The sequence below is a fragment of the Polypterus senegalus genome, chromosome 2 (genome assembly GCF_016835505.1).
Source record: "Polypterus senegalus isolate Bchr_013 chromosome 2, ASM1683550v1, whole genome shotgun sequence".
NCBI classification, from domain to species: Eukaryota; Metazoa; Chordata; class Cladistia; order Polypteriformes; family Polypteridae; genus Polypterus; species Polypterus senegalus.
The window spans coordinates 101623641-101745536 of NC_053155.1; the positions used below are offsets into that span (position 1 = coordinate 101623641).

The 121896-nt window shown below is 38.2% G+C and overlaps 6 protein-coding genes, 1 long non-coding RNA gene and 1 other non-coding gene across 11 annotated transcripts; 3 read left to right on the plus strand and 5 right to left on the minus strand.

Moving 5' to 3' along the window:
* Window positions 1–24905: 24905 nt before the first annotated feature.
* LOC120523217 (thyroid hormone responsive) lies at window positions 24906–25627 on the plus strand. Its single transcript, XM_039744290.1, has one exon. The coding sequence runs from the start codon at window positions 24980–24982 to the stop codon at window positions 25382–25384; it is 405 nt and encodes a 134-aa protein (XP_039600224.1). The 5' UTR covers window positions 24906–24979; the 3' UTR covers window positions 25385–25627.
* A 564-nt stretch (window positions 25628–26191) lies between these two features.
* ndufc2 (NADH:ubiquinone oxidoreductase subunit C2) lies at window positions 26192–32514 on the minus strand. Its single transcript, XM_039744291.1, has 3 exons — window positions 32255–32514; window positions 26834–26977; window positions 26192–26396 (listed from the first exon to the last, which is right to left on the minus strand). Exons 1-3 carry the CDS (start codon window positions 32391–32393, stop codon window positions 26347–26349), a joined length of 333 nt encoding a protein of 110 aa, XP_039600225.1. The 5' UTR covers window positions 32394–32514; the 3' UTR covers window positions 26192–26346.
* A 47-nt stretch (window positions 32515–32561) lies between these two features.
* LOC120523219 lies at window positions 32562–68144 on the plus strand. The gene is made up of 3 exons (XR_005632570.1): window positions 32562–32650; window positions 55885–55972; window positions 68037–68144. It is a non-coding gene; the product is annotated as an uncharacterized LOC120523219 (long non-coding RNA).
* Window positions 36582–62341, minus strand: alg8 (ALG8 alpha-1,3-glucosyltransferase). Of its 2 annotated transcripts, none has more exons than XM_039744284.1 (13): window positions 62165–62341; window positions 61582–61660; window positions 48118–48311; window positions 47882–47991; window positions 45819–45886; window positions 45389–45515; window positions 44467–44570; window positions 43829–43949; window positions 41142–41281; window positions 39988–40127; window positions 38856–38953; window positions 38575–38647; window positions 36582–37014 (listed from the first exon to the last, which is right to left on the minus strand). In XM_039744284.1, exons 1-13 carry the CDS (start codon window positions 62176–62178, stop codon window positions 36780–36782), a joined length of 1503 nt encoding a protein of 500 aa, XP_039600218.1. In that variant the 5' UTR covers window positions 62179–62341; the 3' UTR covers window positions 36582–36779. The 2 variants fall into 2 exon arrangements, with proteins under 2 accessions (XP_039600218.1, XP_039600217.1); XM_039744283.1 differs by lacking the exon at window positions 62165–62341 and adding an exon at window positions 61902–62014.
* Window positions 62297–62438, minus strand: LOC120524727. Its single transcript, XR_005632842.1, has one exon. It is a non-coding gene; the product is annotated as a U4 spliceosomal RNA (small nuclear RNA).
* Window positions 65834–71535, minus strand: LOC120523214 (BTB/POZ domain-containing protein KCTD21-like). Of its 2 annotated transcripts, XM_039744287.1 has the most exons (3): window positions 71388–71422; window positions 69023–69143; window positions 65834–68273 (listed from the first exon to the last, which is right to left on the minus strand). In XM_039744287.1, exon 3 carries the CDS (start codon window positions 68268–68270, stop codon window positions 67482–67484), a length of 789 nt encoding a protein of 262 aa, XP_039600221.1. In that variant the 5' UTR covers window positions 68271–68273; window positions 69023–69143; window positions 71388–71422; the 3' UTR covers window positions 65834–67481. The 2 variants fall into 2 exon arrangements, with proteins under 2 accessions (XP_039600221.1, XP_039600220.1); XM_039744286.1 differs by lacking the exon at window positions 69023–69143 and having other exon boundaries at window positions 71388–71535.
* On the plus strand, window positions 70919–85444 carry ccdc90b (coiled-coil domain containing 90B). 2 transcript variants are annotated; one of them, XM_039744289.1, is made up of 9 exons: window positions 70919–71120; window positions 73405–73521; window positions 74854–74957; window positions 77110–77211; window positions 78491–78532; window positions 78627–78698; window positions 78781–78834; window positions 82331–82445; window positions 82790–85444. In XM_039744289.1, the coding sequence occupies exons 1-9, from the start codon at window positions 71063–71065 to the stop codon at window positions 82843–82845; spliced, it is 720 nt and encodes a 239-aa protein (XP_039600223.1). In that variant the 5' UTR covers window positions 70919–71062; the 3' UTR covers window positions 82846–85444. The 2 variants fall into 2 exon arrangements, with proteins under 2 accessions (XP_039600223.1, XP_039600222.1); XM_039744288.1 differs by having other exon boundaries at window positions 70926–71219.
* Window positions 85445–85915: 471 nt separating this feature from the next.
* On the minus strand, window positions 85916–106613 carry LOC120523213 (ankyrin repeat domain-containing protein 42-like). Its single transcript, XM_039744285.1, has 12 exons — window positions 106518–106613; window positions 103943–104103; window positions 102254–102361; window positions 98067–98186; window positions 95274–95409; window positions 94842–95042; window positions 94072–94197; window positions 93419–93524; window positions 91019–91188; window positions 88763–88889; window positions 87039–87171; window positions 85916–86014 (listed from the first exon to the last, which is right to left on the minus strand). Exons 1-12 carry the CDS (start codon window positions 106528–106530, stop codon window positions 85916–85918), a joined length of 1500 nt encoding a protein of 499 aa, XP_039600219.1. The 5' UTR covers window positions 106531–106613.
* Between the last annotated feature and the right edge of the window lie 15283 nt (window positions 106614–121896).

Below are 121896 nucleotides of genomic sequence, written 5' to 3' on the forward strand. Positions count from 1 at the left end.
GTTTTTACCTTTTTTACATTTTTTTTCTGTATTACTTAGCAATGTGTCTGTTATTAGTTAGTTACAGGGTTGGGGTTTCAGATTAACTTACTGCCCTCAGGTGCTGCGGTGTTTAAGTCTGCAGTTACCTGACGTCTGTTTAAATGAGTTACGGCGACAGAGTCCCTGCTTTTTATAGTGGTGTGCTTTGGTTTACTTTTTGCTTCTCTTTAATGATTTGCTTTTTTTGAGTATGTTGTTTTTTTAATGTATTAGGATTATTATACGAATTATGATTTTGTGGACCAAGGCTCATTGTTAGTTTTGGTAACTGTCATCTCTTCTTTGTATATGAAACATAGCATTTTTGTGTTTTTGGTTCTGCTTAGTGTTCCTAATTCTATATTTAATGTAATAAAATCAAATAACGTAAGGAACGTGTATGCAGGATTTTTTTATGTTTTTTTTTTCCTTCCTGTTTTGGGTGCTAATCATAATGTTTGTCATTTCATGTTTGGTGAAAACCAAAAACTATCTTTTATCAAGACAACTTCATACCTGTAAAGCATGGTGATGGAAACAATATGGCTAAGAGCTGCTTTCTGCCTCATGGCCCTGACCAGCTCGCTCTGACAAATGATGTTAAACATGACTTCTACAATGTACCAAAGAGCGCTTCAGGAGAATGTGTGGCCATTTGTCAAAAAGATGAAGTTAAACTATAAGTGGATATTGCAAAAAAAAAAAAACAAAATAAGGCACAACACTCCAGCAAATGCACAAAATCACTCAGAAAGAAAAAGGATGATGGCTGTGGAATGGCCATTAAAGGCCACATCTTAACCTCATAGATAGAGGATGTGGATAGACTTGCACTGCAAAAATGAAATCTAAGCAAGTGTAAAAGTATTTATATCATGACATTAAATATTGTTTTCCTTATTGCAAAAATTATTTGTTATTTGTTTTAATGCTTATTTAGCTTTAAGAAATCTTGTCAAGTAATTTTTACTTACCCCATTGGCAGATTTCTTTGCTAAATAAAAGCAAAACAGCTCATATTTAAAGTTTTTTGTCTATTTTTGCATATTTATTTTTCTCAGTGTGAAATAAGCAGGATATTAGAACATTACAATGATTTTCATGAAAACAGGCAAGTTTTCCCAACAAAGCTCATTTATCCTATTCACCTGATTTCTCCAAAATAACACACAGTTGCAGGAGTTCTGGAAGGAGAAGTATGCACACATTTCTCCAGGTCGATGTTGAAGGCTGATAAGAAAAGTAAAACAAATGCCTACAAGAAGCTATTTCTACTAAACAGGGAACACCAGGTATTTTGTAGGATGGGTAAATATGGGTGGAGAGCCAAATATCAGCACATGGTTTGTGAAAAAGGTGGGTGTTGTCTCTTTAAGATGAAGACACCAGGTGGTGCTGCAGCGACGAGCCAGAGTTTAGAGGAAGGAAAATAACGCTTGTGAGGAGGAGTGGAGGAGGCAGTGACAGCAAGAAAGAAGAAAAGAGCTGCTTTATTGTGCCGAGAATTGTCCTTATTGCATATACATGTGGCTATGGTGGTGGGAAAGACTAGATAAAGATATAGAGTAGATAGATAGAGTAAGATAGAGTTCCCCACGAATAAAGACTCTTTACCTTTTATACTTGTGTCCATGCCTGTTTGTGTTGGGTGTTTGGGGAGCTGGAGTGCCCCCTGGTGTCCACAAGTTATATTGATTTGGCATACAATACAGTACAATGCCATTTATTTTTTTATGTAGCCCAAAATCCCACAAAGGGCTTTAACAGGCCCTGCCTCTTCACAGCCTCCCAGCCTTGACTCTCTATGTTTTGTGTAGCATGAGTTGTTGCAGCACAGTTCGATATGAATTTTGTTCTACCTTGCTTTAATTTGATTTCACTAGTTCTTGCAAGGTTTGTTGGGTTTTTATGCACATAGAGAAGTTCATTAGTATTCAAATACCAATGGATGCCTTGACAACTTGCATTTTTTTCTGTTGTATTTGTTTATATGCTATTTGTAATAAAACTCATTGTAATACTCCATAAAGGCATGAGCATTTGTTATATTAAATGTCGGACCTGTGCTACATATTGAAGTTACATACTTGAAGCTAGAGATGGACTTATTTTTCCCCAGCAGATGTGTGCATTTCTAACTTTTTTGTTGAATAAATGATTGCAAAAAATTTTCAAATTTTTGTTTTCTTAAATTACATCAGCTTTGTCAATTATTATCATGAAAAAGAGCATCCAATATCCATACATGCAAACATGTTCAATAATGTATAGCTTCTTGTGGTGTGCTTTTTCAAAGCACTGTATATATATATATATATATATATATATATATATATATATATATATATATATATATATATGTCAGGGATGCCAGGAGCCATGACTCGGCTGGGGCGTCATGAGGGACCGGATGTGGGTCTGTGCCCACCCTGGATCACGTGGGGGTTGCCTTCTGGGTTGCTCTGAGGGCCACGGGTACACGGCATGGAAGCTCCACCCTGTAGGGGCCCGTGGTCACCGCCAGGAGGCGCCCCAATGCCTGGTGTGGCGGAAGTGCTGGGGGGAAGATTTAGGACGGCGCCTGGAAAGCAGCCGGAAGGACAGCCGCCACTTCCACCACGCTGGGGCGTGGCCAGAGGAGGAATGCCGGGAACACCTGGTGCTCATCCGGGAACCATATAAAAGGGGCCATCTCCATTCATTCGAGGCTGGAGTCGGGAGGAGGAAGGACGAAGCACACAGGAGGTGTGGAGGCGGCCCGAAGAAAGGCATTGTGTGGCCAGGACTGAGTGATTTGGGGGTTTGTGCACAACTGGGTCTTAGTGACCATTATTTGGGTCTGTGTGACCATTGAATTGTCTGTAAATTGTTTAAATAAATGTGTGGTGGTTGAGAACATGTCCACCTGTCTGTGTCCGGGTCAACTTCCACAATATATATATATATATATATATATATATATATATATATATACCATCCATTGACTAACCTGAGAGCTCCAGCTTGCAGCACAAAGCCAAAGCAGGGCTCACTGCCACACATGTTCATTGTCGGCCAACTCGCAGTCACAAAGTAATAACACAATACAAATATCTTGAGAGATAAACTAGAAAAGGTGGACACAGGCGCTCATGGGGAACATGCAAAAAGCGCACAAAGAGAAAGTGAGCTGGGATCAACACACAAAATGTGAGGCCCCAGTGCCTACCACCGAGCCACCTCTTGAAAATGTCCGCCTTAGTGAATCTCAATCAATAAAAGGCTAAAATGCTAGACAGCTAATAGTTTTTACTTTGTCGAGGTCACATTCCAGATGTGAGCCTCCATTTTACCGAAGTTGAGATTTAAACTGTCTAAGCAGCTAAAGGATTTCATGGAAAATTGCAGCAGTGCCTAAAAATACCAAACAGCTGCTTCACAGCAAATTATTATTTTTATCGATTGTTTAATGTATTGGGTTTTATTATTTAGACACAGAGCTTTGTTTTTTGTAAAGATGCAGCTCGCTAAATGTTTGAACCTTTCATAAAACACTGTTCGCTTTTCATTCCAGGTTCACTAAATTCAGGGAAATAAGAATGCTTTTCATATTTAAGTTCTATTGAAATAAAAGACCCTGTGATTTGTTTCATCACTTACTGCAAAACAACTTGTTGCCCCAAAGGTCATAATGAATGCACATGTTTATTTGCATTCCCCCGACACAGCTCTCTGAAGGGAGTTCTTGTTTTGATCCAACTTATCATTAGTCGTTTTTGAGATGAACGAGTCAAATCTCAGTACTGGGTCCCCTTGCATGAATAAATAAAAAGTTGCAAAGGCTCAGATTTTCCTAAGGTGTCATTGCCCACAAGGCCTGCCTGTGATAACCTTGAATTAGACAAAGCTGAGCCGTGTCAGACATACAGCAGGACTGGGCAATGGAGACATAATTGCCACTGAGCTCATCCACAAATTGAGGTGGTTTATAGCGCACATGCAATTCTAATAAAGTTGACAACTGAGAAGCCCATGAGTAAAACATACAATTTAAAATTAAGGTACAAATAAAAACAAGAAAATAATAAGAGAAGGACCTTGGAATCACATCCAAGTGAAGAGGTCACAGAAAATGAGTGTCAGGGAAAATACACAGACATGTTATGGCATTATCAAGTTCACTTTGTCCAGTTCAAGGTTCTGCTACCTAGAGTCTATCCTGGTAGCATAAGGCATAAGACCAAAACCAACCCTGGACGTGCCACCGCAGGTCACACTCACTCATACAAGGGCAGTTTCCTGAAATGGGACCCTCTGGCCAGTAGGGGGCACTGTCCCACAAAAAGAAATCCATAAAGAGAGATAGGAACCCAAAATAGATGTACAAGTTAATTTTAAATTCTAACTATTGGGTGGCAAGACTTAAACTGTAATAGAAAATGAATGGCGATAATGCATATATACAGTAAGAGCTGTGATAAGAAAGTTTTAATATCTTAAAACTCTCAAGATTTAAGAGTTGAACGAAAGTGTAAAATTAAAATAGGCAGTTAATTTAAATAATGGAACTGATCTCCGATCAAGAAGATTAGTAGAAATGAAAGCAGCCATGATGTCACCTGGATAGAGTGTGTTCTGGTTAGTTCTTTAGCGTTGTTTTAGTAATGTATTTGAAAGTTACAGCGATCAGCACTCAAAATAACCCAAACGCAGAAAATAACTTTCTTTTAGAATCAGAAAGATATTCTCCGTGCTGCACACGCTTCTGACCTGCGGGACGAGAGCGCACACTGCGCTCCTACACTAAACGTACGTTTTTAGCTCCATCTGCTGGATGCTTTGAGTATTGGCAGCCCGTTAAAAAACCGATTGCTGAATGTACTGTACATGATTCTAACTACAGGAATTTAAAGCAATTAAACATGGAGCACGTTAGAAGTGTTGAAATGTCTGCTATTTACTTTCTTTACATCATTTAATATATATATTGATTTACTCTACAGTGTTAGGAGCACTAGATTAATCTATGTGTAAATATATATGGCTAAATGTACTGTAGTACAGTCAAAGTAAAAAGTATGTGAACCCTCTGGTTTACTGCATGAATTGGTCATAAAAAGTGATCTGATCTTCATTTAAGTCGCAGGTACTGATATACACAATGACCTTATGCCAATGACACACAAAAATTCTACTCTTTCATGTCTTTATTTTACCAACATATTCAACATAATAATAATAATACATTTTATTTATATAGCACCTTTACCATGCTCAAGGCACTTTGGGATTTAATAACTGGTTAACCCTTCTTTGGCAGCAATTACCTCAACCTGGCATTTCCTGTAACTGCAGATCAGACCTGCACATCGTGCGGGGGGAATTTGAGCCCATTCTTCCCTGCAGAACTGTCTTAACTCTTCCATATTCTTTGGTTGTCTTCTGTGTATGGCTCTCTTTAAGTAATTCGACAGCATCTCAATACGATTGAGATCTTGGCTCTGACTGGGCCACTCCAAAAGACGGATTTTGTTCTACTGAAGCAATTGTGCTGAGGATTTGCTGCGATGTTTGGGGTCATTGTACTATTGCATCACCCAGCCTCTTCTGAGCTTAAGTTGACGGACAGACACCCTCACATTATCCTGGAGAATTTGTTGATAAACTTGTGAATTAATTTTCCTCTCAATGATGGCAAGCTGTCCAGGCCTTGATGCAGCAAAGCAGGCCCAAATCATGATGTTCCCTCCACCATACTTTATTACAGGGATGATGTTTTGATGTTGACATGCAGTGCCCTTTTTACACCAAATGAAGTTCTGCTTGTTCCTCCCAAATAGTTCAATTTTGGTTTCATCACTCCACAAAACATCTTCCCAGTACCATTGTGGAGTGTCCAAGTGCTCTTCTGCAAACTTCAGGCGTTCAGCAATGTTCTTTTTTGATATTAGTGGCTTCCTTCTTGGTGTCCTGCCATGGACTCCTTTCTTGTTCCATGTTTTGCGTATAGTTGACTCATGAACAGAGATGTTAGCCAGTTCTAATGACTTCAAGTGGGCGTCAAGTCCATTGCTCTCACTCTAAGGTTCTTCTTTACCTCAATGCTGACTTTGCGTTGTGCTCTTGGGGTCATCTTGGCAGGACGCCCACTTCTAGGCAGAGCAGCCTCAATATCAAATTGTCTCCATTTATAGACAACTTGCCTAACAGTAGACTGATGAATATCTAAAATCTTTGCGATGACTTTGTAACCCTTTCCAGCCTAATGTAGATTAACAATTCTTGAACATAGCTCTTCAGACAGCTCTTTTGTGCGAGGCATGATTCCCATCTGGATATGCTTCTTGTCAAAAGCTCAAACTCAAACTTTATAGTGTTTTTTATCAATCAAAGTAATTCTAGGCCACACCTCTGAACTCTTTTCATTAAATGGACTCCAGGTGTGCTAAATTCTGACTGCAATGAGCTTTTTAAAAAGTCAGCTTAGGGTTCGCTTACTTTTTCCAACCCTTCAGTTTCACAGTTTGAATGATTTATTCAATATGGTCAAGAATTCTCTGAAAATCTGTGTATCTTTAGTTATAGGAGACTGTGTTTGTAAATTATAGTGACGGACATGAAAATACGACCAAGTTTTATATGGGAAATAGACATAAATATAGATAATTCCTAGGGGTTCACATACTTTTTACTTTGACTGTATATACAGTATGTATATGCTGCATGAACTGATGATAAGCAATCTGTGCATGTTTCTACTTGAGATGAACACTACATTAGAATATATTAAATTAAATCAAATTCAAGGTTAGGGTGGGCATCATGTTCACAGGTTGTAAGGAGTCAGAACATAGGAGATTGTGTGTGTAGGTGTGTGAGTAAGTCTGCCTTGTAATGGACTGGCAACATGGTGTTTTACATAACACTGCAATTGAATAAATGGATTCACAAGAAAGATAGATAGATAGATAGATAGATAGATAGATAGATAGATAGATAGATAGATAGATAGATAGATAGATAGATAGATAGATAGATAGATAGATAGATAGATAGATAGATAGATACTTTATTAATCCCAAGGGGAAATTCACATACTCCAGTAGCAGTATACTGATAAAAAGCAATATTAAATTAAAGAGTGATAAAAATGTAGGTAAAAACAGACAATAACTTTATATAACGTTAACGTTTACCATGCTAATGTGAAACTGAAGAGTCGCATAGTGTGGGGACGGAACGATCTCCTCAGTCTGTCAGTAGAGCAGGACAGTGACAGCAGTCTGCGCTGAAGCTGCTCCTCTGTCTGGAGATGATTCTGTTCAGTGGATGCAGTGGATTCTCCATGATTGACAGGAGCCTGCTCAGCAGCTGTCGCTATGCTGGATGGTTGCATGAAGCATGAAGTGTGCCTTAGTTGCTTAGGAGTAGGACTGTAAGCCATAAGGTTGCCTCCCCAAATACAGCTCAGTGTGTAACCTTGAGTGTCTCATCATGAAACTGGCAAATAAAAAAAAAAAAGGTTAAAAAGGGACAAAGGGAGACAGACATGGGAGAGAACATAATTGCAAAAGTGTATTATGTTCAGGATCTTGCAGCCATATTCTCTCTTTTTGTGGATTACACTGGCATCTGGTGTGTATTTAAGAGTGAAGTCAACTGAGGACCTGTAAGAAAGTTGTTTATCACACTACACCTTCTACTGTCTTTAACCATAAATGCAGTTACCTTTCTGGGCCCTCCCTTCTTTCTCTAAACTGGTTAAGCCCAGTTTGCCCTCTTCTCTCAAGGCAGTAATAAACACGTTTGTATGAAAGCTTCAGATCCTTGGCAATCTGTCACATGGAATAACCCTCAGTCTGCAAAAAAAAAAAATTCTAAAAAATAGACTAACATTTTCTTGAGAATGCTGTCTCATTTTAGCCACTTTTGAACCCAGAACCGAACTTTACCTTGCATCACAAGTGAACAGAATAGCAGGTTTCAGCAGTACTAATGCACTTAGAAATATTTCTCTAATAACCAATTAGCATTACGTGACTAATTAAAAAAATAGGTTTACCATAAGGACACTAAAGGAATTGCTGCTAAAATTGGGGTTTTGCAGTCATATATGAATAATACATTTAACATAAATCATTTCATGAAGTAAAGGCCATTATAAACATTTCTAAGGCCTTGGCTATATTTTTATATCAATTTCACCATATCTTGATAATAAAGGGTATGAATTTCTATAAACCCCTAATTTTTAACCAGTAGTGTATATACTGTAAGTTAATTTTGCACCGGGGTGGCACGGTGGCACAGGGGTAGCGCTGCTGCCTCGCAGTAAGGAGACTTGGGTTCGCTTTCCAGGTCCTCCCTTGCGTGGAGTTTGCATGTTCTCCCCGTGTCTGCGTGGGTTTCCTCCCAAAGACAGGCAGGTTCTAAATTGTCCCTAGTGTGTGCTTGGTGTGAGTGTGCCCTGCGGTGGGCTGGCGACCTGCCCGGGGTTTGTTCCTGTCGTGTTGGCTGTGTTAATAGTTTTAGAGTCAATTACTGGTGATTTTTGAGTAAAAAAAAAGGTCATAATTTTTGTTTTTCTTGGTACTGACTGTACTGGCCAGGCCACTCGATCTCCATTAACGTCCTCCAGCTTCTCCAGATACACATAGAAGTATTTTCTTCTGTTAATGGTTTCTTTATGCTGGTATAATAAAAAATGGTTATATTTTATTTGCTTTATTTCCCCCACTCTTCAGGATGTTCCCATCCAAGTGCATGTCATGCGTCATATCAGGCTTGCATAACCTTCTCTGTTGACTTCTCATCTAGTGTTAGTCCAGTCTAAATATTTTATTTTTCTCTGTCATATTTATATATTCCATGTGGACGTTTCTTCCTTTTTCTCCTAATTGGCTTCCTTCATAACTTTTTCAGTTGACCTTACTGTGCACACCATCCTTTCTGCTTTAGTCAGGGTCAGGGTGTTGCCAAGCAGTGTAAGGCATATCAGACATCTGATCCCTACTCTAGTAACAAGCTCCCTGCATTTCAGACAGCTGAGAGGCCAGATCTCCCCCTCTGTATGTCCTGGGTAGGCTCATGGCTACCCTAGTACATCTCATGTTTGATGATGATGTGTAGGCTCCAGTGGCTGCCCTGACATTCAGGTTCCAAAAGTCAATGTCCAGTGCCAGGGTCCGAGTGGTTTAAATCAGCAGACATTGATCCCCCAACCAGGTTTGAGGGCAACTCACAAACAAGATGTTCAGGTTTGGCATATGGAGAGTTCTTTGCTACTCCCAATACCATTAAGTTGTTTTTTTAATGTGTTTCTTGTGATTTTATGTCACTGATTCTCACCATTCTTTAAAAAAAGATGTTAAAGTTTACTTGTGATGTTTACCCCTGGATATTTAAATTGTTCTGATAAAATGAATGTTAGGTGTCCATTCTAGTATTATATGCTAGAGAGTTCACAGGAAAAGTACACTTTCATTCAAATTGATTTTCAGTCCAGATGTCTTTTGAAATTCTGCTAGTGCAGTGTTCTCAAATTCCGGTCCTGGAGGGCCGCAATGGCTGCAGGTTTTCATTCTCACCCTTCTCTTAATTAGTGACCTGTTTTTACTGCTAATTAATTCATTTTCTTTTTATTTTAATTGACTTGCTTTTTTTAAGATTTGTTCCCCTGATTTTCTTCATTGTTTCTCTGAATTGCTCCTTTTCTTTCCTTAAATGGCACCCAAACAGAAATAAAACATGAAGTGAGTAAGCCAACTGATGACCAACTATGTCAGGGCCTGAAACTCTAACTAATTTCACCCCAACCAGTTGCTTAATTAGGAGCCAATTCTTGTTGTTAATTAAACTCGTTCTTTAATTTCATGGCTTGTTGCTGCTCTCATTGTGCAATGGCATACATTTCCAAAATTTTTGATTTTCTCTTTTCTAATAGCACTGTTAGAATGTTTGAGTACCTGAGCAGATCAGCATTCCTGAGACCTTCACCTTTCTTTATTTTCAGATATTGTGTGATGAACACAGTTTGCTGGTCATGTGTTGGCTCCTTTTATATCTCATTATTGTTTGACTGCTAATTAAGGAAAAAGAAACAATTGAGAGGTCTGACTCTTCAAGAACAAGTCAAATAAAATTAATTAAAAGAAGTTAATTAACAGCAAAAACTGGTTACTAATTAAAAAAAAGGGTTAGAATGAAAACCTGCAGCCACTGTGGCCCTGCAGGACTGGAGTTGGAGTCCACTGTGCTAGTGCGCCAAGGACAGCTGGTAAGGAGGTTTGTGAGTCTGATATATACAGTACTATATCATCTGTGTAGAGTGATATTTTCTGTTCAGGTCTTCCTCTTATAATCCCCTTTATTTCTAATGCATTTTGAAAGTGAATGGCCAATGGTTCAATAACAGTTGCAAAAAGTAATGGTGACAGGGGGTACCCATGTTGAGCACCTCGTTCTACTTTGTAGTGAGATCATGTTATTAATACAGACAGAGGGGTCTGGACTGGTATAAAGAAGGTTTATCTATGCATGTATGTTTGAGCTAAACCCAAATTTGTGCAATGCGGTAAACAGGTAATTCCAGACAATTCTGTCAAAGGCTTTTTCTGTTTCCAGTGATAATAAGATCTATGGTGTGTTAGATTTATGGGTGAGTATATTACCTTGAACAGGTGCTATTTTAAATAAAGCCTTTCTGAATGAAGGCTGTAGTACAGGCTAAGGCTATTAAGACGGAACGACTATTATAATTTCTGGTTTATCTGTCCATTTCATTAATATTCTGGGATTTATTTTTTATTTGTAATGTTAAAATATTTTGTCATTACATTTTGCTCTTTATTTTGTATCTCTGTCCTTCCTATTTTTTGACTATTAAGGTCCATTGCTACCACATGACTTGTGGGTATGCTGTGTGTGGCGACATTGGACTTCTGTGTTATACATCCTGCTCAGGGATTCCTCATCGTTTCAAAGAAACAGTGTGGAAACAAAGCTTTAATGTTGATGCTGATTAAATGTCAGATTAGTGTGAAGTTTCTTTTGGTTTTTTAAACTTCTAGCTTCCTTTTGACTAATATTTTTGCTTGCCCCTTTTGGTTGTCCTCTTTTTAAAATGCCCTTTTTGTTTTATGGTTTTCACCTTTGCCTTACCTTGGACTGTGATTTTGAGTTGGGCTTTTTCCCATCCAATTAATCTTCCTGGTCATTTCTTCTCACAGAAATTACAGGACAATTCCACTATGTCCTTAACAACTGCAACTTTTATGTCACTTGATAGGTTCACCACAGAGGATGAAGAATCTGAGATGATGGGGAAAGGGAGTAATGAAAAAAGACATCTAATAGCACAAAGCACAGACGTTTGGGAGTAGAGGGATCATTTCTATGGCAATGAAAACTAGACAAAGTGATAAGGAACATCAGATCCTGGAAACAGGAACCCATCCTGGTAGGCCAAGGCTTGGCTAAAGATATAAAAGTTTTTTCTAGTTTTTCTGTCCTCAAGGCCCCTGTTGTTATGATTAAAAATAGGGCCAGCTCTACCAGTTTGCCAAAACTTAGGGAGCGTCACTTTTTAAGCAATACAGACCCTAACTTACAAACACTCAGACTCAGTACAACTGTCTGTCTCCCATTAACCCCATGAGATTGTTTCATATCATTTTCAAGTACTAGTGATGTTTGGTCTTAATGTCTTACAACCTTTATGGGTTGTCCCAGGATGCACTGCATTCTGTTTCAAGGACACTCTCTTTATACTGAATATCTTTATTTCTTTTTTTATGTTAAATGTGATCACTATCCTTTTCTGACTGCAAACCACCAGTACGTTTATATCCGTATTCCTAATGTGGTGCCATCAGATCATCCAGTGTGTGAACGCAGGTGTAAACAGATGTACAAATTCTCACATGTGCCATGACTGCCAGTCTTACTCAGCGTTATGCATTGTCCAGGATGCCTTCCAAATCCCAATATGTCATTTACTTGGCTTCACAGAGGTGCTTTCTTTCTTTCTTTCTTTCTTTCTTTCTATTTGGTTTGACTTTTATTTTAATGTTGTTTTGCTGTTCAGCAAATTTTGGATGCATACATATATTTTCTTCTTTCCCTTTCTTCTTTTCTTTTGTAAGCATAGTGAATTATTTATGTGCCTGTAATCAATCCTCAACATATGAGAAATAAAAATATTCCCAGCTTGGATTTGTGCCTAATTACTAAACTGGTCAAAATACACTGGTCATAGGACACTTCGCCCCACAAGGCATAGCTGGGGTAGGGGCAGTGTTGTGGACTGCCAGGGCCCATACCCAACCAGGATGCCTTCAGCATAAAAGGATAGGGGGATAGGGGTTTATTTCAGATACTGTCTCCCCCAGACCGATAGAGGACAGCCTCCTTAGCTTACAGTGGAGCAATGGGTTTGGAGCATGGAAGCTCAAGCCTGTTGGGGCCTGTGGCCACAGCCAGGGGGCGCCTGGATGTTTACTGATCCCTATTTGGCAGCACTTCCCAGAAGAAGGTCGGTGAACACCATGGAGTTCTTCCAGGTGTTATATAAAAGGGGGCCAGTCGCCACTACTCAATGGCCAGAGTTGAGGGGAAGAAGGACAAAGCCTGTTAGGAGGAGTGGAGGCAAAAAGGACTGGTGGCGAGAAAGGTTGTACTTGGTGCTGTGAACATTGTGGGGAAAAGAACTCCCCCACTGTAAATAAATGAATAAATCTTCTCCCTCTGTGACAGGAGGTAAACATGAAGAGATGTTGCGGCAGCAGATGAACCAGAGCTGGCATCCTAGCAGTCGTGGAAGGATATGTTGGCTGGGAAAGCAACCCAATTGGGCTGGCTAGTAGTCCCTTTCCCAGTCAGGAGGCCAGAAATATGGGACAGTGGGAAACTCCTTGCTGTGGACAGGCTGTTTCCTCCTACACTGGGTGTCAGTGCTCCTTCTGAAGGCCCCAGTATGGGCATCCATAGGGCAGCATGGGAGTGGTGGTCCAACATGGCTGCCCTGTTGGGTTCTGTGCCAGCCACCAGAGGAAGCTGACAGAAATTAACTGCTGAGCTACCAGGGTGGTTTTGCCTAACCCAGAGGTGCTTCCCAGAGGCATTAGTTTGAGCACTGGAAGTACTCCCGGATTGGGAGTTAAAAGAGAGTTTGCTCCACTTAGCCCAGGAGTCAGATTATTTTGTTCTATTATTGTATTTGTGTTTAGATATTTTGTAAATAAAATATATTCAGTTGTAAACTCCATCTAATTTCCAAACCCACTTATCTAGAGCTTGGCTATAGAGAAGCTGGTAATGAGAGGAAATATCTGAGGGTAGTGGACAGTTTTGTTGACTGAACTTGCTGCAGGTCAACACCAGTAAAACTAAAGAACTGGTGGTGCATTTGAGAGGAAAACAATCACCAGTTACTCCCCTGACTATTAGGGTTGTGGTAGTGGAGATCATTCAAACTACAAGTGCCTGGAGGTGCTTAGGAACAGTAAGGTAGACTGCTCTAAGAACTCACTGGCCATATATAAGAAGAGTCAAAGTAGGCTGTATTTCCTATGCAGACTAAGATCCTTTAGGGTCTGCAATACTGTGCTGCGGGTATTTTATGAGTGCATGGTTGCCACTGACATGTTTTTCTTTTTGGCATGCTGGGAAGGTGGCAGGGAGGCGCCATGAAATTGGTAGATATTATGAGGCTAAACAAACTGATTCAAAAGGCTGACTTTGTGGTAGGAGAGAGACTGGACAGCTTGTAAACTGTGGCGGATCGAAGAATGTTGTCTGGCCTTCAGTGTATTATTGAAAATGGTAACCATCCCCTTCATAGTGTTTTGGGTGGACAGAAGAGCATTTTCATTAATAGACTGACTAGCATAAAGTGCTCCACTGAACGTCACAATCCTTCCTCCCAACGGCCATCAAACTCTATAACTCCACTTCCAGTAACTCATCCACATAATAAGCTGCTCCCTTTTTCCTTAATGGATCTTCTAGAACATTTTTCAACTACTTAGATGTGCAGTATTTCAACTGTTATTCTCATATGACAAACTTTTTTTAGTTCTCAGAATATGCAATATTACTCTTATATGTTCAACCCTATTATGTGAAATATTTCCAGCTCAGTGTGTTATTACTGTTTAGTAAATTAAGGATTTTACAAAAAACTCAGATGTACAGTATCTATTATATTTAAATTCACTGCATACCTGTAAAACATTCTGAAAAAGGATTTATTGTAGTTTATTTTCAATTTTTATTTTATTTCATATGCTTATTTTTTATATTTTCTGTTCATGTTACTTCTACCTTTGTCTATTTGTACTGTTGGTCCATAGGCAATTTCCTCTGATATTAATAAAGTTTTTCTGATTCTGAAACAATCCCTAAACAGGACAGCAGCCAATCATAGATGAACATGCTCACATCAGGGGTCAGTTTAGCATCACCAGTCCACCTAACATGAAAGCATTGGGGCAGAAAATAGAGCACCTGGAGGAAACCCATGTGCATATGGGGAGTAAAACGCCAGTTTTCTTTGACATAATTTACCAAAAAGTATGAAATTAATTAAAATAAATATATACCTATTGTCCACATAATCTGCATACATGAATGTAATTATTTAGAAATCAGTTCATTATCCATTTAAACTAGCAGATTACAAATAAAATGTTATACAGGCAATAGTATATCAAAGGGGAAAATAGCAATAATCCTACATTTACAAAACTGTTACATGGTCATACATTTGGGCAGCAGAGGACAGAAGTTGAAAGTTTCACCTAGGGCACCAAAATTGCTAGAGTTGGCCCTGACTACAAAACAATAAAAAAAACTACATGTACATTCTCAAACTTGCTTAATCCTTTCAGGTTTAAGGAGCCACAGCTTATCTTTGAAGCACTAAATTTACAGCAGAAAACACCCTGGACAGAGAGCTAGTACATCATAAAGCACTCACTCCAGACCAGTTTAGAGTTGCCAGTCCATTTAACCTGATTGGCTTTGGGAACCTACAAAGAAAACTGAAATGCCAGTAAGAAAAAAGCAGACAAGGGGAAAACGTGCAAACATAACACAGACACCTAGACACAGGCTTCAAGCCCAGAATCCATGAGCATTTGGATATTCTACCCAGAAAACCTGAACATGTTCTTTGTTGGTTTTGTTTTTCATCAAAGCTACTGTTCACTATGAGATCTATATTTAGTTTTACCTCATCAGAGCAATCCGGCTCAGTGATCATTGGATTCTGCAATCACACCATTACCAGACCTTCTGTCCACTTATGACCCCAGACAGTGAATGGCATCAAATCAATGGTGGCTGTGCCAGTAAAGGTTTCTCAAGAATCCTAAGATTAGTCAGTACAAAGTGTGTGAGTGAGTCTCATCCAGAGTGAAGCAACACCAGGATGATTCAGATAAAAAAGCTCAGTAACACTTTAGTGGACAGACTATAACATGCGTAATAAACAAAATATAAAACAGAGAACAGCTATGAGGAGATCAGCATTAACATGAAGATGTCTTATTGCAACAATTATATAGCAAATCTTTACAGTAATCCAGGTCTGAAACTGCACATCATACAGAGTACTAAACCTATACATTGAATGGTTCATATCATAATGAGTATTCCACGTGAATATATTAGTTTTTTTTTGGATTTTTGGCAAATAGTAAATTGCAACAAAATCAGAGTATCTACTCAGCATTACCATAAAGAAGAGTTGTGTGAAACTGAAGAACAGTAAATGGCAGTCATAATCATATCAGGAGATTTGCGGCCATATGTTCTGGACACTCTGGAGAAGAGAAGAGAAAAGCTGTCAACAGATCACTGTCTGGCTCGAGCTGGGTCAGATGGTGTGGGAGGACAGACCTGGAAAACCCAAGCAAGTAGTAAGCGTGGACTGGGAACATCTGGGGGAGACCCCTGTCCAGGAGACTTTCAACTCCAACCTCTGAACGAGCTTTTCTCATATTCCAGGGGAGACTGGGGATATATAGTCCAAATGGGCCTTGTTCAAAGCCTCCATTGTGGAAGAGGCTGCAAAAAAGCTGCAGCCTGAAGGGCATAGGTGGCTACCCAATGATGCAATGGTGGAAACCAGAGGTGAGAGATGCCATCAGCTTGATAAAGGAGGCCTTCTGTGTATGGTTAGCACAAGAGATTCCCAAAGAAGCAGAAAGGCACTGACAGGTCAGGTGTGGGAGGAGAGCAACTATCGATCAGGCTTAAAGAGGTTCTGGCAAACCATCACGCAATTCAGAAAGGGAAAGCAGGGATTTACCCAGGCTGTTCTCAGTAAGGGTAGAGAAGTGCTGACCCAGACAGAGAATGTTGTTTGGCGATGGAAGGAACACTTTAAAGAGCTCCAGAACCCAATGAACACATCATCTGTAGAGGAGGAAGAGCTGATGAAGGATCAATGCCCATTTCCCTGCAGGAGGTCACTTAGGTAGTTAAGCAACTCTGCAGTGGTAAGGGAAGGATGAGATCCTTCCAGAAATGCTGAAGGCTCTGGGCATTGTTGAGCTATCATGGCTGACCACCTTTTCAATGTTATGTGGTCATTGGGAGCTGTGCCACTGGAGTGGTAGACTGGGGTGTACATATCCCCATTTTTGAAAAGGTGGTACAGAAATGTGTGCTCCAACTATCAGGGAATCACACTCATCAGCCTCCCTGGAAAACCATACGTCATGGTGCTAGAAAGGAGACTCCACTCAGTCGTGGAACTTCAAATCCATTAACAGCAATGGAGATGACGTCCAGGCTATGGCACAGTGGACCAGCTCTTTATCATCATGAGGATTCTGGAGGAGTACAACCAATTGGGATACATGTCTTTTGTGGACTTAGAGAAGGCATATGACAATGTTCGTGGAGGGATTCTGTGAGGGGTGCTGGTAGAGTATGGGGTTCCAGGGCTCCAAATAAGGGTTATTCGGCTCCTGTGTAATTACAGTGAGAGGTGTGTTGGCATAATCAGAACCGTTTCCAGTGTGTTGTGAGTCTCTGACAGGGCTGTGCTTTATCACCTATTGTGTTTTTGATTTTCATGGACAGGATATCAAGGCGCAGCAGGGGAGGTGACGGAGACCAGTATGGTGGCCTTAGAATTGTGTCACTGCTTTTTGCAGATGATGTGGTCCTTTTGGCATCATTGGCCTGTGAGCTCCGACACATGTTGATATGGTTTCTGATGGAGTGTGAAGCAGCAGGGATTAGGATCAGCACCAAATCTGAGGTCATGGTCCTCAGTAGGAAAAAGGCAAACTGTTCTCTTTGAATGGAAGTTGAGTTACTGCCTCAAGTGGATGAGTTTAAGTACCTCAGGTTCATGTTCACGAGTAAGTGGAAAAGGAATTGTTAGAACAACAGAAGGATTTGGTCAACAAGCACAGTTATGCGGTCACTATATTGATCTGAAATCAGAAGACGAACCTCTCAATCTACCAGTCAATTTATATCCCTACCCATACCCCACCCACAAACTAGCAAGTACAAGCATCAGAAATTAGTTTTCTCCTCAGGGTGGCTGGGCTCTACCAGGGCAGAAGTGCGGACTATGAACGTGCCAGTTAGCTTCATGCCCCCTCTTCCATTTTGGAAGACACTTGAACCTGACACCTTTGATAACGTAATCGGATGAGCTTGGCAGATGAGGACTAACATACACCAAGCAAAGGGATGGTGAAAAGTACCCAGTTGTTTTATTAAAACAAGTCCAAACAAAGTGTTCAAAAAGTTCAGTCTTTAGGTAAATAAATAATCCATTAAAGTGAAGGTTAAAATCAATCCATAACTAATCCCTTGAAAACAAGTTTAAAACACAGGCAGGAAACTGTCCTTAAAACCATAAGCCCTAGTGCAGTCCTTTAATGCTTGATGTCTCCTTGGCTTACCCCAATACAGGCTTGCAGTCAAGGAGGCACCTATCCAGAAGTTCAGCCCACCTTCAGAACTGCTCCAAGGCTCAGGCCCCTTGTAGCCTTCTCTGGCTCCAGGCAGAACACCCCATTGAGCCTCTGCATCCCGCTGCCAGGCTTGAATTCTTGTGGTCCATGGCACCATCCGCAGGACACCTCTTTCTGTCTCTCACTCCCTTGCAGTTGTACAGCCTCTCCTCAGCAAGTCGCTACAACTGAACAGCATTTTGGCCACTCCAGCTCCCACGTCACTCAGCTGGAGTGGCCACCAGCCCCCAAGTGTCATTCACACTCTCCGCTTGGGACTTTCTTCCGGCTGTCTGCCTTTCCTCTCATCTATTCACACTGGCTCTTTCTCATTCCTGCCTTTCTGCTCACCCTCTATTAACCTGTCTTTTCTTCCAATCAGTCTTATTCTTTTTTTTTCTCCTTTATTGTGCCAGTTCGCTCTTATAAGGCTTCTTGGGCACAGCTTCTCAAACGCCCACCACAGGAAGTAGATGAAGTAATTGAGAAAGACCACACCTTCACGTGCAGGTGCATCTTCTAGTTCTGACCAAGGAGGACTTTTCAGGAAATTCCAACTAGAATAAAACAAGACCAAACCAAGTTGGTCTTTTTTGCAGAATTTATACCAAAAGTACAGCAACTTCACTAACTTGATGTCCATCCATCCATTATCCAACCCGCTAAATCCAAACTACAGGGTCACAGGGGTCTGCTGGATCTAATCCCAGCCAACATAGGACGCAAGGCAGGAAACAAACCCTGGGCAGGGCGCACACACACACCCACACACCAAGCACAATTTAGAACTGCCAATGCACCTAACCTGACAACATGCAAACTCCACACCGGGAGGACCTGGGAAGCGAACCCGGGTCACCTAAGTGCAAGGCAGCAGCGCTACCCACTGTGCCACCCTAAGTTTAAAAGTGAACAGTCTGTGCCATAGAAATTAATTAACTCAGAAACAATTGTCCAATATGTATTAAAATCAGCTAGGATATCTGTGCAAATACCATATTTGTATGCCTAGAAAAAGAACCTGTAATTGGGGGGTGGGGGTGCAAGGGGGCAGCCACAGACAATGTTTGGGTGTGGGGGATACACAGAGATTGTTGCAGGACTCCGTATTTGTTGAGTTTTATTAGTGGTATTCAGTAATATTAGAAAGATCATTCAAAAGTAATATTAGCATCAAAGCTTAAAAGCAGAATTGCTACATTATATTATGGACTTGACAGTACAAGTTACCAATTACCTTTACACACTTAAACACGCCATTTTCAATGGTTTCCTTTCCACCATATTAAAAAGAGTAAATCAAGATGTGCTATTTGCAATGATGTGCTATCTGCAATTATATTGCAATTGGTTTGTAGAGCATTGTTAATGTTTCTTTTAATTTGTTCTGCTGAGTGCTGATTGTTTTTGTGACCTTAGTAATGACATTTTGGTAGACAATATTGTTGACTGGGCGGCATGGTAGCACAGTGGTAGCGCTGCTGCCTCACAGTTAGGAGACCCGGGTTTGCTTCCTGGGTCCTCCCTGCGTGGAGTTTGCATGTTCTCCCCGTGTCTGCGTGGGTTTCCTCCGGGCGATCCTGTTTCCTCCCACAGTCCAAAGACATGCAGGTTAGGTGGACTGGCGATTCTAAATTGGCCGGTGTGTGGTGGGTGTGTTTGTGTGTGTCCTGCGGTAGGTTGGCACCCTGCCTGGGATTGTTTCCTGTGTTGGCTGGGATTGGCTCCAGCAGACCCCTGTGACCCTGTGTTCGGATTCAGCGGGTTGGAAAATGGATGGATGGATATTGTTGACTCTTTTAAAATCTAAGGTTGTGCTTTGATAAAAAATGTAACATAGTGTACTCAATATAATTTATGTTTATTGTCACATGTGCAGAGTATGATGAAATTCCTATTTGGATGCTTGACCGATATAAATCACATTGCTACTTCTTGTTCATTCAGATCTAGACACTAGGTTACATAAAATATATCAGTACAGAATATAATCAGCCAAAAGCAGCCTGGGTAGTCAAACAGGTTCCACAGTCATGAATGGATAGAGCAGTCTGGTTCACGCTCCCGATTTGGCACTTCCACTGCCATAATTGTTGGAATACTGAGATAACTTAGTTATTGGCTAACCAAATAAGCTTGATAGACTGAATGGTCTCCTCTTACTTACTCCTCACACTTCTTGTCATACATCAAGAATGTCTCAATGTCTTTTAAGAATGATTGAGTGAGTCTTACACAGTATAGGCAAAATGTTTTGTCTTCATGAGGCAGGGTGTTCAGCTTGAATTATCACAAACGTATGTTGGTTGTCCACAGTTTGCTGGTATCAGTGGTCATCGGAAGACCCTCAGGTCTATCACAAAGCATGTGGAACAAAATCAAGGGAGAGCCAACATATTGTGTCAAAAGGCCATCACAACCAATCTACAGAGTTGGCTCACCAGATAACACTTTGGACCATGTCACTTGAAGAGGGAGGTGAGCATCTACTCATGGAGTCCATTTTGATTTATGCTGTTGGCCGTTGTCACCAAAACTGCCTGTGGGGCATATGCACATCACCACCATTCACCAAATCTCAATCCAAACAAGCATCTGTATAATGAGATGGAAAACTTTTTCAGGGTATAGATGCAAAGTCATGTCATTTGCAAACTACTGAAGAAATGTTCTTTAACATAAGCCAGCATCTCCATACTTGTAACACCTTCTTGAGTCCACGTCCCATCAAATTCAGGCCTTCCTGAGGGCATGTGGGTGGCCAACTCTCTATTATTATATGCACCTTATAAAGTTGCTGGTGTAAGTAGAGGACATAAAACATGAGGTGATTCCCAGATAGGTGAAAGCAGGGCTTTTGTGTCTGGAAAACAAACACAAAAATGTGATCAATTTTGGTCTATTTTAAAACGTAATCAATGATAAGGTTAGTGAACTTTATCTTGTACTGTCTGAGTAACAGCTGATTCCAGAAGGCCATCGCCTGATGTGACAAAATGAACTTGAGCAATCTCACTCGACAGCAAGAGATCTTTGCTTCGTTGCCAGATTGAGGTAAACAGAAAGATGCCAGTCCTCTCATGCGATAACCTTTAAGGCTGTCTTGATTTCACATAAAATGCTGCCATATCACAAGAATACATCTGATTGCTTTAACGTAAAATATAATATGTAAGCATCGTTTTTATTACAGAGAGGTCAGTTGCTGTACATTGTGACTAAGAAACAGATTTGCTCAGATCTTTAAAACAGATTTGACTCTGATTTGTTTAAACACAAATAATGTTTGCTTGTAGCATAATATGTCTCCTGGGTTTAATTGTAAGATCTTAATGAAAATTAATATATTTAAGTCCAGCTTACGTACACTCAGGTGCACATAACAGTTCATTCTAAAGGCAGACTCAAGTCACCCACTTTCTCCTCTCCTGTTAATATTAATAGATAGTATAGTATAGTAAATAATATAATTAATGGTTCTTTTTTTATACAGATTTCTAATTTCTGTTAATTAATTTGTTTAAAATGTAATTTGTTGTGCTGTGATTAGTGCTGATGCCTCGCCGGGTTTGCTCCCCAGCCTGGTCTCTATCAGTATGTAGTTTTCACGGCATCCACATATTTCTGTAGGTTTCACTGTGTGCTCTCCTCTTAAACATTCATGTGCCAACCCGACTGGACGTTCTTAACTGGCCTGGTCTCAGTGAGTGTGTCCGTGTGGCTGAGGACTGGTGTCCTATCTGGAGTTGGTCCCCCCTTTTCAACCATTGAGCCCCATATTGAGTGTGGAAATCTGTTTACAGGAGTTGCGTATGGGATAGATGCAAATGTCCCTTTCGGTAGGGGGTTCGTCATCTTCTCCGCCGAAAATCGCTGCAATGCCAGGGCATTGTATCGTCATAAATCCTGCCTAGGGTTTTCCTTGAAAAGCATTTGTACAGATGCTGTTGGATTGGATTGAGCGATTTCATGCATGTGTTTGTATGATTTAGCGAAGGGGTTGAAGGTTCTGAGCATGGAATCTAGCTGGAGATGTAAATTTTCGCTGCATGTAAAGTTCGCTTTATTTTGTAAGCGTACTGCAGTAGCTTGCGCTGTGTCAGAAACATACAACTGTCCATATCCTGGAGAGGTAGAAGTGTTAGCATATAGTGGAGAGATTTGGTGATAAACTTGCCCGCTGTATTTTAAAACAATATGGTCCGTGTCCAGGAGGTTGAGTTATCTATGCACCCATGGAAGCAAACGCTAGAGAAGAGTTATATTCTCAAATGTGCTCATGATAATTTTTATCTTTTGATGTTTGCTGTGTAAGAAGCTGTTGTAAAGACACAGGTGGTTCTCACGAAAGTGGTAAAGCTACTTTACCATTGTGGCAGCATCTCGAGTACTTGTATTATGCTCAGCAGGCCAGTATAGTGCATGACATGGAAGACGACGAATATGAATCGAGAAATGCTGTGTTGGCTGCGTGTGGATGGGACTGGTTTTGAAGTGGAAGCAGGACGAACCAGAAGAGAAATATATATGAGATACATTTAAAAAAAAAAAAAGCACCTCCCCCAGAGATTAGAAATGGTAGCTGATATTCATAGAGCAAGCATGACACAAAAGCCTTAAAATTTACCAAAAACCTGTATATTCATTTTGAAGCTGTGAATTCTCCTTAGTGAACTGAACTGCCATCACTCGAACTCTTGTATAAGACTCGCTTTGTGAGAAGGGCCAAAAACATTCCCAAGGACAAAACTCATCCTGGAAATTCTTTGTTTGAGCTCCTCCCGTCAGGAAGACATTTTAGGTCAATCCATGTACGCATAAACAGACTAAAAAAGAGCTTTTTCCCATTTGCCATAAACTTTCTGAACTCTGAATCTCCTCAGTATGAGATCATTTTTAATTGAACATGTGCAATCAGCTATATTGGTAATGTGCAATATGCTATTGTAATACAATATAGAATATGTAATGTACTATTCATTAACAGGTGCAATAACAATTTACTTTGAACAATAATAATTTGCTCTGGTTACTTGATCACTTAACACTGTATATGACATATATACATATTATTTGACTTTTCTTTAAATGCACCTTCAGGCTGTCACAGAAAGTAATTTCGTCGTGTTACACAATGACAATAAAGTTCTTGAAGCTGAACGTGTTTAAATTGCATATTGAAATTGCCCACATATCAAAAAAATCTGTATATATATTGTTTTTGCAAAAATACAATGTAGTTTTTTTTAGAATTTTTAAAGAATTCTCTCGACTTCATGCCCTTTACTTTACCTTCCCTCATGGAGCTTGAATGGCTCAGTTGCAGTTATACCTTCATTGAAATTCAAGCACTCAAGCTGTACTTAGCCGAATTTTCAATACCTTCAACATGCAAGTATCCAATACGTTTTAACGTTTGTGTTTCAATTTTTACTTCGGTTTACTATGGTGATTCATAGACAGTCATAGTAAGCTGTTGGAGCTTTTATTAATTTAATGATAATGCATCACTTTCAAACATATGATTCTGGGATAAATTGATGTATGCTATAACGGTGAAAGAATAAGTTTGACTTCAAGATAGATAGATAGATACCTTGTTTGTCCCTAAATAAAAATAAACAGTATATATTGTGACGCATGCACATCAGTGGATCTCCTCACAGGCTCAGTCAAGGTATGTAATAACCCACTGGGATGAGAGGCGGTGTTATCACTAACACCATTATCTTCTTTTTCCACAGTACCGAGAAACTGGCCAGTGATGGCGACTGACCTGCCCCTTCCAGTTCAGCTGCCATAAAAACTCAAGCCTCACAAAAAGATGCGTCATTACTGGCAAGTGCGACCCACAGGACAGAGCTCCACTAGCCCTGTGACCTTGGCTAATGAGCCCAATGAACTTCATTTTGTTTAAACCTTGATACCATCCATGATGGGAAGCACACACTGAAGACAACTGGAGATGGGTCCCATTCCAAAAATGTGAAAATAACCTCAGTATATTGTATTTCTTCATCACTCCTTTGTATCACTCACTTTGTCAGGCCCACCACAACCCAACCTCTGCAACATCCCCCTAACAGTGTGAGCGTTTACACTGCCTCATGAAATTTTCTCAACACCCCTTGGGAGGCAGCACTGCCTACGTTGAGAAACACTTATTTGGATCAGATTTTTCAGCCATTTGTAATGTTATGTAGAATTTGAACATACAAAACTTCCTAATTTTACCATTTGATCAGAATGCAGTTTTTGATTCCATCTTGCCTCTACTTTATATGTGGGCCATGCAAACACTGCAGTCTGCCCTTGGTGGCAATGAGGTGTCTAATTGTCTAGTTATGCATGTGTGATTTTATCCAAAAATGAGACTAACAATGACTTCTGCCTGTGTTTCTAAAAAAAAATGTCAAGTCAGAATCATACAAATCAAAAGCTATCATTTAGCAGAAGCACTATAACTAGCATTTGTTGTCTGCCATATCCTAATTAATCCTTTTGGAATTGATTTATTTTTTAATTTTAATAAACATTTAATAAATGCGACTGTTTTAACTTTTAAAGAATTTCACTTTCCAAGGCTGTCTTTTTAATACCAGTTGGAGAGGTAAAGCTTTTAGTCTCAAGTCTGTTTAATGAATGTCTGGTTCATTTTAAAACTGTGCAAGCTGACCCTTGGCAGCCTTCACCATCTAAACGCGTGTCAATGTGATGTTTCATAATCACTGCATTTCTGAAGGACAAAGCCTTCACCTAGTGCCAGATGACAAGTTCTTTTCCAGGTTTTTGTCTGTAATTTTTTTCTCCAGTGCCCAAACTTGCATCACCATTGATGATATGTAATCATGTGCCAACAATGAGATTTGCAATGTTGATTTGACCGCACTTACAGTTCACACAGATAGTATAAAACCTTCTCTCTTCACCGTTAACGTCGTGCACTACTTACCATCAGCTAGCCTCCGTCAAGACTGGCACAGGAGCACCAAGAAGACATGCAGTCTATCGAGCCCAAGCACCAAAAGAGCTGCCTTACTATGGCTCTGGCCCAGTACACCTCTGCAGTGCGCAACATGGAGCACACAGTTATGCTACCCAGCCTCCTCCGAGATGTTACCTTAGATGAAGACAGTGCCATGGCTGATGCCAAGGACCTGTATGAATGTTACCTTATGCTGAAATCAATCAGGAATACTGTTGAAAGTGGTCTGATGCCGCTGGATGACTGGAAAACCAAGAGCCTTCACTTCACCAAGGAAACTCAGAACTCTGAAATCACAGATCCAGAAGCTATCTTCTACTTGCATCTGAAAGGCCTTTTCTCCGTGCTTAACCATCTGACGAAAAAATCTCAATCCCTGACCAAACGATACAAGGATATAATTGGACTGGCCAATTAAAACACAACTTTAAAAGATATGCTGGTGTTAGCCACAAATACAAAAGACTTTTATGCTTCTGATTTTGTAAAAGAAAGCTACTGCATGAGACAGAAAATTACACTGAGCAACTAACTGTAAGATATCTACAGAAAATGTAGTATTGTCAACAGCTTTTCAGGCAACACCTGAAATGGGCCGCAAAATGTTTTATTTATGTTTATTTGGCATAAAAATATAATAAAGCCCTGTTTAAGTCCTTAAGTCATGCCTTTCTCCATTTATTGCCGAAATATAGACTTAGTATATTGAAATTATTATATAAACTGGCATGTTAAAAGTCTAATTCAAATAGCATGTAGAGATCTTGGGAGAACCAAATGCTCTAACTAACTACAGATGTGATATTAAAAGAATGAGAACTGACATTTTACCAAGATACCTATTAGTTTTATATTATTTGTACCTTTCTTGAATGTATCTGTTGAGTTTACTTATAATCCTATGTCTGTTTTCTTCAAAGGTAATGGTCATACTAAAACTGCTAAGACATATGTGATGTATCAACTTAGACTTAAGGTACTAGACTTGTACCATTAGTGACACTCAATTCCTGCCTTTACTTAATGATGCAACCACCCAGTAAGTCATTTAAACTGACTGTACTCTGACTGGAGAAAAAAAGCTGCAAAATGTTGTAACCTATACTGATCTTGAAAGTTACCTCTGATAATGGTGTCAGCTAAATATACATTACAAATACGAATCCTTCTTTGACTTTCATTTTCAATTTTTAAATGCAACATCTAATGAGTAGGAGAGCAAAAGCACATTGTCAGAAATATTTTATTACTCAGTAAATATTTTACATTTTGTAAGGTGTGCCTTCCCAGTGAAGAAAGTTCTCAGAAAGGATTTTTTATCAGACTGTAAAATCATTGCAATTGAAGGTCCTTGATTTTAAAGGAAGATCAGCTTCAGACTCAGCGAATTGGGTAAAATTTCTCCAGCACTTCAGCAAAAGTCTTTTTTTCTGCAACATAAGTAAAAGAAAATATCAGATGACTAATGGAAGTTATTGCCAAATATATTTAAATTCAATAATTTTAACAATCCAGTTATTTTAACTTTTGAAAATTGCTATCCATCCATTATCAAACAGGATTCAGGGCTTCAAAAGGCCAGGGCCCAGCAACATTACAATGCCAGAAACTGGACCTGCTGGGCCCTCTCACAAACACACCAATACTCACATACTTTATTTAGAATTAGTCTAACAAAATATCTTTAGAATGGGGAAGGAATTACCAAAGAAACATGGGGTGAATGTGTAAACACCAAAGACAGTGACCAAACCAGCATTCAAGTCCAGGGACCTGGGGGCTGCAACACTACAGTGTTTATCACTGTACCACCTTCTAGAAATAATATAGTACTGAGCACTAAAACAAGATTTGAAATGCAACTTACCTTTTTGTTGAAAAAGTTCTGGACGTAGCCGCATATATTCTGACATATCTCTGTCTAACTTGGCATGTGTATAGTTTTCCCATTTGGTAAGATGGTAACCTAAAAACCATCCAATGCTTACAAAAAGAACCTGACGGTGCACACCTACAGGATGAAGAAAAAACAAATTATGAAAAAGTTTAAAAGGTTATTATTTTTTATATATGTAAATACTGTGTCAGCTAGAAAAAAGGAATTTATATCATTCACTAAATACTACTATATTTTATATTTTTAATATATATATTTTTATATATATATATATATATATATATATATATATATATATATACACTTCAGTATCAAATTTAGATTAGGTTTTTGTATTTATTTGAAGGTAATTGTGCTAGGATATAAGACTTTCATATTAAAACATATTTATTTGTGTTCAGACTGGGGTCTACATATAGAACTAGGTAGTGGTTGGCTGACAGCATGAACTGTTACGGTGACAAGGGAAATCAGAAGATAGCATTGGGCATTTTTAAAATGATTGGCCAAGAACTCTCCAAAGTCACTTCTCTGCATACCAGGGTCTCTCAAGTTTGGTGGCTGAAGGATTTTTATATTTCTTAGCCCAACTGTTAATTAGATGTCAACCCTCAGGAATAACAGAAATTACTTAATAATATGACTTGTTAATGTCTTCACTCTGCTACATCAAGTCACTCTTGTATTGTGGACTTTTTCTTTCCAAGTGTATCATCCAACTGATCTGGGACCCAGAACAGATTATTAATTCTCAGCCCTTCACTTTTTATGTTCCATTTCTTTCAATGTATTAGACAGACAGACAGACAGACAGACAGATCTTTTTTAAAACAAATGCTTCACCATGAACACATCCTGGTATAAATAGGATCAAGTTAGGTGTTAAGGTGCCAGTTCCTTTGTCATTTGCATCCCATTGTTAATTGAGGTTGGGTTAAAAAAGCAATTTAAAAGAGTTATTGTGATTTAAGACTAAAAGAAGCAAATAAGAGTTGGGGAAGTTAATAAGCGAGCTAATGGAAATGAAACATAAAAATTTGGCTTGAACAAGGACTTCAGCAGTAAAAATCGGCATCCAAAAAAAAAAATGAGCTGCAACAAAAACACAAAACCAGGGGTCAAACGTTACAGCCCTTGCAATACTGTAATAAGCACATTTAATAAAGTGAATGTAAAATCATCCGAGATCTTATTCAACATATCCACCCCATTTCAGGATGTCCTCTTCTGGGGGATTATAAGGCCCCAAATCACCAAGACTGCTTGCTTCACAAAGTCTTTTCCTATATCATCTCTAATTTCCCTTGTTATACCAACTTACTATTCACGACTAAAATGTCATATTGCATACATTAGAGTGGTTAATATTTACATTCACGGGTTTCCATCTGTTTTGTTAGTGCTAACACATACTAACATTTTAGAATATCTAATATATAAGGCAGAGTCGATGTATGTATGTGTGTATGTATGTTTGTTTGTCCACCAATCTGGGGATGAGGTTCCTTTATGACCAGGAGGAAGTCATGGGGTATGTTTGGTTGGGAAAAATGTTCGTGGTGAACCACAGGGCACCTTTTCACCGACACAATGTTCGGCATACATCCCTGTACTTATCATCAACAAGATGGCTGTACGTTGCAACAGACATTCACCACAGCGCAATCTAGCAGCAGCTTTGGTTTTTGTGCGTCACTCTTTACCCACGTTTCTTTAAATTGCCAAGAGATGGTGGAAGTGTCCAAGTATGACAAGGCCAACTGCTTTGATCGGGTAAAAGGGAACTGCCATATGGAAGTAAAACGTGAATGACCCAGAAAGAGTCACCGACACCCGTGTCTCCACACATCACACTCCCACACGCACTGATAGTGCTGTATTTCATTTGCCAACGTCCATTATATGCAAGCATGTTTGAACAGAGACTTGCCTTAAAAAGACAGCATCCTTCCCCCACCATTTTCCCCAAACACAGCACCGGTTGTATGTCACTTCTCTCTGTAGTTACCATCGCCAACGTCCGTTAGATGGCATCACGGTTCAACCCAGGTGCTCCTTAGAAACAGAGCGCCCCTCCCGGCCATTTTTCCCAGTACAGTTTCAATGCTACTTTTTCTCACTGGCTTTCTGTATTTGTGGTGCTATTTACTCACTTTCTGACTCACAGTACGATTTCAGTGTTGCTCTTTCTCACTGACTGGTGCTATTTGTTCGCTTTCCGACGTATTGTAAATAACGTAAATTCATCTCACTGTGGTGCTTATTCCGTACGTAATACTATGTACTTGTCCTGCTTTTCGCTAATATACCCATGCCACCGAAAAAAAGACATAGAATTGGAAGGTCAACTTCAAATACCACAAGAAAATCTATTTCAGCAGACAGAATCCAGAGTGGAGGAACTTACAATAAAATGTAAATCAGAAAACTGTTTGTTCTGTTTCTATGTTCTGTTTCTTTCATTTGGGAAATTCACTGGTTATAGATTCCTGGGCAACGCCAGGTACTCCTAGTCCTTATATATAATTTGATAGTATCTGTATGTATGCTGTTTGCGTCAATACCTCGACTCAGTACAAGTTAGAACCATGCAATGGGACTCTGCCTCTTTAGTTAGAACATAACGTGGCAAACGTGGACACAGTATTGCATGATTGATTAAGAATGTTTGAATGCTACAGTGATGCCGCTGGAGAGCTGAGTATAGCAAGTTGGTGTTGGTTCGAGCAGACAGCAGTAAGTTCGGTGTTTTAAAATGTGTCATTGAATTGAGCTGACGTATATGAGCCAGAAGAGAATTCCCGAGTTCAGGACCACTATGAGAGACGCTCGAGCTCCCACAGAACAGAGTCTGACGTGTGGTATAGAAAGTAGAGCTGCAGATGAGGATCTGAGTGAGCGAGAGGAGTGTCAGTCTGTAGGAGATCAGTGAGGTGTGGAGAGCTTTAAATGTTAAGAGCGGGATTTTGTATTGTAGTCAGTAGTTAACAGTGAGTCAGTGAAGTTGAGAGAGAATTGGTATGATGTGTTCAGTGGATTTAGAACAGCAGGTTATTATCCTGGCAGCAAAATTTTGAAGAAGTTGTAAGCGATGGCTAAGTTTTTGTGTGATGCCAGATAGATTAGCATTACAGTCATCTATACGTGAGGTGACTCGGGCATTAATCAATACTTCAGTACTGTGTTGCGTAAGAACAGAACGAAGTCTAGAAATGTTTCAGAGATGGAAGACAGTCTGCGAAATGTTACTTATATGGGAGGAACTATTTAATAATAATAAGTATTATTTAATAATTGCCTTTATTAGTGTATAAATGGATATAAATAATTACATTTAAACAATTCGCCAAAATCGGTTGTATGTAAACAATACTGTTTAAACGTTATTGTTATTTCATCAGAAAACCCAGTTCCCACGTCTACATGTATTAGTTTAAATGGCACTTTTACCACTCGTAATAGGGCGGACGCGCTGACGTATCGTGCCGACTGGGCAACACAGTGAATGTGGTGTCTGTCTATATATGTCTATGATTTGTTCCCTTTCTGATGTAGTACAAATAAAGTAAATTCATTTCATTGTGGTGCATATTCCGTACGTAATACCATGTAACACATTATAATTCTCCTGCTTTACACAAATATACCCATGCCACCTAAAAAAAAGAAGTACAATTCCACGGTCCACTTCAGATCCGTGAGACAAGTCTATTTCAAGGGCGTCTCAAACGCCACAGCAGACACAATCCAAAGTAGAGGAGCTTACAATAAAATGTGAATCAGAAATCTGTTTGTTCTATGTTCTGTTTCTTTCATTTGGGAAATTCACCGGTTATACGTGTAGATTTCCTGGCAACGCCAGGTACTCCTGCTAGTATTAATATAAATCACAACCAATGTAGTATAAATTTGAACTTAACCACTCTACAGGCAAACCCCCTGAGGACCACCCCTGATGATCCCTTGTTCAGCATGTGCGTCTAAACTGTATTTTTTGTTATAGGTCAATTAACTAGCTTGAAATTCAACTTTAAAAAAAGACCTCTGTCACCAGTGGCTTCAGGATAAGTTAGGTTTCCCTAACACCAGCAAGTCCAAAGACATACAGGTTAGGTGGGCTGGTGAGGCAAAATTAACCTTGCTGTGTGCTCACAGTGGGTGGCAGGGACTCTGTCTTGCGACCTATGCTTGCTGGGTTAGGCTCCAGCTGCACTACAACCCTGCTGAAGATTAAGTGGTCTTAGTGAATGGCATGCTATGCTCTTCAGCTAGGGAGTAGAAAGCTGATGTGGTTTAGGTGTATAGATACCTGACAGTTTTCCTGGACAAAAATATGGACTGAGAAGCAAACATAAAAGCTGAGATTGAAAAAGGTGTAAGTCAACTGTATTTCCCAAGTAGGCTCTTGCTCTTTACCATGGGAGGAAAAATTGTGCATATGTAGCATTGGTCTGCATTTGTAAGTGTGCTCTTTTAAAGAGTGGTATGCTTGATCAGCAGCAAGAGAACATCAGAGATGCCAATAGATGTAACAAGTTCACTAGGAAGGCTGTCTCTATTCTGGCAGTAGTGTGGCCTCTCTCTGTGTCGACTACCATTAACCGATGCCTTGCAGACTCAACATTTCTTATGAACACCCCGCATTACGGCGGCCTACACTAATTCACACACGTTGTACCTTCGGTTTCAGTTAGTGCTGATTCCACAATTCAGGCTACCTGTTTAGATTTCCCCTTTGTTACTCCAGAGACGTGTACTTCAGACTGAATGGCACCTCAAAAACGGCTCACTATGTGTGCACTTAAGTAAACTGGCACCCCATACTGCGGAGATATCGCCGACCTCTTAAGGTCCGAAAAGGAATTAAACGGAATTAGGTGAACCATAAAACACATGGACGCATCAGTTGTGCCATCGCTGGTAGTATAAGGTCATGTACTTAAATGTTTTACTTTCATTGTTTCCATAGAGTAGCTCTGATTTAACAATGTGGGATTGCCTTCTATACTTTTGTTTTTGGAAATACGCTTTATTGTATTCACTTCTGTTCAACTTTGAACGCGTTTTTTCGTATGATAAAAAAGTTATGATGACAAAAAATATATAATGCAGAGGGAAAGTAACAATGTCTAGCATAAGAAAGAACCTCGCCAAGTAACGGCCAACAGGTTATTCTTTAGAGGTGCCCGTTTTCATAATACATAGTACATAAATTAGACAGACATCAAATCCAGCTCGTCCTTAAAAGCCTTGCCAATACGATGAGCGAAACAGATGCATGCTGCGAATGGCTCGCTTGCAGTACTCAGTAGAACGCCTGTTCTTTTTTTGGGGGGTGTGAAGTGCAAACAGAAGGGCAAGATGGGAGTTCCAACCCTGCACGGCACTCACCGGCTTTGAGTGGTGGCCTGTGGTTCAGCGCGTTGTGCAGAAGTGCAGCGAGCCAGCTCATTGTTCCGACCCAAAATGAATTCCTATTCAAAATGCCGGGTGGGGGCAACACTTTGGCTTCTTCTGGGAGCAGCACCATGGTGGCGTCCCTGTTAACTGCAGCCCACCTGTCCAAAAGTGACTCCGGTTTGAAAACGTAGCAGCCGCTTCCACTGATCAGTCTCCTCAGTCACCTTTATGCACCGGAAACCAAAAGACGCCAGATGGTACCAACGTTTTTCCCTTTCCGTGTGCACCACCAGACTACGAGGATAAACGTTCCGCCCTGTTGTTTCGGCTCGATTGAAGGTGACCTTTTTTCCCGGACGTCTCTTATTTCTGAGGCCATTAATATCGGTATTTATACAATTTCTAAAAATGAGTGGGATTTTGTTTTGCTCATTACTCAGACTGTGCAAGCAAACTTTGGACAACATATTTTAAATTCGCTTACTACCGGTAGATTTTTTCAAGCTGGTGCCGTGGGCCGGTTTAGCAGACGTTGCTAAGGAAAGCGGGGGGGGTTGCGGGGGTTGTTTACAAAAAAGCGCGCATGACGGTGTCAGTTTAACTATGTGGAAAGATTACGGGACAGGGCGGAACAACGTTAAGATCGAACATCATTTTTTATGCACCAAAGATGCCCAAATGAAAGCGGCTTTGTTTCCGACTTGAACGTAACAAGAGGGTTAGGAGGTTGGCACGTGCGATTCAGCTGCAAATAAAGGCGCTACAAGAATCAGGTCCGTCTTAACGTATGGGCACTGGCCCCAGGAGCTAGGGGCCCGCGATGTTTCCGATGTCTATGTATGTTTCTGTTATGCTATCAAAACGGGCTCCGGTGCACTACGTTGTCCCCCAAAGGGCAACGAGGATGTTGGTAAGACAGCCCTTTGACAGTCACCAGACTAAAGGTGTGGAAACGCTACCCAGCAAACATACACAGTGTCCCCCTGAAGAAGGACCACGGGCAGTGTTGGCTTGAAATAACCCACGTAAATATCGCATTGACCCAATTTTTGGGTTGGGCTGTTACAAAGGGGCACCCTGGAAAAATTCCCCTAATTGGGCCAAAATAGGTTAAGAGCTGGCAGTACAAGTTCATTAAGTCACTCATTTGCCGAGTGATGTTTGGTAACCCTGGCCAATGTAATTGTTACTCCATATTTCTCACTTTTTAATGTTGCATAGAAGTATCATATTTTCAGTGGGTTTTAGATTTTGATTGTGAAGGTATAAACGACAATTTGAACTTCAAAAATGTGGCCTATATTTTGTTTTAATTATTATTAGTAATGTTTTCATAGTCAAGGTTGTAACACTACAAAAAAAAGAAAAAAGCTGAACAAGTACTAATAAATGCATTTTGTGTTTTGTAAGAAAGTACGTTACAGCCATTGTTTTTTTATTCCTTTTTTTATCAATTCATACATTGTAAATCTTTATAATAATTACACTTAATATGATTAAACACAAAAAAATTTTAAGGAAAGTACCAGTAAGGGCTGCTACCTCACAATAAGGACACAGGGTTCACATTCTGGATTTTCCCAAGGCCATGTTGGTTTTCTCCCACAGTCCAATATCATGCAGTTAAGATGGGACTGGTAGTGCTAAGTTGGGCCAGTGTGGTGTGTGTGTTCACCCTGTGATAGGCTGGTGCCCTGTCCAAGGGATGTTCCTGTCTGTACCTATTAGTTTGTGGGATAGGCTGTAGGTGCCTGGCAATACTACCCTGGATAAGCAGATACAGAAAATGAACAGATGGACAATAAGATATAGACTTTTTTCTTGGGTTTCCTATTTGTTTGCCCACACTGGGCCAGTGGTTTGGGACCAATGCCCCATTATGCAAATCTCAATTGGGCCACTGTCGGCTGCCTACACGGGGCCAATATGTTGGCACATACTGGGTCTACACTGGCCAAATGCAATTTTGTTTGCTGGGTATCCACCATAATTCCCCACAGCCTCAAAATGACCAGAGCATACAATTCGTTTTGGTGAACTCTTATTATTTATCAGTTCAATAATGAATAAACGTTCATAGTCCATTTAATGTAACAGAGATAGGAGAGAGAACCCCACACACACTTTTTTTCCTCTGAAACCATATTCATTCTCTACTTTTCCACATAATCACTGCTGACCTCAGTGTGCTTTTGCAATCTCTGGACCTATTTTTTAAAACACTTTTTTTCAGTTTTGCCAGTTCTTCATTCACTACCTCAGTCCTTGCATTTTCCATGCATATTGTAATTTTTGACTCTTACCCCAAATCAAGGACAAGTGATCAGGTCAGGCAAATAGGGTGTGGCATCCAAAAGGCTAATCAAAGAAGCAACAATGAAGAAGATGGTCCTGGTGAGTTGATGCGCGGGAGTGTTGTTGTGGTGAACGACCCTTGCACTTTTGGAGAACTTCAGCCAAATATTTCTTTGTGTAGACATCTGAAACTGGGCAAACCACTTCTGGAGAATTATCCAATTTGTTGCTTGGTTGCCAAGATGAGCTTCCAGCTTCTTGAAGCTTTCTGATGCCGATAAACCACAATGAAAATGTGGTAAAGTTAGAGCATGATGATGTGTTTCTTCTAATCAGAGAAATTCACTCGTGGGCAAGCACCACGACCACTTCCAAATTCATTTTTGTTACTGTCTCCATAATGATCTATGAACTTGAATTTTTCAGGAAGTTTTTGTGAATAGTTAAATAAGATTCTCAAAAAAAAAAAAATCACAAGGTACACATTCAGAATTTGGATTTTTGGAACTCCCCTCATATATACAAAACAGTTTTGGAGGACAAGTGCTTGTTGAACAGATTACAGCATCCATCCCCTTTCTCAGCAGAGTCAGCTTGCTCCCAGCTGTTTCTCTAAAGCTTTGCTGTCCTACCACAGATGAGTACTGTGCAGCTTGCAAACCTGGCTCACTCCTTATCTTGTGTTCAATCCAGCAGTACTTTTGGATCCGGCTGCATAGTCAGTACCTTTGTTGCCTGTTTAACCCAGCAACTAACAATTGTTACTATCATGTATGGGAGAGTGCTGCAATCCACCACTGAAGTAAAGAGTGGAGCAGTGGGTCCCCAAACCATTCACTTACTGCACCAAACGGGTCTCTCCCAGAAACCAAACAAAATCTTCCTGTAGATTATTATTGAAAATATCAGAGAGGTGGACCAAGTCACCTCTGTAAAGTCCTTCACAACAAACATCTACCTCTCCACAAGAGACAACTACCACTTCCACAGAAACTGAAAGCATCCATTGCTTTCTTAACTTTTTAACCTTGACCTTTCCATTGTTGAGATTTTGTCCCTCTCCAGTAATGTCTAGGTAGAGTGGAACATCAAACCAGTGTAACCATTGGCCATAAAGTCAGCAATGTAAAGCATAAGGCCTTCATGTTAAACAGCATGTCCAAGGACTTTGCTAGGATATTGCGCCCATGTGTGGGTCAACAGCAAGTGCTGGTGATACACGCATTTACTTTACAAAGCATGAGCTGAGAAGGAAAAAATCTTATACACAAAAGTGAGACTGTTTAAAACAGAGGATACTATAACTGCCACTGGTGGTGTTTTGGTCAAGCATTACAGTATTTATGGATCAATATGTTGTAGGCAACCCAGGTTCCAACATGTTTAGGACTACCCTAAATGCACTTGAAATATATACCTAATTTTGCCACTGCAACTGATTTAAAAAATCACAATATAGTCAAGATATTACCTGTCAGATCAATAATTTGATTGGAAGAAAGATGGTGCTTAAACTAAATTAAACATACTATCAATAAAACTTTTGAGGTGATTGCAAAATATTAAAGACACACGCAAAATAACTAACTTTTTCAAAGGTTTACTACTAAGAATTGTTTTAAATTGACTGCATTTTTAATTAGAACAGATTCATTACTTTGGAGGGCATGTGTCGAGTGTCGATTAACACCCACTCCCCCAAACTCTCCCCCATCCACGCCATTGTCCTTTTTGAAAATCAGAATATGGTCATCTTAATTGAGGAGCAATGTCTTAAAACTATAGCGAGTGAAGTTAATATTTGATTATACATTATTTTAAGGAAGAAAAGAACATATTTAGTATTTTAAATTTCTCTTCATGGACAGGGTAATTTCTCATCTGGAAATATATTAAGAAGAGGAAAGAAATTAATATAACTAATATAATGCAAATATTTAAGTGGATTATAATTGGTATTCTTCACGTAGTGCTTCTTAAACAGTATAATGGGTTGTGATACAACGATCCAACTAAAATATTTGTTAAAATATATATATTTTTTATTAATCACTGATTGAAATAACACACACACACAATTTGGTCCATGTTCTGTATCTTGCATCAGTTCTATTTTTAGCCAACAATGCAAATGTTCAGAATTATCTTGCAATCTTCTTTTAACTTGATCCCCATACAGTTTATCCACTTTTGCCGCAACAAAACATGAGTCATCACTGTATCAATGTCTTTTTTCATGTTTACTGTCCTCTGTATAGTTAATCATGCTCACATAGAGTTTGATAAAGGAGTAACTTACTCCCAAAGCACAGTAAACAGATGTAAGTAAGAGAGGTAAAAATGGAAATGCTTCCTTAAGTGGTGTCAGAGGAAAAATAATTTCACAGAACACTTCAAGAGGAATCAGTCCTGTCAGATAAGTGGCTTCAAGACTATTCAGTAGCTTGCCATCTTTTCTAAAAAAAAAAAAACAAACAGAAACAAAACTTCTATAAATACCAAAATGGATTAGGATTGATAAAAAAAGTTACAGGATTACAGAATAGGATTGTGGTGTCCTAGCAATAATAAACTACAGATTTTGCTTGCTAGCACTCTTGAAAATGTTGCATTTTAAACTTAGCACTGTTAGATCATGAAAAACTAAACAATTAGAACACTAACAACATGATCTTCTGGACAAAGGGCATCTGTTTTGTTTAGGTCATTTTTAGATTCTTCCCCAATTCTATCTGTTGGACACACTGCAGTTTGTGAGATTCAACAACTCTGATACAGATGTGAGCAACACAAGGAACAGTCCTTTCTGCTTTTCTCTAAGCTATACACCTCAGACTGTAAATATATCACTTGGTCATGTCATCTGAAGAAATTTTCAAGATAACTCTACACTAATGGGGTGTATTGATAAGGAGGATGAAACGGAGTATAGACATCAGGTTGAGAACTGTTTCTTTGGTGCAGAAAGAACTTACCATAAGAAAAATCAAGGAACTTATTATTGACTTTCACCACAATAAAATGACCACTATGTCCGGTAATTGTTCAGATAGATTTAGAGGCAGTGCACTCCAACAAGTATTTAGGAGTCCATATCAATGATAGGTTGGACTGGTCTCATAACACAGGAATTATGCAAAAAAGATAGAGCTGGCCGTTTTTCCTTAGAAGACCACATTCCTTTAATGTGGGAATGACATCCTTCACTTCTTTAAATTTGTAATGGCCAGTGCGATTTTCTAAGCTGTTATGTGCTGGCATGGTAATTTCACTTATAAAGTGGCCCAACAAATCAGCAAGCTACTTAAAAGCATAGGCTCAGTTAAGGGACACACTCTGGACCCCCTGGAGGTAATGGCAAAGAAGAGAATTAAAACAAAACTGAGTGGCATTATGAACAATGTTATACATTCTCTCTCTGACAAACACCAAGAACTTTGAGCCAACAGAAGTGTGTGCCAAGAAACACTACTGAGGCTCCTTTATACCAATAGCAATACCAAGTCAAAAGTTCTTCTTTCTTTTTAATTTTCTTCCTTTTTATTCACCATGGTGTGTGTTCAGACTATAGTGTTATATAATATACATTAAATATATATTATTTAAAGAGCTTCTGTAAAAAGCCAAATTCCTCCCTCAGGTCAAATAAAGTTTTATCTATCTGTTCATTTATTGAAATCATTGAGGGAACCTGGCAAAGTCGATGAATTAATTATTTTTTCTTTGTGGTGTAGGTAGAGTCACTGTACATTATGAACCTATATGTTTTAAATTCACAATGCAGTTTTGCCTCAAGGTGCACTGAACATTTTTAACCAGAAAATAGTTATGGTTCCCCATGGGATTAAAAGGCTACTTACATCCTAGCTTGTAACTATCATATCTGCCCACCCACAAATATACAAAAATGTCTGTCAGAAAAAGAAACAAATCACAATTGAGAGTCATTCTACATAAAATTAAACTATATTAAAAACAGAATAAGGGAGAAATGGCTTTTGAAGTTAAACGTTTACCTGAATAACCTTTGCAATGAAGTCGCACTAAATATGGTGAACAGCAGCATTAGTAAAAATTTGAGAGGAAGTTCTGTAAGACAAAACAGTCTAATTATTCACATATGCAAGGTCAGATAGTGCTGGAATGTAGAAAAAAAATATCTAAAATGGCCACACTTATGAAGTGTTAAATAATTTAAAACAGTGACAACATATCCCAAATACAGATTTTTAAAAAACAGTATTTTAAAAAAGTAATGCATCTGACATTTATAAATGTGAAAAAGTTAGGCATTTACCTGGTGCAGTAAACAGCAAAGGAAAGAGGGAGAAATGGCCAGTTGTTGATAAAATTATAAATAGTCCAGCGTCTGTGTGACTTTTCACAGACAGTAAACTGTAAAATAACACACAGAATTAAGTAGTAATGTGTATAAAATTACGTGTTTGCCTTCAAACTAGAAATGAAAAACAAAGAATTTTTGTTATATGCAATTCCGTGAAAGTTAGTCTACTCATGACCATGAGGTATAGCTCCCCACTCTCTACTATAACATTCACCTTACTATTATTAATTTAACTGGCCTATCTCAGGATCCTTTCTATGATGATTCAAATGTATTTAAATTCTACTTGTTGAAACTACTGTTATCACACATGCATTATGCAAGACACAGCCTTGTGAAGCATAATGCCAATTCTCACCCTCCCTCAATGTAAACTGATCACAGTCAATTGACACCAACAGAATATCATCTAAAAACTGGGTAGCTGAATTTCACAGGTTCTCACATGTAACACTCTCCATACTTTAGCAACTCTCTGACATCATGTCCAGGAAAAGAGACAAGAACACATCTGGCCAAGTCCTATGCCAGAACTAGCAAAAGTGGCTCTGAAACACAACTCTCTCAAAACATAGGACCCCAGTGTATACAGTTATCTCTGGGGCAATCCCACATACCATGTTGAGTTCCCAAACCTAATAAGTATACTCCAGTTTTAAAGCTACATAAAAAATATTTCTACATGTATAAAATGCAGAATGATGGTGTTTTGTATAAAATGCCACTGTTTTTAGTAAAATAGTTACTGTTGTAATTGTTTTTTATGGACCTAAACATTTTAAGGTAGTACACAGCCAAACTGGGCAAAGTGTGAAAACATGTTTTCAAAGTTTTGATATTTTTTCCTGTAACATAGGATGGAAAAATCAACCTAAAATAAATATATAAACAATAAAAAAGTGATAAAAAAAAAATCTCATGTTAGTTACCATAATTGCTTATTTCCTAATCATGACAACTTATTCCCCCTTCTGTATTACAATGGAATGTCATATGTACTGTATTACCACATTAACATAAAAATAAGTAAACAGTAGATTTCACAATTGCCTTTGTATTTAGTGCTGTTATAAACTTTATTTACCTTAAAGGAAGAATAGCTAGAAGAATCGCTTTCTCATGTACATGCCAGCCAAACATGAAAGATGCCAGGGCACAGATTATTAAACACCGAAGGAACCCAATGGGGCCTTGAGGTTTCTTCCAAAGGCAGAAAACAGCAGGCTAAATGAAAAAATAACATTACCAGAACTAAATATTCCTGCAAGTGGGCAAAGTAGTAACTAAAAGCCTTACTTGCAACATAAATACATTACCTATCACCATTCCTGAATAACAGTTGCTTAAACCCATTGCTGAAAATTTAAAAATACATTCATGTATTATTCAAAGTGTATACATTGTATGCATTGTGGATCACTTAGTTCAATGGTCCTCAAGTTTAGTTGTGGTTCACTAGATTACATAAAAAGCTGCACTTTGGTTTGGTGCTCCTTGGAGGAATAACAGGGTAATACTACCAATTAATATTCTGGAGCATGCAACTGTCTCTTAAAAGTAGCAGGCAGTTTAATTTGGCAGTCATCTCCAAATACTGACATATTTTATAACACAATAATCACAAACTGCTAAATCCAATTATGTTGCAAATTTTCTAATTCTATCAAACAAATCACATAAAATGGAAGCTAGTAATTATTAAAAAGTTACACATCAAGATAAAATGCTTAATTATTTAATGCATAAATTGTCAAAAAACAATAAAAAAGGAGGTATATAAAATATTTACTGCAGAAAATACAAATAATAGAATACCTTGCCTAAAATCCATTTTGATTTCAAATCCATCTATCCATCTTCCTAAACCCCTTATTTAGGGCAGTGTCTTGAGGAAGCTGGTGACTATCCTAGCAGTCACTGGGCACAAGGCAAGAGCAACACCTGGACAAAGCACCAGTCCAACACAGGGTAAAGACATGCCCACACTCTAAGACCACTTCACCCAGCATGCATGTCTTTGGACTGTGAGAGGAAATTTGAGCACCCGGAGGAAATCCACACACACACACACACACACACAGGGAAAACATGAAAAACTCTACACGGGTAACACCCAGAGTGTGAACACTGATCTTCTTTCACAATATATGACTATAATATGTATTTTAACTTTTCTTTACATTCACAGTATAAGGCCAAACAAAACGTAAACTAAGTTAAATCAAGAATACTACTCACTATAATTGCAGCAATGGTGCAAATGAGAGTGACAGTAGGAGATACAGATGGCAAGACTGTGTGATGGAATTCTTGCACTAAGCCTCCCGTCATTGAAGCCTTTGAAATCTTCTCATTTTGAAGCAAATTAAGTTTTAAACCTAGAAATAAAATGCATGCATTTAAAATTTTAAATATACTCTATGTAGCATTAATTTAACAATTAGTATGGTTTGTGAATCCAACAAAATAGCTTTGACTCTCTTGCCCAGTCATTCCCTGTACTGTTTCACTCTGGGTGCTCCAGTTTGCCTCCAGTGTTAGCAGTCAACTTTAAATTGATCCTAGTACAAGTGTGAATTCTGAATATGTGCTTGGGGCAGCCCAGAATTGGACCGGCATACCACATATGGTTGGTTCTTGTCTTGAACTCTCTACTACCAGGACTGGCTCTGACCCACCCAATCCTGAACTGGATGAAGCAACCAGGGGAAAAAAGTGGCTATAATAGGGTATTTCGAAAAACATTTGAAGTCCCTAATGCCTGGGGTTGACACAAATTACATAAAAGATCTGAGGCTAAGCCCATAATAAATCATTTACATGGAGTGGAATTTCATCTGTGTAAAAGGTTACATTGAATATTTTGAAGTTAGGGTTTCTGGAAGAGATAGTAATATTGTTTAAAATGAATAGACCACTGGAGAGGAGAGACAAGGATAGATAATGTTGCCAAATTAGACTGGACTTAGTATTGGGGTTATAACGGCTTCATTGACTAACCCAATTATGTCTCAAAATATCACAGGGTGGGTGGAAGACAGAGAAGTAAAGAGATTTTATAAGCCTTAAGGACCGATCTAAGCCAGAGATAAAGATAAAAAAAAAAATAAAAATAACAAAGAAGGAGGAAAGTCACAAACCCTAAGAGGGATTCAAAAGATTAAATGTGTAAAACATGAGGTAGATTCCATATAAACATGGTAAAGGGCTCTAAAGCAAGGTTAAACAGTACAGGAGACAGTGGATAACTCTGCCTGGCTCCTTTAAAAACAGGACAAGATATATTTGTATCTGAAAGGACAACTGCTGTAGGTGATATACAATGTTTTAATCATACTTATGAAAATGGGGCAAAAACCCATGCAATTCAATGACTGCTATAAAAATTCTAAGGTCATACACTTGAATGTCTTCTCAGAATGTGGGGTGAGGAGACCGACTGGATGAGACAACATTGTACCTAAACTGTGCAGCGTCTTCTATAACATTATTTGCTGCATCACTGGCTTACATGAAATCTGACTGATCTGAATGGATTATTTTATGAACAGCTCAATGTAAATGGTCTTGCAGCAAGTAGCTTTACAAGTAGCTTTGATTCCAAACTCATCAAACAAACAGAGCGGTCCTGCGAGATGAGACTACTGTATTGCCAAGAGATTTTTTTCAAGTCCAGCCCTCCTCTTAACCATTTTCAACCACGCCCACAGGCCTCTTACATCTCATTCGTGTGAATGCTTTTGTTAAGACACAGTACCTGTGATCTCAGCTCTTATAAATATTTACATTTTCCTCACTTTAAGTTCCCAATAAAAGAAGACATTATGTCCAAATCTTATTGAAGAATTTCATCCCAAAAGGTTATCAACAGAAGAAATGGGTACACGGGCAATCCTAGCACCGAGAAACGATGTGAAACAAATTAAAAACGAAAATTGTTGATCGGCTACATGGCAAATTGGTTAAATGTGTATCAATAGACTATGCTGAAACAGTTGGTGGTGATCGTGCGGAAGATGAAAACAATTTTACAATATCCCGTACAAAATCTACAACCGTTAACACCATCCAGTCTTCCACTGGCCGAATTACTGTTAAAAGAAGGATGTATGGGAATATTATTGCGTAATTTAAGTCTGAGTGATAGGCTATGCAATAGGACAAGATTAGTTGTATTCAAAATTGGTCGACAAGAGAGGTAATGTAGTACATCTTCCGCGGATAACATTAGACACCAAAGGAGACCTTGATATGCCATTCATATTAAAATGTTTACAGTTTACCATTAGAATAGCTTTTGCTATGACAATTAACAAGTATCAGGGACAAACATTCAAAAAAGTCGATTTATTTATCAGAGAGAGAGAGAAATAAACGGTTTTCACTCACGGGCAGTTATATGTTGTGTTGTCACAATGAAAGTCCAAACACGGAATCAAAATTCAATGCGATATTGATGAAAAGTTAATTAAAAAAATAGTTTTTACTGAAGGTTTACAGTAAAAGTGTAAATTTTAAACTTATTTGCGTGTTAAATCCAAAGCTAAATAGAACAAAAACGTATACCGCAACAAAATACCACTAACACAACATGAAACATAATTTACTTTCAATTTATTTTATGTTTTACTATTTTTTACTATGGTTAATTATTTGCTGTAATGTAAAATAGTTCTATTATGCATATGTAACAATAATAATCTGTTTAAATTGTACATCTGCATCCCCATACGTGAGTGGCAGATCCACAAGGTGGCTAGAGTATTATATATATATATATATATATATATATATATATATATATATATATACATATACACACACACACACACACACATACATATATACAATGCAAAAATTCCTTGAAGCGACAAGCAATTTTAGAATAAAATAACTGCACAGCATTAGGACATTTCACTTTGTACCAAGAATGGTGAGAGCTTTGTCTAGCACATTGTACAAAGCCCAGAAGTTTGGAGCCCAGTAGGCATGACATAAACCTCTCTTAAATGGAAACAACCGTGATAACACCTGGGATAACTGACCCTAAAAAAGAAAAGAGAAATAATTATATAAATAATTTCCATAAATAGTTGTAAATTCAAAGTACATGTATTTTTCAAAAAGGGTGTAAGTAATTCCTGATATTTAACAGCTTATCAGCTGGAAAAAGCTAATTAGAGGCATAAGGTACAAGGTAGTCAATGAGTGTTGTCTTGTTAAGACAAATAGAAAATTGCCAAAAAGATGAAAAAAAGAAAATCAAACTTAAATTATGCCCAAGAAATTAAAAATATTATTTGAAAAAAACAAATGTACTTCCACCTTTTCCCATCATAAATATATCAAAATGTATCTTTATAAAAAAAACACTACTGAGGAAAAATGGAAGATATTTTATAGAAGATCGACCTACAAACATACTGTGGTTTATATTGCTAAATTGTATTTGTAGGCATTTTTATACCATTTTTGTGATCTCACAATGAAAATTTTATTTATAGAAATAATAAGTTGAATAACACTACCATCCAAAACTAAAATCAGAGGAAAAAGCAAGTACCATAGCTATGAAGGGTCCAAATGAAATGGCAAAAACAAAGCAGACTGTTATTCCTAGGCCAGCGAACCTCAAAAAATGAAAACTTCTCCATTTAATGGAATTATCTGGGGGAAAAAATAATGTAAAAATGTGGACAAAACAACATTAATTTTCATTCAAACATTCTTTAGTATATACAGTATACTGTTTTGAGTTTTTAAGCTCCCTAATCAATCCCCAGCTGTAGTCCAATAAGGTAAGTATAGTCTCGGAGTCAACAGCTGAAAGTGGCCTCACTGAGTCCAAGGCAGTTTAGAGAGATATTGGTTTTATTGAAATATTCTTTTTAATCACTGATTCTCACTTTTGATATTAAAATGCACTCAGCATTGAATTTACTTTTTTTTGTTCCATACTGCACAAACTGCCCTTAAAGTTTATGCTAAAGGTGTAGAAATGTATCAAAGGTTTAAGTACCACTATTATAGATTAGATGTAATACTTTTATTACTAATACTGCAATATTGTTACTTGGACTTTTTCCACATATATAGTAAAGGCTACATTGTATCACTTTATGTAATATAATTAGAAAATAAAATGTTTATTAGCTTATTTAAAACTGTTTTGCTCCACTGGTGCTGACAAATGAACCCCGAAACTGTACTGTAAACAACACATTTTCATAAAAGTGGAAAACAAAACAGCTTGCAGAACACAGTTTACCCTCAATACAGGTGAATCAACACATCAAAGTCCATGTAAAGGGGTGTCTTCCTATTCACAGATCTAGGAAAGGCAATGACCAAAGGTACAGAAGAAATTCCTCCAGGGTAAGAGAAAGTCAGTAATCCCACTGTGCCTGAAAGGGCTTACCACCACCCTACACACTCTTCATAACAGATACAAATTAAAAAAAAATAAAATAAAAAGCATTATTCACCAGGACCGTGCTGTGTGAAACAGTATGAGCGAAGGAGATAAATGCCGTATGCAGGTGCTACATATAGGTAAATGTGCTTTAAATTCAGCAAAATTGAAAACAGAAGAGCTCCCTCCATATTACGTCCCTGTAAAAGAGAAACAAAAAACTTTATATAAAAAAAAAACCCTTTCCCCATACATTTCATAACTGAACCACAATGTCTCTTACAAACAGCTTTAGAATTCTAATTAACTAACTTAAGATATACAGATATGAGGACAAGATTATAGTTAGCTTTAAAAATCTACTGAACTACTTTTAACTACAGTATGTACATTTTGCTTCAAACTTTCTTGAATGTCATTCAGAAACACTCCATAATAGCCTGATTTAATCATTAATTACTTACACTGACATCTTAAATTGTAAATTATTTTTACTGACATACCTGAAATACTCTGGCCACAGAAAGTAGAAGAAAGCCAAACAAAAACCCATTATACTGGAAATGAATATCTGAAAAAGGCATTGAAGGATGTAATAATGCCCTCATAAAGGAATTCAGATGATTAAAATGAAGTTTACTGTCCCAGTTTCTACTGAAAATTAGTTTAAAAATAATCATTGTTATGGTTTTTAAATATTTCAAAGTGCGACTACATTATCTGATAGATTATGTGCAACACAGAATATTATTTCTGCACAGTAATGTGTAATGCCCTATAAAACACCATTAACAGTGTTATGAAAAATGATCACTTAATAAGGTTGAAAACTACAACCAAATGCAACAGCAATTACAGCGCAATAGAAGCACAGCTTAAAAAATATGCAGTAAACAGATGCCATAAATACTCAGCCCAATTTTGGTGTAGCGATAGCATGTTGTCCAAATGTCTGCACCATCTTTCTTAAAGGTTTAAAAATAAGGGTTTACCCCATACCTTAAGGATATTACATTAATTGAATAAACTTCCTCAGGATGTATGAATTTGTTGCTCAACATGCCCTCTAATAGGCTCTCACCCCATTCAAATAAATTTTGATTACTTAATATAAAAAAATTACCAAGAGATCATTTTGATTCAATTTTGTATATACAGTATAATTTTTAATATATATATATATATATATATATATATATAAACACACACGTTTGGGTCAAGATGTTGTTTGACCCAAGATTATAAAGTGTATAAGACGTGATCTAATGAACGTTAACTGTGGCATGCCTATAAGTAACAGAAATTGTGGTTCCAACATCTTAGAAACAACTAAATTTTGTATGGCTAACCAAAAAAAAAAAAATCACCCAAAGAGTAGTGTTTCTCTGGACAAAAACACCTTATAAATGAGTATCACCTGGAAAAACTATAAGAAAAGTCACAAACACTCGAATACACCTTTATTACATCAGCATACAGAATGTGTAACATATCAGGTGTTACAGTGGATGAGCAGCAAAAGAGGATGTTGGGCTCCTTTCTTGTTAGCCATATACAAGAAGATAAGGCAACAGTGGGCACATGATCAACAAAGCAGGAAGAATGAAGATTGACAAAATGTTGTATGTCTAGTATGATATATGTTGATATCTTCTAAGACATGACAAATGCATGATCAGAATTTGTCATAAATAGTTTTAATCTGTGAATCCATCCTGCTTTGTGCTTTAAAGTTTTAGTGTAACAATATAGTGAACGTTTTCTTGGCACGTAACAGGCCCCATAATACCAATGAGTATCACTTCAATCCCTGAGCATCATTTTTCTCTTGTTTCAAAAGTTTAATTCAAGCAGGATAATGCAACACATTACAAAGCATGTATGATCTCAAGCTGGTTCCAGTAACATGGCACCGACAGTTTATGGCCATGGCCTGCACAGACTTCAGATCTCAATCAGATCAAACACATTTTGGGTTGAGGTGAATATGGATTCATGGCATGATTGTATGGCCAGCAAATTTGTAAGAAATGGTGTTATCACTCAGACCAAATTCCTAACCAGTGTTTCAAGTGCTGTAATTGCATGCCTCATATAATACAGGCAGTTCTAGAGACAAATGTGGCCTATATATATATATATACATACACACCAATTAACCCATACACAATGACTTATTTCTTGTACCTCAGTACGGTCATCAATAAATCTAACATACATCTCATTGGGATGTCCTAAGACAGTGACTAAGCCAGACAAAAGACATGTTGGCATGAAGAGAACACTTAAAAATCTACAAAGTTGTTTTATACCTGTCCCAGGAGCTATGAGGCAGCAGTCCCATCTGATGAGCCAATGAACCCCCTTTTTTCACATTTATGTGTGAGAGAGATACAAATATGCACATACCAAGAAGTGCATTAAATGAAGCAAAGCAATTCTGAATGGATTTTCTTCGACATTTTCAGAAGTAATTGGCATTCTAACTTAAGTTGTTAATTTAACTTCTAATTTACTGCTCATGATATACTGTATTTATGCTATTCATCTCATAGCCTAAGGATACGATCCACAATTAGTAATCCAAAATTCCATAGAAGTAAAACAGCAAGAATAAACACGGGTCTGTCCAGAAGATACCAGGATCGCTTTTTCCCATTTTCACATTTACAACACCTTTTAAAGAAAAAAAAATGTGTTTAAAATTAATTTCTGTATCATAGGAATCCCTTAATAGCATTACATTAAACAAGACATTCAAATATGATATGTTGCCCAATTTAACCATGCCACATTACTCACTCTCTGACAGCATAGATAAACAGAATATCGCTGACAATCACAGAACACCTCTGAAAAAGGACAGTTGCCTCACTTGCGTAATTCAGATTCTTAATCTCCAGCATGTTTTTGTCAAAATATTTTGCAAATTGGGAAAGGAAGAATTCGAACCAAGCAAATAATGGAGGGTAATCCAGGGTCCATTCTGATGTTGCCTGTAAAAAATAAAATGTGGCAATATTCAGAAGCTCTGTAAATAATGATTTGAACATTCTACACTTGAAAACACAAGGTATAGAACACACTGAAAAAATACAGTTCAGCATACTTGATGCATATCTATTGAACAAACTTTTCTGTAGACTTGGCATTGTTGTATAATAACAGTCCTTCAACACTAACCATGCTCAATGCTCTGGGAAAAAAAAGTTTGGAATTACAGCAATATTACTACTGTGTTTTATCCCCTTAATATAAGTTTCCATCATTTATTTGTTGTATTATCATGATCTTTCTCAAAATAAAAACAATGCATCAAACAAACTAATGCAAATTAAGAAAAAATGTTAATAAAGGGTAAAAAGGAGTATCAATTCTACACAGAAAGTAGCCAGAGCTTTAATCATAGAATGTTCCCATGAAATAATTTAGTACCAACTTTTAATTATCCCATATTATATATATATATATATAATAAATTGATTTTACTTTTTAAGATGTCAATTCAAAGATTGTTTTTCCTTTATTATCTATACTAATAAAAGGCAAAGCTCTCACTCACTCACTCATCACTAATTCTCCAACTTCCCGTGTAGGTAGAAGGCTGAAATTTGGCAGGCTTATTCCTTACAGCTTACTTACAAAAGTTAAGCAGGTGTCATTTCGAAATTCTACACGTAACGGTCATAATGGTCGACAGTGTCCGCCATGTTGAACTTTCTTATTTATGGCCCCATCTTCATGAATTTTGGTGGCATGACGCCACTGTCAGCCGCCATATTGAACTTTCCAACGTCACTAATTCTCCAACTTCCCGTGTAGGTAGAAGGCTGACCCCATCTTCACGAAATTTGGTAGACGGCTTCTCTGTGCTAACTGAAACTGATTTACGTACTTATTTCGGTGGTATGACGCCACTGTCGTCTGCCATATTGAACTTTCCAACGGTCTTTGTTACTTATGGGCCCATCTTCAAGAAATTTGGTACGTGGGTTCCCAACGCTAACTGAATCCTACTTACGTACATATATACGTCCATAGCCTGCAGCTTGGTCACCGTGTGAGGTGGCATTGGGTCCCCCATCCCAACGCCTCCCACGTTGTTGGCTGCTTGCCTATATAAGGACGTCCGTCGCTCCGGTCTCTACATTCCCTTCCTTGCTTTACCACAGGATTCACGTCTCCCTGCTGATAACTACAGCCTTTTTTTTAAATCTATGGCTTCTCCGCTGTTTTATTGTTTATAAAACTATTGTATTACAGTTATTGTGTAGGTATTTTAGACTTGCTTTACATTGTTCAGGTACCTTTATCGTTCCAACTGTACCCCCATTAACATGTCTATCGAGGTGATCACTATCAATCAAAGAACTGTCACTGTCACTTACCGAGTGGTTTCCATGCCCAGAGATGGCATCTACCTTTTCCATTCTCTTTGTTACATATTGCATGGCCATATCAGGCTCACTCTTGATATCCGGAGGAACATTGTGTCTTATGTATTGAATGACTGGGTCAGGTTCAAGGTGTGAACTGATGATGGCACAGGAGATAATTATACTACACAGGAGCACTAGAAGAGTGAAATGTTTAAGCCCTTCACCTATGATTCTGCATGTGAGTTGATGGCTGCCGCTGAATTGTTCGGTTGTCGCTTTCAAGTGTACCGAAATGGCCAAATATTTTACACCTTTCGACAACCGCCAATGTCTCTTAAACATCTTAGATTCACAGGTGACGATTTCAGTAGTAAACACTTTGATGTTTATGAATGTTTAAACTCTCAAAAGCTGGATGTGAAGTTATCGATGAAACTGGTTGTGTGCTTACAACGCTTGACAGATGCCAAATGTCACTTCAACACAGTCCTGCAAATACTGACGTAATTGAAACAAACCATGAAACTCAAACCGATTATGACAGCAGCAATCCAAGCTATGAGATTTGAAACAAGATTACTGTTCACATGGCCAACTGTATGTTGCATGCTCAAGAGTAAGCTCAGCGCACAGCTTGGTCATATTACAACCGGAGGGCCGAACTGACAATGTGGTATACAAAAAGATCCTTAACAAATAATTATTGGTATGGTATACAAAGAGATCCTTAACAAATAATTATTGTTATATTTTCCCTCAGTTTAAAAAGGTTTAATTTTCTTCTTAATAAAAATTTTAAGGCAGTACTTCGCTGCAAAGCGCGGGTATTTTGCTAGTAAATAATATACATAGAGTAGAATTATATACTTTGATAAATTGGTTTGTTTCTATTCATTGACTGATTAATTGTTCTGTATATGCAATTTTAGTTAGATTTCTGTTTAAACTATTTTGTGGTATTACTCCTAGAAAACATGTTAGTTTATATCTTTTGCAGTTTCTCCGGTAGTTTTGGTCTAGATGAAGGCAGTGATGAGTCCCTTATAACTCCTAGGTCCTGCTTATAAGGGGTACTTTCAAGTTTCAGACCTTGCATTATGTATTCAGATCTAACATTTTTAATTTCCATATGCCATACCCTGCACATTTATTTACAGTATATAAAATTTCATGAGAACCACAAACCTGCATGAACATTTATACTGTCCATATCCCTTTGTAATGATTTGGCAGACTCTAGGTTACCTGCCATTCCATCCAGTTTAGTATCATCTGCAAACATAACAAGCCTGTTATTTATATTTCTATTCAGATCTTTGTGAATGATCTTTATGAATGGCTAAATGATTAAATAACATTAGATCTTGTAAAAATACTCTCCATCCCTATCATGTCCAGCTCAATCATCTAGTCAAAATACTTACTCATACTTATTTTTTAAAATGATATATAATGTGGAACGAGCCCTGGATACAAACAGGCAGACATGTTTTAAATCACCACCACACGTTTATTTACAGCTATATACAAGTCAACAGTGCACACAAACTCCCAAGACTCCCCAAGTCCAGGCCTCTCACACACTTTGCCTTCCTTCTTTGGGCCGCCTCCACTCTCTCTTTTCTTGCTTTGTCCTCTCCTCAACCTACTCCAGCCCTGAATGAAGGGAGGCGGCCCCTTTTATGAGCACCCTGATGTGCTCCAGGTGTGTTCCAGCAACCTCCCACCAACACGCACCAGTGTGGCGGAAGTGCCGGCTGCATCCCCGGAAGCACTGTGGGTGTCCTGCTCTTCTTCCCCCCAGCACTTCCGAGTGTGGCGAAAGTGCTGAGGTCCAGGGTCTCCAAGGCATTGGGGCGCCCCCTGGCGGTGACCATGGGCCCCTACAGGGTTGAGCTTCAAAGCTCTGTACCCATGGTCCCCATAGCAACCAGGGTGGCTGGCCCCACGTGGTCTGAGATGAGCGTACGCCCTCTTCCGGTCCTCCAAAGGCGTCCCAGCCAGGTCGTCGCCCCAGGCATCTGCCACAATATATATATTCATATAATTTTATATTTAAAAAATCCTACACTCCTGAATCCTGGTAAGTAGTTTAGAAACTGGATCAATATAATATAAATATATTTTTTACTCCAGTTGTAATAAATCTAAGTTTAAATATATGGAAACAAAATGTACTACTATTACTTTTGAAGCCAAAAAAACAAAAATGCATAAATGCATACTATAAAAAGCAAGATGGTCTTTGGTGGAATCATCTCAACAGATCCAAAGGCCAGGGTTTAGCTCTTTCTCAGGTTACTATTTACATACAGTATATATGCAATTCTCTTCCAGTTCTCTCACTTTGCAACAATAACATAACCTACATAAACTTCTGCAGCTCACTTCACAGAGGACAGCCACATTGTCCACCTGGCACTTTGAGCTGTAACAGAAGCCATTGTATTTTTTGCCTTGCAAATATGTCACCAACTGTGCTCTTATATCTGGTTCTTCTCATAAATTCAATGTTAAACAAATTGGCTTCTTGTCTGTTAAAAAATTGTAACAAAGTCATTTCTTGTAGTATAAGTATCTAGCCATCTACATAGATAAAAGTAAAACAAGATGATGGCTAGCAGACCATTTTAGAAAGTGTGTTTGTTGCATTGAAACCAAAAACCTTAAAAAATCTATTGTTGAACACTTCACACCCCTTGATCCTATTCACACTGACTTCTGTTTGCGTTTATTCACAAGCCTTTAAAAGACACTTTTCAAGGAAAAACAGAAAAGGCCAAGATCATTTTCAGCCTGAGACTACACAGATCTTCACTGTTATTGGAAACTAAATTTTTAATCTCTCTTTAACACTGAATACTGGAAATGTGTCAGTAATGCTTCCCAATTAACAAAATATGTTCAGTCTTTCATGAACTGTGAAGTACATAACATCCACCCCCTTTTGACCATCCCCACCCATACCCCATACGAACAACAGCCACTACACCACCAGATTATATCATTTCAGAATATCTATTTGCAAATAACTGGTTTAGAACTAAACAGATACTTTATTTATAGGATTGCACACAACACACTTTTTTCTGCTTGGCTGTGCGTGCAATTTTTGCATTATATTTGTTTCTTGTCTCACATTCCATGCTACTGCAATGTGGCTGTCCTCTGTGAAGTGAGCTGCAGAAGTTTATGTAGGTTATGTTATTGTTGCAAAGTGAGAGAACTGGAAGAGAATTGCATATATACTGTATGTAAATAGTAACCTGAGAAAGAGCTAAACCCTGGCCTTTGGATCTGTTGAGATGATTCCACCAAAGACCATCTTGCTTTTTATAGTATGCATTTATGCATTTTTGTTTTTTTGGCTTCAAAAGTAATAGTAGTACATTTTGTTTCCATATATTTAAACTTAGATTTATTACAACTGGAGTAAAAAATATATTTATATTATATTGATCCAGTTTCTAAACTACTTACCAGGATTCAGGAGTGTAGGATTTTTTAAATATAAAATTATATGAATATATATATTGTGGCAGATGCCTGGGGCGACGACCGGCTGGGACGCCTTTGGAGGACCGGAAGAGGGCGTACGCTCATCTCAGACCACGTGGGGCCAGCCACCCTGGTTGCTATGGGGACCATGGGTACAGAGCTTTGAAGCTCAACCCTGTAGGGGCCCATGGTCACCGCCAGGGGGCGCCCCAATGCCTTGGAGACCCTGGACCTCAGCACTTTCGCCACACTCGGAAGTGCTGGGGGGAAGAAGAGCAGGACACCCACAGTGCTTCCGGGGATGCAGCCGGCACTTCCGCCACACTGGTGCGTGTTGGTGGGAGGTTGCTGAACACACCTGGAGCACATCAGGGTGCTCATAAAAGGGGCCGCCTCCCTTCATTCAGGGCTGGAGTAGGTTGAGGAGAGGACAAAGCAAGAAAAGAGAGAGTGGAGGCGGCCCAAAGAAGGAAGGCAAAGTGTGTGAGAGGCCTGGACTTGGGGAGTCTTGGGAGTTTGTGTGCACTGTTGACTTGTATATAGCTGTAAATAAACGTGTGGTGGTGATTTAAAACATGTCTGCCTGTTTGTATCCAGGGCTCGTTCCACATTATATATCATTTTAAAAAATAAGTATGAGTAAGTATTTTGACTAGATGATTGAGCTGGACATGATAGGGATGGAGAGTATTTTTACAAGATCTAATGTTATTTAATCATTTAGCCATTCATAAAGATCATTCACAAAGATCTGAATAGAAATATAAATAACAGGCTTGTTATGTTTGCAGATGATACTAAACTGGATGGAATGGCAGGTAACCTAGAGTCTGCCAAATCATTACAAAGGGATATGGACAGTATAAATGTTCATGCAGGTTTGTGGTTCTCATGAAATTTTATATACTGTAAATAAATGTGCAGGGTATGGCATATGGAAATTAAAAATGTTAGATCTGAATACATAATGCAAGGTCTGAAACTTGAAAGTACCCCTTATAAGCAGGACCTAGGAGTTATAAGGGACTCATCACTGCCTTCATCTAGACCAAAACTACCGGAGAAACTGCAAAAGATATAAACTAACATGTTTTCTAGGAGTAATACCACAAAATAGTTTAAACAGAAATCTAACTAAAATTGCATATACAGAACAATTAATCAGTCAATGAATAGAAACAAACCAATTTATCAAAGTATATAATTCTACTCTATGTATATTATTTACTAGCAAAATACCCGCGCTTTGCAGCGGCGAAGTACTGCCTTAAAATTTTTATTAAGAAGAAAATTAAACCTTTTTAAACTGAGGGAAAATATAACAATAATGCCAGGGGCAGTTTGGAAGGTCCAAAAAATAAAACATAAAAAATTTAAATAAAAAATTTAATTTATAACATTTAATATTTAAATTAAGACAGTTATGTATACCCAAATGTTGAAAAAAATGAATTGTTTAGCCTTGGTACCTTTGTCGAAACAAGTACTTTTCAAAACTGAGCAAAAACAGTAAAACAGTGAGAAAAAAAGAAATGTAAAACGGTCAGCTGGATGGTCCCAGAATATAGAACAGCATTTTGAAAATTAATATAATGAGGTGAGGCTTCCAACAAGGCTTTATATTGTTAGCTAAACTTTCATCTAACTTGCCACCTCCTTTGAGTCAAAGAATCCATTATCTAACATTTGGTAATATTTTGCTCCACTGTTGTTTCTTTGTCAGTCACTAAAATGTGGTTGCGTATTCCGGCGACTAAATATAAGAATATTAAAATATTTGAGTCCATTAAATTACACTGGTAATTGTGATTTGCAGGATCATTTGGAAAGTCATTTGTGCCAAAATGAAATAAACATAAAGGCAAATGTGAAATAATCACATGAAAAGTGCAGTGATATATATATAATATATATATTTAGAGAGAGAGAGAGAGAGAGAGACATAAATTTAAATGGGTCATTAAATTTTAAAAAATAGTTACATGCAGATTTGTGCATGTAACTATTAATTTAATAACTGTTATTTCCTTTCACATTTTAACAGAAATGGCATGCCATAGAACATGTTTGAGCAGCTATGCATCTGGACTGCAAGTCAATGCTATTGACACTGACAGATGAATAATCAATTAAATCTTAATTAGGAGTTATTATATGAACTAATAATTATACTAAAAAATTTGAATTTCTAAGTAATGAAGTCAGGTCAGGTCAGGATGCACTTGGTACAGAGCATTGCCACACCCACCACATGACGAAACTGCTCGGGGTCCTGTTTGGCAAACCCCAGGCAGACACGTGGTCCAGTCCCACCATCAGGAAATTACCATCTATCTCCCGCAGCCAGATGTTACGTGGGCATCCCCTTGGCCTGGTCTAGCTGATCGGGTTCTCAACAATGGGGATTCTGCAAGCTTTATCACCCTCAGGGAATTCCTCCACATTGCCGTAATGCTGTAACTGATGCTCCCTCAAAATGCAGGTAATGTGGCCTCATTTGGGACTCCGTGAGCAACCACTCATTTGACACAAAGTCGAACCAGTGGTGCGCCCAAGGATTCTCCAAAGAGGCACAATACCGAAGGAGTCCAGTCTTCATCTCAGGTCACTGACTAGCATCCATGTCTCGCAACCACACAGCAAGACCGGAAGCACCAGAACTAAAGATTTGTACTTTTGTTTTTTTGCATAGATATCAGGAGCCCCGCACACTCCTTTCCAACAACCTCATGACCCGCTTCATAGGAAGAGTCACCAGAGACATGACGGTCGCTGTCGAGGTAAGTAGTCCTCGCGACAAAGTTGACACCCTCTCCATAGACAGAAACACTGCTGATGGCTGTGCCCAAGAGATCATCACAGGCCTGGATCTTAGTTTTTATCTAGAACACTTGCAAGCCCAGACACTCAGACTCCTCGCTCAGTCTCTCGAAAGCCCCGATCAGAGCCTCCATTGACTCTGCCAAGATTACAGCATCATCAGCAAAGTCAAGATCAGTGAATTTTTCTTCACAAACAGATGCACCACAGCCACTGGACCCCACGATCTTGCCCAACACACCCAAGTCCATGCAAGTACTGAACAGAATAGAACAAGAACACACCCCTGACGTAACTCAGAATCAACTGGAAAAAACACAGAGGTTTTGCCTCCACTCTACACAGCACTCATAGTACCAGTGTACTGGGCAGACATGACATCCAGCAACTTTGAGGGGATCCCATGAAGTCCCAGGATGTCCCACAGGGCGGCTCAATCAACTGATTTGAACCTTTTACAAAAATCAACAAAGGTTGCAAAGAAACTCTGCCGATATTCACGTTTGCTCTCCATAAGAACCCTCAGTACCAGGATGCAATCGATGGTAGACTTCTTAGGCATAAAACTAGATTGCTCCTGTCACTGGTAGGTGAGCAAGTGATCATAGATCCTTTTGATAATGACCCTATCAAGGATCTTACCTGGCACCAAGAGCAATGTTATTCCCCTGTAGTTGCTGCAATCCAGGCAAATACTCTTTCCTTTCCATATATGACGGCAAGTCCCATTTTCCAGTCAGTTGGGATGAGGCCAATCTCCAAAATAGATGCAAAGTTTGCTTGCAATGCCAGGACGACAGCCTTATCCCACTTAACACAGATCACTGCAGCCTTCCCTACCCTTAGCCGGTTCTCCACCTGTTCAACCTCAGTGAAATTGGGTGGTTCACAGCTAATTGGATGATCAGCGTCAATAACAGTAGATCCAGAGATGTCCAACATCTTAGCCAGATGATCAGCTTTAAACAGCTGCTCAAAGTAGCCAGCCCAGCAGGTCACAATTGCAGTGTCATCTGTAAGGACTGTTCCATCAGCAGCCCTTACTAACTCTCGAAGGAACAGATTCTGATATGCATAATGCTTTGATTCCTCTGTAAGCAGGACGTGGGTCACTAGACCATAGATGGTGTGTCACTTGTTCACAGACTCCTCTAACAAACATCTCTTTATTTGCTCTCCAAGCCCTCACAGCCATCCTTCTCAGTTCCTGGTATAGACCGGAGATGCCATCAAGCCAGGCGCTGTGACTTCTCTTGATGATATCTAGTGTGCCCTGCAAAATGAAACACCTCCTTCTGGAAACACTGGTAACAAATACACAACCCTCAGCAACCTTCAGGGTTTTGTCACGGAAGGTCTCCCACATCACATTAGGATCAGCAGTCACACCCAAGTCCGTAAGTTCCTAATACAAACTGTATGCAAACTCGTTAGAAACAGCGTGATCTTGGAGTCTGGCCAGGTCCAGCCTCATTTTCCTAGTAGGTGGTAACCTACTGGACCTAAACTGGATCTTCAGAGTAGCAACAACAAGTCTGTGGTCAGAATTCACAAACTGGGTGCTTCTGTAGACCATGCAGTTTTGTAAGAGCCTCCAGCATTTGCAAACGAGGATGTGATCAATCTCCTTCACCGCACCATCAGTATTGGAGTACCAAGTCCAACGATGCAGCTCTGAGCAGTGGAACTAGGATCCAGCGATCTGCAGCCCCTGAACTTTTCCAAAGTCAAGGAAAATGGAGCCATTTTCACCATGGTAGCCAGACCCATGGAGACAGACACAATCCTAATAGCCAGCCCTGTCAGTGCCACTGGTCACACTGAAGTTACCCATGACCAGAGAAGTGTCACCTCATGGGCACCCATCAACCACCGAGTCAAATTGCAAATAAAATGTCTCCCTCACCAAGACATTACTCAACATGTTCAGAGCATACACTGAAACAACAGATAAGGCACCCAGCGGGTCTAATCCGGGCCTCATAATACGCTTTTTAATAGGAGTGACATTAGACACCATTGGAAGGAACCCAAGTATGATAGGCATCACAGAAACCACACCAATAAAAGGTGTACCAACCTACAGAGATCTAGGCAGTCTCAGGTCTGTGCACCTCAGAGAGTGCAGCTACAGAAATGCAGAGTTTACGAATCTCCTCCGAAAGCAGACGAAGTTGATTGAGCTGCCTCAAATAGGGACCCAAGTGCTGCCATGTAGTGGCAACGCCTCAGCACCACACCAGTTCTGACCCACAACAGGCCTGATCTCATTGGCTTTCTGACAGTTTTTCTTCCCCCTCATAAAGAAAGCAGCCGCCCACCAGAGCAGTGTGCGCAAAGAGCAGAAAGGAGTCCTGTCTGTCTTCTCAGAGATGCGTGAAGTTTTTTTTTTATGGTGGCTGAAGTGCCAATCCTTCCACCAACCCCCATGATTTCCCTGCAAGTTGGAGGAACACTTGCAGGGCCGGATGCAGTTTAACATCATATCCAGGACAGATTGAATACACAAAAATATTAAGCTTTGTGATTATGGTAACATATGAACCTGACACAAACATTTTCAGACACAAATGAATCTGAAAAATCACACAGGGACATATCAAGCTTCTCCTGGCCCAACAGGCTTAACCTTACTGTCAGGTGGGTTTTATAAATGTTTTAATAATGTTCTGAAATACGGTTCTGTTAAGTTGATATGGGTACATATGAACAGCACAAATGATGCACTTATCAATTAATCTATTACAGGCAACTCTGCTGAGGACAATTTGCACCTGCATTCATAAGCACCTTCTCAGCTATGCAGACGAAATGAAAGTGAGGAAATGCTCAAGGATCTAGAATTTTATATATTTAGACCATACAATAGTCAGTAAACATTACCCAAATAGTGCAATGTACTGTACGCTAGACCATATACTGAAAAATCATTACCCACCAACAAAAAATTGTATCTACCTAACAACATTTATTGGTGGATGTTGCTGGGCACTCAAATTCAGTTGGCTTGAAAAATATGGTTCCTTGTTGGTGTACAGCACAAAACGGTCTTCTGTGTCTGCTGCAGTGCTCTTGGAAAAGAAATTGACAGGATGCATAGGATATTAATCAGTTCTCCCTTTGTTAAGTTCTAGAAGTGGCACATGTACCAGTGGCCTTTTGTTAGTTTGCCCTTTCCTTAAATCTATACCAGGGACAATAGGTTGATGTGGGTTTGCCCGTTATAGGGGATCTGCACCTTTACGGAGGAGACACTGTGCAGACAGGACAATTTGCCTAAAGATAGCTTAAACCAGAAAGATCAGAGAGAGAGAGAGAGAGAGAGAGAGAGAGATCCGTTTAGGGGAAGCAAGGAGTTACAGTGCACCAGTATGGGAAATCCAAAACTGGAGCCACTTGATGAAAGTTGGATTTTTATCCAGATTTACATGGAAGACAGAAGATGAACCCCTTTGTTTATATATTCCCTGGAGCACCCAACTACTTTTCCACAGAACAGAACATTTATATTATTTGTGTCGGCTTGCTGGGGATTCCCTCCTACATCCATGGACCTCTTACTGAATATTAAGACAGTAAAGGCAAGCTGTGTTAGCTTTTGGCAAAATGAGTTAATAATGGCAATGACATCACACTCACTAATCTGTTCTAGCTTTGTTTTGAGAATGTATCAGTTGTTTAGGTGGTTTGTATTGTAATTTTTTTTTTTTACTGAAAAGTTGTAAATACACATTTTCTTCTCTTTACTGCTGTTCACTGAGTGTTGATGCAGGATTTGTGATGAGTGGATTAAACAAGGATTAGTGTTGGTCACTGAACTCCTATCAGATTTTTTGCTGCTGGAATGATTGCTGTATTCTGATCGTATGGATGCAGACTCCCAGGGTAGCAGAAGCAATAGGCAAGCATGAACACAAAGCTTGTCATCAAGCTGCATTAAAAACAGCCAAGGTTTTTGTCTAGTCTATTTAAAACCCCAACCATCAGGTCTCAGTAATTTTGACAAGAAAATAAGCAGCGAACAACAAGTAGACATCTGCTGTAGTCAGTGGCAGAGGCGGTGCTGCATGGTGGTCACTAGGGAAGTGGTCTTAGAGGCAACAGTGAACCTCCTGTCTTTAATGAGAGTATCTTCTAGCCATGATGAAATATTGAAACAAAACATGGAACAACCAAAGCTGAAAAATGCTACTTACTGTTAAAGACATTACATACCGTTTTTTGTTGATGCTGCTCCTGCTTTACATGTCAAAAAGAATGACAGTACTATTGTTTTAGTATTCTCAAATATTGTGCTCTATTTTACAGTTATTCCACAGGGTTTATATATTTAGTTCAGTGATAATCAAAAACATCAGTTGCATTTTTCTTTGTAATTAACATTAATTTGAGAGTTTTAAGAATGAGAATGAGAGACAAAGTTATGGACTGAATAGAATAGAATACAGATGTCCTTCTTTAATGTCTATTTCTATGTTGTATCTTGTATTTCAACCTTTTCTCAAGAAACCCTTAGGCCAGGAAAATGTGTAAAACTTATTAAAAAATTAAGAAAAGCTAGTTTAAAAAAAACAGTCCAGTGTCTTTGGGAGAAAAAAGTCCAACCCCATATGGATGGCTCTCTACAACCCTAACCTGACCTTAAATTGGGCACATTAAATTTACCCCTTAGCACATGCTGTTGAATTTTAGCCACTTGATTGCACGTTACGCACCTGATTAATCATTCATCATTGCATTATATTTTTAAAGGGCTTCCGTACACGTTTCTAATTAGTAGCGTTCAGTTTAAATGCTGCACTTGAATCTGATTCTCATGCAGTTTTGCCTTTTCTCCCCAATTTTGACAATCAAAATAACACGGAGGGGGCTTACGAAAAGCAAAGCACATTTTTTAAATGAATAATCACAAATCACCAAGTATAACGATTAAACTCAAAATGTATTGTAAAATGTAAAGTTCCTCAACTACCACTGAAATTCGGCAACTGCCAGACAGGGTTTAAAATTGGCAGGGCAGGTAAAATTTAAAAGACTAAACTTCAGTCCCGAAATGCAGCCATTTAACTACACGGAACCGGTGTTCTGACGATTTGTCCTACTTTGTAGAAGTATCCTACCGTAGTTTATTGTAAGTCGTAACATTAAACTTATAACGTTATACCATGTCATCATTTAACATGTTGTATTTAGAAATCGTCTATCAAATTTATGGAAATGTTAACATTTCTCAATTTATTATATATGCATCATTGCTCGAAAGAGACACAGCCTGATGCAAAGATTTCACAAGACGTTCATTACTCGTGCATGGATACAATGGCCTGTACAAGATTAAAAGTCACACATGCAAAATATACAACTTAGAAAATGTTGACAATAAATACCTATGCAGTAAACTGTAATAAATGCATTAATGTAGTAAGGCTGTTGCGTATTTTGGTCTGCGCATGCGTAGTATCAGTGAGTAGATCATTTCGATGGGTAGGATGTTTCGTTAGAACACCGGCTAACCAGGCTTTATCTTTCAGTACTGCCATTGATTTTGTTAACTGTACAAAACACTCACCTCGTAGTACCATTGGGCAACAGGAAGGTTGTGTGTTATCGCCAGCCAATTTCTGTGCACCTCGAAGTCGGTGGATCGGCTGTAAAATTAAAAACGGAATTAAACAATAGTCAATGCCCACCTAACGCTTTTAGAACATATGAGCGAAAAAGCTTAAGCTGATTTATACCTACAACCCCCTCCCGTAACCGAAACATTAACCAAGTTTAATGTGAGCCCATCCAGTCATTCATACATGAAATAGTGTCGGCACTTATAATAATGTAATATAACTGAACGAAGCGTATAACATTATCAGCTGTAGAATATAATCGCCTTACTAGGTAGGTATCAAAAGACATTTCAAAAGAGAGACTCCGATCGCTAACGTTGAAAACCACGTCCAGCCAACTAAAGTGGACGCCGCCATGACACTTTGCTAAAACTTTATTGTCACAGAACACAGTTAAGAGGCGTGTCTATCTCCGAAAACCATTCGAATAAGGACTTGCTGCCTAGATCTTCCGCATACACGATACAACATTCATTAAATCGAAAGACCCAAACACTATTGTATAAAACCATACATTAAAACATCACTTACGTTTGAATAACCATAATTAACACGAATTACGTAAAAAGATTGCTAGGTATTTCATAGTGACAAATCATAAAATTACTAAAACATCCTCCACTAAAAAAAACAAAATCTTATTTAAAAACAAACAAAATCAAGTCTCCGTAGAGACTGTCAAAAATTGTAAGTAACGACTATATTTCAAGTCATCACTTACGGGGTATTGGGTAAAGTTTTCAACTAGCAATAATCGCGCCTCAGATAAACCTCATAGGCTACGATACTGCCACTGCGCAAAGATGAACAGCAATCTTTGACCGAATCACCTCAACAGAAAACGTATGCATGTGCAAAGTGGTGTTTCATTTTTGATATCTCTATATATATACACAGTACGGTAAATCTATAAAAAGATATATATAGTGGTCATCTTCCTGTAATGTCCATTCATATAATGCCTAACATATATAATTATTTTATCCAAATCAGTTTTACTGTTCATGTGGTAACGCTCATCTTTGAAACAACGTTTGCAGCACAGGAATCCTGGGATATTTCTATGCTAATATATGGTAAAGTCCCGTCTAACACCGCCCACTTTTCAAAGTAGACCTCGCTACGGCCTTCGGATTGGGGCGTACCTAGCATTAGGTTGGGGTTCAAATGTTTAATTCCGCCCATAATTTTACTTTCAAAGGAATGAAAACAACTGGCAGACAAACGGGATTTTACATGATTGATAAGCGGTGTCTACAAATGATTGGTGAAAACAATTTATAGGCAGTAACAACAGGCAATAATTTTTAACAATTTTGTCTGCATCAAAAACAAACCAAGACAAAAATACATGGGATACAAGAATTTCCCAATAATGTACATTTCTGGCAGCTCACCGGAAAATCAATACAGTGTGGTTTATTGTTAAGCACGTAGGTTAACAAATAAAATCGCCTACAGCGACGGGGGTTAGCAGACACGGTCGCTTTTCTTTCAACTAAAAAAAATTCATTTACAGTCGCCTAGCAACGATTATATAGAAGGCTATAATTAGCAAATGTATTTTATATGATTGGTCCCCGCTTTTGATAAAATGTGGGTTTTAGAGAAGTTCCATTCAATCCTGTAATTCTAAGTATTTAACTGAAATATACTGTTATTCTTATGAGTATTAGAAATAATCGATGCTAACTGGTATTGGTTCAAGCTTCCCCGCGACTCCTCCAACAATTAAGCAGACTTAGAAGATGGATTCACGAATGGATTAGTATTTGACATTGTTTTAATGTCCGTCTCTCATTCGATTTGAACGGATGGTCGCTTTATGGTAGTAATTACTACAGCAAGTCGTGAAGGCTTCAGTACGAACAACTGCATATTCTGTCCTAAACATTGTTTGAAATATACATATAAACAACGTCCAGATCGTTATTTTCAGAGGTGCAGTATTTAATTATATACAGAACAAAGAGCAATAAATAGGTAGCTGTTTCCCATTCCCATCCCCCAGACTACTTAATCTGTAGAGTGGTGGTTGGTTGTTGGTGCCGAGCTTTTCCCAAATAAAAGTATTTCTACAGGCATTCTTTGTCATAAATGGATGGGTTACAGTGGAGTTGGATGTGTTTGTAGCTCCAGTGTTGAACACTCATTTTCTAAAATTATTATTACACACTCTACCATGACAAAACATGAATTTACTTTTTATTGTAAGTTTTCCTGTTTCCTCCTGTGTATATAAGCAAAATTATTTGGCATTAACCAATCACTGTTTTAAAATAAATGTTTTTTTTTTTTTAAGTGAGGCACAGTAACCCATCCTCATCAGTGCCTTTCTCCCACCACAACATGCTCATGCTCCTAAATACTTCTAGCCTTTTAATTTTGTTTCATTAGAAGCCACCGCTCACTGTCCAAATGAAGGCCTGGGAAAATGCTGGCTCTACCCCCATTTCATTGTTGTATCTAGTGGAATGATAGTACAAATTCTATCTAATACCTTCTAATACCTTTGTTCCTTTGCCCGCACTCCATGCAAAGCCTTTCCCATTCTTCCTTCACTCTTGGTGACTACTCAAATTGTGTCCTTATATAATTTGCCCTAACAGCAATGAGTTTTATCATACCCGTTTTCCTTACATAACCAGTTAACATAATGAAAGTAATGTCCTGCAAATTGTTATTAGTAAGGCCATTTTTCATATACTTTCATGCTGAAACTAGAAAAAATTTAAACAAAATATTTTGTGCTGATTGGCAATAAAAAGTTGATAAAAATATAAACGTAGGAAATAGTATTGGTTTTACCAAAAATACACACAGCAAAAGCAAATGTACACATTTTTTGTTTAAGTTAAAATGAATTATTATTGTAGTTTAAAGTGTAATTCAGGTCCAAACTGTTGAGAAAAATAAGAAAAAACATATCTAAAACAAAGTCATGTTAAAACGTCTTTGGGATGTGAAAGGAAAACTGGAGTACCTAGAAAAAAAACACATGTGGATATGGAAAGAAAGTGCAGACTCCATACTAATAATGACCACAATTCAAACTCAGTTTTTTGATGCTTTGAGGCAGAAGTAGTCAGTTAAAATACAGTATTCTCCTAAATCAAATCTGATGTTTGTTTAATCTTGTTACATTTATTATTTTTAATTTAATTCAAGATTTCAATATTTTATTAAGAAACACAACATTATAGTAAAATAATAAATTTTATACACTAAAATGCAAATTCTTCAAAAAAAGTATAATATTCATTGTTAAAGAAACAAACAAAGAACAAGGTTATACTTTAAAATTGATGACTTTTGTTTCTTCTGTACTGTAAATATAAATTACTTAGATTTAGGATCATCAAATACAAGAGCAATATATTAGTGCAATATCTCAGTGCAGTTTAAAAATAGTTTATTGAAAAAAACAAAATCATATTGTTTTCTAGAAGACCTGTGTTGCTTCATCATTGTTATTTAACTGCTCTTTGGTTATTATATCTGACCTAACATATTTCGCCTAAGTTATTTTTGGGTATTATTTTAATTGCTCGATTTTATTACTTTTTGACTTTACTTTTTAAAAATATTTGATTTCTTCAGCTTGGCCAGTTGTTTCATCAGCCATGTAGGTTTCCAATGCAACCCCAGATTTTTGCTTTAAAATTGAGTCTATTATTATAAGTTAATTAAGACTTTCTAACTTTTATCTCTTTGAGCATCCATGCATTTTTCAGTTGCAATATCCATCTTGTAAGATAAGTCATATTACCAACTTTTATAGAAGCTTAACATTCCTGAGGAAGATATTGTAAGTCTCAAAACACTTCAGGACCATTAACTCCTTTGACTTTCTCCAGTATATTGTGGATATTAAGGACTACATTTTTTACACGAACTGTCAGATGGCTTGAACTTTTCTATATGTGCACAATTATATTTCGGTTAAATCAGTTTGATCACTCCCAATATCATGTTTACAACCCCAGGTTCCCAGATTTTATTTATTTAGGATTGTTTCTCTGCAAAGCATATATATATGGAAGAGAAGGTCTGTGATACGGTTTGCATATTTCCAGCTGGAGATCCACAAAGGGAGAAAAAATTAATCACGTATCATAAAGTAGTATTTATTCACGAGCTTTCAACCCCTGCCAGGGGTCTTCATCAGAGGATAATGCTTAGACTTACAAGAAACAAAGGCAATATATAGCAAAAATTACGTTGGGGTGGGGAGGTTGCTAAGTCAGTGTGATCAGGATCCTGGATATTTGCTTTATAATTTACTCTGTTACTTCTTCACTCTTATCATGGTTTGTAGAGGACATTTCCTACTACTAAGGTATTAAAAATTGTTTCAGGTATAATTAAATTAGTCTGGTTTCTTACTTACTTATTTTAAAAGTTAAAAAAGTAGTAGATCCTTTCTTTACCAATATAGCACCTAAAGTAATATTTAGTTAAGCCTAGCTACTAATTTTAAATTGTATATAATTAACTTCTTACTATAAATTACCATTTTTTATTAAATATCACAAATAATTTACTTCAATCCATCCAGTTCATAAACCTACTTTTTCCAGTAATATTATTATTTTTAAAAATTAAGATTCTATCAGGTAAGTTATCAGGACTATTTTGCTATGTATCTAATAAATCTAATCTAATTGCAATCCAAATGGCATTTTTCTTTAAATGTATCAATCATTTTTCACAGTTAACCAATGTTTATCTTTATAAACAATTAACTGAATATAAAGAAGAGATTGTGCTCCTTTTCCACTACAAATTTTTGAAAGTAACAGAATAAAGACGCAAAACAAAGGCTTCACTAAATACAGAACAGCTTAATAAAATCTTATTGTGTACACAACATGTGAAATATACTATAGGTTGTATCCTAATAATGGGTACCTATTCAGCTTTTAACTGAAGGTGATATATATTTCAGCAGTCATTAATGCATAAACTATTTTATTTTTCCATTTAACAATAAATTAAAAATCCAGTCTTTGAAAATAAAACCCGGAGAAGAGTTAAACAAAAGAATGGAACCACAGTCTAATTAAAAAAATAAAACCTATATGAACAAAAGCCAGCAGCAGTTCATGAATGCTCCAGAATCAGGAAATAGTGTATTAGAGTATTTTTATATAGTATATATAAATATATATAGTTCTTCCACATAATCTGTAGGAAATAATTACTTAATAAATATTATTTTTAATTTGATAGAACTACAATAAATGAAAGTATCAACAGCAGGCAGTATGAACTGATGAAAGCTGCCCCGGTTGCATTTCCATCCATCCTCTTTCTGAACCAACTTCACAGTCCCAGAGGGCTAGAGTATACTATTGAACAAATATGTACAGAAACCAACACTGAATTAAGATTTCAGATCAAAACAGGTTCTAAAGGCTAAATTACAAATTTTTAACATATATGGAAGTAAAACCGCATTATTTTACATTATTTTATGAAACAATAATAATTTAATAGGAGGATACATTATTTTAAAAATGCTATTGTATTAAGTTTCTATGTATCAATACAGTCTTTTTCTTTGTACTGACATCATGTAGGCACCTCTGTAGAGACTCTAAAAATCAGCAAATTAAATAGATGTAATATCCATATTATCAACATCTGAATGTTTTTTGAGAATGTACAGTAGTAACCTTTCAAACACCTGACACTATTTTCACCATTGAAGCATGCGGTGTTAAAGTCACTCAGTCATGTCGTCAGAGTACATGGTTACACATAAATTTGCTAACTGGCAGTACTTCTACATAAGGCTCCCATACAGATAGCCGTACACTGGTAGTGCATCAGTCATACTTAAATTTTACTTGTATCGTGTTAAGCGAATAATTTTATTATTTTTTATATCAGTTAAGAAAGAAGCAGGAAGAGTGGAGTCCACACAGAACCCATCACTCATGGCTATTTTCAGAATCTCCTCAACAAATACACAAAAACTGTTGATTGGCTTGTTAGCAGGCATCACACACAGTCGTTTTAGGTTTTGTTTGGTATACTCTTCTTCTGGTAGGCCGCTTACTGTGGCTACCCATTGTAGCACAACATGATTCTGATCCTCTAACTCACTGTACACAGAAGAGACACTCCCTTTAAAATAATAGCAAAATCTATTGACTACGTGATTTAGAAACATGCTGGAAGTGCAAAAAATGTCTGCAGTGAAAACATCCATGTTTGAGGAAGATAGAGTATAAATCTGGGGGCCTTCACGAACTGTAAAATGCACAGTCTTAATTTTTTTATGTAAGCTGATATTCAACATTGCATTCCTTTCCAACAGTGACATTTCCTTCTCTTTCTCCTGAAGTGCCTCAATCAAAGGCTGGATCTGATAAAAATCTGCCTCTCTCTTCAACAGCTTCATTTCTCTGAAGTCATCAGGCAAGTCAAGGTGCGATGTCCTGAGAAAGTTTAGAATGTGTCGAAAGATCTTACCATCGCGGTCAATGAAGCAATTCCCCTGGCTGTCCTTTGAAGAAGGCAGTTTCCCACTGAACATTGCACCCAGCATGGAATCTGGATAGCATGCCAAAGTTGCTCGTGATGTGGTATACAGTTTTCCTCCCACATTAAGAGTCACAAGTTCTGACATGATCTAAAGTTAAGAATTAAACGAAAAAGAAAGATACACCAAACATTTTGAATGAATAGATCACATCTTAAAAAAAGCATACTTTAAATAAAACATACTAGAAAAAATACATTTTGAATTGACATTTTTCATTTAGAATAAATTGATTTGTATCGAAATGGCAGCCCATAGAATTACTATGATGTATTAGAAATGTAAGTCCTGACAACAGTTTTATTCCCCTTTCTCTGAGAAGTGAAATATATTTAATTAGAAAAATAGCTGTCAACAAACGATGGGTCAAAACATAATACATAAAAGGCACTGGGTTTTAATTTGAGTAACTTGGATGATGTAGACACTGGAAGTTATTTGTTTTCTGCCTATTGTGAGAGCTACCTTTGCCAAGCAGCTAACTCTACCCACAGTGCAACTGTTTCTTCAGGTGTCTGACCAGGATAGTACCCTTAATCTCTGGGCATTTTGAAGACTATGTTCTTGTGCTTTTTTACTGTTTCATTTGTTCTCCTTTTCTAGAGAACATCAGTACTAAAACTCTAAAATCTTTCCAATAACAATCTTTATAAAAGTCTATTAAATTTCTCCATTCAATCACACCATCCACTGTTAGTAAGAATTATTTGGAAATGGATAAATTATGCAAAGTAATGGCCAGCAAACAAAAGAACTTATTGACACCAGACTGGCAGATAAAACAGTATAGATGGTTTGGGCCAAAGAACTCATATGTGAACTCCTTTAGAAAACCCTACCTCTTTCACAGGTTTGTGGAAAGCACTTTCCAGTGGCTGCGTGTTCTGCAGCTAGGGTGCTTTAAATAAGAATACACTAATTACTATCTCGTCCAGTATTCCAGTTGCAGGAGGCGAGAGTCTATATGAAAAGGAGAGGGAAGAAAATGTGAAGACTAAAGTGCCAGAGGTTACATTGAACATACTACAAGCTATGCAGTTGATGTGTACTGGGAGAGCCTGCATGCTGCATAGAGGTCAAGGAGGTGTCAAGAGTCAGAAGCCCCTAGAAACCACATGCAAAGGAGGGGATTCTGACGAGCTGGCAATAAGTCTTCAAATGCACAATGGAGTGCTATCCACAATAATTACAAGTGCACTAAAGTGGTACATCAAGGTAAGTTTTAACTTGCTCCTCGTGGCTCTGAACAGAAGAAATATATGTTTAGGCGTACTTGAATTGCCCTAACACAAAACAGCCACCTTTTAATATATATGACCCATCAGCTCCTTCAAAAAATGAGAAACTGGTTGCTATTAAACAAAACAGTGTACATCAAAGGAACAATTTTATATTCAATTTGAAGTATAACGTTTAAATGGACAAGGTGTACTGAACTGTTTATACTGCTTGGTGTCTCAATTTCTCCTATCTCTGTGCTCTTTGCAAAAATCTGAAATACTGAGTTTCCAGTTGTGTTGTAGTTCACTCCAGGAGACTGGGTTCAAATTCCAGATAATTTGTTTGTTTTCATTGTGTACATTCCCCATGTCTCTGTGGGTTTCCTCTCACATTCCCAATGGTTAACTGGTGACTTTAATGGCCTATGTATGAGTAAGTGTAGATGTGTGTGTGTGTGAGAGAGAGAGAGAGATAGAGAGACAATGTTGCCATTTGAGGGGTGGTATTCTGTTCAATGGTGGTGCTGCCATGCTTCCTGGACAGGCACCCTAAAGCTTGTTATCCTGAAATAATTAGGCCAGTTAACAGATGGACCTCAAAGATGTACATCTTTTGTCAACATATTATTGTAAAATGGGTAATGTGCTATACAGCACTATTCTAAATTTACATCATGCAAGCTTAAAAAGATGGAAGGAAAATATTGTAAAATATGTCAAGTATGTTAGAATAATTATTTCTAACCCGTGCAGGGATGGTTGTTGACTTGAGCCTTATGTTGCCAGGACAGGTCCTGTCTCCACTGACACTAAATTTACATTAAGCAAGGTTTAGAAAACGGATAAATTAGTACTGTGATGGAATTTCTGCGATTAAAACTGTATAATATTCTTCTTGACGTATTTATCATCAAATTTATAACTATCTTTGAAGTACCTCTGCATGTCGTAAAAAATCACCGATTCTGTATGGTTTCCACCTTGCAGCTAACAATACCCTTAAAAACAGCGCGTAAGAATAGCGTAATGGCGGTAACATAGTCCAAAATGATCTCTGTAGAGCAGACTGAAAAGACTACAAATTCCCCGATGTTCCTTAGGAAAATGTAAATTAGATACAAGGAGAAAATTGGGCGTGTCCGTTTTCCATTTGATGATACGTTTCTATCATGACAAGGGCCTTTGAAATCCAGCAACAAACTCATATCTTTGCCCTCTTGAAATATCCGTTCACGTACGCCCTTTTCTGGAAACCAAACTTCGGACGAACAAGTCGGTTTTTTTTGGCTGAGAGAGAGTTGACTTTGCATGACACAGTTAAGGAACGCTTCTCTGTAACAAACACAAGAGGGCTCTTATTCAGTTATTCTGGTGAAGTCACCGTCGCGCATTGCACATACTTAATTCTTTTGCAAAATATATTAGTTATTGCAGCTTGCAGAATCATTTTGGTGGTCAAAAGCCATTTATTTTTTTCCACATGATTTTAAACACACATAAACAAAATATGTATTATTACTGATTCAGTTGGTGGATATATTCTTCTTGCATTTATGCTGGGGCGGGGGAATTCTTTCCGCGATGTCAATACGCTGAGGTCGTAGTATCTTTGCAAACTCCTCCCCTGTTTAGTGCCCGGATTTTGCGACCTGACTTAGGATGATGTTTCTCCTTTGCAAAAGAAAAGCCGGCGAAATGCTTTATAAACAGTGCAGAGGTACGATGAAAGCTGGCTTTAAGGATCTCGACTACGTTGTGTACCACCCCTTTCATTCCAGGTCCATTTTAAAATATCAGACTCGATTAATTAAAAAGGGTAAGTGTCGTTAGTTGCTAATTGTACATTTCTGAGTAAGACCACAGTGTACTAACAAAATAGTGCGTACATACCAATACCGCAGTTACCTTAAATGATTAATTCCGATTTTTTAAAAAAGTAGCTCTGTCAAACGTGTTTTGAACGTCTAGGAGAGTTATAACTTACGCGAAATTCAGTAGAAATATACCAAGAGTAAGAGAAAACAGGCTCCCCGCGAAGTTCATTCATGCAGGTTGGGAGTTTTAAATCCCCAAAGTGAGGCAGAGTTCATGTAACAAGACTTTTCGCTAGGGCGGGCCGAAGAAAATGACGTAACACCGTTGAACAGAAACACGACAAGTTTATACGGAAGCTTCGCGCGCCGTGTAGTACGTTTCTTGGACAAGACGTCGTAACCGATTGGTCAGATGATTGAATGGGTGGGTCATGTGTGGCCAGGTAGTGACGCCACGGAATGGTGGAAAGAATTATAGTGCCGAGAATCAGAAGAGAATTTAAAAATGTGTTTACCCGTGACGGTTTGGTTTCATTGTGTTTCCTTGTTTTTCTAAAATGAAAATGTTTCGCATTTCAACTATAATAGTAAACCCCATTCCTTTTCTATCGCCATCATTTTCCCGGAGGATCTTTGTTTTTTACTGACTTGATTGGTTCAAACTTTGTCGTTTTGGCATTTTTTCACTAAATGTTTTCGCCTTCGTTGACATGCAGACTAGATGGTTTTAGTCAAAGCATTGTTTCTGAAATATGACAAATAAATTAGTCAATGTTGATCCGATTTTGTTTTGGTTTGAAACATTTATTGTGGTTTGGGTTAATGGCAACATTCTATACTCGTCTAATTAGTTTCTTGGCAGTGTGGCCCCAATCCCAACAAGACAGGACAGGATGCCAGTCCCTCACAGGGTGCCTCACACATATATGATCACAGAGGGCGATAAAGAGCATGTCTTTAGGGATGTTGGAGGAAAACTACACTGTTACCCAGAAAAAAATTAACAGACACAGCGAGAGTATGCACACTAAACATGGAAAATAACAAGGCGGTGGATTCCAATCCAGGGCAATGAATATGTGAAGCAGTAGCACTACTTGCTGTGTCACCATGCCATCCAGTTTGAAGTTATGACAATATTCGTTGCAATTTAGAGTATTTAGAGTTTAATGAGAAAGCATTGAAGCACATAGAAAACTGGAGGAAACAATCATTATTTGCAACATTAAAAATAACGCAAACAATATAAAAGTTGAAAAACATGAAATTAGCACTGTAGTATGTTTCATAAAATCTACACTAATATGTATTTTGACATAATGATATAATCTAATCTCCTGAAACCTCTTTTCCTGGTGAAGGTCATGGGTGTATGTGTGTGACCAATGTTGATAATTGCTCATAAAATGTACAGCACTCTGGTAGACTGATTCATGTTGCTATCTTAACAGCTTTAGAATTCTGGGACCTGCCCATGGTGGCCTGTGTACTTTCTTGTCGGGTTTTTGGACTACAGTTGTGTTTTTTTAGTTTCTGCAGTTTTTCCCACACAACAAAGATGTGCATCTTGGGACAAAGTTTGCTTGAAACCATCCAATTACTTGTCTATCCATTATCGTATCTATTTAATCTTGTTCAGGAATCTAAGAACAGTGATACTTCCTCTTAGTACTCAGATGTTTTCTGCCTCAGCAGTATTAGTTAGAAGGCAGAAACCATTTTTTTTACAAAGTGGTGGTCTATCTTAGAGCACACACCCCCATGTTACAGACACCCCTACAAAGCCAATTTAGAGTCACTAATTAATTTAACTTATACATCTTTGGAACGAGAAAGGGTAACGAGAAGAATGTATATATTCCATACGGACAATAACTGGTCCAGTATTTGAACTCAGGGTTTGAGAATAATTAAATTGGAGCAGCTGAAAGAAGAAAAAGAAGGAGGAGTTTATTCAAGAAAAAACAAAAGTCTTTGATGAATTAATGGTTAAAATTGTGTCATTTTATAGCTATGAAAAGTGCCCTGCCAATAAAGACATGGAAAAGGAAGATGTTTAAACATGTCTGTTACAAGCACTCTTTTACAAACCTTTTTTCAGCCAGGTCTACTTTTTTCAGAGTATTTCATTATTGCTATATTTTAAATTATATGAGATACAATTAATAACAATTTATTTTCCTTTAGAGTTTTGTACTGCTGTAGTTGAAACATATGATGCAAGAAAAGTAAATCTGACACCACTTGAACAAAGAAAACTATCTTTTGACACACATGCTTTAGTAAAGGACCTACAGGCCAGTGGTAAGTATCATCACAGTCTCTTTCTCATAATTTTATAATGGAGAATATTGATGTTTCATAAAGTTTTGGAAGTGTATGACATACATACTTTTAAATTAGAAGTTAATGTACTATATAATTTAATAATACTATACATGTTGAGGTACAGTAGGGGAACCAGATTATACTGAAAGTCCTTTTCTTTGAACAAAACATGCCACTGTAAATAAAATAGCACTAATTCAGTGCTGCAGTGAAATATAGATGTCTTGTCTACAAACAATGATCTCTGGAGGAATAATATGGGACTTGAATGTAGCTGAATATGTCTTAGAGAAAATGACAATTAGGGTAAAGAGGATAAGTATAAGAATCTGCCTGTATCTGCTACAGTATGTGATTTTTACTACCCATGATTTTTTGAACCCATGTAATCCAGACCTGTGTCAAGAATATCAAATCTGTCCTGGCAACATCAGGACCAGACTACATTTAATTTACTCCTTACACATATGGTCCTCTGTGTGAAGAGTACCTTTTAAATATTTGCTCAACATTTACCTTTAAGCAGTTTCCATCTGTAGTCCCATGTTCTAGTTGTAAAACTAAATTTTGTAGTAATAGATGGCATCCGCCATTCTAATTTTCTTCACAATTTAAAATACTTCTGTCATGTCACCCTAACTAATTTAATGCTGTCTGCAAATGTAAAAATCTGGTTAGCAACAATTTTATAAAGATCATTTATAGAAATCAAAAGAAAGTTTTCTCGACTCTGACCCTTGATTGACCCCACTTTTAGGATCACCTGATTTAGAAAAAGTTATTTTGCATCCTGTGTTTAAGCCAATTTTGCCTTTATTTACAGACTGCCCCTTGAACTTCCACATGTTTAGTTTGATCTGTAACTTGTCATGCTGGACCTTATCAAAAGTGTATTGAAGATCAAAATAAGTAATATATGCACCATACTGAATGAATGCTTTTTTTGCTTCATCATAGACTTGCATATTATAACATGATCTCTGCCCTTTAAAAATATGTTGACTGTTCACTAATACACGTTCCTCAGTTTTTCCTTTAATTGTGCTTTTCATTTAGATACTAGGACAGCCCCTTTCAAAATAATTCATTTTTAATTATTTTTCCCAAAAAATATCTTTTTGATTTTTCATTTGTTTGGGACATTTCATTAAACTAAAATAAGGCTTATCTTGGTTTCAGCCTGTTTGTTAACCAAATGCAAAATTTAAATGAGAATTTGCAGACCATTTGCATATAACATTTCTGATACTGTATTTTAAAGAGAATAACAAGATTTAGCTTATACGTATATTCTTGTATTATTGGTAGGTTTCAAAAAGGAAGAAGCAGAAATTCTTGTTACAACACTAGTAACATTAACCACTGCCTGTATGGATACGGTGTATCGAGACATGGTAACAGGATCTCATCAGGTGTGTTTGACAAATTTACTTTGACTGGCTATTAAACAATTAAAGGGCAGACAAAGCCATGTTCCGGTATCATTTCCATTATCACTGTGCAATTTATTTATGCAAGTATCATACTACTTTTAACCTCATTTGTTGTAGCAGTTTTTCTATGTGACAGAATAAGTTTAATTTGTGTTGTTTTTCTCATAATGCTGTTCCTGATAAACATTTCTAAACCTGTTTAATTTTATTGTAGTGAGCTGAAGACTAGTTTAAGTAAGTTGCTGGGTACGTTACATTAGGCGATCTGCCTCAAACTTGCTAAGGTTATGTACTGTAAATAAAGAAATGTCATCTAATGTGACATAGACTTTAGAGATACTCCTCTGATGCTTAGTTTCTTTCATTTAATGAACATTTATTTCATGTTTAGTTCTGTCAAGAGGACACTGATACTGGTTTTGTTAATTGTAAATTTGGAGTATGGAACCTTAATATGAAACAAATCATGGTTGGCATCAGTTAGGCCAGAGGTTTTTCATTTTGCAGGTGCATGTTGATACAGCACTAGACTAATTATATAACATTAATATCTGAATTCAGTCAAGTACGAGACTCATTTGTGAATAGAGTTAATTTTTTGATCTAAACTGACAAAGATTTAGATTAGATTGTTTTTAGATTCCATTCCTATTTTTTGTGCTGCAGTTTATGTTTGCTCCTTCTATGTGCTGCCATCACATGGACAACCACACGAAGCAGGAATAGGAAGTACAACTCACCCTCTAAAATCTTCCTTGCAAAAATAAACTATATGTACATGAGATAATTTTCAGATGCTCCTATAATAATATTTCCACAAACTTCTCTTCTTTTCACAGGTTTATGTTTTTGAAACAGAAAATGTGCATTTGGCCAGTTTCCGCACCTAAACCAAAATCTTATTTTACTTAGTCCCTATTTGTAATATTTTGATTTTAATTTGGCCATTTTCCTTTTCCTTTCAAGTTTACAATAGCATTGTTTGTTTTAAACAAAGAATCCTTACGTAAACCTGAAAGGAGAAAAAAAAACTTTATTTTTAATTTTTATTTTTGTTAAAGCCTTCTTAATTCCATGCTAGCTTAAAGCTGCTCAGTTTTTGCTAGCCTACATTTCCATAACTCCACTATGTTTTCATTGGTTCATTAATTTTCCAAACCTAAACATTCTAGAACAAGATATTTATCCTGGCACTACAGGGCACTCTCACTTTCTCATATATGATTGATTTATATTAACCTTGTAAACTACTGTAAGATTTAGACAGTGTGAACCCGGCCCAGACACAGACAGGCGGACATGTTGTCAAAATACCACCACACGTTTATTTACACTATATACAATAATTAGTCACAAAGACCCCAGTCCATTGGTCACTCAGACCCCAGTCACGTGCACAAATACCCCAATCACAGTCCTGGCCACAATGCCTTCCTTTTCGGGCCGCCTCCACAGCTCTCCTGAGCTTTGTCCTTCTGCCTCCCGACTCCAGCCTCGAATGATGGGAGACGGCCCCCTTTATAGAGTCCCTGGATGAGCCCCAGGTGTTCCCAGCATTCCTCCTCTAGCCACGCCCCAGCGTGGCGGAAGTGCCAGCTGTCCTCCCGGCAGCTCTCCGGGCGCCATCCTAATTCTTCCCCCCAGCACTTCCTGGCGTGGCGGAAGTGCGGGGGTAACAGGTCCCCAAGGCATTGGGGCGCCTCCTGGCGGTGACCACGGGCCCCTACAGGGTGGAGCTTCCATGCCTTGTACCCGTGGCCCCCAAAGCAACCAGGAAGGCGACCCCCACGTGATCCAGGGTGGGCACAGACCCACATCCGGTCCCTCATGGCGTCCCAGCCGGGTCATGGCCCCTGGCATCCCTGACAACAGAAACTAGAGTAAGTCTTAAAGTAGTTCTCATACTAATTTGACACAATGTGAAATTCTGAAACTAAACTAAAATAATTTTGTTTTAATGATTGTTCATTAGATCCAAAACCTAATATTTTGGATTTTGGAAATTCAGCAAAATTCACTATACATTATGCTCAAGCATTTCCATTGCCCAAATTCAGTAATTGATAATTTTGTCATTAAGAATGTGCTAGAGAAAATACATTTAAAAATCCATTCTTTATAATTTTGCTAGGAAATTGCACTACAACAAATAATGGCTCATCTCGACTCAATCAAAAAAGATATGGTCATTTTGGAGAAAAGTGAATTTGCTAATCTGAGAGCAGAGAATGAGGTAAGGTGGTACTTTCAAACAGATTGTGTACAGTTTCTGCTTTAATGGATACGTACAACACATGCTGCACTTTCAGATTTAGGGGTTTTCTTAATTGTCAGGTGTTAATTAAGTGGTAAAATGAACAGCAGTTGTGCTTGGTTAGTATTGTTGCCACCTTGCAGAACTTGGCAGCCCATTTAAGCACTGAAGTATGGTAGTTCTGTGTGTTTAGGTTATCATCCCTGTGTTAAGTGCTCTATTCACTGACTTCATCCACCAGCAGATGGTCTTTAAAAACTAAATAAGTAAATATTCACCCCAATAATTTAACATATTGTTAACATATTTATGATAAACTCAACTTAGTCATCATAATCACATTTTTCCAATTTTCTGTGATATGCTCAGGGCAATTTCTTACCTACAAAATAAAATTTTCTGGAGTATGTGAAAGTTTTTTTGTGCCTAGTATCGCTAGCCTGTCTCTGGGTTGATCTGGTAGGCCCTTTGACCGTGCAGTCTTCTAAGCATACCTTTGATCATGTGTGAGCATGTGTAGTGTGAACATTTCAGTTCTACTTTGGGGATTGAAGGCTACAGCCCTTTTAAGTGATCCATTGATCTGTTTTTGTGATGCAATTTAAGGAGTATGTGAGCCTTCACACTCTGCTGTTTTTAAATAGTAATCATCATATCATAATAATGAATTACATCCATAACTTACATATAATATGATATAAAACTGGAAATTTATGAATATTCAATTGCATTTCTGCTTTCAATTTTGAGGATATAATGTTGATTTTGAGATATTTTTAACACTGTTCATGCTTTTACTGTATTCCAACATAATATATAATGTTTATTTTGACATTTTATCATCATTTTTACCATCTATTTTCTGTAGCATATCATATGGCTCCAATGATCTTTTTTCTGCTTCATCCACTGCATGCACATTCATGCAACCATTTCCACCTTATGCTTTCTGACTTGCTGGTGGGCATGTACCCAGGCTAGAGGATTTTGACATAGCAGTGGGTCTCATTAATGCTGTTTTTTAAAATCTTGATAGTATCTCTTTCACACACACACTCACACACTCTGTGGATAAATGTGCAGTGTCTCTCTTCCAGGTGTGTAGTGCCACAACCGAATTATTATGTCAAAAACACTTCTAACCAAAACAGTCACAATGTAGCTATCAGTAATATTAAAGTTTTTAATCTTATTTTCTTTATGTAAAATGAGATTGCTAAAAAATGTTCCAAAATAAAAAATAGATAATGTTTTTCAGAAAATGAAAAATGAGTTAGAACAAGTTAAACGACAGCTCTTGGTAAGTAATCTTAATAAAAGATTATGTTATCAGGTTTAATAAAGAAAAGTAAATACATATATTGATTCAGATTTTTTTTTTCCTTTTTATCAAGGAAGAAAGTAAGAAGATCAAAGCTGATGCCAAACTTGATATTAATTTGGAGAGAAGCAGAGTAACTGACATGGTATTGGCTAACATATTTATGATAATATTTATTTCACATTTCAAATATGAAAATATTTCAGATTTGCTTTTTCTCTTTTTAGTTTACTGAACAAGAGAAGAAATTAATGGAAGTTAGTACAGAATTTCACAAAAAGGTAAAGGTATTTTGCTGTATGTTTATCACCATGGGAAGATGGCATAGCAGAGGCTGAACCTAAACAAAATATCCCTGTTCTGAAAGGTTTCTGCTATTCATTGAGTAAGGGTGAATGTTAAAATTAATCGATTCATTTTCAAATTATAACATAAAGCATATCGATAATAATTGCTTAGTAAAGCATTTAAAGTATAGACATCTTCACTAAAAGCCACTCAAGCAATAGTCTAATCTGAATGTACTTACTAATAAAAGTTATCTGTAATTAGGCCTAATTGACTTCAGGTTGCCTTTGAAATGCTTTTCAAACAATAATATATTTTTTCTTTAGGCCATTATAAAATATATGAGGAAATATTTATATATTGGCAATAAATATACAGGTGTCAGTCATAAAATTAGAATATCATGACAAAGTTGATTTATTTCAGTAATTCCATTCAAAAAGTGAAACTTGTATATTAGATTAATTCATTACACACAGACTGATGCATTTCAAATGTTTATTTCTTTTAATTTTGATGATTATAACTGACAACTAATGAAAGTCCCAAATTCAGTATCTCGGAAAATTAGAATATTGTGAAAAGGTTCAATATTGAAGACACCTGGTGCCACACTCTAATCAGCTAATTAACTCAAAACACCTGCAAAAGCCTTTAAATGGTCTCTCAGTCTAGTTCTGGAGGCTACACAATCATGGGGAAGACTGCTGACTTGACAGTTGTCCAAAAGACGACCATTGACACCTTGCACAAGGAGGGCAAGACACAAAAGGTCATTGCTAAAGAGGCTGGCTGTTCACAGAGCTCTGTGTCCAAGCACATTAATAGAGAGGCGAAGGAAGGACAAGATGTGGTAGAAAAACTGTACAAGCAATAGGGATAACCGCACCCTTGAGAGGATTGTGAAACAAAACCCATTCAAAACTGTGGGGGAGATTCACAAAGAGTGGACTGCAGCTGGAGTCAGTGCTTCAAGAACCACCACGCACAGATGTATGCAAGACATGGGTTTCAGCTGTCACATTCCTTGTGTCAAGCCACTCTTGAACAAGAGACAGCGTCAGAAGCGTCTCGACTGGACTGCTGCTGAGTGGTCCAAAGTTATGTTTTCTGATGAAAGTAAATTTTGCATTTCCTTTGGAAATCAAGGTCCCAGAGTCTGGAGGAAGAGAGGAGAGGCACAGAATCCACGTTGCTTGAGGTCCAGTGTAAAGTTTCCACAGTCAGTGATGGTTTGGGGTGCCATGTCATCTGCTGGTGTTGGTCCATTGTGTTTTCTGAGGTCCAAGGTCAACGCAGCCGTCTACCAGGAAGTTTTAGAGCACTTCATGCTTCCTGCTGCTGACGAACTTTATGGAGATGCAGATTTCATTTTCCAACAGGACCTGGCACCTGCACAAAGTGCCAAAACTACCAGTACCTGGTTTAAGGACCATGGTATCCCTGTTCTTGATTGGCCAGCAAACTCGCCTGACCTTAACCCCATAGAAAATCTATAGGGTATTGTGAAGAGGAAGATGCAATACGCCAGACCCAACAATTCAGAAGAGCTGAAGGCCACTATCAGAGCAACATGGGCTCTCATAACACCTGAGCAGTGCCACAGACTGATCGACTCCATGCCACGCCGCATTGCTGCAGTAATCCAGGCCAAAGGAGCCCCAACTAAATATTGAGTGCTGTACATGCTCATACTTTTCATGTTCATTCCTTTCAGTTGGCCAACATTTCTAAAAATCCTTTTTTTGCATTGGTCTTAATTGATATTCTAATTTTCGAGATACTGAATTTGGGACTTTCATTAGTTGTCAGTTATAATCATCAAAATTAAAAGAAATAAACATTTGAAATACATCAGTCTGTGTGTAATGAATGAATCTAATATACAAGTTTCACTTTTTGAGTGGAATTACTGAAATAAATCAACTTTGTCATGATATTCTAATTTGATGACCGGCACCTGTATATTGATTGTATTTTACATTTTTTTTCAAGTTGTGGTTTGCATTTTCAAACATAATGTAGCACACTGATATTGTAAATAGATGAATGTTACTGTGTACAAGAATGATTTTAACATTACTGAATTTAATCTTAATGCATAAACTTAATATGTATTGCAATGTGAACACATGGGTGGAAATTAACAATTGGTGCTAACCAGAAATGCCATTTAGTTGTTTTTGGTATACTTTTCTATTTATTCATCAATTAGCATTGATGTAACCAGTAAAGATTACTACTATGTTTGACAAACATATTAAATGATAATTGCATTTCATTCAGTCAGTCTTTATGTAGTGCCATTACCAGCATGTATTATTAGAAACACATTACAAATCAGACATGATTATAATAATACATGATGGTGCAAATCAGCCATACAGCCATTTTCTAACCCACTTTTCCAGTGAAAGAATATGTTTGGTAGTTTGAAGTTAAAGTTCATTTTTCTACAATGAGATGATTAATTCATTTCCCGCAGGAAAGTTGCTGTGGCTAAGTGAAGCTGTATTTATGTATTAAAAAAGCACCACACTTGGCAATATACATTTCTTCACCATAAGAAACCTGAAATAAAACCTGTAAAACACTTTGAACACTTTGAAAACTTTAGGCTTAATTAATGGCTTTTGGACTTTGGGTTAAATCTGAGAAAGGGTTATTACCAGCCACCATAGATGCCTTTGCAACCCCCTCAATATATATTGACAGTCACAACTCTGCTTGTTGTCTCATATCTGGATTGAGACATGGTGACTGGAGAGGAGTCTTCGCTAATCTGAATTCATTGAAAAGAAAAAACAAAGCAGAAAAGAAATTACCGTACTAGAAAAAAAGAGACTGGATGTCTAGAGGGCCCAGCCTCCAACCACGGCAATTGTGCAAGCATGTTCTTAGTGTAAAGCAAATAGCAAATGTAGAGTGAGGCTAGTCCTTGTCACCGTACTGCATGTCACAGAATCCTAATTGATTGTAGAGGTCATCATTAATAATGAGACCGGTGCTGTGGGGGTGTACTGAGTTACCAGAACTGTCAGATTTTTGCACTTTTTGTGCACATAGAAAATTTCTCGTAATAATACACGAGACAGCTTACTTTCTGATGCATGACATATATAATATAATATAATAGGACATCTGCAGGATATCTGATGCATGTTTTTCTTCATTTGGGTAAGGTTTGTTATTACAACATATAATACATTAACTCAGGGTCTGGCAAGTTACTACATTTGGGTAAGCAGTTGCCAGGACCAGGCTTAGAAATAGTAGCAGCCTGCATTTATTTTATGAAAAAGTGATATTGGCAGCTTAGGTCAGCTCAGGGCCAAAGGGGGTACATTTTCTAGTTGTGTGTCACATTGAAGTATTAGTCTGTGTAAAGAAATGTGAATAAATCAATTGTTCATATTTGAACACATGCATATTATTGAAATATATGCGCAATGCTTATATATTTACTGAATTTTTTTTTTCTTTTTCCAGAATTCAGAAGTAGACCGTACTACTATGGAAGCACACAAAAAAATAGACATTGAAGTAGCCTCACTAAAAGTTTTGCTGGAGTCACTTAAACTACATACAGCACGCTACCTTGCAGGTAACCTTATTTTGAGATTAAATTAACATGTTGATTAGGAAATGCAAATAAAAATAGTGACCCTATAAGCCTGTTTTTTAGACAGTGTTATTATTATTGGCAAATGCACATTTCTAAATCACAAGGCAATTTTTTTTGAGAAATACGCAATATACTGTAAATGTTGTCTCCTTTTGTGTATTGCCATAACTTATTTGTACCCAATTCTCAGTTTTAAAATTTGCAAGTGGTGAGTGGTTAATAATTTGAAATGCAGATAATTTTTTTCCATTTAAAAATGTTTAAAATAGTTTGTTTGATCTGCTGCTAACAAAGCCCAGTTTTAATTTATATCTTTTTAACAGCTACAGTTTTTACCTGCCTTGCAATTGCATTGGGTGTTTACCGATTTTGGAAATAATGGCTGATATCAGAGATTTCAAAGATACTGTACCATTTTTGCATTTTTTTTTGGACAAAGAACTCTATAGATCCAGTTGCATTGAAGATACAGTAACAACCAAAGTTTTGTTGTGTAAAATAAAGTAGCATTATACTGTATGTTTATTTGCTGTTCAGTTGTGCATGTTGTTTGGTATAAACAGTATACTGACATTCAAAAATGCATTACAAGTATTCTTTTTATAAATAAACATTTGATCATAAAAAATGTACAATGTACTAACATCTCTTAGTCCCACAAACACACTTCATCCTTGCACCTTTCATTTTGTTACAATATTGGACCCTTGAACAAGGCTCTTAACCTGAAAATTGCTCCAGTGGTGCTGTGCAATAGTTGACCCTCCACTCTGACCCCTAAAGGTCAAGCAGAAAGTCAATTTACCCTCAGGGTGAAATTGAATGTAATTAGATGTAACTGATCAACATGAAAACTCTATAATGTGAGAACAAAATTCTACAGACCACTCAAATTTTCTCAGTTTCGTAACTTCATTAGGTACACCTATCATAATTGTGAGTTGATCTCCCATCAAACCTCAAAACAAACTAAATATTTCCATACATAGATTGTTTGCCTTCCAATAATTATAGCAGAGTAGCCGACTGTGAAACTATTATCTCTAATGTTTGATTCTATTTTCACATTCATTTGAATTAAGATCGGATGACTACAGAGTCCACGGATTATATTTCCAGAACAGTTCCAAGAACTATTTCCTTGTCCTTGTTGCATGAGGAATTACTCTGTTGAAAAGTACCATTCTCAAATGGGTTAAATGTTACTGATTTTGAAGGTACACAATTAGCAATGATGTTCAGATATCTTATAATGCTCAAACATTGCTCTCCTTAATGGGGAAGACCAAGTCTGTGTCTTAAAGTAAACCCAACATTACTTCTCTGCTACCAGCCAGCATTGTTAACCTGGAGAAAACGGAGCAATGGATTTCAATGGGTTTTACTGTGTTCTGTTTCTTCCTTCTGTGGTGATTGTCAGGATTTAGTTTGTCAGACCAAGAGATGTTTTTGTGCCTGCACAGTCCAAGGTTTATGTGTTCTGTAATCTATTACAAACTCACCCTGTTTTATGTTAAGAGACATTGAACTTGCTTGGGTCACTGGTTGCTGTAGCTCATCCATGACAAGTTACAATGAATTATGCATTCCAATGTGCTTTTTTTAGCACAGCTAGAGTAGTCCTCTTTTACAAAACTGTTCCTACAGAAGCGGTGTCAGCCTTTTTTACAAAGAATAATTTTTTAAACACAGAATAGCAATTTAGTGAATGTTTTTCACATTGTAACCCATTCATGACACTGTAATATGTGAAAACTTTAACAGGATTGCTGGTCTTATGTTGTATCTATTGTCTGTTCTGTCTTACAATAGACCATAATACCTTACACTGATTAAATTCTAAGTGGCATATGAAGAGTAAATTAAACTCTGGTGAAGAACCAAGTTACAGTATCAAAATCAGAAAATACAGTTTTGTTATGCGGATGCTTTTGTCAGCAGCAATGATTGTCAGTCTTTGTCAGGGTTGATGAAAACAAAATGAACTAGGTAGAAAGTCTGTTTCGTTTGGGCAGTGCCCCTTTGAATACTGGCAGAGCAATGCAACAGTGACTTAAAATGAAAAAATAGATGCCCATAAGAGGCCCAGTCATAATCTTAACCATAAGACCTATTAAAAATCTGTGGCAGAACCTCAAAATTACTATCCATATATGATGACAGAGCAGTCCAATTTGCCAGGAGACTATAAAATTCAAGCCTGAATGAATGGCATAGATCAAATTAAGATGTTAACAATACACCCCAGACTAATGTTGCCAGTTTTGTTGCAGTCCTTTCTGTGCAAAACACTTATTCTAACCCACACACTTCTGCACTACTGCCAGCATCACGATTGCAAGGTATAATTATGGAGAAAATAGAAGAAAAATTTGCAAATGGTGAAACAGAGGAAGAATGCAGTTACCTATTTTGGTCTCATCTTTGACTGACCACAGAATTGGCAGACAGTCTCATTTCATGTTTGCACAGCTGATCATTCCCACATCACCCTATAAATTGTGTGAAGACTCATACAAGCATACATTGCTTCTGCTAAGATCATGGTTAAAACATGGTGTTGCCTACACTGCCAAATTGGGCCAAATCCCTTTTCAAACCCTTCCTCTGGTAGCCATAATTGGATGTACATCTTTTTACATGGTACAATTCCCCAAAAACACACATCTCAAAGGCATTTTTAGTTGTTTATCAGAACACTATACTTTACTGCAGTTCAGAACAACTGTGTTTTGGAACAGATAACTTTGACTTAAATATTGTCTGATCAATTTCACTTGTCATATTTATGTGTCATCATATATACATTTTAACCAAAACACTTCTAAATGTATTACATGAATAAGTGCAATAATGTTGTATACATTTTTCACATACTTATTACAAATTCAAAACTTATTGGTTATAGAGAATCAAAAGCAGATTTGAACTAAACTAATCCAAAATAATTAGTCCGGTGTTTCAGTAAACATAACTTGCTATAAAAAGAGAAAAATATGATATGAGGCAGATTGCATAAATCAATAATAAAGTATACCATCCACAGCAATATAAATTTGTTAATCTGGATATTTATTTATAATGTACATGAAGTCCAATTTCAATAGGTTTGGATATTTTGGCAAAACATATTTACATTATCATTTTTAAGCCAGTTGCAGATTTAAACAAATATATAAATAAAAAAGACTTCAGATTGTTTACAGTAAAAAAAAACAAAAATCATTTGCTTAATGAAATGAGTAGAATCAGACAGGATGATATTTTGTGTATCATAAAAAGCTGATATTGTATTATTTTTTTCTAAAATAAACCTACATTTTTTTCAATTTTGTGACATCTCTAAAATGCCTTTATTGTTCAAGACCAGCTCAAACTGATACAATATTCCAAATAAAATAATTAAAAACCATTTATGATGTTGATATTTCACGATTTTGTGTAAATCGTTACTTTTCAGGAGTTCTTCGAACAAACACACCTCCCACACTTGTTTGTTTCTTCTTCTTAGTTTTCTTTTTTTCACCTGTTGGTTCTTCACTAAATTCCTATAATCAAAAACAAAATGATCATTTTAAAAGGTTGAAAACTAATAATAAGTTAATATAACATATAATCGATTTTTAAATGTCAACTTCCTGTTATTATACAGTAGGTACAGAGGCAATTTAATTAAAATGAGACTCCATATTTAGATCCTGTGGAAGAATAATTTTAGGGCAACGTAACATTCATCTTTAAGAAATAGCATAAAGGGTCAATAAATGTCGGAAACTCTCGAGATAAAGATCAAGTGAACAACAAAATGTACACTGAAATATAAGAATTGGTTTAGGAAAAATACTGAGATGGTCAAGTAAATAAAGAATGTACCAGAAGAAAGGCTGATGTAATATACAGAATGTACTGAAGGATGACTAAGAAATCAGCAGATGTCCTATAAACAAGAATGGAGAATTATATGCACAGAAATTTCAAGGGTGGTGACTCATCTCAAAAGGTATAAGAGATATAAAGGACTTTTATTTTATATAAATCATTTGGGTGTAAACCTATGAACCAACCAGAGTAAAATGTATGCATCGCTGTATGCATTGATTGACAATGTATGTAAATTCAACTGTTTATAAAATGAACCTCTATTCTTTGTTTCTCTGACCATGCTGTAACGGACTGCTTCTGTAGAATGCTTCCTCCAAGGAATTTTGCTGAGGAGTAATTAAAAGATAAAATGAACAGCTTTTCTCCTGCCTGATTACTGAATTGTCCAGTTAGATGATGTTTCTTTCATTAATAAGATGTTAAATTTCAACCACAATCCCACCCATTCGGCACTATACAATGGTAATGGCAGAGAAATGTATTGTAAAAATACTTATGGTTTGTATGTGTAAAGGTAAGTTTACGACAAAACGTATATCCCATGTAGTACACACAATGCATACCATACTGGAAGAATTTTAGTAAAAATGTGTCATGTATTTCATATATTACACATCAAGAATTGAAGATTGTACCATAATAATTTAAATACTTTGCATTCACCAAAAAAAGATAAAAAGAACACCTGACCTGTTCTGTTCGGTAACGGTCCAGGCTCTTATTAAGCTTCCCAATTTCTTCCATGTATTCATCCACCTTACATTCCAGCCTTTCTCTATGTAACCGTTCATACTCTAGCTGTGCCTGAAGTTCCTGAATGGTCCTAAGTGTGAAAAAAAGGAAATATTATATATATTGTCACAATTTGCAGCTCCTCCTCCTCACAGTGGGAGACACAAAAAGCCAACTGACAACTCTGAAGGATTCTGACTTTGTCCTCCTGTGTTTTAAAGGAGGGAATTGAAGGTGAATCATCCAAGATGCTACAAAATAAAGAGGCAATGGGCATCAATCTTGTGAAACGTACAAATTAAATTAATCAGATAAAGCCTATAACTGTCTTAAGAGAGTCTGACAAAGGAGATAAAACATTGCCAGACTTTACTAAACAGACTTACCATCATAATGTAAGGTAAAATCACTTATTTAAAAATTTTCCATCTATTAGGTTTTGGAAGACAATTTTGTAGTACTGTGTTGTACAGAGCCAGAGTCAGTCCAGGTATGAATTTGAATGACACTTGAATTATATACAGTGGGTACGGAAAGTATTCAGACCCCCTTCAATTTTTCACGCTTTGTTATATTGCAGCCATTTGCTAAAATCATTTAAATTAATTTTTTCCCTCATTAATGTACACACAGCACCCCATATTGACAGACAAAAAAATTTTAGAAATTGTTGCAGATTTATTAAAAAAGAAAAACTGAAATATCACATGGTCCTAAGTATTCAGACCCTTTGCTCAGTATTTAGTAGAAGCACCCTTTTGAGCTAATACAGCCATGAGTCTTCTTGGGAAAGATGCCACAAGTTTTTTACACCTGGATTTGGGGATCCTCTGCCATTCCTCCTTGCAGATCCTCTCCAGTTCTGTCAGGTTGGATGGTAAACGCTGATGACTGTGGCCACCATTTAAGAGATACCAGTCCATCTCAAGGCATACTTAAACATCCAGCAACTTTAAACTTTACTGTGTATTCCAAAGAGTGCACACAGGCCTGTTCTGGCATGGGCATCAAAAGGAAGCAAGACAGGTTTTAACCTCAAGCATGGTTTGAGACCATCAAGAGCATACATAAAAAAGCAGAATGAAACAATTTATATCCAACCCGCTATATCCTAATTACAGGGTCATGGGGTTCTGCTGGAGCCAATCCCAGCCAACACAGGGCGCAAGGCAGGAAACAAACCCCGGGCAGGGCGCCAGCCCACCACAGAAACAATTTATATATTTTGCTTAATTTGTGACAATCTACTGATTCTTCAAAAGTAGCATCTTTAGTAACAAATTGAAATGCTGGCATTTATAACTGAGAAAGTATCCAGCTGATAAAAGTAAACATATATAGTGATATGTTGGTAGGACTTAATGTTTGTATTATTATGATGCAGGAAACGGATTTGAGTTACATAAGGCGTCTAATGTTTGATCTTAATTTACTCAGGTTAACATTTTCACAATACTCGTATCTATTTGGTTCTTCACCCTTCTACTGTGCACATTCATACAGCGATCAAATTTTAAGCTACTTTTTACCCGAAACATTGTCAAATGTGCAGTCCTGTACATCTGTTACATCTGCAAAGCCTTTAAATTGTGCGGTTCATTTCATGAAGTTGATTTTACTCCAACACTTGACATTTCGGCATCCAATTCCACTTAAAGATTTTGTAATGGTTTTCACATTACCTTTCTGCCTCTGTGGTTTCTCTCCGTTTTTTTCTGTCTTCTTCAAGTATTCCTCCCAGCTGTCTATAGTTACTTTTCGCAATTTCTAACAATCGTTCAAGGTCTTCAATCTTCTTGAAAGCCCTCACTAAAATAATAAAAAAGAATTTAAATATTTGTGAAGAAATGTTTATATTGTACTCATTTTCACATAGTTTAAACTATTTACTGTGTTATGGTTGACTGATATATTTCAGACTTGTGCAAGCAGATTTTTTTTATTTTCTAACTTGCCTTACAAAACATTAACCTTAACATTGTTAAATAATATTATCATACAAATTTGTATCATTAGCTCTATCTTCTTAAATGGGTTGTTATTCCTTGGAGCCATGCAGTTACCTTACACTAATGACATTTAAGATCGCTACCAGTTTATCACGTTACACAAGCTGCTCTGAAATATAATTCCAAGTTGAAAATATCTCTCTATTATAAAAAAAAATCCTGGAGAGAAACAGTAGGGCGACAAGACGTGATCTTCACGTTAAGATCATGGAAGACACTTAAAAGACCTGCAAGACTAAAGAGATTGGCCATGGAGCGTCTCTCGGGGACCTTAAACATGAGACTTTGTGCCAAGAGATTGACTCAGGACCATCTCGTGATGGCGAAGAACATGAGATTCTTGCAAGACACGCCCTACTTACAAATAAATAACAGCACGGGGAGGAACGCACTCAGTCGTGTTTTGGCTTTCAGCATACCCAGATCCAGGGCTCTCAGCGCATATAAAGCGCGGTATCAGGACAATACGTTATAAATGGAATGTAGACGACTAAGCGAAGAAGAAAGCAGCATGGAGGAAAGAGACTCAAATGTGTTGGAGAGACAAAAAAAAAAGAATAATCTAGGTGCAAATTCTGAAAATAAGGAAAGTAATTATCAGCCCGGAACAAGTGGAATTGGAAAAAAAAGCACATCCAATTCAGACGTTGGCACTATACACATGCAGAGCAGGTTAGAGATTATAATATCACTGGAATTCAAAAGGCTCAAAAAAAAAAATATTGGCGCGATAAACATGTGGAGAAAGTTAACGAATATGAAAGTAGGAAAATTAGAAAGTATAAAAAAAAAAGAAAGTAAATATCGCAGTAGCGCAAACAAACAGAAATTATTACTCAAAAAAGGGAAAGTAATCACCATGCACCAGGTGTCATTAAAACAGATAAAACAAGGTCAGAAATAAAAGACAGAGTAGAAAACAAAGTAAAATGTCATAAAGAGGTTAAAAAACAAGGGGGCCAAACACATGTAGAGCAGGTTAGAGATAATGAAAACTGGAATTCAAAAGACTCAAAAAAAAAACAGACGCGTAACACATGCATAGCAAGATACAGAATATTAAAGCAGCAAACAATGACAGTGTCAAAACAAAGAAAGTAAACATCACATTAGCGCAAAGAAAGAGAAATTATTACTCGGAGAAATAACGAAAAGACGAATAGAGATCGAACATATGGACATAAGTGATATGTCAGAACAGAAGTGTGTAAATATTGTAAGGCTCTGAAGTTTAAGTCAAGAGAATTTTCAAAAACAGAGTTTACCTCACATGCATTTATTGGATACTTTGCGAAAAAAAAAAATAATAACTGCTGATGATGAAGATCGTTTTGTCTGTGCTGAAATTCCAAACAGAGAAACCTATCCTGAATTATGGTACAAAGTCATTAAACACGTCGTACTGACCTCATTAAAAAGATTCAGCACATTGGGACTCGAAAGATTCCAAATATTGTTTTTACAGAAGTTCTGAAATAAAAGTGAAACTAACGAAACAGCAACAATTCAAAGAGAAAACAATATTAAAATTGTGTATCTGGAAAACCAAAAACGGGGGTTGGCGAGTGAAGCGAGCAGGGGGCAAAGCCCCCTAGTTCATCAAAAATATTGTACTGCATCCATTTATTCATCCCTTCTAATCCAATTTAGGGTCATGTGGTCCAGAGACTTCCTCAGTAGCCTTCAGCTACAGGCAGGAGCCAACCCAGGTAAAGCACCTTTCCATCAAAGTGCACATTCTCCCACATAAAAACTCTATTAACATTAAGTATACCTAAGTAGGAATCATATACAGCCTGCATAGCAACCTTCTCATCCTAGAATCTCAAGGCTGGCAATGTTATGATGGCAATGAAGTGCTAATTGCTATGCCAACATCCCAGCTGCGTTTTGCATATGTTTTTAAAAAAAAAAAAACACCAGACTTACTTCTTCCCTCTTTCTTCTCTCCAAGACACATATTGGGGCCATTTGGACCATCTGTACTTCCTTCTACACTATGTTTTTCAAAGAAAGATGGATCATCTGTTTGAATTTCCTCATCAGATTCCTCCTGACTTCTTCCACCCAGCAGTTTCACAGCTGCAAGCTGAGCAAACCTTTAATGCAGAAAAATCCAGACAAAGATTAGAGGCCATTTCTCAGCATACCCACAGTCTATTTGCATATTCTACCTTATATTCCCTTGAATTGTCAAAGTACTTCAGTTTCCTTTCATAATCTGAAAATGGGCATACATGACTTTGGAGTGAAATGTGACATAGCTCCAGAGTCCTGAGTTTAAATGTATGGATAATTAACCCTGATCACATGTTTATGTGTATGCCCTGCAATGGACAGATTCTACATCTTGGATCTTGGACTGTCTCCTGCCTGTTGCCCAAAGCTGCTGGAACTGGCTGTTTATCTGTGATGCTGTATTAGATTATTCAGGTTCATAAATGGAATGGATCATGGATATACCGGCCTTTTATGAGTAAGCCTTGTTCCACATTGGATAGAATACTGCCCAAAAAGTTTTTGAAAAGAAAGGATTAAGAAAATGTGTTGATGAATAATTATATACCAAAACATTATTTTCCTTTTACAAAATTTCACTAAAGAGCAACAGTTACAGCTACATTTTTCACTTTGGCAAGATTCACACTTCATTAATGGCATCCTTCTACTTCTCATCATTTTCAAAGTTGGATATGTTTTTGAATATACTGCAGCTCATTTATAAGGTATTGTTTGACAGTTAACTCTGTTCACCCTGGCCATCGGACCTTACTCTTATTCTATGTTAATTAATGTAATATGACTTATGTTTATTTTTTATTGTGTCTTCTATTTTTCTATTCATTTTGTAAAGCACTTTGAGCTACATTTTTTTTGTATGAATATGTGCTATATAAATAAATGTTGATTGATTGAATGTTGAACTAACAAATGTAACACAGCCATTTAGTGAAACAACTGCAGACACTTAATTTTGACAGTGATCAAACCTTGCATTGTTATTGCACTATGTAAAGATATTTAGACCTTACTTTCTGTAATTGAGAATTAACAATGTCTTCTTTTAAAAAGTATTTCCATCCATCCATTATCCAACCCGCTATATCCTAACACAGGGTCACGGAGGTCTGCTGGAGCCAAGCCCAGCCAGCACAGGGCACAAGGCAGGAACAAATCCCGGGCAGGGTGCCAGCCCACCGCAGGGTAAACACACACACACACACCCACACACAAAGCACACACTAGGGACAATTTAGGATCGCCAATGCACCTAACCTGCATGTCTTTAGACTGTGGGAGAAAACCGGAGCATGACACGGGGAGAACAAGCAAACTATACGCAGGGAGGACCCGGGAAGCAGACCCAGGTCTCCTAACTGCGAGGCAGCAGCGCTACCACTGCGCCACCGTGCCGCCCTAGAAAGTATTTGAGAACACTAAATGTATGTACTATTAGTAAAAAATAACTTTTTTTTTAATATACAGTATTTACAGCTAAAGCACTGTGAATAAAATTACATATTCACATGATTTAAAACACCTGACACCCTTCCCTTGTATTTTGTATCCTCATGAATATACCATTTATACGTAAATGTTACAAATGCTGCACAAGTATTACCATTTTCAGTGTATAAATAATAACGGAACTGAGTTTTTGAGAATAACAGTATCTTTTCTTTAATAATTTTAAGAGTCAACAATTTTAAAAATTATACATACAAAACAGAGGCTTAAAGATGAATTTTTCAGTACTTGATGTATTCCTAATCTGTATCACAATTTATTTTTAAGATTCTAAATGAAGCATAATCAATTCACAAAAATGTCCTTCCTGGTAGGTGTTGTTGGTATGTGAGATCTGTTGTATTAATACTAACTGTGGCCCATTTTAACACGGCAATGAGTTTCTAATATGTAGGGGATGTTTTAAGAAATAACACTATTGTTCCACAAGCACGACTTTGTCAGATTAATTATCAGGATATATGGAGCTTCAGCATATGGATATGAGGTAAAAATAACATAATATTCTTAAACTTGTTTAAACTAATTCAGGGTCACAGCACCAGGAATTAACCCTGGAAGGGACACCACTGCATTGCAGGGCACACATCCATATTCAAACTGGACCAAGATGAAATCACTAGTCATCATAACACACTCCAGAGATAAAACCACTAACAATTTTGCCATTATGCTGCCCATTGTGTTAGGTACTATAAAAAAAGTAATGACTGGTTGATATCTACAGATGTGATCTTCATCAAATTAGTTTTAGTCATAACAAGCTATTAAAATGGATTACATAAAAGTGAAGACCAATACCTTTTCGCAGTATCCTTTGCAGTCTCTCCTGCATCATTCATGATGTTGCAATCTGCACCCATTTCAATTAGCCACTGCAAACAATTTAGATGACCTTGTCCAGCAGCTTAGATACAGAAAGAAAGGCGTTAATCTGATTTCCAACTAGGCAGACAACACTAAAAGTTATTCTCATAGACTTAGTCAAATATATTGTTTAGAAAATATAAACTTTAATACATTTTCATAAAGTTAATTTTAGTATTTCCATACTATTTAACAAACTAAAAAATATTAATTGATGAATAAAACAATTATAATGACATTTCTGACATTAATAATGTTCAGTAACCCAATAAAATAATATGTTCTGATAACAAAGACATTTTGTAGTGCACTGATCATTGATATAAATCTCCCCAGAATGGGTTGAAGTCATGTGTGGATTTCTAGCAACCCACCATATTAGCAAAGATATATAGTACTGATAAATAGTAAAAGCATCCATTAGATTTTCTACATTACTGCATTTTTTAACAATGAATGTTATCTTCAAACATTTTTACTAAAGTTCCTAGAAGAGGAAGTTAGCTTTTTGCTTACACATTAAGAGAAAAAGGAAACAGTTCACTGAAAAGCACCTGTCTAGTTGATGTAAGAAATATTTATAGTACCTTTGTGCAAAGGTGTGGATCCCTTATCATCTCTTTCATTGAAGTTTATCACCCCACACTCTATCAGTTTCTGCAGAGTATCAAGATCTCCTCTAAATGCGGCCACATGTGCCGGAAATGCTAGATCTAGAAATTACACCATCAAAAGCATAATAAAGGCAGATGCTTCTCTAATATTAACAGAAACCAGTCAAATGTAATACAACAAAATAATGTGGCAAATCTAATGTTACATTGGATACCGCATCTGTAATTAATAATAATCATTCCTAATATTTGATTTTCATTTTATTCATCCATCTGTCCATCCATTTTCTCAGGTGCAAGACAGGGACCAACACTGAATGTGACAACATTCCATTACAGGACACATTAAAGCACATACATGCAATTTTGCTGAAGCTGGGCCAATTGTCTATAAATCTAACTTGCATGTCTTTATAGGATAAAGGGTAAAACTGCAGTATCCAATGAAGACCAATCCACATGAATGCAGGGAAATCCTGAAAGCTCAACTAAGACAGTGAATAGGCCAGGAGTTTCCAAAGCAGTGAGGCAGCATCACTAATCACTAAATTACTGCGCTGCCTTATTTTAAAATTTGGTATTTCATGATTGTTCTGCTGATGCCATAGTTACAATAATTTTACTGCAACAGAAATGGATGTAGCATATAAAATTAAAACCTAAAAATATACTATTACAGTCTTTATGGAGATAAACATACATTTTAATACAAAAAATGACAAGCAATAAACTTAAAAACATACTTTCTTGCTCCTGTGGATGATCCCTCTCATATTCTACTGCTTCAATATATTGTGTGATTGATGACTTGTAGAATCTCTGTGCAAGATCTTTGGGGGTTTCTCCTTGATCATTCCTGGCTCCAAGAGTGTAGGTAATATACGCTCCCTGAGAGACCAAAAACTTGAAGCAGTGCAGATGACCTTCCATTGCTGCCAAATGAGCTGCAAATAAAAGCGAAGAGCTAAACATTACCTGCATAAAGCAAAGAAGAATAACTGGATTTCACATTATAATTCAGTGATGTACCACTAAAGTGAATTAAGGGGGGGATTTTTGTATTACTTGAAACTGATTACAAAGTGTCTTTTTTAGTTCCTGATTTAATATCTTTCAAGATATGAGAATATTTCGGTAAAATGAATAATTAACTATTACGAGCAATCTCTTATTACCTGGTGTATTTCCATTGTTCTCAACATCATCAACACTAGCTCCCCATTTAAGAAGAAACTGCAAACAACCCAGCCTTCCGTGGAAAGCTGCATAATGCACTGGTTTCCAGTTGTTTTTATCAGGTGTATTAGCATCCTAGAAGTTTAAAGCAACACAATATTAATTAAATCATAAGTTAATTTTTGGACAATACACAGGTTGTTAATTAGTGCCACTGCCTCGCAGCTCCAGGAACATGAGTTTGATTCCTTGCTAATTTATTGTCTACAATAAGCTTAGATGTTTAGTGTTCTTTAGATATTCTTCCCATGTCAGATTTTCACCAGGTACTCAAGTTTCCTACCACTTCTTAAAGATATGCATGTTAAACTGAAACCTCTAAATAAATAGCTCAAAATAATCTTAGTGTAAGTGAGTGTGAATGTACAGTACATGTGAGTGTGCCCTGTGATTCACTGTTGTCCTATCCAGAGTCAGTTCCTATATTTACCCACTTCTGCCAGGATAAGCTTCAGCAGCCTATCACACTTTAATTTAGTTGCAAAGTTTGGAGAAAGGATGGATAAAATAATTGTTTACTTCATTGTTTCATTTATTAAGGTAGGACCCTCAGAGTGAAAGCAGATTAGGAACAGTCAGCTAAGTTTGTTTGGGCATATAGTTACAATTCTTCCCAGCTCCTCCTGCAGGTGGTGTCCTGTCATGGCTCACTATGAAAAGAATCAGGGGCGATGTCAGGACATGCTGGAAGAATTATATCTCTAACCTTGCCAGGAAGCATTTGGGAATTCCCTAAAAGGAGTTGAGACTGTAGCTGAGAACAGGATAGCCCCAGTCTATCCCATTCAACATTTTGTCACAGGAACCATCATCAGGAAATGTTGAGGTGAAAATGACAAAATATAAACCTAATGTTAGATATTCTATCATGTTGAAAGCTTATTGGTGACTATATATTTTAAAAGTAAATCATGAAGCCATCAATTCCAGCCTTCTCATAAACAACATGAAGTCTACAGTAGAGCACAATGGCACCCAAGTGTATATTTGGTCTTAAAAGTGTAGTCTAAAAAGTTTCACCAGAGTGCAAAAAATAAGTGAAAACAATACCAGAAAATGTGAAGTGGCAGTAGTTGTTCAATCTGCAAAGCATGAACAAAGTTGTTTTATGTACTGCAAATAAATTTGTAATTAGTGGATAAAATCAGGTGATAGCTGAATATTATCCCACCATAAAAGGAGTTTTCAGGAAGAAGCATCAGTACTACCTCACTACAATAGTAAGTATCATCTGTAAGGAATATGCCAAATTTCTAATGAGTTTTGAACTATCACTTACATTAATACATGTTATTGAAAAAACTAGGGCGCTTCGCTTGCCCACCCTCGGGTTTAGTTTACCGGATGTACAATTTAAAGAGTTTGTTATTTTATGGGAATTGTTACATATGCATTATTTTCACTTTTACTTTAAAACTTTTGTAAAAACAGTACTGTACTTGTCCTTTATTTCCGGCCCCGGGTGTGGTTAAATCTCTTTCTCGCAGGATGTATAACACTGCTTGCGTTGTGAAAGGGGGGCTGAGGAGATGCTAAGGAGATGCTGTCGGATCATCTGCTGGCTTGTTGCTACTGCTGCTGCTGGCGAGCTGCGTATTCTGCTTGTCACACTGTGCATCGTTCATTTAAAAGCCTGTACAGCACCTGTCCTTTTGCCACTTTGCGTCTCTGTTGCTCGTGTTGTGAAGGGGCTGGGGGGAGGGGGTGAATGCATGCTAAGGAGAAGCGGTCGGATCATCTGCTGGCTTGTTGCTACTGCTGCTGCTGGCGAGCTGCGTATTCTGCTTGTCACACTGTGCATCGTTCATTTAAAAGCCTGTACAGCAGCTGTCCTTTTGCCACTTCGCGTCTCTGTTGCTCGTGTTGTGAAGGGGCTGGGGGGAGGGGGTGAATGCATGCTAAGGAGAAGCGGTCGGATCATCTGCTTGCTTGTTGCTGCTGGCGAGGTGCGTGTTCTGCTTGTCGCCTATCGTTGTTTTAAGAGCTGGGAGCACATGAAGCATGTCTGCCAAAAGCATTCCAACAACTGCTAGGTTGGATGTCTGTGAACTTGTTTTAAATGTTGTCTTACTGCCTTGTCTCGCGTAACGTTAAAATGTCTCTCGCAACGTTAAAATGTCTCTCGCGGGAAGTCAAATTGCCTTCCGAGAAGATCACGTCTCCCTTCCAAGACTTTTTTTTATAATAGAGAGATTACGATCTTTGTTTTTGCTGTTAACACATCTTTGCATACAAGAATTGTGATTGATTTACACACATAGATAACATAGATACATTTTAAGTACATCCATCTCTCCATAAATGTAAATCTGATTTAAATTCCAAACACGATCACCATCTGTGTACAGTCTGCATGCTTTCCTATTGTCTGCATAGGTATCACCTGGGGACAATTTTTTTCCTTCCACTACCCAAATGATGTGTTGAATAGGGTTAAATAAACATTGTAAATTGGTCCCATTTGATCAGGTTTGTGTATGTGTGCATGCAAGTTTGCTCTGAAATGGACTAGCTGTCCATCCAAGGTGGATTCCTACCTAATTCCCAATGTAACAATGAGATGCTCTGGGCCCTCAAAATCACATAATGCAAGAAGGGCAGTTCAGAATTTGGATGGATAATATTACTATAAGTAATTAAACATTAAAACTTATTCTAATTGAAATTTTATGGTAATTATTTAAGCAGTTTTACTTCACATCTATGTATTTGAGCAGCAAAAGTTTTCTTACCACACCACTGCGCAATATAGTCTGCAGAGTGTATGAGTGACCATGAGCTGAAGCTATGTGTGCTGGGGTACAACCTCTGTCATCCTTAGCACTCAGATTAGCTCCATTTACCAGCAAAGCCTGAATAAGAATACAAAGACAAAAATGTCAGAGCTCTTGGTTTTAAAAAGGTAACCACTGTATAGAGAATTCAAGACAAAAAATATATTTTCACATAACATTTTTTATACATCTATATGTAAAACTAAAATGAGAAACAGATAAGTTTCCTGTTGATCATATAACAAAGGGGTAAAGTAGACACAATGGAGATATAGAATTGTCCCCAAAAGGGTATTTACTGAAGAAATTTCCTTGTAATCATTCTGGATAAGACAGTGCAACTATAAAACATTAAGCCAAGGTAAATGTCACTGGGACTGGCATGTTGCTGACCCTCTTCTCCCTTGCCTCAAGATTTAGCAAAATCAGTGATTTCTAATGTAAAGATACAGGTGAAAGGTATTTAAGGAGAGCAAAGAATAAGGTGTTAAAGCAATTAATTGTGGGTAAAAAATCTGATTTTCCTGTACAATTTTCCTCACATATGTCAGTTAGGCTAATTGGAAACTCTAATTTAACCAGTATGAGTAGGTGAAGGGGACTCTAATAATAAACCTTTAGGACTTTTGCACAGCAATTATAATCCCAGAAGCAGTTCCTGGGGCTACTCTGAACCCTCCTCAGGTTCTAACTAAACTATAAGGCTATAAAAGCCACAATACTTACATAAGCCTAGAGACAAAAAGTGACAAGGGCTCGACTATTTGGGGTATTCATACCATTCGAGGTGAGAAGAGGGTCATACACATCCATCCCCATCCCCAGCACACTACTTAAATCCTGCCTTCATGCCATAATCCCGACTGTTACAACAATAATAAACTCATCCCTTGACATTGGCTCTGTGCCGCTCACTTTTAAAATCGCTTTTGTAACCCCAATGTTAAAAAAGTCTGGTCTTGATGCTGACAATCTTAACAATTTCCGGCCTATTTCCCACCTACCTTTCCTATCAAATGCTCTTGAGCGTGTCGTAGCCTCCCAGCTCACCAATTACTTAACCACTAATAACTTGATGGAACCCTTTCAGTCTGGTTTCAGGGTGCAGCACAGTTGTGAAACTGCTCTGCTACGGGTAACCAATGATTTGCTTATGGCAGCAGACTCAGAACAAACCAGCATATTAATTCTGTTAGACCTCAGTGCAGCATTTGACACTGTCAGACATGACATTCTACTGTCTGGAATAGAGAATATGCTGGGTATCTCTGGCACTGCCCTCCAGTGGTTCAAATCCTATCTGACTGATAGGCAAGAGTTTGTTAGTCTTGGCAACAGCAGATCCAGCTCAGCGCCAGTCACACAAGGAGTTCCTCAGGGCTCTGTCCTCGGCCCTCTTCTCTTCTGTATTTATATGCTTCCCCTTGGCCATATTATTCGTAGCTATGGACTAAGCTATCATTTTTATGCAGATGATACTCAACTCTACTTCAATGTTAAAAGTGGAACTTCATCAGAGCTTTCTCAGCTCACAACCTGCCTTAGTGAAATTAAAACCTGAATGGAGCAGAACTCTTTAAAATTAAATTGCAACAAAACTGAACTCCTGCAAATTGGGACTAAAGAGCAACTTAATAAAATGAGCTCCTTCCCAGTCCATCTTGGAGGTGATCTCATCAGAGTTGCCTCCACTGCAAAGAATCTTGGTGTCATTTTTGATTCCTCCCTTTCTTACTCTGCCCACATAAGTCACATTAAGAAACGTTCTTACTTTCACCTCTGTAACATATCCCGTGCTCGCTCCTTCCTCTCCTTTTCTAATGCTGAGAAACGTGTCCATGCTTTTATCATATCCTGCACAAATTATTGTAGCTCGCTGCTGGCTGGTGCCCCTTCTAATTTTATATCACAGCTCCAGCTTATTCAAAACTCAGCTGCAAGAGTTCTGACTCGAACCAGGAGCAGCGAGCACATCACACCCACCCTGCTCCGTCTTCACTGGCTCCCTGTGTCTTACAGAATCGAATATAAAATCCTACTAATAACCTACAAAGCCTTAAATAACCTCGCACCAAACTACATCAGTGACCTTCTCCATCACTATGTGCCTGCCCGCTCACTAAGGTCATCTGATTCTGGCAATCTTGTTGTGCCCCACACTAATCTACACTCCATGGGTGACAGGGCCTTCAGCCGTATAGCGCTCAGACTCTGGAATGACCTACCGAAATTAATGAGGTCAGCTGATTCCATGAATTCTTTTAAAAAACAACTCAAAACGCATCTGTTCAGGAAGGCTTTTAGCTCTACTTTACTTCATTCCTCTTCTCTCAGTTTACCTCTATGTCAAGATGCTCATTGACTTTAAAATTCTGCTTATGGTTTATAAAGCCTTAAATAATCTCGCCCCATTGTATATATCGGAATGTCCGACACCTTATATTCCAAATCGTAACCTTAGATCCTCAAATGAGTGTCTCCTTAGAATTCCAAGAACAAAACTTAAAAGAAGTGGTGAGGCGGCCTTCTGGTGTTATGCACCTAAAATCTGGAATAGCCTGCCAATAGGAATTCGCCAGGCTGATACAGTAGAGCAATTTAAAACACTGCTGAAAACACATTACTTTAATATGGACTTTTATATCAATCCTAGTGTTACCAAACTTTCTTTTATAAGAAAACAAAATTTTAGCTTATACTTCGGCTTATTTGACACTTATTTTTGTTCAAAGTGTTTCATAAGCGACTCCTACAGTTCACACCATTTACATAAGTATTATCTATATATATATATATATATATATAAAAGTCAATGTGTGTATGTATGATCCAGCATCACATCCAAATGGCTGGAGCAATTTTCATGAAACTTGGTACACATATTCCTTATTGGATGACCAAAAATACTGTAGTGTGAAATCAGCTGTAACCCACCCCCTAATGGGTAGGGTGGGGGGTGATCTTGCGGTCTTGTATGCACGTTATCATCCAGTTGACACTCGGAATGACCACCAGAGGGCGAACTGGAGGCCTCTTTATGTTTGAGTGCCACCGCGCCCCTGTAGCTCTTGAAATTACATAGAGTTCTACGTGTGGAAGTGTGTGTGTCTGTCCGGCCCGGAAGTGAAACATAGAGTCGGGGTGGGGACTCCAGCTCCAAGGATACGCAAGCGAGGCCAGTACACCAGCAAAAGGAAACCTCCTAAGAAAAACAGTCACTTAGCTGCTAATGCACAAACGATGCAAGCACTTCGGCAACATGAATCCTTCTAGTAGAGAGATGCCCAGAGTAGTTTTGATGATTTAAATACTTTCTGGGATTCCGTGCTGCACGGGCTTACACGGTTAGTATATACCAGGCGACTGCCAGAATTCTTTATTTTTGAGCAGCACCACACCCCTGTTGCTTTTCAAATTAAATACAGTTGGCCAGCTCCGAGCATCAACTAGATGATAACATACATACAACACCGCAAGACAAGCACATTAGTGAGTCTTTATCCATCCATCCATTATCCAACCCACTACAAGTATATCCTAACTAAAGGGTCTGCTGGAGCCAATCCCAGCCAACATAGGGTGCAAGGCAGGAAACAAACCCCAGGCAGGGCACCAGCCCACCGCAGAAAACCCATGCAGACACGGGGAGAACATGCAAACTCCATGCAGGGAGAACCCGGGAAGCAAACCCAGGTTTATTATTTGTTAATATTTTTTTTTTATTTTTAAAGTTGTGCTTTTTTAATTATGTTTTTCTCAAACAATTACAAAAAAACTTTATTTTCCTCCTGGGCAACACTGGGTATTTCAGCTAGTTTTAAATATAAATTATATAGGCTCACTACCCAGCCACTTTTGGTTACTCTGCCTTGTGCCCAGTATTGCCTGGGCAGTATTATACAACCTACAACCATAAAAGAGGATTAAGCAAGATAAGAATGTGAATAAGTAAAAACAGGTTGCAAGCTGATAACCATGCCTTTCATATGCTGGTTCCAGAACTGTCTGGGATTCTGGTGTGTCCAAATAAAATAAACAACTTTTAAAATGGATGGAGGAATGGATGAATTACCGTACTATGTAGTATTATGCAACAAAATCTGTAAAATATGTAGAAAGTAAGGATGACATTTCAAATGGTTTACCTGCACACAGGCATCCTGTCCTCTGATTGCTGCCAGATGTGCTGCTGTCCATCCTCTTGGTGTCACATCAGTTGTGTCAGCACCATGCCATAAAAGCCAATGCAAACACTGTAGTGTGGGAAAAATGGTATGGTACTGTTAGATACACTAAAGATTTAGTGGTTAGACAAACAGGATTGAAATTAGAAGCGTTACTTAAGACTTTACCTTTATCCAAATAAAAAAACAGTCTCACAATTTTGCAATTTAATTATGTCTGCATTATCTAAAGTCTCTGTATACATTAAACATAATAAATGTTTATGACTTAGTGCCCTTTCTTCATTTAATTGTTCTAAATATAGTATTAAGATTCTTGAGTTTGCATATTCTTCATGTGTCTCTAAGGGTTTCTCTTCAAGCACTCCAGATTCCAAATACTGACAATGATCAGTACAGATGACTGCATGAGTGTGACCTGTGATACACTGGTGACATATGCAGGACTGGTCCCTGTATTGTATGTTAACTGAGCAAATTATTAGGAACACTGTAATAATAATGGGTTGGAGCTCCTTGTGCTCTCATAACTGCCTGAATGCTTTCATTTGTTTGAGGTTCTAGTCCATGTTGACACAATTGCATTATACAATTTCTGCAGATATGTCAGCTGTACATTCATGCTGCAAATATCCCACTCTACATTATTCCAAAGGTGTTCTTACTGGATTTGGTGACTGGGAAGGCTACTGAAGAACACTGAACTCATTGTCATACTCATGGAGCCAGTTTCAGACAACTTTTGCTTTGTGACATGGTGCATTATTATGCTGGAAACAGACATTTGAAGATGGGTAAACTGTGTCAATGAAGGGATCCACATGGTTAGCAATATATTTCAGATAGGCTGTGGCATTCAAGCAATGATTGATTGGTATTAATGGGCCAAAAGTGTGCCATGAACACATTCCCCACACTATTACATCACCACAACAAGCATGGAATGTAGACACAATGTAGGCTGCATGCATGGGTGGCTGACCTACCCATCAGTGTGCCTCAAAAATCAAGATTCATCAAACCAGACCGTGTTTTTCCAGTCTTAAATTGTCCACTTTTGGTGAGCCTATGCTCAATGCAACCTCATCTTTCTGTTCTTGGCTAACAAGAACGGAATGTGACGTGATTTTCTGCCGCTTTAACCCAGTCGCCTTAAGGTTCAATATGTTGTGCGTTTTTAGGTGCTTTCTGCTCATCACAGTTATACAGAGTGGTTATCTGAGGCACCATAGACTTCCTATCAGCTCAAACAAGTCTATTATTTCTCTTCTGACCTTTCTCGTGTTTCCATTCGCAGAAGTACCACACACTGGAAGCATTTTTTCCACCATTCTGAGTAAAGTCTAGAGATCAACAGTTACAGAAACACTTAAGCCAGCCTGCCTGGCACCAGCAATAACATCACAGACAAAGTCACTAAGATCTCATTTGTCTGATGTTTTGATGTGAACATTAACTGAAGCTCCTGACGTGTGCCAGCAAGATATTTTGCATTGTACTAATGCCACGTGACTGGCTTATATGTAATAGCATTGATAAGCAGGTGTACATGTCTTCCTAATATTTTCATCAGTGAGTATTCCTTGCTTCTGAAACTTAGTACACATATGTTGGAGAAACAACTAAAAAAAATAAAAAGCAGCCTCTCACCTCCAGACTCCCTGAAAGTGCAGCCCAGTGTAAAGGTGTGAACTTGTGCTCTGAATCAGCTTCATTAATATTTGCACCATTTCGCACCAATTGAGCCAGTTCCTCCACATTGCCAGCTCTCACTGCATCATGGATACTATAAAAATTTGTCTTCTTCTTTCCTACAAATAATAGCAAAAAGCATTCAGGCACAAGAACAAGTTGAGTAAAATAAAACTGAGAGTTTTCAACTTTCTAGATTATTTTAGTCCAGAACCAACAATAAACAAAATACCAATTTTGTACAAATTCACCACCTATCTGATATTACTATATGTCCATGTACGGACAATGCCACCATCTCACCTTTCAATAGTTACTTTCATGCATACTATATACTATATTTTATGAAATACGGATTTAAATTAAAGCAATTGTATATTATCCAATCTAGATATAAATTCACCATTTTATGAGATGAATGCTCAAAAAACATTACATTGACCTGCACAAGCAGAAAAAATAATTTCTCTCTATTATAAAAAAAAAAGTCTTGAGATGACGAGACTATTGCCAAGAGATTTTTTCAAGTCCCGCCCTCCTCTCAACCATTTACAGTTAACAGCCCACGCCCACAGTCCTCTCACCTCTCATTCGTGTGAATGCTTTTGACAGACACAGTTCCTGCGCTCTCAGCTCTTATACATTTTTACATTTTCCTCATTTTAAGTTATCAATAAAAGAAGATTTATTATGCTCAAATCTTATTGAAGAATTTCATCCCGAAGGGTTATCAACAGAAGAAATGAGTACACAGGCAATCCTAGCACCGAGAAACAATGAAGTAAAACGAATTAACAAAAAAATTGTTGATCGGTTACACGGCAAATTGGTTAAATGCGTGTCAATAGACTATGGTGAAACAGTTGGTGGTGTTCGTGCGGAAGATGAAAACATCAACTTACAATATCCCGTAGAATATCTACAACTGTTAACACCGTACGGTCTTCCACCGGCTGAATTACTATTGAAAGAAGGATGTTTCGTAATGTTATTGCGTAATTTATGTATGAGTGATGGACTATGCAACAGGACATGATTAGTTGTATTCAAAATTGGCCAAACAATTCTGACATGTAAAATTTTAACAGGCAACAAGAAAGGTAGTACGTCTTCCGTGGATAACATTAGACATCAAAGGAGATCTTGATATACCATTTGTATTAAAATGTTTACAGTTTCCTGTTAGAATAGCTTTTGCTAAGACAATTAACAAATTGCAGGGACAAACATTCAAAAAAGTTAGTTTATTTATTAGAGAGAAAGAAGCAATATTCAGTCACGGGCAGTTATACGTTGCATTGTCATGATGTAACTCCAAACATGGAATCAAAATTCAAAACGATATTGACAAACAGTTAATTCCAAATAATGTTTTTACTTAAGTTTTACAGTAAAACTGTAAGTTTAAAAAGTATGTGTGTGTTAATTTTAAAGCCAAACAGAATGAAAACTTATAACGTAACAAATACCTCTAATGCAAGATAAAACATAATTTTCTTTCAATTTTTTATGGTTTACTATTTTTTACTATGGTTAATTACTCGCTGTAATGTAAAATAGGTCCATATAAAGTTATGCATATGTAACAATTCCCATGAAAATAATAATCTGTTTAAAATGTACATCCATTTCCCCATACGTAAGCAGCAGAGCCAGAAAATGGCTAGCACATAGCGCCCGCACAAGGGTTGGTGACCGAAGCGAGCAGGGGGCAGAGCCCCCCTAGTACTTTTAAGAACTCAAGAATCTTTTCAGTATTGGTTTCTGCCTTGTGCCTAATGCTGCTACCAAGATGGGACCTGGTCCTGTGATTCTCATCTGGCTTAAGAGAGTTTGATTGGAAATGGAGCTTGAAATGCCCAATAATTTTATAATAAAACCTCATCTTCTATTACTGTCCTTCATTGTTCATATTATCCCACTTGGGGGGCATTTTCCTAACATTATTTTTTTCTTTTTTATTGATGTACAATTCAAGACCGCAAGCCCATTTACTGTACTAATGTATTGTTTTCACAAGAAATGACGGCAGGAAAACCAAAATTTTCAGTCCGTGTAACAATCAATTGCACAAATCCTATGGAAATGAAGTTTAATTTTCATAAATTTTCTAAAAAGCGTCCTTTTCCAGTACAATGCTAGGGGGACCAGAGACTACCTAGAATTAAATGAGCATAAAGGAAGAGACAGTCGTGGACGGGATGCTTACATTTTTATATCATTTACCAAGAAGTAAAAGAGATCTCTATGCACTACTTCGAGTGTCAGCAACTATATAGTGTATATTATGAGAAACACATTTTTCTAATTAAATTAAAAGCTATTAGCATCTGTAAATGCATTTTTTTCTCGTTACTTGCAACGAAAATCGTTCATGTGTAGAACTAGGCAGGTTATCCTTCATCGTTCGCATCTTACAGGTTAGAACACCCAACGTCTCAAAAAAGACAGAAAAAAACGTGGAATAAACTTTTACTTAGCTTTCCCCAATGCCTAGCAATACATATGCTTATTTAAAACATACGCGCCTCACCCGTAGATTGCATCGCAGCATCTGGTGTTTAACCGTAGGATTAAAGCTACAATCAGTAAAACATATTCCAGTCGTTGTTATTGCAAAAGCGTCTGAGCGTCGTTGCTAAGGTTACCAACACATTTCCGGTCCTATGGTCGGGCGGCTGCAAGGATTTATGGGTAGCAGCTAGGTGCAGTTAACAGGTTTACGGATTCAGTGTCGACCAGGTCGTGTCATTTGCTTATGAATTTAGTATATTTTGTGTGGTTTCGGCATTTATCTTACGTAAGATGTTTAGAAGGCTATTCTGAAATACAGAATTATGTTTCTTTGTATGTAATATTCACCGTAGTTGGGTGAGGTTGCGCCGTTTTCTTATTTAGAACATTAGACCATCTTTTGTCTTTGCTTACAAATTACAGAGGGGCATGGGCTATTGCCAATACTGTCTTTATATGCTTTGTAATCTAAAAAACAAGCTTATGACTCTGATCCTCATGGCATGTTATAGAAGATACTATGACAAAGGTTCTGCAGTTTCTGCTGCATGCCATATACTCCTTGTATTCATTAAGGGAGAGTTCTGTTCGTATCCTTGTTCATGTTCAATCGACATTGGAGTTCAGCAAGGGTGCAATTTTCCCTCTGATTTTCATGGGCATGATATCAGCCAGGGTTTGAGAGGTATGCAGTTTTAGAACCTAAGTCCTTTATCCATCCTTTTGGCCTCAGGTTGTGATGTCCGTAATGCACTGGACCATGTGGATTGACTGTCACCATGTCCAGGGCTGATGCTGTCTGGAAAGGCTATGGACCCCTGCCATTCTGAACAGGATTTAAGTGGGTTTGAGAAAGCTAAATCATGTGAACTGCCTTGTTTAAAAAAAAAAAGTGTGTGTTGATGTATTATATAGCAGCACAGTGTATTTAGGTCAGCACTGCTGCTTTATAGATCCAGCACTCTTGTTTTGAATCCTGTACAGCTTTGTTGTCCATATGGAGTCCACATATTCTATCTTCTATGGGTTTTCCTCCATGTACTCCAGATTTCCCTTCAACATCCCCAAAGATGTGCAAAAGTATCAACCTTTAATCGCAAGCATCATTTTCATGAGGAACAAAGGCATGCAGAAAATATGTAATTTCAAAAATATAACACAAACATAATTGAAATTAATTACCTTTATTTAATCTTTTAAGATTCACTAAACATTTTTATTACTTCATTCAATTTTTACAAGAAAAAACATAAAAGCTCAAAGCAGTTATGGTAAATATCTATTTTACTTATCCAGAAATTATCAGCCACATTTACAGACTTCACTGTTAAAAGTTCAACTTCCTTTTGAAGATGTATGTCAAAGACTATAAAAGAAAAGAATTAATGTTTATAAAGTACAATAAATGGTTTAAGTAATTGCTCTATCTTTCCAAAAGATATAAAACAAAAAATGTGCTTAGTGAGCTAAAGTAAATATTTTTTAGTGTAATGTTTTTCCACTTTTTCAGAACTCTGCAAAAAGTCACAAGTTAAATCTTTGTGAAGAAATAGTAACATATTTGTATTTAAGAATTTTAATAAAACGTTAATCAACTAAAATAGGGTGGCACGGTGGCGCAGTGGTAGCGCTGCTGCCTTGCAGTAAGGAGACTTGGGTTCACTTCCCGGGTCCTCCCTGCGTGGAGTTTGCATGTTCTCCCCGTGTCTGTGCGGGTTTCCTCCTACAGTCCACAGACATGCAGGTTAGGTGCATTGGCGATCCTAAATTGTGTGTATGTGTGTGGGCTGGGATTTGTTCCTGCCTTGCACCCTGTGTTGGCTGGGATTGGCTCCAGCAGAGCTCCGTGACCCTGTGTTAGGATATAGCGGGTTGGAAAGTGACTGACTAAAATCACCTCTGGTAGTAGCAATAAGATGTACAGTATACTAATATTACACATAAGCAATTGCAAAATTTTATCTTAATGAATTTTCATTAGTGTCCTCATGTTATTGTTGAACAGTTGGGATCCATTGTACTAATTCCCTTCATAATTTTGAATACACCTCATAATGTCCGTTTGCATAAACTGGAAAGGTTCAGTTTCTTTGATTTTTCCTCATAGATATGACATATTGTTTTACTCAACATGATGGTTTTTTTTTTTCAATTTTATTTAATTGGGACAATTTTCTTTCTTACTGCTGATGACACTTTTTTTCTGCTTCTTGTTTAATAATTTTACTCCTGAATGGTTCTTCATTGTTTTGTGGAACTTTAGAATTTTGAAAGGGGTTTCTCTTTCTAGAGGAGACTTACTAGATGAAAGAGTAAAATCAGCATATGATGACTAAAAAAGAAAAATATTACTAACAGATAGATAGAACTTTAGTTGTCCCCAGGTGGAAATTTGGCTTTTTCCACAGAAGCTCTTTAAAAAGATAAAAACATAAGTAGATAAGTAAATAAATAAATATACACACATACTTTAGCCTGAACACACACTGATATGACTGTAAAGCAAGAACATTCAAAAGAAAAGAAAGTTCTGATTTGGCTGTCACAGTCACAGTGAGGTATTATGCAGACATATTGCTGTTGGTATATAGGAGCCCCAGCAAACACTCTTCTCATACAGCAAATGCCCAAAATTTTGGATGTAGGCCATATCAGGAACCCAGGGCCTGACAGTGGCTCTGAGGATTTAATGCCAGTACCAAACAGCAGTCAGGGTACCATTACCTAGCACGTGGAGGTCTGTACGACCCTTCAAGGATATGTGTCCCCAGACAATCAACTACCCCACTGCCAAACCGGTTATGCTGGATGATGTTGCATCCTTTCATAATGTTCACCATGGCATCTCCAGACTCTTTCATGTCTGTCAAATGTACTCAGTGTGAACCTGCTCTCATCTGTGATGAGAATGGGGTGCCAGTTGCAGAGCTGCCAATCAAGCTGCATGGTAATGGGCTGTGCTACCCTTATGCCACCCTCATTGTGTCTGTTTCTGACATTTTGGTGAGAAACATGCACACCAGTAGCCAGCTGGAGGTCATTTTGTAGGGTTCTGGCAGGGCTCCTCCTGTTCCTCCTCACACAAAGAAGCAGATACACTGGTTTCCTGCTGCTGGGTTGATGCCCTTCTACGGCCCTGTCAAACTCTCCTCCTGTAATGGCCTGTCTCCTGGTATTTCCTCTGTACTCTTGAGACTGTACTGAGAGACACAGCAAACCTTGTTGCTATGGCATGCAAGGATGTGCAATCTTGGAGGAGCTGAACTACCTGTGCATCCTGAATCAGCTGCAGGTACCGCCTCATACTAATAGTAGTGACAAGGACACTAGCAAATGCAAAACTACAGAAGAATCAGTCAGGAAGGATAAGGAGAGAGCAATTGTTTGTGGCCACCACCTACAATACCATTCCCTTTTTTGTCTTACTGTTGCCTCTCCAGTGCATCTGTTGTCACTTTCATTTGCACCAAAGTAGATGAAGTTGATTCACAATTATGCTCCCTAACTCAGTGGTTCTCAACCTGTGGGGCGGGCCCCCCTAGGGTGGCACGAAGTAACAAAAAGGGGGGTGCAAAGATGTGAAAAAAATAAATAAAAATCCAAAATATGAAAAATCTATTGAAACCAAAACAAATTAACTTAAACTACATTCTGATACTAGAAAAATAAATGTAGAGTTCGGTAAATGTTGCTAAAAGTTAAGTAGGTATAATAAAATATGCATCTATGATATATCATTAATTAAAAAAGAACAAATTGGTATTAGTGGGATCCTTTCAAAAAAACGTTAGGGGGGGCACGATTAAAACTGTTATGAAAACTCGGGTCGCAAATACTTAAGGGTTGAGAAACGCTGCCCTAATTAAACAGATTGATAGCTGAAGCCTAACTGACTTTTTTTAGACTGTGGTGATTAAGTGTTCCCTTAATTTTTTTGAGCATTGTATATAACGATGGTATATGCCAAGAAAGTAAATATTAGAAAGGTGAAAATGCAACATTTAAATACAAAAAAGGTCAGTTAAAATGCAAATTTAACTAAAAACTAACAATGCAATTGAAAATGAAATTACACAATGTTTCGTTTCCTCTGTTATAAATACAGTAATCCCTCCTCGATCGCGGGGGTTGCGTTCCAGACCCCCCCCTCCCCCCGGGATAGGTGAAAATCAGCGAAGTAGAAACCATATGTTTGTGTAGTTATTTTTATATTTTTTAAGCCCTTAGAAACTCTCACACCCTGTTAACATTATTAGAGCCCTCTAGACATGAAATAACACCCTTTAGTCAAAAGATTAAACTGTGCTCCATGACAAGACAGAGATGACAGTTCTTTCTCACAATTAAAAGAATGCAAATGTATCTTCTCTTCAAACGAGCGCCGTCAGGAGCAGAGAATGTCAGAGAGAGAGATAGAGAGAGAGAGAGTGACAGAAAAGCAAACAATAAAAAAATCAATACGTGCTGTTGGGCTTTTAAGTATGAGCACCGCGATAAAGCAGCCGCAAAGAAGGAAGCAATGTGAAGGTAGTCTTTCAGCATTTTTTAGAGTAGCGTCTGTATCTTCTAAACAAACAGCCTCTGTGCAAACAGCCCCTCTGCTCACACCCCCTCCGTCAGGAGCAGAGAACGTCAGAGAGAGAGCGAGATTAAAGCAAACAATCAAAAAATCAATATGTGCTTTTGGGCCACCGCAATAAAGCGGCATTTCTTAGAGGAGCGTCCACATCTTCTAGGCAAACAGCCCCTCTGCTCACACCCCCTCCGTCAGGCGTAGAGAATGTCAGAGAAAGACCGAGAAAAGCAAACAATCCGCTCGGGGAAGCACATCGTATATCATTGAGGAGTTTTAGTTAGTATGTAATACATGCTCTGATTGGGTAGCTTCTAAGCCATCCGCCAATAGCGTCCCTTGTATGAAATCAACTGGGCAAACAAACTGAGGAAGCATGTAACCTAAATTAAAGACCCATTGTCCAGAAATCCGAACCAGCAAAAAATCCGTGATATATATTTAGATATGCTTACATTTAAAATCCGCGATGGAGTGAAGCCGCGAAAGTCGGGGCGAGATATATCGAAGAATTACTGTACACTCAAATCTAGGATATTCGGGTCCTTATTTGGCTCATCATCATCGTCATCATCATCCTCATATTGCTGGGATTTTGATGCAGCTGTAGAATCTATTCAACAACAAAAAAGAAAAATTACAAATAACAACTCCTCTTTGATGAGCTAGTATAAAAAGATAATCTGACTTTAGTACCTGCTTGGTAGTGGCTGTATAATACCGTATGTTAAAATATTACGAAGATATAACCCCATAAAGGAAACAAAGTCCTCTAAAAAATGAAAATATAACTAAGACTCACAAAACAAGTTGAGGTACTAAGTTAAAAAATAACTATGCAGAAGAATCTGTAAATGGACATTTTACAATTTCTGTATTAATTTTGCAAACAGTTGATTGACATCTATTCGTCTAAAATCAGCTGCAGGTACTAAAAAATAAAATAAAAAGAACTTTAACGTCCACTGTGAAACCAATGGATTTACAAAAGTGAGACTTAACAGCATGCAGTTAAATTGCTGTATACTTGGTTGGCTTAAAGGCACAAACTCTATGATGACATAAACTTCTGTCCTTGCAGAGTGACTCCTTATAAAGAAATACTATTTTTATACTTACATATTTATAAATTCTGCAATAAAAAAATCTCATTATCATAAAATCTTTGCTGTTAAAAACACACGCTTACTGTTTGTGTTGACCGATTGCTTGAACTAGCATCACAGCCAGGATTTCATCTCTAATCTCAGCACTTAAAACGTGAGAACCTGGTGTTGATCTGCGGAATGACACTGAGAAAATCTGTTCCTCCACTAATTGGTCTTCCATTAAAGCTTTTCCAGAAGTGAAATCAACATGTTCTTGCTTCCCCAGAAAAGCCTGAAATGCTACACAAGAAGAATGCTCATGTCCAAATCTAGTAATGGGTATGTTGAAATTTTCTATTTGTGATGGGTTGCATGTTCTTTACATTTACATTTATTTATTTGGCTGATGCTTTTATCCAAAGCAACTTACAACATTTGAGATACAATTGATTATGTTTCTTTTTGTGTTTCCAATTTGAGCACAGGCAGATGAAGTGACTTGCTTAGGATCACACAGTGTCAGTGGTGGGATTGAACCCACAACCTCATGGTTTGTAGTCTAAAGCCTTAACCTCTGTGCCAAAACATGTAACTGAACCCTTGCCTTGTGGCCATAATCCATCAAATCTAAGTCCTTGGGGACTGATGGGACCAGCTATTCCTTCAAATTGTTGATACAATAGACAATAAAACACTGACAAGCCTGAATCCATGGGATTTCCATCAGATCCTTCTGAAACCTGTTGTCCAAATGGACCATCAGACCTAGCTGGCATTTGCTGTGTGGGTGGATTTTCAGATCTGATTGGCACCTGTTGTTCAAGATGGCCTTCAAATTGCCCCTGAATCTACTGGCCTAATGTTCCTTCAAACCTGCCTGGAACTGGCTGCCCTAGTGCACCTTCATACTTCACTAGACCCTTCTATGCCACTGAAGACATAGTCTGTACAGAATCCTGCTGGCCCATAGGTCCCTCAAATCTCATTCATGGATCCTGCTCTCCTGGTGGGCCTCCAAACCCCATTAAATCCTGTTGTCAGAATGGTGTGCTGTCATATTCTGTAAGGTCTGGTTGACCAGTATAATAATGATACCTTGCTGGAGTATCCTGAATCTAGAAGCCATCAAATCTCATTTCAATTTGTTGTTCATCCAATCTACCCCTAGTCAGGTATCCTACAATAGGACCATGAAATCTTGACTGTATCATATGTCCATGTGGCCCCACAAACTTCAAAGAACTTTGCTGTCCTGCTGAACTGTCAGCTCTGGGCTGGCACAGTAGAGTCTGCTGTGTTGAAGGATCTTTGAATCCATCAAATCTGGATGGACAATGTTGGTTAGAGACATTTACTACACTTGGAGTTGGGTTTTTTTCTGTGATTTCTCCCAGGGCCCATACCCTTTCTGATGGTTCAGAGAAGTCATAGTTAATATCAGTGTCAAATCACTATTCTGAGAAACTCCTATTGAAATCTGCTGGCTTTCATGTCTTCTGGAGGATCCATCAAATCTGCTGCCAGACTCATCTTTGCTAAAGGCTTCAATTTATCACACAGATTACTGGATACTCACACTTTTCTTGGATTACTGGATACTCACACTTTTCTTGGACAGAGGTTGACCATTCTTAACAATATATTACGAAAGAACATTCAGACTAATAAAATAGATGCAAGATGGTTTCTATTCTATTCTTGCAATTTACTTCTCTGCTGTATTCTTGAGTAGGGATGCTCTATGAAAAGCGTTAACTGAAGAGGCTCTTCCAGTGTTTCTGTAAAGAATGCCAAACTTTCTTTTTTGTATATTTGCAGACCTGAATTTGTGCTTGACACATTAAGGAATTACTTTTAAAAGAGCCTAATTTTTTGTGACGTTAGCTAACAGAAATGAGACCACTGTGAGGCAATACAAGTTGAAAAAAAGCCCACCACTATAGAAAAGTATCACAGTGACACAACTTATTTTTTTTATTGAATTCTGTCTGATATTCATAATGCACAACAAAGAATAATAATTCTAAAATTAAGGGATCCATGACTGAAAACTGCATAATGTGATTTTTCTTCTTTGGTAGAGTGGTGGCACCCTGCTCAGGATTGGTTCCTGCGTTGTGCCCTGTGTTGGCTGGGATTGGCTCCAGCAGACCCCCGTGACCCTGTATTCAGATTCAGCGGGTTAGAAAATGGATGGATGGATGGTAGAGTATCGATAAATTGTTTTCTCAGGAATATATAATATTTATATGCATTAAATGGCTATTTGAGAAAGATTTGGGGTGAGACACACATTCTCAAACCCAATGAACACAACTAAGGATTACAGGTGCCAGAGCCATTAAGAAGAAGCCACCTGATTATATACAGTGTGTGTGTGTGTATATATATATATATATATATATATATATATATATATATATATATATATATATATAAACTGCTCAAAAAAATTAAAGGAACACTTTGAAAACACATCAGATCTCAATGGGAAAAAAATCATGCTGGATATCTCTACTGATATGATACTGGGTAATGTGTTAGGAATGAGAGGATGCCATATCGTTTGATGGAAATGGAACTTGTGAACCTACAGAGGGCTGAATTCAAAGACACCCTGAAAATAAAAGTGAAAAAATGATGTGGCAGGCGAGTCCATTTTGCCGAAATTTCATTGCAGCAACTCAAAATCGTACTCAGTAGTTTGTATGGCCCCCACATGCTTGTATGCATGCCTGACAACGTCACTTCTAATGAGACGACAGATGGTGTCCTGGGGGATCTCCTCCCAGATCTGGACCAGGGCATCACTGAGCTCCTGGACAGTCTGAGGTGCAACCTGGCGGGTCGACTGGACCAAAAACATAATGTCCCAGTGTCAATTGGATTTAGGTCAGGCGAGCATGGGGGCCAGTCAATGGTATCAATTCCTTCATCCTCCAGGTACTGCCTGCATACTCTCGCCACATGAGGCCGGGCATTGTCATGTACCAGGAGGAACCCAGGACCCACTGCACCAGCATAGGGTCTGACAATGGGTCCCATGATTTCATTCCAATACCTAATGGCAGCCAAGGTGCCATTGTCTAGCCTGTAGAGATCTGTGTCTCCCTCCATGGATATGCCTCCCCAGACCATCACTGACCCACCACAAAACCGGTCATGCTGAATGATGTTACAGGCAGTATAACATTCTCCATGGCTTTTCCAGACCCTTTCATGTCTGTCACATGTGCTCAGGTTGAACCTGCTTTCATCTGTGAAAAACACAGGGCGCCAGTGGTGGACCTGCCAATTCTGATATTCTATGGCAAATGCCAATCAAGCCCCATGGTGACAGACAGTTAGCACAGGGCCCATTAGATGATGTCGGGCCCTCAGGCCACCCTCATGAAGTCTGTTTCTGAATGTTTGGTCAGAGACATTCACACCAGTGGCCTGCTGGAGGTAATTCTGTAGGGCTCTGGCAATGCTCATCTTGTTCCTCCTTGCCCAAAGTAGCAGATACCGGTCCTGCTGATGGATTATGGACCTTCTATAGCTTTGTCCAACTCAACTAGAGTAACTGCCTGTCTCCTGGAATCTCCTCCATGCCCTTAAGATTGTACTGAGCGACACAGCAAACCTTCTGGCAATAGCATGTATTGATGTGCTATCCTGGAGAAGTTGGACTGCCTGTGCAACGTCTGTAGGGTCCAGGTATCTCCTCATGCTACCAGTAGTGACACTGACTGTAGTCATATGCAAAACTAGTGAAAAACAGTCAGAACAGATGAGGAGGGAAAATGTCAGTGGCCTCCACCTGTTAAACCATTCCTGTTTTGAGGGTTGTCTCATTGTTGCCCCTCTAGTGCACCTGTTGTTAATTTCATTAACACCAAAGCAGCTGAAACTGATTAACAACCCTCTCTGCTACTTAACTGACCAGATCAATAGCCCAGAAGTTTCACTGACTTGATGGTATATTCTAATTAAAAGTGTTCCTTTAAAAGTATATATATATATATATATATATATATATATATATATATATATATATATATATATATATATATATATATATGTATATATATAGTGAATGATGCCTGTACACAGACAGACACAGGTTACACAGAAGTCCAAAACACACACACATTTATTCCCTTCTTTCTTCACCACAGTACACACAGTGCAAAAACCCCATTAGAGCTCAGTCCCTTTTCTTCTTCTCTCTCTCTTCTTTCTTCTTGGCCGCCTCCTGTCCTCTCCTTGCAAGTTCTGTCTTCTGCTTCCTGACTCATCTTTGCTAAAGGCTTCAGTTTATCACACAGATTACTGGATACTTACACAGCTCTCTGAATGGAGTGAGGTGGCCCCTTATGTAATGCACTCAGATGTGGTTCAGTTGCTCCCTTATGGCCTACCTGCAATACCTCCTGGTGTGGCGGAAGTACTGGATGGGCACCCGGAAGCACTCCGGATGTACCTGGTTTCTGATCCAGCAGCACTTCCTGGTGTGGTTGAAGTGCTGCAGTCCATGGCTCTGGAACCATCCAGGTGCCCCCTGGCGGTGGCCACAGGCCCCCACAGGGTTGAGCTTCCAAGTTCCATGGCCCCTAAGCAAACCAGGGCAGCTGCTCTTTCATGTCACGGAGGAGGTATTGTACACACTGCCACTCCCTCAGCTGAGGGTCATAGGGTGAATCAGCACATCCCGTGAGGGTTGGATTTTTCCATGATAGGGTGCCGGCATACTGCAGTCCACGGTCTTGGCCTAAAACAAAATAGGAAAAGGGAGTGGAGACGTTGTGCCAATGCCTCATCCAGGCCTCCTCCATTTTACTGTATGGACAATGTCCCCACCCATGACCAATACCATGGCACTCGTAGCACCGGTGCCCCCTTGCTTGCTTCCACACCCTCAAGACATGAAAGTAGGATGGGTAACTCCACTCTGTCTTTTCCCCAGTCAAGTTCGGGGCTTCTCTCTGGCCCTGTAACGCAGGCATGTCAAACTCACTACCATTGGTGGGCCGCTCGACTGCCATACGTGCGTCAGCGGGCCACACTGTAACAAATACTATTATACTATTATACAAAGTTACTGTAGCTTTCTTTCCAATACTGAAAACTTTAAAAATGTAACACTTAAAGGTTAAAGAAAAGCAATTTATTTCCATACATTCTCCGTACAACAGTGTACAATTAGAGTCTTAGCATCTTAGCTAGGTCCTTATATAATTATATTATATTCATTGCTTATATAGGAGTCTTACAGTGTGAGATTTATTTCTTTTTTTCCGACACTTGGCATCTCTTGTTAGTAACCAGTTTGTCAATATCAGGCTTGAAACCTTGTGCAGCTGCAACTTTTATAAGGGATGAAAGGTGCTCGATAGTAAGTCTTGAGCGATGTGGGGTTTTTGGTAGCTTTCATTAACAAAAACAATTGGTCACAAAGGTAAGTACTTCCAAACATAGACAGTACTCTCGATGCCAACTTATGGATCTGTACATGCGAGGGTGGCAGGTAAGCATACAAGCCTGGCACACCAACTTTGTTGTATTTTGCCTTCAGAATAGAATCTGACTGCAGTTCAGTCAATAATATTTGAATATTCTCAGGCGCATTCTCAACGTTGTAAGAGAACAGCACAAAGTCCTGTTTGTGTGAACTGAATTAGCGAAAACGCTCACTGAATTCATTGCTCATTAATTCAAGTTGGAAAACAAATCCTCCAAAAATCTAATTTTACTTTACTAAGTTTACTTGAAAGTTAATATTGTAAAATAAGGCAATATGCAAAAAGCCCCCTGACCTACACTAATTATACAAACTCACAAAAATCTGTTAATAAACAACTCCCCAACTTTTCGGGTCCACTTCAGATCATCAGCTGTAGTCTGTACTAACTGTTCATTACAATACTAGCACAAAATTGCATAAAACTAGAGCAAAAAAAATGTGAAAATATGCGAGCTATTACTACTTGTGATGGTCAGTTCTGCCCAGTGGCCAGTCTCAGCAGCCCAGCCAGTAGTGTAGTCCAGTGGTCCGCAACCTTTTTGACACCAAGGACCGCTTTACTACAAGCAAATTTTTCCAGGGACCGGTGGGTTGTTGGAGGTTGGAGTTTATGGGGTGATTATAGGAGGGTTCGTAGGGCAGTTTTATACACAATTTACATTACATTTCGATTATTATTAAGTTGTAATATATTAACAGAAATTATACAGCTTACCATAATGCAGAATCAGTGAAAGCCCTGAGCTTGTTTTCCTGCAACCAGACGATCCCATCTGGGGAGGATGGAAGACAGTGACATGCGAAGTGTGTTGCTTATGTTCAGTCTACTCCGTAATCTCGTTTTGGTTGCTGTCACTGCAGAAAACATGCATCACAAAGATAGGATGTTGGAAATGGAAGCAGCTTCAATAGCTTCTTTCGCGTTAGTTTAATCTTCTCCTGTCTACAAGTAATGCTGACGAGAATTTTTCTCAGCATTTCCTTGCGATAATACACGTTCAGGGTGCGAATGATGCCCAAATCCAATGGCTGAAGCACTGTTGTGCAGTTGGGTGGGAGGAATACAACAAGAACATTATCTAAATGCGGAAGCATGTTGTGGTCAGCACTGTTATCCTTTTCTTCTTCATATTGTGAGGTTTCTGAACTCTTTTGGGATCTGGGATCAACCCCACCGAACGGGAAGGACACACTGAAGTACGTCCAGAAGCGCTATTGCCACGTGTGAGATTGTCAGTCCGGGTCCCAAGAGAGTTTAAAAACCACATATATTCTTGAATGAGTGCCGCATTAATATGAATGTTTCTTGAACAAGCATCACTGCAACCACATAAAAACGGCTTTTTCGGCGTCTTCAAATGCAGCAGTTCGCATACGTTTACAACCTGAGATTTTTCTTCTTTTTTGCATATAACAAGTATGCCGTTTCTATAGAAGGGTGATAATCAGTTAAATTCTAATGGATGTTTTTCAAATGTTGACGAGCAATAAGGAAAAGGTACCACTTAAAACCACATAAAACAAAAAAAGCAAAAAAACAGTACAAGGAATGTTCGAAGAAAGAACTTTTTTTTTTTAACAGTGTTTCTGTTTGGGGACCGTTGTGCAGATGTCCACAACTGAGCTGTGACCGCAGAACTAACTGCTCTGTGGATGATTCATTCAAGCATTTCACGGTCACTTTGTTGTAATGAAAGTATCTGCTGCTGAATGTACTTCATAGTAACGAGATTTCTGTGGACTCTTGTCATATGGGGAAACCGTCAGAAACATAAAAATACTTTGTTGTAATACTCTCACCGCGGTCTCTCCTCTCTCTCTGCGCCGCTGCAAAGCCCCGCCCACCTAGCGTCCTGAAAAGTGTCCTCAGTGAAGGGGGCAGCCTTTTTGCTGTAGCCCTTCACTGAGTGAGTCTCCGTTGCTGACAGTTCTCTCGCGGACCGCAGCCTAGCACTTCAGTTGTGACTTCGCGGCTGCAACTATACTAGCAGATGACGTTTCCGGTACCGTAATGCAATGGGAAAACGTGCTTTTGTCAGAAGGCAGAAGTAAGAAAAGTCAATAAGTAACGCTGAAGATGCAGAATGATTCAATCACAAACGATAGTAATCATTTTGTACAAGTTTAGTGCGAACTAGGATCTGTCATGCGGGCCGCACAGATTTCTGTGGCGGGCCGCATGCGGCCCGGGTGCCGCGTGTTTGACATGCCTGCTGTTACGCACATGAGCGCACTGGCTCATGCTTCACATTGTCAGGAGACCCAGTCTTCCTCTTTTGGGTCCTCATCTTTTTCTGGGGTGCCCCGACGGTGTGGGTCTCCTTATGGGAGAAAACGAGACCCTGCGTCTCTTATGCACCTTTGCCTTTTTATCCCCCACCGCGCGATCAGTCCTCACCGCAGTGTCCACTGTAGGAGTTGTGGCTACTTGGCAACCGAAACTGACTGATACCAGTGCCTCTTCACCCAACACTCCATTTTTATTTACGGTACAGGTGTTGCTTACCTGTACTGCCACATCACTCTGGCTGGAGAATCCAGTGCTGCACCGCTCCAGCCACTCCTTCTCCTCCAGCCTCTCGTTCATCTCTTGGAGGACACGGCAAACCTGCAAAAGCTACTGCACTTGCTGAAGGACATCCTCCAGCTCATGTACAGCTGTAATCAAGTTAAATAAAACAGCCGGTGGTGGAGGTGTGCTCCGCTTGTCCCTACCTGTCGGCTGCGAGCCACACAGTCCCTGAGCCACCTGCACAGACTCAGTCGGATTCTTCTCTGACTCAGGATGGACATTAGTCAGCCCCTCCTGCAGCCAATCATCGGTGGGCATTCGACACAGGCCATCCAATTCCTCACTTGCATCTTGGAGGGCTATCCGGTCCTCCACCACCCCTTCCACCCTTCAATGAAGTCCGATGGGGAGACGTGTTTTCAGGCGCTCTTCGCCCTGTTGTTTTTCGTCACTCAGTGACAACCCCTCATCTTCTTCCGCCATTGCCTCTCTGTCTCCCCATGGGTCATCCTGCTTTGGCCATAGACGCTGATTCTAAACAAGACCAGGGGACAGCAAAGTAATCCCTGCCAGGCCTACCACCATCAGGCACAAGACTTACCTCCCTGATCCTGTCTTCTGGAGCGTACTTCCTCTGGGTGGCCTCTTCAGCCAGTGTGCTGACCAGGGCATCTGCGACGACAATGCGGGTTTGAGAGTTTGCTCTCAAGGATAACCTATTCTTTCTCCCCATCGGTGGGCGCAGCACTTCCGTGGACTTTCAGCGATCCAAACGGTGAACCACTGGTGCAGAGCGTGTGTGTGCTGCGGAAGAGCACATGCTTTGTGCAGTTACGTGGGCGCATGCCTCGCACTGCTGTGCCAGGCAGTTCACAAATTATTTTTTTGATGGGTCCCAACTGGGATGCCATGTGAATGATGCCCAGACACAGAGAGACACAAGACACACAGAAGTCCAAAACACAAGCACAAAACATATATATAGTGACATGCAAGTCCCTGTCTTGCACCCCAAAAGACGAGGCTGAGTTCTCAGGACTTTAGCAAAACCAATTTTATTCAGCTTGAAACAGTGGGATCTACCACTCTCCTATACACAGACACAGCAATCAGGTAGGGTCGTGGCCAAGTAATCCTGCAACTTGCATTAATAATGTTCCTTGCATCGCCCATCGACAGCAAGCACTTATAGTGCGACCTCTATTGGCTCGGATCTGCTTTAGGTGTAAGCCGCTTCCGCGTTGGGAGGCCACGATTGCCCCCTGCAACTGATAAACTGTCTTCCACAGATGTGGTAATCGTGTTTTGGGACACTCTTCGGCGTGTTGTCCTGTTGGGACATATATATATATATACAGTATATATATATATAAATATATAGAACTGCTCAAGAAAATTACAGGAACACTTTGAAAACACATCAGATCTCAATCGGAAAAAAAATCATACTGGATATCTATACTGATATGGACTGGGCAATGTGTTAGGAACGAAAGGATGGATGGATGGATGGAAATGAATATTATCAACCTATAGAGGGCTGAATTTAAAGACACATTGAAAATCAAAATGAAAAAAATAATACTTCAGGCTTGTCCATTTTGCCGAAATTGCATTGCAGCATCTCAAAATTGTACTCAGTAGTGTGTATGGCCTCCATGTGCTTCAACATCGGGGCATGCTCCTAATGAAACGATGGATAGTGTCCTGGGGGATCTC

What these genes read in the sequence shown, in the direction of transcription:
- ccdc90b (XM_039744288.1), top strand. Translation starts at nt 71,063, where the DNA reads ATGATGTTTCTCCTTTGCAAAAGAAAAGCCGGCGAAATGCTTTATAAA. An exon ending in GACTCGATTAATTAAAAAGG is followed by an intron (nt 71,220 to 73,404) that starts GTAAGTGTCGTT and finishes ATTTTCCTTTAG; the next exon opens with AGTTTTGTACTGCTGTAGTT. An exon ending in AAAGGACCTACAGGCCAGTG is followed by an intron (nt 73,522 to 74,853) that starts GTAAGTATCATC and finishes TATTATTGGTAG; the next exon opens with GTTTCAAAAAGGAAGAAGCA.
- LOC120523213 (XM_039744285.1), bottom strand. An exon ending in GCAAAGGATACTGCGAAAAG is followed by an intron (nt 91,189 to 93,418) that starts GTATTGGTCTTC and finishes TCTGCATTAAAG; the next exon opens with GTTTGCTCAGCTTGCAGCTG. An exon ending in GAAACCACAGAGGCAGAAAG is followed by an intron (nt 87,172 to 88,762) that starts GTAATGTGAAAA and finishes TTTCACACTTAG; the next exon opens with GACCATTCAGGAACTTCAGG.
- alg8 (XM_039744283.1), bottom strand. Translation starts at nt 61,990, where the DNA reads ATGGCGGCGTCCACTTTAGTTGGCTGGACGTGGTTTTCAACGTTAGCG. An exon ending in TGGATTACTAATTGTGGATC is followed by an intron (nt 45,887 to 47,881) that starts GTATCCTTAGGC and finishes TGCCTTTTTCAG; the next exon opens with ATATTCATTTCCAGTATAAT. An exon ending in CTGTGGCCAGAGTATTTCAG is followed by an intron (nt 45,516 to 45,818) that starts GTATGTCAGTAA and finishes TCTCTTTTACAG; the next exon opens with GGACGTAATATGGAGGGAGC.
- LOC120523217 (XM_039744290.1), top strand. Translation starts at nt 24,980, where the DNA reads ATGCAGTCTATCGAGCCCAAGCACCAAAAGAGCTGCCTTACTATGGCT.
- LOC120523214 (XM_039744286.1), bottom strand. Translation starts at nt 71,450, where the DNA reads ATGAATGAACTTCGCGGGGAGCCTGTTTTCTCTTACTCTTGGTATATT. An exon ending in ATATTTCTACTGAATTTCGC is followed by an intron (nt 68,274 to 71,387) that starts GTAAGTTATAAC and finishes TCTTAACTTTAG; the next exon opens with ATCATGTCAGAACTTGTGAC.
- ndufc2 (XM_039744291.1), bottom strand. Translation starts at nt 32,393, where the DNA reads ATGGTGCTGCTCCCAGAAGAAGCCAAAGTGTTGCCCCCACCCGGCATT. An exon ending in CAGGCCACCACTCAAAGCCG is followed by an intron (nt 26,978 to 32,254) that starts GTGAGTGCCGTG and finishes TTCATCCTGTAG; the next exon opens with GTGTGCACCGTCAGGTTCTT. An exon ending in AGAACTTTTTCAACAAAAAG is followed by an intron (nt 26,397 to 26,833) that starts GTAAGTTGCATT and finishes CTTATGTTGCAG; the next exon opens with AAAAAAAGACTTTTGCTGAA.